The 144,179-nt window shown below is 42.1% G+C and overlaps 1 protein-coding gene and 1 long non-coding RNA gene across 8 annotated transcripts; one reads left to right on the top strand and one right to left on the bottom strand.

Moving 5' to 3' along the window:
* Window positions 1–48,217: 48,217 nt before the first annotated feature.
* Window positions 48,218–74,054, bottom strand: LOC135107269 (uncharacterized). The gene is made up of 3 exons (XR_010271673.1): window positions 73,922–74,054; window positions 50,599–50,652; window positions 48,218–49,253 (listed from the first exon to the last, which is right to left on the bottom strand). It is a non-coding gene; the product is annotated as an uncharacterized LOC135107269 (long non-coding RNA).
* On the top strand, window positions 73,953–114,354 carry LOC135107268 (leukocyte elastase inhibitor-like). 7 transcript variants are annotated; one of them, XR_010271672.1, is made up of 9 exons: window positions 73,979–74,080; window positions 76,974–77,126; window positions 77,385–77,567; window positions 78,042–78,255; window positions 80,240–80,454; window positions 81,987–82,172; window positions 82,453–82,594; window positions 106,926–110,305; window positions 111,615–114,354. XR_010271672.1 is itself a non-coding variant. In XM_064016931.1 (8 exons), exons 2-8 carry the CDS (start codon window positions 77,004–77,006, stop codon window positions 85,934–85,936), a joined length of 1,194 nt encoding a protein of 397 aa, XP_063873001.1. In that variant the 5' UTR covers window positions 73,953–74,091; window positions 76,974–77,003; the 3' UTR covers window positions 85,937–86,575. The 7 variants fall into 7 exon arrangements, 6 of the variants coding, with proteins under 6 accessions (XP_063873001.1, XP_063873003.1, XP_063873004.1 ...); XM_064016931.1 differs by lacking the exons at window positions 106,926–110,305; window positions 111,615–114,354 and adding an exon at window positions 85,806–86,575 and having other exon boundaries at window positions 73,953–74,091; XM_064016933.1 differs by lacking the exons at window positions 106,926–110,305; window positions 111,615–114,354 and adding an exon at window positions 85,806–86,575 and having other exon boundaries at window positions 73,959–74,091; window positions 77,002–77,126.
* The last annotated feature ends 29,825 nt before the right edge of the window (window positions 114,355–144,179 follow it).

Genomic DNA, 144,179 nt, shown 5'->3' with positions numbered 1-144,179 from the left:
TCTTTCTTGCGGGTTTTCTCCGCGAAGTGCTGATATTATTTCAGGAATAGGAAGTACTTTAAGTGTAGTAGATGCATGCAAGGCATGAGGAGAGCCAGTACAGGCTGAAGCAGAAGCATTAGGGTTAGACATGGTTGCTGCTGATAATGATGGGTATATATTCCCTGATCTTGTAATCAACACGTTTCCGTCCTCATGAGGCACGGTATTTACCACTGTAGTGAGTTTTAGTCCCTTTGATAATGCTTTTGATGATCTAGTATCACTATTTTCCGCTTGGGAATGACACTCCAGTTCATAAATTTCAGCTAACTTCTCAGCTTTAGCCATAAATGTGGTATTATTACTATCCTTAATTAGCTATTAATTACACACTTACATTACGTTTCCATCGTCCAAAGGCGTTTCCACCCTTAAAGGATGAATGTATTGTTAGAAGTATGAAAATTTTAACACAATTGAAGGTAAAGGGACAGAAATAGAATTAACTTAGCTATCCCTGAACTCTTAAGAGAAAACGAGAACGAGCGTTCTGTCCAGCAGAAAAAGAAAACGGTGTTTAAGAGGATAACTAAATTATTTTAATTGGAGTTGTGTTTGCGTTACCACAAGTGTTTTATTTAATATTGGTGTAGCGTACCACTAAATGTCTGTACTCACGACTGTAGCCGGAGAAATTCACACGTAAAAAAAAAAATAAAATAAAAAATAAATAAAAAATAAAAAAAAAAAAAAAAAAAAAAAAAAAAATATATATATATATATATATATATATATATATATATATATATATATATATATATATATATATATATATATATATATATATATATATATATATATATGTATGTATATATATGTGTATATATATGTATATATATATGTAATATATATGTATATATATGTCTATATATATATATATATATATATATATATATATATATATATATATATATATATATATATATATATATATATATATATATATATATATATATATATATATATATCCTCTTCTTAGAAAGACTCCTTCCGTCTTGGGAAGCTCCTCTTAGGATAGTGGTGTCCTTGTAGAATCCTACATTATTCCTGCAGGTGGGAGATGTGTTGGTTTGCGCCGGGAATGTCTACGCCGATGATGTCTTCGCCGAGAATCTACGACGAGTAATTAGACTGAGGGGATACCAAAGAATTATTAGTCTTTTAAGTGTCCTCTTTTATAACAGGGAGAAGTGAATCTTGGGAGTGGCAGGCTGGGTGAGTAAGGCGAGACCGTTAGGTGCGTCGCTCTTGGCTGTGTGCGAGTGTTTTGGTGTGTCAGCGTCAGTTCTGTAAACAACGCCGGCTCGCTCCTTTGCTCTCCTCACTACCCTGCCACTGCTTGTCATGTTATCCGTTCACTGTGTCCGTTCACCACTTCACTTTCAACCAGTGTTTATTGTTGTTGCACTTGGCACTGGAGTTAGTTATTCATATCTCATTAAGCTGCCACCAAATGATCCAGTGTGTTTTTTTAATTATCAATTACTGGTGGACACTGTTCATTACTCGTAGTTTATTACCTTTCCATAATAGGTAAAGTCACTCTTAATGAGTTTCTATGGTTTTCAGGTGAATGTCAAAGGTGAACGTATAAAAAGTATGTATATTTAGATATATGTACAGAGTTCTGGAGAAGGGTGCGGCGTGTACGGGACAACGGATGTCCTCTGCGTGGTACAGCGTTACACCCTGGAAAGAGACTGCAGGAGCCGGCACAAGGGACGCTTAGCGCCTTCAAAAAGTGCTGACAGTAGAAATAAGGGCGGGTTGACCGCACTCACATTACATAAATATATTCATAATTATAACTCTCTAATTACATAAATAAGGCAAGGGAAAAGCTACTTATAGATAAAAATAATAAATGCCAAAAAACATTAGGGAGAGATCAATTATGGAGAATACTTAGATACTATAATGTTGAATGTTGGTGCTACCGATTACTTATCAATGGCAATAAAAGGAGTATGGAAAGTTCCATGGTGTGTGTGTGTGTGTGTGTGTGACGTAGGATGGCGTGATCATATCCGCCCCACCCTTATCCGCCAACACCCACTATCTACACTTATGCATGTATGTATACATATACCTAAATTGCTAATCAGGCAAGGCATTATAAATACATTATTATTAATTATGTGACACCGTTATATGCATTTTTTGTTTTTTTGGTATCTAAGTGTAAAAAAAAAAAAAACTCAAAAGCCACGTTTTTTTGGCAATGTTCCTTTTCTTAATATTTAGTGCTATTAACGCTTTTTCCCGTTTTGATATCCAAGAAACTCAAAAACACTAATAATGGACGTTTCTTGTAATGTATTTTCGTTTCCAAATATAAGGAACTTTGTAAGTACTTTTTTTCTTTTTCTACGTAACAAGCTCCAAAACACTCAAAATGCTTGTTTTTTTATTTCTCCAAAAAGGGTGTTATGCATGTATTTTACAGTCTTATTACGTAAGAAACTCAAAAAACACTGAAAAGAGACGTTTTTTGTAATATTTTGTTTTCACATTTAAGGTATTTTCTATGTTTTTTTTTTCTCTCTCTCTTTGTGTGTTTTCGTATCTATAATATTCATACGCACTCAAAAGACACGTTTCTTGAAACCTTGTTTCCTTTCTCCATGTAGGGTTCTTTTCACGCATGTTCACGGTTTGATACTTATCAATGTGAAATACACTACAAATACACAATTTTATTAATGTTAATGTTTTCTCTATTAATGCGTATTAGTTATTTTTTTCCTTCCTAAGAAGCTCAAAAACATTCATAATACACGTGTCTCGTAAAGTCATTTAATATCCCTTCAAAGAGGTGTTTGGATGCATTTTGGCGTGTTTTTTTTTTTTTTTTTTATGTAACAATCTCAAAAAATATCAAATGACTTATTTTGCTAATGTTGTAATGTTTTTCCATATAGCTCTAAAAATATCAAATTACTTATTTTTGGTAATTTGCAGTGTTTCTCCATATAGCTTGCTAATCATGCGTTTTAGCGTTTTGGTACCTAAGAATCATAAAAACACTCATAATACACGTTTCTCTTCACGTCTTTTCGTTTCCCCATGTAGGGTGTCTTACATGCCTTTTGGCGTTACGGCACATAACAATTTGAATAACACTCAAAATACTCATTTTTGGTAATATTGTTATGTTTCTTGATATAGATTGCTATTCATACCTTTTAACGTTTTGGGACCTAAAAAGCTTAAATCTCTCATAATACACGATTCTCGTAATGTTCTTTTCTTTACCCTTATCGAGTACTTTCCTCGCATTTTAGCATTTTTCTACGTAACAAATTCAAAACTCTGAAAATTCACGTTTTTGGTATAGTTGTACTGTTTGTGTATAAAGAGTGTTTTGCCTGGACGGTTTTAGTACGGAAGTAGCTTAAAAACACTGAAAAGAGACGGTTTTAGTAATGTTGTTTTGCATTCCCTTATAGATTATTATCAATGCTTTATAGCGTTTTGGTGCCTAACACGTTCATAAACACTCAACAGACACGTTTCTTTAAATGTCCTTTCCTTTCCCCATATAGGATGCTTTGCATGCATTTTGGCTTTTTCGCACTTAACAATGTGAAATACACTCAAAATATATATTTTTGGTATTGTATTTTTCTATTTAAAGAGTCAGCTCCTAGTCAGCTCAAGAAGCTGCAAGAAGCGTTTTAGCGTTTTGTTTCTTAAGGTCAATAACACTCATGATATAGGTTTCTGGCAATTACGTTTTGTTTCACCATATTGGGTATTTTGCATGCATTTTGCTGTTTTTGTACCTAACAAGCTACAAAATAATCAGAATACACATTTTTGGTAATATTATTCTGTTTCTCTATAAAAGGTGTCTTGCATTTGTTTTATCGTTTTGATACTTTTTTTATACGTTTTTGATTCGCTCAAAAATATTTTAAATACGCGTTTTTTGGTAATACTGTCTTTTTTTTCATATAGAGTACTATTTACGCGTTTTTTTGTGTTTTGGTACCTAAGCTTATAAAAGAATCACAATATACGTTTCTAGAAGTATATTTTTATTTCACATGTTTTTTAGCGTTTTGGTACCTAACACGCTCAAAAGCCCTTAAATCAAACGTTTCTTTTAATGTTATATCGCTTCCCCATATAGAGTGCCTTTCATGTATTTTTACGTTTGGGTACCTAACAATGTGAAAAACTGAAAATACACGTTTTTTAGTAATGCTGTTCTGTTTTTCCACATAGTGTCCTATTCACGCTTTTTTGAGTGTAGGTACCTAAAGAGCTCAGAAACATTTATTATACATGTTTTTCATAATGCCCTTTCGTTTCCCTTTATAGAGTGGTTTGCATGTATTTGGGTGTTTTGGTACCTAACGAGCTCATACCCACTTATACTACACGTTTTTGGTAACCTTATTCTTTTTTTTTTCTTTTTTTACCTCACGTGCTTTCCATGCATTTAGATGTTTTTGGTAACTAACAAGGTGAAAACACTCAAAATACACGTTTTTGATAATGCTGTTCTGTGTTTACATATAGTATTTTTAAGGCGTTTTAGTGTTTTCATACCAATGAGGCTGAAACACTCTCAATATATACGTTTCTGATATTATCATTATGTTTCCCAATGTAGAGTACTTTGCATACATTTTGGCGTTTTTGTATGTAAGATGCTCAAAAAGAATCAAAACTTATGATTTGGTACTGTTATTCCGTTATTCCTAACATTGTTCTCTCTCTCTCTCTCTCTCTCTCTCTCTCTCTCTCTCTCTCTCTCTCTCTCTCTCTCTCTCTCTCTCTCTCTCTCTCTCTCTCTCTCCATATAAAGTGTTTTTGACACGTTTTAGTTTTGCTACCTAAGAAGGAAAAAAAAAAAATACTCACAAAACACTTTTCTGATAATGTCGTTTCTTTTCGCCATATAGGGTGATTTGCATACATTTGACGTTTTGATACTTGACAATGTAAAAAAAACTGAAAACAGATGTTTTGGTAATGTTCTCTGTCTCCATATAAAAAGCTTTTCACACGTTTTAGCGTTTTAGCACCTATGAGACGTTTCTTGTAATATCGTGTTCCTTTCTCATATAGGGTACTTTGCATGCATTTTGTTATTTTTCTACGTAACAAGCTCAAAAACTCTGAAAATACTTATTTCCTGTAATATTATTTTGTTTCTCCATAAAGGGTGTTTTGCATGTGTTTTAGCGCTTTATTACGTAATTAGCCCATAAACTCTCAAAAGACACGTATTTACTAATGTTGTTTTATTTTCCCGTATAGTGTGGTTTCTATGCTTTTTAGCGTTTTCATGCCTAACACGCTTAAAACTCTTAGCGTTTTAGTACATAAAAAGCTTAAATACACTAAAAGTAGAAATTTTTGGCAATGATGTTTTGTTTTTTTCCATATAGGTTACCCTCAATGCTTTCTTTTGGTGGCTAATATGTCCATAAACATTCAACATCCACGTTTCTTTAAATATCATTTCCTTTCCCCATACTAGGCACCAAAACGAAAAAAAAAAAAAAAATGGAAAGCTCTTTTTATATGAAAGCAAAACATTACAAAAAAATTATTTTCAGTGTTTTCAGGTACTTACTTAACAAAACACTGGAACTCTTGGAAAACAGAATAACAAGCAAAAACAAGTATTTTATTTTTTTTATGCTTGTTATGTAAAAGAAAAATGCATTCAAAGTGCCCTATATGAGGAAAAGAAGAGATTATGAGAAAATTGTATTATGAGTGTTTTTAATCTTCTCAGGTACCAAAAACACTAAAACGCATGAAAAAAAAAAAAACACGCCAAAGTTCATGCAACGCACCCTATATGAGGAAAGGGAACGAGATTTACAGAAACGTGTCTTTTGAGTGTTTATGAGCGTGGTAGCCACCGAAACGCTCAAGAGCGTGGAAAGCATGCTATATTTAAAAACAAAACATTACGTAAAATCTCTTGTTTCAGTGTTTTTGAGATAATTACGTACCAAAACGCAGACGCGCATGCAGGATACCCTTTACGAAAAAAAAAAAAAACAATATTACCAAAAACAAGTGTTATGAGTGTTTTAAATCCTGTTATGTAGTAAAATACTAATATGCATGGAGAGTAAGTACCGTGTATGGGGAAACGAACAGACATTACGAGAAACGCATATTATGAGTTTTGAGGTTCTTAGGTACCAAAATTATAAAAGGCATGAATAGCACTTCATATCGAGAAACATAACAACATTACTAAAAAAACGTGCATTTTTAGTGATTTTCACATTATTAGGTACCTAAACGCGAAAATGCATGCAAAGCACTTTACATAGGGATTACCTATATAAATGGGAAATGACATTACCAGAAACGTGTCCTTTGAGCGCTTTTGAGCGTGATAGGCACGAAAACGCTAAAAAGCTTGGAAATCACCCTATAAGGGAATAAAAACATTACGATGAACGTGTCTTTTGACTATTTTTTTTTTTTTTATAACCTATCAAAACGCTAAAACACAAACAAAACACCCTCTTTTGGAGAAAAGAATAACTGAAAAGTTTTTGATAATGTTGTTTTGTTTTCCCATATAGGGTGCTTTCCAAGCTTTAGGTTGTTTTGGTGCCTAATACCTAATACACTCATAAACTATCAAAAGACACATTTCTGGAGATGTCGTTTCTTTCCTCCATATAGGGGAAAATACATGTTTCTAGTAATGTTCTGTTTCTCCATGTAGAGTGCTATTCATGCGTTTTAGCGCTTTGGTACCTAATAAGCTATAAAAAAATATTCATAATACACGTGTCACGTAATGTCCTTTTTTGTTTCCATATATAATGTATTTTCCAGGCATTTTGGTGTTTTTGTACGTAACAATCTCAAAAACACTCAAAATATTTGTTTTTGGTAATTAAATTCTCTTTCTCCGGAACCGGTGTTCTACAAAAAAATAATTGTTTTGGTGCGTAAGAAGCTAAAGATAACTCAAAACACGTTTTTGGTAATGTTTTCTACTTCCATATAGGATACTTTCCATACTTTTTAACGTTTTGGTGCCTAGCACGTTCATGAACTCTAAAAAGACATGTTATCTGGATAACTCATATCGTTTCCCCATATTGGGTGCTATGCATGTTTTGTCGTTTTAAGTACCTAACAATGTGAATAATACTCAAAATAGTTGAGTGTTTTCCTGGATATCAGCACGGAAGCCCTATAAAGAATGGAAAGCACCATATATGAGAATGGAAAACAGCCTTACCAAAAAGAAGTATTTTGTGTGTTTTTGAGATTCTTACGTACAAAAACGCCAAAATACAAACGAAAGAAAATTACGAGAAATGTGTATTTTGAGTGTTGTAAGTTTCTTAGATACCAAAACGCTAAAATTCATGAATAGCACTCTATATGTAGAAACAGAACAACATTACCAAAAACGAGTATTTTGAGTTCATTTATTATTGTTAATTACGAAAACACCAAAAAATGCACGCAAAACATCCTTTATGGGAAAGGAAACGAGATAAAAAAAAAAACTTATCTTTTGAGTATTTATGAGCGTGATACGCACCATAATTCTAAAAAAAAAAGCTATGGAAAGCAACCTATATTGGAAAATAAAGAAAATTAACAGAAAAACATCTGCTTTTAGAATTTTTGAGCTACTTAAGTACCAAAAGGATAAAACGCTTCCAAAACACCCTTAAGGAAAAAGAAAACATTACCAAAAAAATCAATATTTGGAGAGTTTTTGAGTTTGTTACGCAGAAAACGCTAAAATGCGAGGAAAGTATCTTCTATTGGGAAAGGAAATGACACTAGAGAAACGTGTATTAAGATTTTTTTTTTTTGTCAACAAAATGCTAAAATGGATGAATAGCACTTTATATGTTAGGTATCAAAGCGATAAAACAGATGAATTATTGCACTCCGTATGGACAAACAGAAAAATATAAAAAAAAGTGCATTTTGAGTGTTTTTAACAGTTAGGTACCAAAATACATAAACGCATCAAAGAAAAAAAACGGGGAAAGAAAAAAAAACGACATTTCCAGAAACGTGTCTTTTGAGTGGTTATAAGCGGGCTAGGGACTAAAACGCTAAAAAAAACACTGAAAGTATCTTTATATGGCTTATGGACCTGATGGGGTCCCTCCTATTGTTCTATGAAACTCTGCCTCCGTGCTTGCACCTTGCCTAGTCAAACTCTTTCAACTCTGTCTGTCGACATCTACCTTTCTTTCTTGCTGGAAGTTTGCCTACATTCAGCCTGTTCCTAAAAAGGGTGACCGTTCTAATCCCTCAAACTACCGTCCTATTGCTTTAATTTCCTGCCTATCTAAAGTTTTCGGATCTATCCTCGACAGGAAGATTCTTAAACATCTATCACTTCACAACCTCTTATCTGATCGCCAGTATGGGTTCCGTCAAGGCCGCTCTACTGGTGATCTTCTGGCTTTCCATACTGAGTCTTGGTCATCCTCTTTTAGAGATTTTGGTGAAACTTTTGCTGTTGCCTTGTATATATCAAAAGCTTTTGATAGAGTCTGGCACAAAGCTTTGATTTCCAAACTACCCTCCTACGGCTTCTATCCTTCTCTCTGTAACTTCATCTTAAGTTTCCTTTCTGACCGTTCTATTGCTGCTGTGGTAGACGGTCACTGTTCTCCTAAATCCATTAACTGTGGTGTTCCTCGGGGTTCTGTCCTGTAGAGGGCAGGCTGTGACTACCCCTTTCTGTTGTGAGAGACAAAGGGAAACGTTCAGTGAGGTCACAGGTGGGTTTAATGATAAGTTCACAGCACCCCCTGAACAGTGCTTTAGACCTCACTGGGAGTAATTATCGTTTCGGCAGATGTCTACTGCTTCCTCCTATAAAGAAAATAGCATTACTAAAAAGATGTTTTTTGAGTATTTTCAGCTACGTACGCACCAAAAAGCTAAAGCGCCTACAAAACATCGTTTTATGGATAAAAAGAATAGCATTACCATAAAGAAGTATTTTAATTGTTTTTGAGCTTGTTACGTAAAAACAATATAGTAGTGAACATAAGAACATAAGAAATAAGGGAAGCTGCAAGAAGCGAGCAGGCTTACACGTGGCAGTCCCTGTATGAAACACACCTACCTATTTCCATCTGCTATCCCCATCCATAAACTTGTCTAATCTTCTCTTAGAGCTCTCTAGTGTCCTAGCACTAACTACATGATTACTAAGTCCGTTCCACTCATCTTCCACTCTATTTGAGAACCAATTTTTTCCTATCTCCTTCCTAAACCTAAATTTTTCAAGCTTGAACCCTTTATTTCTTGTTCTACCCTGGTTGCTGATCCTAAGAATTTTGTTTACATCTCCTTTGTTATAACCCTTATACCACTTAAAGACTTCTATCAGGTCCCCTCTTAACCTACGTCTCTCTAAAGAATGTAAATTTAACAGCTTCAACCTCGCCTCATATGGAATACTCCTCATCCCCTGTATCCTTTTAGTCATTCTCCTCTGTACTGATTCTAATAGACCTGTATCTTTCCTGTAATGTGGGGACCAGAATTGCACCGCGTAGTCTAGATGAGGTCTGACCAGCGCCAAGTATAACTTTAATATTACTCCCGGCCTTCTACTTTTAACACTCCTAAAAATGAATCCTAGTACCCTATTTGCCTTGTTTCTGGCTTCTATGCATTGTTTCCCTAGACGGAGTTCAGAGTTAACTATAACTCCTAAATCTTTCTCGTATCTGTACCTACCAGAGTTTCGTTGTCTAATGTGTACCTATTGTGTGGGTTTCCTCTACCTACGCTAAGCACTTTGCATTTATTGATATTAAATTGCATTTGCCATCTATCCGTCCATTCATTCATTCTATCTATGTCTGCCTGCAAGGCGATGGCATCCGATTCTGACCTAATTAATCTACCTATCTTTGTGTCATCCGCAAATTTACTAACATCACTACTAATTTCACTATCCAAGTCATTGATATACATTAGAAATAACAATGGCCCTAATACTGATCCCTGTAGCACCCCACTAATTACATGACCCCACTCGGATTTTGAGCCGTTTATTACCACTCTCTGTCGCCTGTCACTAAGCCATGACCCTATCCAGTCTAACACCTTCCCATCTATCCCGTGTGCCCTAACCTTTCTCAGGAGCCTTTGATGGGGTACCTTGTCAAATGCTTTACTAAAGTCCAGATATAAGATATCATAACTATCACCATTATCTACTGCCTCGTACACCTTACTGTAAAAACTTAACAAGTTTGTCAGGCAAGACTTCCCCTTCGTGAAGCCATGCTGTGACTGATTTATCAAGTTATGTTTGTCTAAATGTTCCCTAATGTTCCTCGCTATTATTGACTCTAACATTTTACCTACAACTGAAGTTAAGCTGACAGGTCTATAATTAGAAGCTAAAGTTTTATCTCCTTTCTTATAGATGGGTACTACATTAGCCTGCCTCCACATTACTGGTACCTCACCCGACTCCAGTGATTTCCTAAAGACAGAAACTAACGGCTCACTAATAATCTCTTTACATTCCTTAAGTTCTCTGGGATATATTTCATCAGGTCCTGGTGACTTGAACTTTTTTAGCCTATCTATCTCCTGTTCCACTATCTCCCTAGTTATGGAAATATCTGCCAGCTTCTCATTCTCATCTGCTCTAAACACCTGTTCACTATCTGGCATATCCTGCATGTTTTCCTGGGTGAAGACAGTTAAAAAATAATCATTCAGAAGTTTACTTATTTCCTCCCCAGAACTAACCAGCTCCCCATCTACTGCCTTTAATGGACCTACAGTATCCTTATTCTTCGTCCTGTATACCTGATAAAATCCCTTGGGAGTGGCTGCATTGAAGCAAGGATCTCGTCGTGGCTTCATCGAGACAACATTCTCGTCGTGGCTGAATCGAAGCAACAAACTTGTCATGGCTTCATCGAGACAACATTCTCGTCGTGGCTGAATCGAAGCAACAATCTCGTCGTGTTTGCATCGAGGCAATAATCCCGCAGTGGTTGCATCGAGGAAACAATCTCGTCCTGATTGCATCGATGCAATAATCTCGATGTTGGTGTATCGAGCCAACACTCTCTTGAGGATGCATGGAGGCAACAGTCTCGTCGTATCTGCTTCGAGGCAACAATCTCGTCGTGGCTGTATCAAGGGAACAATCTCGTCGAGTCTGCATCGAGACAGCAATCTAGTCGTGGCATTAATTGGTTGCATTGAGTGAAAAATATCGTTGTGGCTGCATGGAGGTACCAGACTTTTTGTGCCTTCATCGATGATACAATCTCGTTGTGGCTGCATTGAGGCAACATTCTCGTCGTGGGTGCATCGAGGCAAGAATCTCGTCATGGCTGCATCAAGGCAGCAATGTCCTCGTGGCTGCATTGAGGCAACAATCTCGTTGTGACTACATCGAGGAAACAATCTCGTTGTGGCTGCATCGAAGCAACAATCTCTTTGCAAGATCATTGTGGCAATAATCGTTGTTGCTCTATCGAGCCAACCACTTCGTTGTGGTTGCATTGATGTACCAGTCTAGTTGTGACTGCATCGAGTTAACGATCTCGTGTTGCCTGCATCGAGGAAGCAGTCTCGTTGTTCCTGGATCGTAGCAACAATCTCGTTGTGGCTGCATCGAAGCAACAATCTCGTTGTGGCTGCATCGAGGCAACAATATCGTTATGGCTGAATCGAAACAACAATCTCGTTGTGGCTGCATGGAGGCAACAATCTCTTGGTGGGAGCATTGAAGCAATAACCTCGTTGTTGCTCTATCGAGTCAACCCCTTCGTTTTTGCTGCATTGAGGTACCAGTCTCGTTGTGCCTGCATCAAGGCAACAACCTCGTCGTGGCTTCATCGAGGTAACAATCTCGTCGTAGCTGCATCGAGACAACAATCTCGTCGTGGCTGCATTGAGGAAATAATCTCGTTGTGGGAGCATTGAGGCATTAATCTCGCTGTTACTCTATCGAGCATAATCCTTTGTTGTGGCTGCATGGAGGTACCAAACTTGTTTTGCCTGCATCGATGCAAAAATTTCGTTGTGCCTACATTTTTGCCTCGATGCTGCCACAAAGAGTGCTTTTGCTTGCTGTAGTCACTAAGAGATTTTTAACTTGATGCAGCCACAACGATCTTGCTGCCCAGATGCAGCCACAACGAAGGTGTTTGTTCGATGCAGCCAAAACAAGATTGTTGCCTGAATTTAGTTACGAGTTGCCGATGCCTCTACAACGAAAGGGTTGGCGCGATGAAGCCACAACAAGATTGTTCCTTTGATACTACAGCGACGGGGTTGGATTGATGCAGACTCGACGAGATTCTTGCCTCTAAGCAGCCACAGCAAGAATGGTGCCTCGATGCAGACACAACGAGCTTGCTGCTTCGAAGCAGCCACAGATTGATGCCTCACAGAGATTTATGCCTCACTGTAGCCATAATGACGGGATTGCCTCGATGCAGCAACAAAGAAAATGTTGCCTCCTTGAAGTCACGAGATTGTTGCCTCCATCCAGCCACATGGAAATTGATGCCTTGATGCAGCCACAACTAGATTCTTGCCTCAATGCAGCCACAACAAGGTTGTTCACTGTTGTTGCATCGAAGCAGCCAGAGCTAGATTGTTGTATCAATGCAGCCACATCGAGGAGATTGGCTCGATACAGCCACAACGAGATTTTTGCAACTAATCGGTTTGCTCGATTCAACTATAATTAGATTATTGCCACGATCCAGCCACGACGAGGAGATTGTCTCAATGCAGCGACAATGAAATGTTGCTTCGATGGAGACCGAACGAGATTGTTGCTTCGATACAGCCACGACGAGGAGATTGGATCCATGCAGCCACAACGTGCTTGCTGCCTCGATGCTGTAACAACGAGCGGGTTGGTTTCATGCAGCCATAACGAGATTGTTGCCTCGATGTAGCCACTACGATGGGGTTAAGTCAATGCAGCCACAACGAGATTGTTGTCAGGATGCATTTACAACGAGCTTGCTGTTTCGATGCAGGCACAACGACATTGTTGCCTCTATGCAGCAACAACAAAGCGGTTGCTTCGATGTAGCCATAACGATATTGTTGATTCGATGCAGCCTCAACGAGATTGTTGCTACGAAACAGTAACAACGAGATTATTGTCACGATTCAAGCACAACGAAATTGTTACTTCGATGCAGCCACAACTAGGGGATTTCTTCCATGAAGCCACAACGAGAATATTGCCTCGATACAATCACAATGAGCCTGCTATCTCGATGTAGCAACACCGAGATTATTGACTCGATGCAGCCACAACTAAGGTGCTGGCTTAATGTACCTACATCGGCATTGTTGCCTCGATGCAGTCACAACGTGGGGGTTACTTTGATGCAGCCACAACGAGATTGTTGCTTCGATCCAGCCACAAGATTGTTCCCTAGATGCCCCCAGAACGTGGGGATTGACCCCATGCAGCCACAACGATATATTTGCCTCGATGCAACTACAACATGCTTGCTGCCTCAAAACAGCCACAACGAGATTGTTGCCTCGATGCACCCACAGCGACCTTGCTGCCTCGATGCAGCCACAAAGAGATTCTTACCACGATGCAGCCACAACGAAAAGGTTTGAATCAATTAAACCGGTACAAGGTTGTTGCATCAATGACGCCTAAACCAGAGGGTTGGCTCGATGCAGCCACAACGAGATTGTTGACTGGATGTACCCACAACGAGCCTGCTTTCTCGATGTAGCCTAAAAGAGAGGGTTGACTCGATGCTTGCACAATGAGATTGTTGCCTAGATTCATCCTCAACAAAGGGGTTATCTCTATGGACCCACAACGAGATTGTTGCTTCGATGCTGCCAAAACGAGATTAATGCCTCCATGCAGCCACAAAGAGCTTGCTGTCTCGATGCAGATTGTTGCCTCGATGCAACCACAACGAGATTGTTACCTCATTGAAGCCACAACGAGATTATTTTCTTGATATAGCCACATCGAGATTGTTGCCTCGATACAGCCAAAACAAGGGGGTTGGCTCGATGCAGCCACAACGAGATTGTTGCCTCCACGCTGTCACAACAAGCAGCCACAACAATTGTTGTCTCGATGCAGACACAACGATCTTGCTGCCTTGATGTACTCACAACTTGTTATCTCATTGCAGCCTCAATTAAGGGGTTTGCTCGATTTAGCCACTACGAGATTGTTACGTCGATGCAGACACAACGCGCTTGCTGCATCGATGCAGCCACAATGAAATTGTTGCCTCAATGCAGCCTCGACGAAGGGGTTAGATCGATGATGCCATGAGATTGTTGGCTATATGCAGCCACAACGAGGGGATTAGATACATGCAGCCACAACGAGATTGTTGCCTCGATGCAGCCACAACGAGCTTGCTTCCTCGGTGAAGCCACAAATAGGGGGTTGGCTAGATGTAGCCACAACGTGATTGATGCCTTAATACAGCCACAGCGAAGAGGTTGCTCGATGTAGCCACAACGAGCTTGCTGCTTTGATGCATCCACAAAGACATTGAAGACACAACGAGAGGGTTGGCACAATTCAGCCTTGACGAGATTGTTTCCTCGATGTAGCCACAACGAGATTATTGCCTCAATGCAGCCAAAACGAAGGTGTTGTCTCGACGGACCCACAAAGAGATTGTTGCCTCGATGCAGCCACAACGAGTTTGATGCCTGGATGCAGCTACAATGAGGATGTTGGCTCGATGCAGCCACAACGATACTGCTGCCTCGATGCAGCCACAACGAGCTTGCTGCCTCGATGGAGCCACAACAATGATTATTGTCTCGATTCAGCCACAACGAGACTGTTGCCTCGATGCAGCCACAACGAAGAGGTTGGCTCAATACAGCCAGAATTAGATTGTTGCCTCAATGCAGACAAAACGTGCTTGCAGCCCCGAAGCAGCCACTGCAAGATTGTTGCCTCGATGTAGCCACAACATGGGTTGACTCCAGCCCAACAACGACGAGCTTGCTCCCTCGATGCATCCACAACGAAAGGGCTGGCTCGAAAAAGCCACAACGAAAATGTTGGCTCGATGCAACCAAAACGAGATTGGTGCCTCGATACAGCATCACTGGGATTGTTGCCACGATGATGCCACAACGACATATTTGTCTCAATGCAACCACAACGAGAATGTTGCCTCGATGCAACGAGGAGATTGGCTCGATGCATCCACAACAAGGGTTGTTTCGATGCAGCCAAAACGAGATAGTTGCTTTGATGTAGCCACAACGAACTTGCTATTTCGATATACAAACGCACAAGATTGTTGCCTCCATGCAACAACAACGAAGGAGTTGGCTCGATGCAGCCACAACAAGAATGTTGCCCTGATGCAGCCACAACGAAGGGGTTGCCTAGATACAGATAAAACGGAGGGGGGTGTGGTTGGTTCTATGCAGGCACAACGAGATTGTTGGCTCTATGCAGCCACACTCTAGGGGTTGGCTCAATGCAGCCACAACGACATTGGTGCCGCGATCACGCAACAATGAGCTTCCTTCCTCGATTCAGCCACAACGAGATTCAGCCACAATGATAGTGTTGCCTCGATACAGCCACAAAGAGAATATTGCCATTATGCAGTTTCAGCGGGGTAGGATTTGTTCGATGCAGCCACAAACAGATAATTGGCCACAAATAGAGCTTGCTGTCTCCATGTAGCCACAACGATGGGTTTGGTTCGATACAACCACAACGAGATTATTAGCTAGATGCAGCCACAACGAGCTTCTTGTCTTGATGCAGCCAATCCAGATTGTTGTCTCGATGCAGCCACAACGAAGATGTTGTTGTAGCTCGATCTAGCCACAATGAGACTGTTGCGTCGATGCAGCAACAAAGAGGGGGTTTGGCTCGATGCAGCAATAACGTCATTTGTCCCTCAATGCAGTCACAAAGGTATTATCCCCTCCTTACAGACACAACAAGATTGTTGCCCCGATGGAGACAAAACGAGGTTGTTGCCTCGATTCAACCACAACAGGCTTCCCCGGTTCCCCCAGTGCAGTCACGACGACGGGGTTTTCTTGATGAGGCCACAACGAGCTTGCATTACTAACAAGCTTGATGCCTCGATGCAGCCACAAAGAAGGGGTTGGCACGATAAATCCACAACGAAAGTTGATTTGATGGAACAACAATGGGGTTGGATCGACGCAGCCACGACGAGAATGTTGCCTTGAAGCAACCACAAAGAGAATGGTGCCTCGATGCAGACACAATGGGATAGTTGACTCGATTCACCCACAATAAGATTGTTGCCTTGATGCAAGCTCATTGTAACTGCATCAAGACAACAATCTCTATGTGGCTGCATCGAAGCAACAATCTCGTTGTGGCTGCATCGAGCCTAACCCATTGGATGTGCGTCGAGGCAACAATCTTGTTGTAGCTGCATTAAAGCAACAAGCTCATTCTGGCTGCATCGAGGCAGCTATCTAGTCATAGGTGCACCGAGCCAATCTCTGTTGTGGCTACATCGAGGAAACAATCGCGTTGTGGCTGCATCGAGGCAGCATGCTCGTTGTGGCTGAATCAAGGCAAAAACCTCGTTGTGGGTGCAAAAATCGAAACCCCTCGTTTTTGCTGCATCGAGACAACAATCTCATTTTGACTACATCGAGGCAATATTCTCGTTGTGGATACATCGAGGCAACAATCTCGTTGTTGCTGCATCAATGCATCAAGCTTGTTGTGGCTGCATCGAGGCACAAATCTCGTTATGGATGCATCAAGCAAACCCCTTCGTTGTGGCCGCATCAAAACAACAATCTCATTGTGGCTCCATGGAACCAACCCCTTCGTTGTGGTTACATCGAGGAAGCAAGCTCCTTATGGCTGCATCGAGGCAACAATCTCGTTGTGGCTGCATCGAACCAACCCTCTCGTTGTGGCTTCATGAAAGCAACAATCTCGTTGTGGCTGCATGGATCCAACCCCCTCTTTGTGGCTCCATCGACGCTATTATCTCGTTGTGGCTGCAGTGATACAACCCCCTCGTTGTGGCTGCATTGAGGCAACAATATCGTTGTGGCTTCATCAAGACAGCAACCTTGTTGAGGATGCATCGAGGTAACATTCTCGTCTCCATTGAGCCAACCACCTCGCTATGGGTACTTCGAGGCAGCAAGATCGTTGTAGTTGCACCAAAGCAACAATCTCGTTGTGGCTGCATCGAAGTAAGAATCCCGTTGTGGCTACATCGAGCCAAACCCATTGGATGAGCATCGAGGCAACAATCTCGTTCTAGGTGCATCGAGACAGCAAGCTCGTTCTGGCTGCATCGAGGCAAGAATTTAATTATGGATGCATCAAGCCAACCTCTTCGTTGTGGAAACAATTGCGTTGTGGCTGCATCGAGGCATGATGCTCGTTGTGGCTGAATCAAGGCAAAAATCTTGTTGTGGGTGCAAAAAAACAAATCACGATTTTGCTGCATCTAGGCAACAATATCGTTGTTGCTGCATTGAAACAACAATCTCATTTTCACTGCATCGAAGCAACAACATCGATCCAACCCACTCTTTGTGGCACCATCGACGCTATTATCTCGTTGTGGCTGCAGCGATTCAACCCCCTCGTTGTGGCTGCATTGAGGCAACAATATCGTTGTGGCTACATCGAGGCAGCAACCTTGTGGCTGTATTGAGACAACATTCTCGTTCTGGCTATCTCAAGCCAACCCCCTCGCTGTGACTACATCGGGACAGCAGGCTCGTTGCAGCTGCCTCAAGGCAACAATCTCGTTGTGGATGCATCGAGGCAACAATCTAGTTTTGGATGCATCGAGCGAACCTCTTCCTTGTGGCGGCATCGAGGAAACAATCTCGTTGTGGCTACATCGAGGCAGCATGTTCGTTGTGGCTGCATCAAGGCAAAAATCTCGTTGTGGGTGCATAGAGCCAAACCCATAGTTTTTGCTGTATGGAGGTAACAATCTCGTTGTGGCTGAATCGAGGCAACAATCTCGTTCTCGCTACATCGAGCAAACCCCTTCGTTGTGGCTGCATCGAGGGAAAAATCTCGTTGTGCCAGGATACAATTAACCCCCTCGTTATGGCTGCATCGAGGCAACAATCTCGTCGTGGCTGCAACAAGACAACACCTTTATTATGACTATATCGAGTCAACAGTCTCGTTGGTGCAGCATCGAGGCACCAATGTTATTGTGGCTGCTTTGATGCAACAGTCTCGTTGTACCTGCAACGAGCTAACCTCTGCGCTTTGGCTACATCGAAGCAACAATCTCGTTGTGGCTACATCGAGGTAGCAAGCTCGTTGTGGCTGGATCAGGCCAACCTGATCTCGTTGTGGCTGCATGGAGGCATCAATCTCGTTGTAGCTGCATCTAGGTACCAATATCGTTGTGGCTTCATCGAGGCAACAATCTCGTTTTGGATACATCGAGGCAGCAAGTTCGTTGTGACTGCATGGAGGCAACAATCTCTTTGTGGCTTCATGGAAGCAACAATCTTGTTGTGTCTGTATCGAGGTAACAATCTCGTTGTGGCTACATCCAGCCAGCCCCTTCTTTGTGGCTGCATCGAGGTAAAAATCTCGTTCTGGCTGCATCAAGCCATCCCCTTTTTTTTTTATGAGGCTGCATCGAGGCAACAATCTCGTTGTCTGTGTATCATTGGCTCATTGTGGTTGCATCGAGGCATTGATCACCTTGTGGCTGCATTGAGGTAACAACCTCTTTGTGGCTGCATCGATACAACAATCTCGTTGTGGCTGCATTCAGGCAGCAAACTCTTTGTGGCTGCATTCTGTCACCAATCTCGTTGTGGCTCCATAGAGCCAACACCCTCGTTGTGGCTGCATCGAGGCAACAATTTCGTTGTGGCTGCATCAAGATTTTTGGTCTGATGCACTTACAACAATATTGTTGCCTATTGATGCAGCCACAACGAGATTGTTGTCTCAATGCAGCTACAAAGAGATGAATAACGCTGCATCTTCGCAAGAACATAAGAACATAAGAAATAAGGGAAGCTGCAAGAAGCGACCAGGCTTACACGTGACAGTCCCTGTATGAAACACACCTACCTATTTCCATCTGTTATCCCCATCCATAAACTTGTCTAATCTTCTCTTAAAGCTCTCTAGTGTCCTAGTACTAACTACATGATTATTGAGTCCGTTCCACCCATCTACCACTCTATTTGAGAACCAATTTTTCCCTATCTCCTTCCTAAACCTAAATTTTTTTAAGCTTGAACCCGTTATTTCTTGTTCTACTCTGGCTGATCCTAAGAATTTTGCTTACATCTCCCTTGTTATAACCCTCATACCACTTAAAGATTTCTATCAGGTCCCCTCTTAATCTACGTCTCTCTAGAGAATGTAAATTTAACAGCTTCAACCTCGCCTCGTAAGGAATACTCCTCATCTCCTGTATCCTTTTAGTCATTCTCCTCTGCACTGATTCTAATAGACCTATATCTTTCCTGTAATGTGGGGACCAGAACTGCACAGCGTAGTCTAGATGAGGTCTGACCAGCGCCAAGTATAACTTTAATATTACTTCCGGCCTTCTATTTTTAACACTCCTAAAAATGAATCCTAGTACCATATTCTGGCTTCTATGCATTGTTTCCCTAGACAGAGTTCAGAGCTAACTATAACTCCTAAATCTTTCTCGTACCCTGTACCTACCAGAGTTTGGCTGTTTAATGTGTACCTATTGTGTGGGTTTCCTCTACCTACGCTAAGCACTTTGCATTTATTGATATTAAATTGCATCTATCTGTCCATTCATTCATTCTATCTAAGTCTGCCTGCAAGGCGATGGCATCCGATTCTGACCCAATTAATCTACCTATCTTTGTGTCATCCGCAAATTTACTAACATCACTACTAATTCCACTATCCAAGTCATTGATATATATTAGAAATAACAATGGCCCTAATACTGATCCCTGTGGCACCCCACTAATTACATGACCCCACTCGTATTTCGAGCCGTTTATTACCACTCTCTGTCGCCTGTTACCAAGCCATGACCCTATCCAGCCTAAAATCTTCCCATCTATCCCGTGTGCCCCTAACCTTTCTCAGGAGCCTTTGATGGGGTACCTTGTCAAATGCTTTACTAAAGTCCAGATATAAGATATCATAACTATCACCATTATCTACTGCCTCGTACACCTTACTGTAAAAACTTAACAAGTTTGTCAGGCAAGGCTTTCCCTTCGTGAAGCCATGCTGTGACTGATTATCAAGTTATGTTAGTCTAAATGTTCCCTAATGTTCCTCGCTATTATTGATTCTAATATTTTTACCTACATTTTGACCATACATTTTACCATAACATTTTACCTACAATTGAAGTTAAGCTGACAGGTCTATAATTAGACGCATCTCATTGTGACTGCATGGAGGTGACATTCTCGTTGTCGCTGCACCGAGGAAATGGTCTTATTGTGGCTTCACCGAGGCAACAATCTCATTCTGGATGCATCGAGGCAGTAAACTAGTTCTGGCTCAATCGAGACAACAATCTCTTTGTGGCTGCATCAAGCCAACCCCCTCGTTCTGGCTGCGTCGACGCAAGAACCTCGTTGCGGCTATATCGAGGCAACAATCTCGTTGAGGATGAATCGAAGCAACAATTTTGTTGTATCTACATCGAGGCAGCGAGCTCGTTGTGGCTGCATGCAGTCATCAATTTCGTTATGGCTGTATAAAACCAATCTCCTTGTTGTCGTTGCATCGAAGCAGGACTCTCGACGTGGATGCATCAAGCCAATCACTTCGATGTGTCTGTATCGATAGAACAATCTCGTTGTGGCTGCATCAAGGCAACAATCTCTTTATGGTTACACCGAAACAACACGCTCATTGTGTCTGGATCGAAGCAGCATCCTCGATGTGGCTGCAGCGAGGCAACAAGCTCATTGTTGCTGCCACGAGGCAACAGTCTAGTTATGGGTGCATCGAGCCAACTTCTACGGTATGAGTGCATCGAGGAATCGATCATCGATCGACCACAATCTTGTGGCTGCATTAAGGCAGCATGCTCGTTGTGGTTGCATCAAGGCAAACATCTCGTTTTGGGTGCATAGAGCCCTTAGTTCTTCCTCATTGTTTTTCTCATTGTGGTTGCACCGAGGCAACAATCTGATTTTGGCTCCATCGAAGTAACAATCTCGTTGAGTCAACATCGAGGCAACAATCTCGTTGTTGCTGCATCGAGGCAACAATCTCATTTTGGCTGCATCGAGGCAACAATCTAGTTTTGGATGCATCGAGCGAACCTCTTCCTTGTGGCGGCATCGAGGAAACAATCTCGTTGTGGCTACATCGAGGCAGCATGTTCGTTGTGGCTGCATCAAGGCAAAAATCTCGTTGTGGGTGCATAGAGCCAAACCCATAGTTTTTGCTGTATGGAGGTAACAATCTCGTTGTGGCTGAATCGAGGCAACAATCTCGTTCTCGCTACATCGAGCAAACCCCTTCGTTGTGGCTGCATCGAGGGAAAAATCTCGTTGTGCCAGGATACAATTAACCCCCTCGTTATGGCTGCATCGAGGCAACAATCTCGTCGTGGCTGCAACAAGACAACACCTTTATTATGACTATATCGAGTCAACAGTCTCGTTGGTGCAGCATCGAGGCACCAATGTTATTGTGGCTGCTTTGATGCAACAGTCTCGTTGTACCTGCAACGAGCTAACCTCTGCGCTTTGGCTACATCGAAGCAACAATCTCGTTGTGGCTACATCGAGGTAGCAAGCTCGTTGTGGCTGGATCAGGCCAACCTGATCTCGTTGTGGCTGCATGGAGGCATCAATCTCGTTGTAGCTGCATCTAGGTACCAATATCGTTGTGGCTTCATCGAGGCAACAATCTCGTTTTGGATACATCGAGGCAGCAAGTTCGTTGTGACTGCATGGAGGCAACAATCTCTTTGTGGCTTCATGGAAGCAACAATCTTGTTGTGTCTGTATCGAGGTAACAATCTCGTTGTGGCTACATCCAGCCAGCCCCTTCTTTGTGGCTGCATCGAGGTAAAAATCTCGTTCTGGCTGCATCAAGCCATCCCCTTTTTTTTTTATGAGGCTGCATCGAGGCAACAATCTCGTTGTCTGTGTATCATTGGCTCATTGTGGTTGCATCGAGGCATTGATCACCTTGTGGCTGCATTGAGGTAACAACCTCTTTGTGGCTGCATCGATACAACAATCTCGTTGTGGCTGCATTCAGGCAGCAAACTCTTTGTGGCTGCATTCTGTCACCAATCTCGTTGTGGCTCCATAGAGCCAACACCCTCGTTGTGGCTGCATCGAGGCAACAATTTCGTTGTGGCTGCATCAAGATTTTTGGTCTGATGCACTTACAACAATATTGTTGCCTATTGATGCAGCCACAACGAGATTGTTGTCTCAATGCAGCTACAAAGAGATGAATAACGCTGCATCTTCGCAAGAACATAAGAACATAAGAAATAAGGGAAGCTGCAAGAAGCGACCAGGCTTACACGTGACAGTCCCTGTATGAAACACACCTACCTATTTCCATCTGTTATCCCCATCCATAAACTTGTCTAATCTTCTCTTAAAGCTCTCTAGTGTCCTAGTACTAACTACATGATTATTGAGTCCGTTCCACCCATCTACCACTCTATTTGAGAACCAATTTTTCCCTATCTCCTTCCTAAACCTAAATTTTTTTAAGCTTGAACCCGTTATTTCTTGTTCTACTCTGGCTGATCCTAAGAATTTTGCTTACATCTCCCTTGTTATAACCCTCATACCACTTAAAGATTTCTATCAGGTCCCCTCTTAATCTACGTCTCTCTAGAGAATGTAAATTTAACAGCTTCAACCTCGCCTCGTAAGGAATACTCCTCATCTCCTGTATCCTTTTAGTCATTCTCCTCTGCACTGATTCTAATAGACCTATATCTTTCCTGTAATGTGGGGACCAGAACTGCACAGCGTAGTCTAGATGAGGTCTGACCAGCGCCAAGTATAACTTTAATATTACTTCCGGCCTTCTATTTTTAACACTCCTAAAAATGAATCCTAGTACCATATTCTGGCTTCTATGCATTGTTTCCCTAGACAGAGTTCAGAGCTAACTATAACTCCTAAATCTTTCTCGTACCCTGTACCTACCAGAGTTTGGCTGTTTAATGTGTACCTATTGTGTGGGTTTCCTCTACCTACGCTAAGCACTTTGCATTTATTGATATTAAATTGCATCTATCTGTCCATTCATTCATTCTATCTAAGTCTGCCTGCAAGGCGATGGCATCCGATTCTGACCCAATTAATCTACCTATCTTTGTGTCATCCGCAAATTTACTAACATCACTACTAATTCCACTATCCAAGTCATTGATATATATTAGAAATAACAATGGCCCTAATACTGATCCCTGTGGCACCCCACTAATTACATGACCCCACTCGTATTTCGAGCCGTTTATTACCACTCTCTGTCGCCTGTTACCAAGCCATGACCCTATCCAGCCTAAAATCTTCCCATCTATCCCGTGTGCCCCTAACCTTTCTCAGGAGCCTTTGATGGGGTACCTTGTCAAATGCTTTACTAAAGTCCAGATATAAGATATCATAACTATCACCATTATCTACTGCCTCGTACACCTTACTGTAAAAACTTAACAAGTTTGTCAGGCAAGGCTTTCCCTTCGTGAAGCCATGCTGTGACTGATTATCAAGTTATGTTAGTCTAAATGTTCCCTAATGTTCCTCGCTATTATTGATTCTAATATTTTTACCTACATTTGACCATACATTTTACCATAACATTTTACCTACAATTGAAGTTAAGCTGACAGGTCTATAATTAGACGCATCTCATTGTGACTGCATGGAGGTGACATTCTCGTTGTCGCTGCACCGAGGAAATGGTCTTATTGTGGCTTCACCGAGGCAACAATCTCATTCTGGATGCATCGAGGCAGTAAACTAGTTCTGGCTCAATCGAGACAACAATCTCTTTGTGGCTGCATCAAGCCAACCCCCTCGTTCTGGCTGCGTCGACGCAAGAACCTCGTTGCGGCTATATCGAGGCAACAATCTCGTTGAGGATGAATCGAAGCAACAATTTTGTTGTATCTACATCGAGGCAGCGAGCTCGTTGTGGCTGCATGCAGTCATCAATTTCGTTATGGCTGTATAAAACCAATCTCCTTGTTGTCGTTGCATCGAAGCAGGACTCTCGACGTGGATGCATCAAGCCAATCACTTCGATGTGTCTGTATCGATAGAACAATCTCGTTGTGGCTGCATCAAGGCAACAATCTCTTTATGGTTACACCGAAACAACACGCTCATTGTGTCTGGATCGAAGCAGCATCCTCGATGTGGCTGCAGCGAGGCAACAAGCTCATTGTTGCTGCCACGAGGCAACAGTCTAGTTATGGGTGCATCGAGCCAACTTCTACGGTATGAGTGCATCGAGGAATCGATCATCGATCGACCACAATCTTGTGGCTGCATTAAGGCAGCATGCTCGTTGTGGTTGCATCAAGGCAAACATCTCGTTTTGGGTGCATAGAGCCCTTAGTTCTTCCTCATTGTTTTTCTCATTGTGGTTGCACCGAGGCAACAATCTGATTTTGGCTCCATCGAAGTAACAATCTTGTTGAGTCAACATCGAGGCAACAATCTCGTTGTTGCTGCATCGAGGCAACAATCTCATTTTGGCTGCATCGAGGCAACATTCTCGTTGTGGCTACATCGAGGCAACAATGTAGCAGTCGTTCTTGCTACATCGTTGCAGCAAGCTTGGTGTGGCTGTATCGAGGCAACTCCCTCGTTGTGGCTGCATCGAGGCAATAAACTCATTGTGGCTCCATCGATCCAAACCCCTCTTTGAGGCTCCATCGAGGCAACTATCTCGTTGTGGCTGCAGAGGGCCAACCACCTCATTGTGGCTGCATCGAGGCAACATTCTCTTTGTGGCAGCATCGAGCCAACACCCTTGTTGTGTTTACATCGAGGCAGCAATCTCGTTGTGGCTGCATCAAGGCAACAATCTTGTTGTGGATGCATCGAAGCAACAATCTCGTTGTGGCTGCATCGAACCCAACCATCTGGATGTGGTTGCATCGAGGGAATAATCTCGTTGTCGCTGTATTGAGGCAGTAAGCTCGTTCTGGCTACATCGAGGCAGCCAACCTCTTCGTTGTGGCTGCATCAAGTAAACAATCTCGTTGTAGCTGCATCGAGGCAGCATGCTCGTTGTGGCTACATCAAGGCAAAAATCTCGTTGAGCCAAAACTCTAGTTTTTGCTGCATCTAAGAAACAATCTCGTTGTGCGTGCATCTAGGCAATAGTCTCATTTTGGCTGCATCGAGGCACCTATCTCGTTGTCGCTACATCGAGCCAATCCCTTCGTTGTAGATGCATCGAAGCAAGAATCTCGCCAACAAGTTCTTTGTGGCACCATCGAGGTAAAAATGTCGTTGTGGCTGCATGGAACTAACCCCCTCGCTGTCACTGCATCGAGGCAATAATGTCGTTGTAGGTGCAATAAGTAAACCCCTTTATTGTGGCTGCATCGAGGCAACAATTTCGTTGTGGCTGCATCGAGGTAGCAAGCTCGTTGTGGCTGTATCAAGCCAACCCCCTCGTTGTGGCTGCATCGAGACAACAGTCTCGTTGTGACTGCTCCGAGGCACCTACCGCGTTGTGGTTGTTTCGAACCAACAATCTCGTTGTGGCTGTATCGAGGCAACAATCTCGTTGTGGGTGCATCGAGGCAACAATTTTTTTGTGGCTGCATCGAGGCAGCAGTCTCGTTGTGGATGCATGGAGGCAACCATGTAGTTGTGGCTGCATCGAAGCAACAGTCTTATTCTGGTTGCATCGAGGCAACAATCGTTGTGGCTACATAACGCCAAACCCTTCGATGTGGCTGCATCGAGGCAAAAATCTTGTTCTGGCTGCATCTAGCCAACCCGTTTTTTGACGCTGCATCGAGGTAACAATCTTGCTGTGGCTACATCGAGGAAGCAATCTCGTTGTGGCTGCATCGAGGCAACAATCTCGTTGTGACTTCATCGGGGCAACCCCCTTGTTGTAGCTGCATCGAGGCAATAATTTCTTTATGGTTTAATCAAGGCAAAAATCCCGTTGTGGCAGCATCGAGCAACAATCTCGTTGTGGCCGCATCGAGGTAATGATCACCTTGTGGCTCCATCGATTGTTGCATGATTGTTGGTCTGATGCAGTTACAACATCATCTTTGCCTCGATGCAGCCTGAACGAGATTGTTGCCTCGATGCAGCTACAACGAGATGAAGAACGATGCATATTCGCAAGAATCTCTTTGTGAGTGCATCGAGGTAACAATCTTGTTGTGGCTGCATCGAGGAAACGGTCTCGTTGTGGCTGCATCGTGCCAAACCCTTCAAGGCAACAATTTCTTTATGTCTGCATCCAGCCAAGCACCTTGTTGTGTTTGTGGCTGCATGGAGGCAACAATCTCTTTGTGGCTGCATCGTGCCAAACCCTTCGTTGTGGCTACATCGAGGCAATAAACTCGCTATGGCCTTATAGAGGCAGCAAGCTCGATGTGTTTTTTTTTCGAGGCAAGACTCTCGCTGTGGCTGCATCAAGGCAATAACTTCGTTGAGGCTGCATCGAGACAACAATCTCGTTGTGACTGCATCGAGGCAGCAAGCTCGTTCTCGCTTCATCGAGACATCAATCTTGTTGTGGCTGCATTTATCCAATATATTATTTGTGGCTGCATCAAGGCAACAAACTTGTTTTGTCTGCATCGAGGAAACAGTCTCGTTGTGGCTACTTTGAGGCAACATTCTCTTTGTTGCTGCATCGAGGAACCAATCTCGTTGTAACTGCTTCGAGGCAACAATCTCATTGTGACTGCATCGAGCCAACCTCTTCGCTGCAGCTGTGGTAGTTTCGAGGCAACAATCACATTGTGGCTGTATCGTTGTGGCTGCATCGAGGAAACATGCTCGTTGCGCTTGCTTTGAGGCAAATATTGCTGCATGGAGGCAACAATCTCGTTGTGGTTGCATCGAGGCAGCAAGATCGTTCTGCTTGAATCGAGGTAACAACCATCGTTGTGGTTGCATCGAGGCAGCAAGCTCGTTGTGGCTACATCAAGGCAAGAATATCACGTGGCTGCATCGAGGCCTCAATCTCGTTATGGCTTCATCGAGACAACAATCGAGGCTCTTCCATGTAGCAGTAACGGATGGGTTAACTCGGACCAGCGACAACGAGACTGTTGCCTCGATGCAGCAACAACGAGATTCTCGAATCGATGTAGCCACATTGAGATTGTTGCCTCGATGCAGCCAGAACGAGATTGTTGCCACGATGCAGCAACAATGAAATTGTTGCCTCGATGCAGGCACAATGAGCTTATTTGATATATCCATCTACAACAAGGAGTTTGGCTTGATGCAGCAAAATTGAGATTGTTGCCTCGATGCAGCAACAAGGAGAAGTTGCCTCGATGCAGTTATATCGAGAATGTTGCCTTGATGCAGCCACAACGAGACTGTTGCCTCGATACAGCCGCAACAAAATTGTTGCCACGAATGCAGATACAACGGAGAGGTTAACTCGTACCTGGGACAACGAGACTGTTGCCTCGAAAAAGGCACCATGAGGGGGTTTGACTAGATGCACCCACAACGAGCTTGCTGCCTCGATGTAGCCACAACGAGATTCTTGCCTCGATGCAGCAACAACGAGATTCTTGTCTCAATGCAGTAACAACGAGATCTTTGCCTCGATGCACCCACAACGAGATTGTTGCCTTATAGAACCACAAAGATTGTTCCCTCGATGAAGCCACAATGAGCTTCTGCCTCTATGGAGCCAAAAAAGGGGGTAGGCCACAACAAAGGAGCAGGCTCGATGCAGCGACAACGATATTGTTGCATCCATACAGCCATAACGAGGGGGTTCGTTTCGATGTACCCACAACGGGATTATTGCCTTGATGCATCAAGCCAACCCCATCGTTGTGCTTGTATCGATGGAACAGTCTCTTTGTGGCTGCATCAATGCAACAATCTCTTTTTGGCTACATCGAGACAACACGCTCGTTGTGTTTGGATCGAAGCAGCAAGCTCGATGTGGATGCAGCGAGATAACAACCTCGTTGTTGCTGCCTCGAGGCAACAGTCTCGTAGTAACTGCATCGAGGCAACAATCTAGTTATGGGTGCATAGAACCAACTTCTTCGTTATGGCTGCATCGAGGAAACAATCTCGTTGTGGCTGCATCGAAGCAGCATACTCGATGTGGCAGGATCAAGACAAAAAATCACGTTATGGGTGCCTCGAGACCAATCCCTCGTTTTTGCTGCATCGAGGCAACAATCTCGTTGTGGCTGCATCGAATCAACAATCTCAGTTTGGCTGCATCGAGGCAGCAGTCTCGTTGAGGATACATTGATTCAACAATTTTCTTGTTGCTGCATCGTGGCAACAATCTCATTTTGGCTGCATCGATGCAGCAAGCTTGTTGTGGCTGCATCGAGGCACCAATCTCGTTGTGGCTCCGTTTCGTTGTGGCTGCATGGAGCCAACCCTCTCATTGTGGTTATATCGAGGAAGCAAGCTAGTTGTGGCTCTATCGAGGCAAAAATATCGTTGTAGTTGCATCGAAGAAACCCCCTCGTTGTGGTTGCATCGAGGCAACAATCTCTTTGTGGCTGCATCGATCGAACCCGATATTTATGGCTCCATCGAGGCAACTATCTCGTTGTGGCTGTATTGAGGCAACAATATCGTTTTGGCTGCATCGAGGCAGCAACCTTGTTGTGGCTCCATCGAGTCAACCCCCTCGCTGTGTCTACATCGAGGAAGCAAGCTTGTTGTAGCTGCATCAAGGCAACAATCTCGATGTGGCTGCATCGAAGGAACAATCTCGTTGTGGGTGCATCGAACCCAACCATTTGGATTTGGCTGCGTCGAGGCAACAATCTCATTGTAGCTGTATCGAGGCAGCAAGCTCGTTGTGGCTGCATCGAGGCAAGAATCTTGTTAGGTATGAGTGTATCGAGCCAACCTCTTCGTTGTGGCTGCAGCGATTAAACAATTTCGTTGTGGCTGCATTGAAGCAGCATGCTCGTTGTGGCTGCATCAAGGCAAAAATCCCATTGTGGGTACATAGAGCCAAACCCCTAGTTTTTGCTGCAGGCAACAATCTCGTTGTGGCTGCATCTAGGCAACAATCTCATTTTGAGTACATAGAGTCGACAATCTCGTTGTTGCTGCATTGATGCAGCAAGCTTGTTTTGGCTGCATCGATGCATCAATCTCGTTGTCGCTACATCGATCTACCCCCTTCGTTGTGGCAAATATCTCGTCGTGGCTGAAACAAGCCAATATCTATATTGTGGTTGCATCAATTCAACAATCTCGTTGTGGCAGCATCGAGGCAGCAAGTTCATTGTGTTTGCTTCGAGGCAGCAGTCTCTTTGTAGCTGCATCGAGCCAATCTCTTTGTTTTGCCTACATGGAAGCAACAATCTCTTTGTGGCTTCATCGAGGCAAGAAGCTCGTTCTGGTTGCATGGAGGCAACAATCTAGTTGTGACTGCATCGAAGGAACAATTTTGTTGTGGTTGCATCGATGCAACAATCTCGTTGTGGGCGCTTCAAGCCAACCCCTGCATCGAGGTTGCATCGAGGAAGCAAGCTCGTTGTGGCTGCATAGAGGCAACAATCTAGGTATGCTTCGAAGGAACAATTTTGTTGTGGCTGCATCGAGGCAACAATCTCCTTGTGGTTCCATTCAGGCAAAAACCTCGTTGTGGCAGCATCAAGAGAACAATTTCGTTGTGGCCTCATCGAGGTAATGATCACCTTTTGGTTGCATCGAGGCAACAACCTCTTTGTGGTTGCATCGAGACAACAATCTCGTTGTGGCTGCATCAAGATTGTTGGTCTGATGCAGCAACATCGAGTTGGTAGGCTCGATGCAGACACAACGAGCTTGCTACCAAGTAGCCAAAGAGAGAAGTTTTGTTCGATGCAACCACAACGAGATTGTTCACTCGATGCATCTTCATCGAGCTTACTGTCTCGATGCAGCTAATCGATATTGCTGTTTCGATGCAGTCACAACGAAGGGGTTGGCTAGATGCACCCACAACGAGATTGTTGATTTGATACATCAAAAACGAGGGCGTTGGCTCAATGCAGTCACAACGAGCTTGCTGACTTGATGCATCCACAACGGGATTGTTCCTTTAATGCAAAAAAAACGAAGATTGTTGCCTCGATGCAGCTAATCGAGAATGTTCTCTCGATGCAGTAACAAAGAGACTGATGCCTTGATGCAGCTACAAAGGGAATTTTGCCACGATGCAGCCAGAACGAGGTTGTTACATCGATACATCCACAACAAACTTGCTACCTCGACGCAGCCTCAACGAAGGGATTGGCTCTATAAGATACAACGAGATTGTTCCCTCGATGCAGCTACAATGATCTTCCTTCCTTGATATAGCCACAACGAGATTCTTGCCTCGTTGCAGAAACAACGAAGGGGTTGGCTCGATGCAGCCATAAAGAGATTGTTGCAACGATGCAGCCACTACTAGATTGGTTGCCATGCAACGATTGTTGACACGATGCAGCCACAACGAGGTTGCTGCCTCGATTCAGCCACAAAGAGAGGGATGGCTCGATGAAGCCACAACGAGACTGTTGTCTCGATGCAGCCAAAAGTAGATTGTTGCCTCGATGCAGCCACAACAAAGCTGGCTATACAGCCAAAACGAGATTTTTTGCCTCGATACAGCCACAAAGAGCATGCTGCCTCCACAACGAGAATCTTGCTAAGAAGCAACCACAACGAAGGGGTTGGCTTGATGCAGCCACAAAGAGATTATTGCTTTGATGCAGCAACAACGAGGGGGTTGGATCGATGCAGCCACAAAGAGACTGGTGTCTTGATACAGCCACAGGGAGCTGGCATTATTTTGGTTTCGTTCTGCAGTTTATACGTTCATTATAAGAGTGAAATATACTCGCAAGTATAAAAAATTGCGATAAAACTAGCATATAACAATTTTTCTTTGCTTTCTCTTGCTTTCTGGAAACAAAGACAATTCCTGGAGTATTAGGAATCCCTATTCTCTTTCTTCGTCTCGGTGGAGGAAACACAAAGACGCTCACTCTCATTCTAGATTTACACCCTCACCACCACCACCACCACCACCACCACAACTATGGTAGATATGCAAATTCATACTTGTTTCGTTCACTTAAGTTTCAGGTACTCCTATTAAACTACTAAATGTAGCTTGGGTTCTTGCTGGTAATCGGTTAGCTGCCACATTCCTCACCCTTCACACACTTACTGTTGTTTCTTGTTAAATAGAGCCTGTGCTTATGAGATTAAGAATATTTTTTTATCTAAACTACCAACACTGATAAAGCGTCTCACTTAAAATCAATAGTGTTAGTAGTTTACATTAGAACAAGAGGGAATAACTTGAAGAAAAGGAGTGCTTTTATTTACTTATTTGTTTTTTCTCCTAAAGATAACCATAACATTTGAATTCAGAGAGGAAAACAAAGGAAGAGCATACAGCACCAAGTCTCTATTCTCGTATGCGTGTGTTTCCATGTTTCGTAAAGAAAAGTACAATGCAAGACAAACCTCCTCTCACCAGCAGAGCATCGCGACACTGAAATGGCCACAGCAGCATCTAGAGACAGAACCACAAGAGACAAGTGGCCGGGTCGGGAGGGACACTGCACTAATCTTCCATTACAACAGATCCTTTATATTCAAGCAGGCCAACTGGGGAGGGCAGGCGAGAGTACACACGCAAGGTGGAAAATTCTACGTCGAGAAGGGCAAATATGTGAAATGATAAATTTCACATATTAATAACCTCGCACGAGAATGTTATTACTATAAATGATTAGCCAATTATCAGGAATAGATAAATTTCTTGAACACGTGATGCCAGAATGATAGAGGAGGAGGAAGAGGAGGAGGAGCGAGGGTGATAATAGGGGGAGAGAGGCAATGGTGGTGCGGCAGTGAAAGGGCGGTGGTGGCGGTGAAAGAGGGCTGTTGCTGAAGGGGAACAGTAAGGATAAGTAAGTAAGGGCAGTAAGAATAAAAGGGTTAAAGGACCAACTGTGGGGAGGCGTGGTGTGCCAAGTGGTGGTGAGAGAAGGAGGGAGAAGTGGTGAGAGTGGGGCTGATGCTGTGTTTGCTTAATGGACAATACTTATTTTTATGTAATGATTTGTGGCGTTATTTATTTACTTTTGTATCATGTTACTGCTTATTATTACTTTCTTACTGATTGACTGACTAAGTGTAGGGTTCCGAGACATGTGGAATGGTAGAGTTGATATGTGCCCTTCCCCTTCACTCTGGCCCTGTGGACCTCACACACAAGGACGCTAAATGGCAGTCATATCACATTATCTTATCCTGGATTACCTTTCACACGTGCTGCCTTGCTTCGCCTTCCACATATAAATCAATTAACGTTCTATGAAGAATAATTCCTCGGGGCTTATTACACGTCGATATCAAGGCAAATATGACCGTCTGTCTATCTGTCTATCTATCTACTTATCTGTCTATCTTTTATCTATCTAACTATCTATCTATCCATCCATTCATCTGTATCTCTATTTTCTCTCCTTATCCATTTAAACTGTGCAAGGTACCACTGTTATGTAAAGCGAGAGACAGACAGACAGAGAGAGAGAGAGAGAGAGAGAGAGAGAGAGAGAGAGAGAGAGAGAGAGAGAGAGAGAGAGAGAGAGAAATTTAATGAAGTTTAAAGATTCTCCTCTCTCAACATACGAATAACGTTCCTCAGAAAAATACCACACACGTTTTCTTTCCACTGATAAAATCTGAAATAACATTTTCCCTCTTACAAAAAAAAAAAATCGTATACTCACGTGCAACACTGTATAAAAGAAAGAAACAGCATAAAACAATAAAGTCCTGTAAAATAACAAATGACTGTAAAAGTACATATATTATATATAAGTAATAAGCAAAAGAATAAATATATAAATAAAAAGACAAAAACAATGTAACATACCGAAGTACTATCTTGTCTCATAAAATATCATAAGAAATAAATATGAAAGAAAGGTGACAGGAAAGACACATTCTCTCTCTCTCTCTCTTTCTCTCTCTCTCTCTCTCTCTCTCTCTCTCTCTCTCTCTCTCTCTCTCTCTCTCTCTCTCTCTCTCTCTCTCTCATCCTTTTCGTTTCTTACTCCCTCTCTCTCGTCTTACCTCTTTTTCTTCCTTATCGTCCTCCATTCTCTCTCTCTCTCTCTCTCTCTCTCTCTCTCTCTCTCTCTCTCTCTCTCTCTCTCTCTCTCTCTCTCTCTCTCTCTCTCTCTCTCTCTCTCATCCTTTTCGTTTCCTACTCCCTCTCTCTCGTCTTACCTCTTTTTCTTCCTTATCGTCCTCCATTCTCTCTCTCTCTCTCTCTCTCTCTCTCTCTCTCTCTCTCTCTCTCTCTCTCTCTCTCTCTCTCTCTCTCTCTCTCTTCTCCTTGTTAGGGAAAAGAAAACGGATGTATTGTGTATTGTGTAATGATATTCCGAATGAACACAATGACATACCCGAATATAAAGTATACAGATGTGATAAAGGTAGGGGAGGAGGTGTATGTATTTATACCACAGATGTGCATAAAGTAGTCCCATTAGAAATTGATATTGTGAGGCCGCAGGGTGTTGAGGACGTGTGGGTGACAGTGCAGAGCAGCAAGTTTCCTAGTGTCATTATTGGCTGCCTGTACCGACACCCAAAATCTCTTAGCCAAACTTATGATTATATAACAGACATCATCAGATATGTTAATTTAAAAGGTAAGTCATTTTATATTTTAGGAGATTTTAATGATAATATTTCATCTGATAACAGTAAAATGAAACAAATAATCTCGAATGCTAAACTAACACAGGTAATCAGGAAACACACGAAAACTATCCCCACTTCTGCCACCCTCATAGACTTAATAGTCACTAATAAGACAAAGTCCATTTTACATTCTGACACAGTTCCGTATCCTGTAGCCGACCACGAGATCATTAGCGTGACCGTAAACTTAAAAAAGCCAAAGCGTCCACCTACCGTAAAAACATTTCGAAATTTAACCACTTACTCCCCTGAGACATTATGCAGTTTATTAAGACAAGAAAGTCACATTTGGAATAAATTTTTACCACAGACAACGTCAACACACAAGTTAATATATTCACAAATACTTTCAATAATTGTTTAGACTACTGTGCTCCACTAGTCACAAAAGAAATCAAGAGACCCTCCGCCCAATATCAACGAACATTTACGAGCATTAATGCATGAGAGGGACACAACACAAATAAATCTCAAAAACGAAAGGTCCAATGTATGTAGACTTACAGTCGAAATACAAGATACTTAAGCAAGAAGTTAAAAAGTCAATCTATAAAACTAGATCAGAATATTACAGCAACAAACTTGAGACAAATAAAGGGACTAGTGCAGCTACGTGGGGTATATTGAAACTAGTCATCTCCACTGACAAATGCAAAACTCCACTGGAACTTGATAACGACGAAAAAACAGTGAGAAACAAAGTTGAGGCTTTCAGTAATTTTTTTGCCAACGATGGAAAGGTTACTTTCGAGAAAAAACACAACAAATTCGCAGGGGTAATCAGAACGCGCCTATACCCAACAACAACAACACCAGCAACCAATTTTATAACATGTTTCGACCTGAACCAACAGATAGCGACACTGTTATACCTGAAAAACACTTCTTCTCGTGGTTCCGACAATATCTCACTACGATTTCTAAAAGAATCCTTGCCAGTCATAATCCCGTACCTTACGTGTATAGTTAACTCGTCAATTGTAACAGGACTGTTCCCTGAATCCTGGAAACACGCTATTGTAGTTCCTGTTTTCAAGACAAGAGATGGTATGGAACCAAAAAATTATCGTCCAATACCTCTTCTACCAATTATCTCTAAGGTTCTCGAGAAAGTTATTGCTGCTCAGCTCATCTCATACCTCGATCTCATACCTCATACCTCATACCTCGATCTCCTTAGTAAGACACAACACGGTTTCAGAACTAAGCTCTCTACAGAAAACGCTCTTCTTACTTTGTCTAACTCACTGTTTGAAACCATTGACAGGAGAAATATCTCATTAGTAACGCTGTGTGACTTATCTAAAGCATTTGACAGAGTAAATCATGAAATATTATTAAGGAAACTCAGAATGTTGCGAATCGATTCCTTTTGGTTCCATGGCTACCTTCACAATAGAACACAATCGGTCAGAATAGGCAAACATATCTTTAAGAAATTTGACGTTGCTTATGGCGTTCCGCAAGGGTCAGTCCTCGGTCCACTACTGTTTTCAATAATCGTGAATGACCTCTCGCAGCACATCCCCGACTGTCTGGTCATACAGTACGCTGATAACACGCAGCTCATTCACACAGGAGAAATAACCTGCATTTACGATCTCGTTTACAGCGAAGAGCTGGCTCTATCTCAAGCTAAGGGATATTTTCATTTAAATGGATTATTGCTAAACACTACAAAGACACAATGTATGTTTGTCACCAGCAAGGGTCTCATATCTCAGATTCCACCCAATACTTGCTTACAAGTTGATGACACTAAGATACTCCCCAGCAGCTCCCTTAAAAACTTAGGTGTTTACTTTGACTCTCATATGACTTTTGATACTCTTGTAAATAAGATAAGTAAGAAATTTTTAGCACCATATTACATATTAATAGAAATAAGGATTGTTTTAACAGGAGAGCAAGAATTACTCTCATGCAAACATTAGTAATAAGCATCAACTATGGAATAAGGATATAGGGAACAACAAATATCATTCTTACACAACAAGTTCAAAAGCTTCAAAACTTTGCTGCAAAAGTTGCATTAGGCAACGGTGCCAAAATTCACCACGCCACACCCTTTCTGAGAGAACTTGGCTGGTTGAAAGTACATCAGAAATATAAGTACGAGTTAGGCATTATTACCTACAATATTATCCATGGCAATATCCCTAACCACTTATTCTATCTGCCGAGAGTGAGTGATACTTGTACTGCCCCTACTAGACAACAGCATAATGTGTATGAGCCTAAGACCAACACCTGTACTGGGACGAGGTCTCTACTGGTTGCTGGACCAAAATTCGGGAACAGCCTTCCTTCTTCTATAAGGAATGCACCGTCCATATGAATGTACGAAAAACTGCTGTTCACTTATCTTTTCAACAAAGAATTCAGTGTATAAATCAGCAGCACGCCTTTCTTACATGTAATTCTGTATTCTATAGCGTCTCATTTATACTTTTATCTATAGTTTTACTTTTATTTTATACACTTAACTCTTAACTGTCTTACAGTTAACTTACACTTAACTGTCTCATTTATTATTTTACACTCTTTCATATATTGTTTTACTTTTATTTTACTCATTTAACTACTGTCTCATTTATAATTGTGCAATCTTTTATCTATTGTTTTACTTACAATTTTAATCACAGTAATAACATGCACCAGCAGTAGGATATGGTGTGAATCTAATGTATAACTTATATATTAAAGTGGACTTTACTCAAATAGAATGTAATAGTTGTAAACCTAAACAAGAATAACCATTGTACAATGGAATAAATATCTGATTCTGATTATGATTCTGATTCCTTCTCTCCCTCTCTTTATTATCTCATTTTGCATCCTTCTACCTCCTTCCCTCCTCCCTTTCATCTTACTTCTTGCTACTTAACTTTCCTTCCTCTACATTTACCTGCATCTCATCTCCCTCTCTTCCATTTTTATGTCCGATAATGGTCTTCCTCTTCCTCCTCCTTCTTCTCTTTCCCCTCTTCCTCTTCCTTTTCCTTCTCTTCCTATATCTAGTCCTATGCATTCTCCATATATCTGCTTATTTCCCTCCTGTTCTGATTTCTTTCTTACCATTATTCTCTCTCTCTCTCTCTCTCTCTCTCTCTCTCTCTCTCTCTCTCTCTCTCTCTCTCTCTCTCTCTCTCTCTCTCTCTCTCTCTCTCTCTCTCTCTCTCTCCATGTTCTCTCTCTCTCTCTCTCTCTCTCTCTCTCTCTCTCTCTCTCTCTCTCTCTCTCTCTCTCTCTCTCTCTCTCTCTCTCTCTCTCTCTCTCTCTCTCTCTCTCTCTCTCTCTCTCTCTCTCTCTCTCTCTCTCTCTCTCTCTCTCTCTCTCTCTCTCTCTCTCTCTCTCTCTCTCTCTCTCTCTCTCTCTCTCTCTCTCTCTCTCTCTCTCTCTCTCTCTCTCTCTCTCTCTCTCTCTCTCTCTCTCTCTCTCTCCATGTTTTTTTTTTTTTTTTTTATTTAAACAAAATTTACATCAGGCTTAAAACAACACGTTTTTTATGCTGTTATTTGAAAAGCCTATACTTAAATGTAAAGAAGAAAATACGAGTATATACAAAAAGTGAACTCATCTTACTATATATATATATATATATATATATATATATATATATATATATATATATATATATATATATATATATATATATATATATATATATATATATATATATATATATATATATATATATATATATATATATATATATATATATATATATATATATATAGACATGATTAACACAGCACTAGTGTGGGGGGTTGTGTTTTACGCCACCTGTGTGCAGCCACTTTCACTTGCTGGAGTGTCATTGTCTGTGTATCACTCGTGGCTGCCGTAAACACATTCCACAGTCTGGAGGTTCTGGCTGTGTAAGAGCGCTGGTGCTGCCTCGAGTAAGATCGAGGCACTTGCACCAGCATGTCATTGGAGGTAGTGGTCCTGGACTCCCTCTGGACAGCTCGTGGTGGGAGCCTTAGCGAGCTGAGATGAGGGACCTCCAGAACCCGGGCCTTGTGCTGGACCACCAGCGCCGACACGTCCCGCCGATGCTCCAGCGACGTGACTCCGGTCTGCTCCTCCTGCTGCTGCTGCTGCTGCTGCTGCTACTGCTGTCCGTCCATCCCCACCAAGCACAGGGCACGGCGTTGCGCAGCATCCAGTCTCTGCAAGTGGGTGGGGGCACTCGACATCCAGGACAAGGCACTGTACTCCATACAAGGCCGTATCTGAGCCTTGTACAGTGTGAGGATGCCCCGAGAGTCAAGGTTTCCTGACATCCGACGCAGTGCAGACTTGCTGGGAGACCTGGTGGGCAACAGCAGCAACATGGCGGTCAAAGCGCAGGCCACAGTCCACTGTCACTCCCAGCAACTTGACGTGTTCCTGGAGGGGATGTGTCTGGCCTCCAAAAATCAGACAGCCTGAGACGGCTGGGGAGGCAGCTGGGGACCGTGAGATGACCATGGCCTGCGTCTTTTCTGGAGCGAAGCTGACTTGCCACGCCTCTCCCCACTCCATCACCAGCCTGAGCTGCCTATTTAGCTCTCTAACGGCTCGCTGACTGTCGGAGCGGCAGTAGGAGCGGGAGAGATTGCAGTCGTCGGCGTATGCAAGCAGAGTCGGGATTTGCCGCAGGAGGTCATCGATGTATATGTTCCACAGGATCGGGCCCAACACTGAACCCTGTGGAACTGAGGCCTGTATAGGTAACGGCTGGGATGCCTGTCCATTGATGACTACCCGGAGGGTTCTCCCCTGGAGGTAGTCCTCGAGCAGTGCAAGGAGGTTGCCCTGGATACCCTTGGCGCAAAGCTTTTTTACAAGCCCCGCGTGCCAGACCCTATCAAAGGCCCCAGCAATGTCCAGGGCCACCACAAGAGTATCCAGACCTTCGTCCAGGGCATCCTGCCAGCCTTGGGAGAGGAGGGTGAGGAGGTCCGCTGTTGAGCGGCCAGGCCGGAAGCCGAACTGTCTGTCTGAGAGGAGGCGGTGCTCACTCAGGTGATGACAGATGACACCTGCCACCACCTGCTCCAGCAACTTGCCCACCACGGAGAGCAGCGAGATGGGTCTGTAGTTGCTGGGCTCAGACTTTGAGTTCTTCTTGTGGGCTGGTACCACTCGCGCCTCCTTCCATATAGAGGGCCACCTGTGCTCCATCAGGCAGGCCCTGAAGACGCTGGTGAGAGGACCTGACAGCTCACTGGCGCAGCGTTTGAGGAGCCGCGGGCTGATGTCGTCCGGGCCGGTGGCTTTGTTCTCCTCTACTTCCCTCATCAGCCGCTCCACCTGTTCACGTGTCACCTGAACATCGGCGACGGTGTGGTCTGTTTCCTGAGGGAGGTGAGGTGGACGTCTACCCGGATCAGTGACTGACATCTTCTCTGCGAAAAAATCAGCGAGTAGAGAAGCCTTGTCCTCACTGCTGGTGGCTGTTGTCCCGTCCGGCCTTGTTAGTGGAGGAACAGTGTCGCGGCGGCCTGTTCCTTGCTGCTCCTTGACAAGCCTCCACCAGGTCTTGTGGCCAACCCCTGAGCCACAGAGCTTTTGCCTCAGGTCCTCTCGCTGCTGCCGTTTCGCCCACCTGCAGGTAGCTGTCACCCGTCTACACGCCACACGGTGTTGGGCCCAGTTGTAGTGTGTTGGACGACGTTTGTACCTCACCCAGGCTTCGTGTTTAGCCTCAGCGGCCGCTCGGCATCGGTAACCAAACCAAGCAGGGTCATTAGGCCTAACGAGGTACCTTCTGCTGGGGACGTGTTGCTGCTGGAGGGCAAGGAGCTTGGTGGTGAGGGCACGGGCCTTTTCCTCCGCGTTGCCTATCAGTAGGGCGTCCCAGTCCAAGCGAACGATGTCGTGTTTCAGGGATGCCCAGTCAGCCTGCTCCCACAGCCAGATAGTGCGCGGGGCGGCGGCCTCCCTCGCTATATCCAGCTTGACTCGTGCCAGCACGGCATGGTAGTCGGAGGTGCCCACCGTCCCCAGTTGATGGCAGACGATGCTGGAGTCAGGGAGATCTGTTAGCACAGGGTCCAGCGACCCTCCCCTCTCATGTGTAGGGAAGGACACGTGGTTCGTCAGACCCTGCACCATCAGGAGGCTGTTAAAGGCATCCTGCTCCAGGTGGAAGTTTAGATCCCCCAGAATCATGACGTGGGAACACTTGTGCCGCTGTAGCATAGTGTCCAATTCCTCCGTCAGAAAATCCAGTGCTGAACGTCCTTGCCTTGGGGGACGGTACATGACACACAGGAGGAGTCCTGTGCTGTCATTTATTACCACTCTGAAGAACAGCGCCTCCATTCCTTCAGGCAGCACCACGTCAATTTTTTGAGTTTGGAGGCCGTGTTTGAAGCAGGCAGCCACTCTATGCTCACGGTCCTTCCTCACCCACTTTGTGTAGCCCGGGATGTTGCCAAACGTCGGCTCCACCTCACCACTGAGCCACGTTTCCGTGACGGCAACAATGTCCGCGTTGTGTCGGAGGACAAAGTTGTGGGTGAGGTCACCAAGGTTGGTGCGAAGACCCCTCACGTTGGCCGACACAACAGTCAGGTGTCGGCTGAGGTGGCCAGTCTTTTGTTTTTCCTTGGCGCTGGTTTGACTTAGGGCTACCTTGGCAGGGGGAGGCGTGTTACTGCCTTCCCTGCCACATGAGTGGGCTCCAGTCGTGGTGTTGCCTGGGTTGTGGTTGCCATGATGGTGGGCAGGGGTGGAGAGGGGAGTCTCGAAAGGGCAGCTGAGGTTGAGGATTTAACTCTTTTCTCCATCCTTCTGTCAGGACCCTTCTGAGAATCGTTTCCTGCCTTATATCAGCAGTGCGGCTGTAACACACCTCGGATGTGTGTCCGAGGCGGGAGCAGTAGTCGCAGCGTGGTCTGTCTCCACCTCTGACGTCCCTTTGGGATCTAAGATGATGTGGGTGGGGCTGGGGTGCGGGAGGGTTGGGTCGCGCACCTGGTGTGGCGGAGTGAGGTCCTAATCGCTGCTGACCTCGTTTCTTCCTCCTCTTGTTGCTGCTGCTCCTGTTGTTGTTGTTGTTTCTGCCATTGCTGATACTGTTCCTGTTGTTACTGTCGTTGCTGCTGCTGCTCCTCCTCCTGTTGTTGATGTTGGTGGCGGCAGCGGCGGAGTCAGTGTCGGAGTCGGCAGGTGTTGATGCTGCTGCGGCGACTGTGGTGGCGGTGGAAGTGGCAGCAGCGGTAGCTGTATTTGTGGTGTGGTCTTCTTCTACTTCCTCGTGTCTAAGAGGTCTGGGCTTCCCTGATCTCCACCACTGCCTCCAGCGGTCCGAGGAAGCACACGCGTTTTCCCAAGTTCTGGCGATTGAGAGAGGGGTGGCTGTTGTCGCCACGGAGCAGGTGGCGGTCTTTTCCTCATTCTCCCTCGCATCAGTAAGAGCGTCTATAAGCCCTAATAGGTCTATCAATTGTGCCTTTTTGTTAATTATCCAGTCTCTCTGTAGACGGAGAGACTGAATCACATTTTTATCTTTCATTACCTGTTTTTGTAGCTGGATAACAATGGTGACGAGCTCGTCTTTCTCCAGCTGCGACAGGTGTTGCCTCGCGTCATCATCCACTCCATCGTGTAGAGGTGTGGATGGAAGGTCCACTTCAGGGTTTTCACTAATGTAGACCACTTCATCCGCTAAACTGGCTTCATGACGTAGCTGCTGTGTGTCCTTACAAGTGTAGGTCTCTCTGTCACCTAGGCAAGCTGTGTGGCACACGTTAGGACATTCGTTACTGCCCTCACAACTCACGTAGGGGGCTGATTTGGTAGCCGCCCTACCACACACGGCACACCATCACTGAGGACAATATCCCGGGAGATCACGCCTCTTGATGAGCCTGTGTTCCGCCATTTCACGTAGAGATGGAGATTTGCGTTACTGAAGAACTGATCTGAATGCGCGGAGCACACTGAAAACACGTCCGGTGACCTCCACGGCGGTGACCTGACACCTCTCTCTCTCTCTCTCTCTCTCTCTCTCTCTCTCTCTCTCTCTCTCTCTCTCTCTCTCTCTCTCTCTCTCTCTCTCTCTCTCTCTCTCTCTCTCTCTCTCTCTCTCTCTCTCTCTCTCTCTCTCTCTCTCTCTCTCTCTCTCTCTCTCTCTCTCTCCATGTTCTCTCTCTCTCCATGTTCTCTCTCTCTCTCTCTCTCTCTCTCTCTCTCTCTCTCTCTCTCTCTCTCTCTCTCTCTCTCTCTCTCTCTCTCTCTCTCTCTCTCTCTCTCTCTCTCTCTCTCTCTCTCTCTCTCTCTCTCTCTCTCTCTCTCTCTCTCTCTCTCTCTCTCTCTCTCTCTCTCTCTCTCTCTCTCTCTCTCTCTCTCTCTCTCTCTCTCTCTCTCTCTCTCTCTCTCTCTCTCTCTCTCTCTCTCTCTCTCTCTCTCTCTCTCTCTCTCTCTCTCTCTCTCTCTCTCTCTCTCTCTCTCTCTCTCTCTCTCTCTCTCTCTCTCTCTCTCTCTCTCTCTCTCTCTCTCTCTCTCTCTCTCTCTCTCTCTCTCTCTCTCTCTCTCTCTCTCTCTCTCTCTCTCTCTCTCTCTCTCTCTCTCTCTCTCTCTCTCTCTCTCTCTCTCTCTCTCTCTCTCTCTCTCTCTCTCTCTCTCTCTCTCTCTCTCTCTCTCTCTCTCTCTCTCTCTCTCTCTCTCTCTCTCTCTCTCTCTCTCTCTCTCTCTCTCTCTCTCTCTCTCTCTCTCTCTCTCTCTCTCTCTCTCTCTCTCTCTCTCTCTCTCTCTCTCTCTCTCTCTCTCTCTCTCTCTCTCTCTCTCTCTCTCTCTCTCTCTCTCTCTCTCTCTCTCTCTCTCTCTCTCTCTCTCTCTCTCTCTCTCTCTCTCTCTCTCTCTCTCTCTCTCTCTCTCTCTCTCTCTCCATGGTTCTGCCGTTAAGATTTCAACACAGTTCCAGTGATCCACACAACAATACACAAAATTCATAACTTTTATGCATTTTTCATTTCTGGAAAGATAATTCATAGACTAGCAGGATAATTGTGTGTATTTTTGGCGACAGAAAAGTGAGCGTGTGTGTGTGTGTGTGTGTGTGTGTGTGTGTGTGTGGGCGCCTGTTTTCAACGTGATTCACAGATGGAAGGATTCATGTTTTTTTTATCCCTTTTTTGTTTTATAATGTTTTGCTTTCTTTTGTTTCTCTAGGTTTATATGTAAAATCTCTCCTTTTTATCCATCGCTCGTGTGTAATTTATGAAACATGAACATACAAATATCTTCGTTATGCGAAATTCAGTGTCTGCCTCAAAGTTTCTGATATTTTTCTTTTTGTAATGATTCTATATATGTATGTTTGTTTACTATTTCATTTCGCATATGCACCCATCAGTCAGTTTGTCTATGTGTCTTTGTCTGTGCTGCTTTCTGAATGTCTGATATGCTGGCTGACTCTCTAATGTAATTTCCTTCTGACATAGTACATACCTTTATTTACCTTAGTTTGTTTACCATGATTTACAGTTGCATTTCTATATGTTCTGTCCATCAATATACAGCTAATTTCTCTCTTTATTGGATTCATCGCTTACACTTACACTTTCTTCTTATTTGTTTATGTATATTGCTCTTCAACCATCCTACCTTCCTGTGTTTCTTCACTTACCTACACATTCGTCGATGTTTTATCTGTATATCTCTCCCTATCTAATACTTCTACCTTCTTATCTACAACGGGCATTTATCACCATATTTACCCACTTAAGTACTTACTATCCCTGTCTGTCTGTCTGTCTGTCCGTCTGTCTATTTATCTAATCTATTTTCTGCTTACTGAACTGTTTATCTACCCATCTATTTATATCTATAATTAAATACTTATTCATTTATTCATCTATCTATCAATCTATCTATCCATCCATCTGTCCATCTATATATCTATTTATCAGCACATCCAGCCATCTATCTATAAATCTACCTGTTCAACCAGATACCTATTCATTAATCAATTCGTCAGACCAAACACATTTCTCTATCTGCGCCTGAACATACTCACCGATCCATCTCCCCGTTCACCACCACTGAACCGAGATAATGCACCCTCAATACACTCCTGTACTCGGCGGCGGCTAGGCAACGCTATTTCGACATGTTCCACTAAGCATCCCTCCAGTTCCTCCCACAGCTCCCTGATATAAGGGGAGACAAGGCCCTGCTAATACTACGGGACTGGAGGAGGAGGGGGAGGAAGAGGAGGGGCGTCTGTTGCAAGCATTAAGTCGGCAAAAAAGGAAGGAAGGAACGTAAGGGAGAGACGATGAAGGATGGTGCAGCGAGGCAAGAGAAGAAAGGATCTCGTGAAAATGGGAGAAGTTGAGAGTGAGGTGTGATGTTGTTGTTGTTGTTGTTGTTGTTGGTGGTGGTGGTGGTGGTGGTGGTGAGGGACGTGAGATTAATTAGCAATGATTAGTGGTGGCGGGGGTGAGGTATGGGACAGAATCATGGTGGAGTGGAGTGTAAGCTGTGGTGATGGTGACGGTGATGGTGATGTTGTGGTGACGAGGATGAGCTTGTGCGTGAATGTTTACTGATTGGTGATGACAGGTTAATAGAGCGTCAGTTTATATTAACAGCCACTGGACATGATACATTACGGACAGCTGGTGTGCAGTGGAGGGAGCGTGTTATTATCATAGTCTCCAGATCACTTATTAGAGTCTAGAATAGATCATAAGGATAACAATTTGGTTACAGTTTACAATACCACTTGATTTCCGCATGGTAAAGAGTGGATGGAAAAGAGAGTTAAATCAGGTTGGTTCATTTAGTTAGGAAGGTGTCTTGATACTCGTCTCTTACAGCAACTCAAATCATACGGAGGTGAGTAAACATATATGATCAGTTCAGGTCATAACAAGTTTGGGAAGTTAGATAAAAATCAGGGAGATTTATGGAGTTTAACTGTGAAAGGGATCAAAGAGTGAAGAGGCCGGTCAACTCTCGCACTATTAAAGAGAAAACAAGGGCTGAAAGTAAGTGAAAAGCCTAGTTGTATCAGAGCGTGTGTTTCATGAGCAGGGCTGAACTGTAGCGTTTGGATTGCTTTGTATTCATGGTGAGGGGAATCACACCAGGGGCGGGATGTGATACGTTAATAGGAGTGTTTGTATGCATAATAAAGTGACACAATAATGGATATGGAACGTGCCACATTGATTGCTTTGCATTCATTTTAAAGGGAAATCATGCCACCAATGAAATGTAACACGTTATTTGGAATTTTTATCCGTGAAAAGAACCGTAGTAAGGCAGTTCAAGGAAGCATTAAGTGGTAGTCAGATGACACTTGATCATAAAAGTAAATGAATACCTAACTCAACGCACCAAAAAAAAAAAGTACTGAAATTTTAAAGAACACATGCTTCTCTCTGACGAGCATCACTCGCAAGACCTGCATTACATTCAGTCCCGAAGAGTTCTCAAGAGTCCTTTCAGAAGAGTGAAAAAATCATCAATTCACCCTAAGGAGGAGGAACAGAAAAATTACAAACTCTACCACCACCACCACCACCACCACCTCATCCTCCTCCTCTTCCTCCTCCTCCTCCTCCTCCTCCTCCTCCCTCCTCCTCCTCCTCCTCCTTTTTTTTTCTTTTTGCATAGGAATAATAATAAAATCTCACTTCATTCTTTCCAATCAAAATGCAGCCAGTTTTTCCCACACTGCACGATGGTTTTCCCACGCCAGCACAAGCACAAGGGCGTGTCAGTTTGGCAGAAGTCATACACTGCTCTAGCTTACTTTATTAAATGGTACTTAATCTAAATTAATTCCAAAGCGTTATGTAAAGACCTGTGGGAGTGTTTCTGTTTTGGTTATCCTATGTAATCACATGTAAACCTCATTTTCTTCGTCCGCATTCTCCTGTTATTGATCAACTTTGTGATTTTAAGTACTAGAGGTCAAAGTTGCAGGGAATAACCTGTGTATGCAGCCCCTAAAGGGAAGGTACACAGACCCAGTGACCGAAGCTGTGGCCTGATTGACGGCCGCCTCCCTGGAAAGCGCAACGCAAGGATGCTGCACCACCCCTCAACAACCAAACTGTGCCTTCACCTGCGCTAAGCACACACCACACAAACAAAAGTAGACAGACCACAACTCTTTCCCTCACTATTCTCTCAAATTCTATGTGGTTTTTCTATACCACGTGGTATCAATTCCTGTATCTTGTCAGCTTCTGCTGGAGGGATTGTTGGGGGGGAACCTTCTGTACTATCCTGTATCTCCCACAAATAGTTAATGTAGAATAATTATCCAAACAGCCTCGTCAGTACCTCAAGGTTTGGTCTTCCAATGCATTCCTTTGTATTCCTTTGTAGAGAGAGAGAGAGAGAGAGAGAGAGAGAGAGAGAGAGAGAGAGAGAGAGAGAGAGCGTTCTAGGCAAGAGAGCCACATCAGTCCCCTTCCCCCCCAGGCCCCCACCCCAGCAACACACTTTAAGCAACCATTCTGTAGACGCATCACGGGATCATTTTTAAGAGCAATGCTGGATGACCATTTGGGGAGCCACACTCCACGGCTACACGCGGGTCTGTCAGGGGGATGGGGGCGGGCAAGACGGGCAGACGGACCATACCAGCGTGTAGGGTCAAAACATATCACGGCAAAAAGGAGATAGAGGAAGTGAGACTATGTTTTAATCCTATACATTATTAAAGACAAAAAAAAAATGTCTATATGAATGAAAATATGGAAAAGAACTTAGATTTTTTCCTTTCTATAAACAAATTAAAATGAGATGGAGGGGGTGAGACTAAAGTTTACCCCTATTTAATGTTAAAAATTGTTCTGTGTGAGGATATGAAAAAAGAATATAATAACAGTATGATATTTTTTTTCTTTTCTTTTCTGGAAAAACTTACTTGTAGCTAGAAACATATAATGACAAAAAGAAGGCAGACAAAAAAGAAAATAGTGTTTTACAGAGTACATCGATGAAAAAAGTTTTGTATAAATCAAGATATGAAAAAAGGAGTATAAAATGGTACTTTTTTTCGCCTAGGGACACACGTGGAACACACTTGTCAAGTTAAGTGAACATAAAGTGGAAATGCTGAAGATAAACAAAATAATGAAGGAACACTGAACCTTTCACGAGAATGGAACTATTGATATTACAGGGATTTTTTTTTTTTCAAGTGTACATCATTATCCCAGACTACATCACCACAACTACATCATTCCGTTACAGCGTAAAGGGAGAGACTATAGTGGTGATGATGTCACTGTATTTATGCTCTACAACCTGCATCACTTTAACAAACTTTAGGCGCTGTATCATTACAAACACAACTCATCACCCACAGCAGAGTACCACACTAACATCCGACATTACCTCACCCTCCTGAGCCAATAACCTGCAGGGAGTGCCACAGCCCCGCCAGGCTACATAGAATACAAGCAATCACCCTGAGAGCGCACCCCGTCACGTGGCTCACTCTAATAGAAGCTTACAGTGTAGGGAAGCTGCCTCTGAGCGTCACATAATCCTGCACGCCATCCAGACTACGCTACGCTACGCCTCCTCCTCCTCCTTCTCCTCCTTGTCCCTGCCCGACCACTTGCCTTCCTCTTTTAAATACAAACTGCACACCCCACGTGGCGCATACAAACACTAGCCCGTCGTCGTACATTTGGCCGTTTGCTCTGCTCTCGACATACACACTGCTGCACGTCACTGAGAGAGAGAGAGAGAGAGAGAGAGAGAGAGAGAGAGAGAGAGAAACATTCATGGCAAAAAGTAAATTCTTTCATACAAATGCACCACATTAAGCGCCTCCAGCGTAAGACTGTGTAATTATCAGGCAGGAAGCGCGGCAGTAAACACGTGAAGTCTATAAAGAAGGCAGGGCGTGTTTCACTTGCTGGTCTTGCCTCTCACTTTTTTTTAATATACGTTTTCTTTTTTTTTTCTTTTTTTTTCCTTGCATGGATTGACAAGGTGTGGAATAATAGTAAAAAGATATAAATAATAGAAAAACTGAATTGGTGTCACTGCAGCTGATAATCCTGCTCTTTACTACTACTACTACTACTACTACTACTACTGTTATTAACATTCATCTATTACAACTTAGGAAAGCTTTTTTTTTTTTCTCCAACCCTTTATGCTTCTTAAAAACATAAAACTGCATTTTGGAAATAAAAATTCAAATAGCTGCACACAAAAATCAATTAGATGCAAAAGATATTGGACGGCTCAAATTGAAACACTGCAGTAAACAATGCAACACATGTTTAATTTAGAGTCAGTATAAAATGGTATTCTAACATTTGCATATAGCCACTACTTATACTCACACTCTCATATCTTCTTGGCGAATGGCAAACAGAGGAACAAAAAAATATCTTTTCAGTTGCCGCTTCCATACATACAGACAAAATAAGAGAAAAAAGAAAAAAAAGTCAACAATAAAAAATCTAAATATGTTTCTGGAAGTGCCTCAATGCTCTTAAAACAACTAGTCACAGGAAGGGGAAAAAACAGAAACAGGCAGAGAATTCCAGAGTTTACTAATGAAGGGGATGAAAGAATGAAGATATTGCTTAACTCCTGGACTACTGAAAGGGAACGGAATAAAGGTGAAAGTCTTGTGTAGCGTCAGCGTGGGGAAGGAGAGACGCATGCTGATGGCAAATTCAGAAGAGCAGTAACCATAGAAACAACAACACAAGACAGACTTCCCCCATTTTTTTCCATCTTCATATACTTGTGTGCATTTTTTGTAGCATATCAGTGTATTTGCTATGGTAAGCTCAGTAGGTATGAAATGTTCTCTAGGGTATGCATTAATTCATCCATTTATTTATTTATTTATTTATTCACTTATTTATTATCTATTTATTTAATATTGTACTTTTCATTACCACGTTTCGAATCCTTCTTTTCTCTATGCATACACTAAAATAAACACACAAAGACTGGAATACATGTTACAATGAATGTTATAGACTAAATTTACATTCTTCTTTCATATATATACCCTGGGAAGGCAGAAAAATGGGAGACAAAAACAACGCTCTGGAAAAAGGTTTAAACTAATCCTTCAATGGATAATACTACTGACACATCCTTTCTTTCCTTCATAGATTCGTGGGAAGCAGACAGGAGAAAGGCAGGCAACAGACAGGTTTCGGTTGACATGGAAAAAAAAAAGTTTAACATCGAGTTCCAAAACAGAGTGCACATGATGTAATGAAACAGGTACGCACTTTCCTCCTGCACGTGTTGGAAGTGTTCACCGCGGCACCACCTGCCATCCTTCCCTGAAAATATCAAAACATCCACATAAGAAAGTGATGCAGCTTGACTATTCTAAAAAGAGCTGAAAATGAAGCATCATAAACAGAACCACCACAAATCCTTTACTGCATGAGTTACAACATACACATGAACAAAAAAGGAAAGAATAAATACTAAAGAAAAACACGAAATGTCATAAATAAATCGTGTCAAATTCCTCCAAGCAAGAACACATGGATACATGAAAAACAACACTGAAAACAGAACACACTTGAAACTCTGAGAATGTTAAATATGCACAACAGCTGCAACAAAATAAAACCTAAAAAAAAGCAACAGCAAGGATATACTTAGAAAATAATAATAAGTACAACTTCAGTCTAACCATAAAAAGTATTCACGGCACAAAACATGAAAGTCCCTTTTGAGTATCTCTGCCAAGGTGGCCTGACTCATCTATTCTTCTTTCTTTATTGTTGCTCAGTAATACAACACATCCACCTTCCTCCGTTTGTGTTTCTGATAACAACAACAACAACAACAACAACAACAACAACAACAACAACTCTCTGACCACTCCTAGTTATATACCTGCCTTTTCGTGTGGTTACTGCGAGGACACAGGATGTTCCCTATAACTTCTTACACAACAAAACAACAACAACAACAAAGGCTCAAGAGACCACAAAGATATCGTAGTTGCTGTTGGCTCTGGATGTCACCGCTTCTTGGTAAGGATCTCAACAAAAGCCAACACCTGTGAGATCCACCCTCCTTTATGCTTGTGCTGTTAACTCGTCTGGATGAAGCAATATATTTAGTATGATACATTTCACTGGACCTGCCTAGTATAGTTGTGTCTACATATTTCAGCTCCCGCGGTCATCTGAATACAAAAGCCTCACTGCAAAGCCAAGGTAGTGTTTCGCTGGCAATAACATTCCTATATACGCATTACCAAACGCATCCTATTTTTTTTAGTCTTGTCGCTTACCAAACCAGTGTCAGACGCTCTTTTCATAAGGTCCCGCAGGAGGCCGTCTTTCCTGCCTCGGTAAGACTCACACGATCTATTCATATTTTCCCTGAAACATAATGTAATGAAGCTCTAGATGTTAGGGAGGAGATGAGGGCACAAAAATGGGAGACAAAAAAAAAGCTTTAGAAAAAGGTTTAAACTAATCCTTCAATGGATAATACTACTGACACGATACTATGGAAGCACATCCTTTCTTTCCTTCATAGATTCGTGGGAAGCAAAGAAGAGAGAGGCAGGCAACAGTGACAGGTTTCAGTTGACATGGAAAAAAAAAATTAACAGCGAGTTCCAGAACAGAGTGAACATGATGTGATGAAACAGGTACTCACTTTCCTCCTGCACGTGTTGGCAGTGTTCACCGCGGCACCACCTGCCATCCTTTCCTGAAAATATCCAAAACATCCATATAGAAAAGTGATGCAGCTTGACTATTCTAAAAAGAGCTAAAATTTGAGCATCATAAACAGAACCACCAGAAATCCTTTACTGCATGAGTTACAACATACACATGAACAAAAAAGTAAAGAATAAATAAAAAAATAAAAAAACACGAAGTCATAAATAAAACGTGTCAAATTCCTCCAAGCAAGAACACATGGATACATGTAAAACAACACTGAAAACAGAACACACTTGAAACGTTGAGAATGTTAAATATGCACAACAGCTGCAACAAAATAAAACGAACAAGCACAATTACATATATAACAAGATCAAATAAGAAAATAAAATAATAATAAGTAAAAAGCTTCCCAACATTCAGCGGTACAAACCTAAAAACAACAGCAAAGACATACTTAGAAAATAATAAGTACCACTTCAGTCTAGCCATAAAAAGTATTCACGGCAAAAAACATGAAAATCCCTTTTGAGTATCTCTGCCAAGGTGGCCTGACTCATCTATTCTTCTTTCTTTATTGTTGCTCAGTAATACAACACATCCACCTTCCTCCGTTTGTGGTTCTGATAATAACAACAACAACAACAACAACAACAACTCTCTGATTACTCCTAGTTAGATACCTGCCTTTTCCTGTGGTTACTGCGAGGACACAGGATGTTCCCTATAAAGTCGTCTTACAGAACAAAACAATAACAACAACAAAGGCTCCACAGACCACAAAAATATCGTAGTTGCTATTGGTTCTGGATGTCACCGCTTCTTGGTAAGGATCTCAACAAAAGCAAACACCTGTGAGATCGACCCTCCTTCATGCTTGTGCTGCTAACTCGTCTGGATGAAGCAATACATTTAGTGTGATACCTTTCACAGGACCTGCCTAGTATAGTTGTGTCTACATATTTCAGTTCCTGCGGTCATCTAAATACAAAAGCCTCACTGCAAAGCCAAGGTAGTGTTTCGCTGGCAATAATATTCCTATATACGCATTACCAAAGGCATCCTATTTTTTTTTGTCCCGCAGCTTACCAAACGAGTGCCAAACGCTCTTTTGATAAGGTCCCGCAGGAGGCCGTCTTTCCTACCACTGCAAGACTCACACGATTTACTCATATTTTCCCTGAAACACAGTGATGAAGATCCAGATGTTAGTGTTTTCTACGATGCCTTTGCTATTTCGACGCTATACATACATAGAGAAAAAAAAACTAACAGCAAAACAACAAACATGACAGCATCTGCTTAGATTCTATCATCATTGCTCTCTTCAAAGCAAAAACAATTTATATCAAAAAGTGTAACTGAAAAGAGTGCAGGTTAGTTAATGAACGCTTTGATATTTTTAAAGTTTTGCATTATAAAAGGAAAAATTTGTACGTTATTCTCCTGACCAATTACTAATATTTCTCTCTCTCTCTCTCTCTCTCTCTCTCTCTCTCTCTCTCTCTCTCTCTCTCTCTCTCTCTCTCTCTCTCTCTCTCTCTCTCTCTCTCTCTCTCTCTCTCTCTCTCTCTCTCTCTCTCTCTCTCTCTCTCTCTCTCTCTCTCTCTCTCTCTCTCTACCATCATTTATCTCAGAATAGGAATGACTATTAAATGCCTTGATTATTAAGGATTGTAATGAAACCTACTATAATAATAATAATAATAATAATAATAATAATAATAATAATAATAATAATAATAATAATAATAATAATAACAAACAGTTTTAATGAAAACTCCAGTAAAACTGGTTTCGTAGAGTTTATTGTACAAAATTTGTCCCAAGCCTGAATGAAGGTGATGGTGGTGGTGGTGCTTGTTGAGTACAGAAGAGAGGGACTTCCTACATTCTTCCTTCCCAGACTGGAGTGGATTGGAGAACATTTGCAGCAGGGTCTCGGAGGAACAACACTTGCAAATTCTTGTGTCTTTGTGTCAGCTTGAGTGAGGAGCAAACTCTTCCTGGTGAAACTGCTCACAACTCTTGTGCCTCTGCAGGTGTTGAATGAAGGTTGCCTGTCAGTCCTGCCACGACTTAAGGGAATTTCACGCGTTCTTCCTGCCGTCAACTGCTTGACAGTCTTCCTCCTGCTTAAAATTCTTGACACACTCTTCTTACTGCAACTTGACTCTTCCTTGATTGCAATGAAAACTCTTGTACCAGGCCCTCTGTTTTGTCCTGACAATACTTAACACCTCTTGTAGGGCTTGAAGGCTTGAAGGTCGTGATGCTCGGCCTCTCTTCCTGGTGAAGCTTGATTCCCCAATTGCAATGGAGTATGTCAGGCCCAGTGTGACAGCACTATTTGATAACCAGATTCCAATATTGCAGAAGCAGGTGCTGATAGAGATTCCTGCAGGCTGTTCATAGGATGGTGAGGTGGAAGCCACACACTTCACACCTGCAAGGAATACAGACCATTAGTTCCTAGACATGTGAAGCTTGTTGTATGTGCTGAGATTCCTTGTAATGTGTTTGATAACTGATTCCCTACAAAACTCAAAACAAAAATAATAGGTCTCTCTTAGGCATAGGAGATGTGCCAAGATTCCCTAAAAAAACTAAGACTACACAAGAAATTTCATAGGAAAACGGAAAAAGTTTGACAAGCACTGCACAAGCACTCTCAAACTAAATTTATCTGTGCTGTATACCTTTCACCTAACTCCTCTGACTATAAGAAATTCTTTGACTACTTAACTTCCAAAGTGGAGCACATTCTGACCCTCTTCCCTTTTGCAGAGATCTCCATTCTTGGAGACTTCAATGTTCACCACCAGCTTTGGCTTTCCTCTCCCTTCATTGACCATCCTGGTGAACTAGCCTTCAACTTTGCTGTCCTCCACGACCTAGAGCAATTGGTGCAACACCCTACTCGTATTCCTGACCATCTTGGAGATACGCCCAACATTCTTGACCTTTTCCTGACCTCTAATCTTTCTGCTTATGTCGTCACCCTTTCTTCTCCATTGGGCTCCTCCGATCACAATCTCATATCTGTATCTTGTCCTATCGCTCCAATCCCTCCTCAAGATCCCCCTAAGTGAAAGTGCCTCTGGCGTTTTGCCTCTGCTAGTTGAGAGGACCTGAGGAGGTATTTTGCTGATTTTCCTTAGAATGACTACTGCTTCCGTGTCAGAGACCCGTCTTTGTGTGCTGAGCGCATAACAGAGGTGATAGTGTCTGGCATGGAGGCGTACATTCCTCACTCTTTTTCTCAACCTAAACCTTCTAAACCTTGGTTTAACACAGCTTGTTCTCGTCCTATACATTATAGAGAGGTAGCCCACAAAAGGTACTTAAGCCTTCCATCACCAGAATCTCATGCACTTTATATTTCTGCCCGGAACCATGCCAAGTCTGATCTCCAACTAGCCAAAAACTCCTTCATTAACAGTGTCAAAACCTTTCAAGATCTAGCCTAAAATATCTCCAATAACTTTGCTTCTTCTTTCCCTCCTTTATTTCAATCAGATGGCACCACTGCTATCACATCCATTTCTAAAGCTGAACTCTTCGCTCAAACCTTTGCTAAAAACTATCTTGGATAATTCTGGGTTTGTTCCTCCCTCTCCTGCACCCTCTGACTACTTCATGCTACCTATTAAAATTTTTCGCAATGATGTTTACCATGCCCTTGCTGGCCTAAACCCTCGGAAGGCTTATGGACCTGATGGGGTCCCTCCTATTGTTCTCCGAAACTGTGCCTCCGTGCTTGCACCTTGCCTTGTCAAACTCTTTCAGCTCTGTCTGTCAACATCTACCTTTCCTTCTTGCTGGAAGTTTGCCTACATTCAGCCTGTTCCTAAAAAGGGTGACCGTTCTAATCCCTCAAACTACCGTCCTATTGCTTTAATTTCCTGCCTATCTAAAGTTTTTGAATGTATCCTCAACAGGAAGATTCTTAAACATCTATCACTTCACAACCTTCTATCTGATCGCCAGTATGGGTTCCGTCAAGCCCGCTCTACTGGTGATCTTCTGGCTTTCCTTACTGAGTCTTGGTCATCCTCTTTTAGAGATTTTGGTGAAACTTTTGCTGTTGCCTTGGACATATCAAAAGCTTTTGATAGAGTCTGGCACAAAGCTTTGATTTCCAAACTACCCTCCTATGGTTTCTATCCTTCTCTCTGTAACTTTATCTCAAGTTTCCTTTCTGACCGTTCTATTGCTGCTGTGGTAGACGGTCACTGTTCTTCTCCTAAATCTACTAACAGTGGTGTTCCTCAGGGTTCTGTCCTGTCACCCACTCTCTTCTTATTATTCATTAATGATCTTCTAAACCAAACTTCTTGTCCTATCCACTCCTACGCTGATGATACCACCCTGCACTTTCCACGTCTTTTCATAGACGTCCAACCATTCAGGAGGTAAACATATCACGCAGGGAAGCCACAGAACGCCTGACTTCTGATCTTTCTAAAATTTCTGATTGGGGCAGAGCAAACCTGGTATTGTTCAATGCTTCAAAAACTCAATTCCTCCATCTATCAACTCGACACAACCTTCCAGACAACTATCCCCTCTTCTTCAATGACACTCAACTGTCCCCCTCTTCTACACTGAACATCCTCAGTCTGTCCTTTACTTATAATCTGAACTGGAAACTTCACATCTCATCTCTAGCTAAAACAGCTTCTATGAAGTTAGGTGTTCTGAGTCGTCTCCGCCAGTTTTTCTCACCCCCCCCAGCTGCTAACTCTGTACAAGGGCCTTATCCGTCCATGTGTGGAGTATGCTTCACATGTCTGGGGGGGTTCCACTCATACTGCTCTTCTAGACAGGGTGGAATCAAAAGCTTTTCGTCTCATCAACTCCTCTCCTCTAACTGACTGTCTTCAGCCTCTCTCTCACCGCCGCAATGTTGCATATCTAGCTGTCTTCTACCGCTATTTTCATGCTAACTGCTCTTTTGATCATGCTAACTGCATGCCTCCCCTCCTTCCACGGCCTCGCTGCACAAGACTTTCTTCTTTCTCTCACCCCTATTCTGTCCACCTCTCTAACGCAAGAGTTAACCAGTATTCTCAATCATTCATCCCTTTCTCTGGTAAACTCTGGAACTCCCTGCCTGCTTCTGTATTTCCACCTTCCTATGACTTGAATTCCTTCAAGAGGGAGGTTTCAAGACACTTATCCACCAATTTTTGACCACTGCTTTGACTCTTTTACGGGACTGGCATTTCAGTAGGCATTTTTTTATTAGATTTTTGTTGCCCTTGGCCAGTGTCGTCCTTACATTAAAAAAAAAAAAAAAACACTAATGACACAACCACCTTTACATTATTAGCAACAGAAAGCATCGCTAATTGCCTTGTCACGTGATCATCAGGTCACGGAACGAGGCTAAACCAGGTCACTTCTGTTCCGAGATAGTGATTGGTGCATATTCTCGTCTAAGTAAAAGTACAGGTAGGACAGGTAAATTGTCTCGCGTATTTATTAAGGACAGGTAAATATTTTGGGGTATTTATAGTGGACAGGTGGTTAATTAAAAAGACAGGCGACTTCCCATAGTGGCCACAAAGAGTCATGAGGGGATAAAAACCTTGAGCGCTCGGGGAGGACACGTGACGCCAGGCAACCAGACGCCCAGTGATGGTGACAGGCTGATAGAATACCCTCCCAGACCTTCCATCTCTCGCTCTCACGCGGTAAAAAGAGCAAGACGACACGAGAACGAATCACACGCCTCTATTTACACCCAAAGGGCATGAGATACAAAATTAAAGACTTCCTCCTCGGTGCACTGCCCTCAGAATTACAAACACATCGTATACTGAACTGTAAAGGTAAACCTGAAACTATTTTTAAACGTGTAAAGAGGACAGTCATGAGCTGCATAAAAAAAAAGGGGTGATTAATTACAGCCACGCGGAAAAAATGTTAATGGAAATGGGATTCCAGTCGCGGAGGTTAAATGAGATCTGGAGATGCCTTCATGCTGCCATCTTCAAATCGTGCAAGACAGTAGAAAAAAGAAATGCCATCCATATAATTTATTTGTAGTTAATCATAAGAAAGAGAACTACCAATACAATAGTTTCCCACTCACGCAAAAAGAGAGCGCATTAAAACCACATAATGGTTAACAAGATTAAACGGATTAGCAGAGAAGGGAGTGAGCAAACCTTCCCCGGCCATGATCTTACCCAATACTGAAGTGAATGTACAATAAACGGACACTCACTCTCCATCACACCACCACCACCACCACCACCACCACCGCCGCCACCACTGGGCGCACTGACGCCCCGTGGTGGGCGCCACCACGGGGCGCAATATGAAGCATTGCCCTGATATTGGCAGGTCTCAAGTTTTATCATCCAGGAGGGAGGAAGCGAGCGGAGCGGGGAGAAAGCTGAGGAAGAAGTGAGGAGGAAGCAGAAAAGGCAAGGTGGGATGGAAGAGAAGGATAAGGTCAGGAGAGGAAATGAAAGGGACAAGAGGAAGGGACACAAGGAAAAGCTGGGAGGGAGGGAGGAAGGGAGGGAAGAAGACTACTCGCGTTTCATCCGGGTGAGTGAGGACAGCGCCTCAATTTGGGCGCCGTGGACCTTGCAGTGAAGAGCGCGGAATTCTGGTTTTATCCTCCGCCCTTCTCTTCTCCGCCTTGTACAGAGGAGCGCCAAAGGGAGGTCGCTGATTATTTTCGATTTTTTTAGTCTGAATGTTTTCGATTTTCTACAAAAGTAATCTAAACTGAATGTTTTCGATTCTTGCCAAGAAGTATTATTTTCGACAACCCATTTTATGTTTTTTTGGACTGTTTTCGACACAACTCTTACACATTTAGTGTCCGTTTTGGATTATTTTCGACACAACAATTACCTAGCTATTTACAGTTTGGATTATTTTCGACACATCATTGACCTAAATCAATATTTACAGTTTGGCTATTTACAGTTTGGATTATTTTCGACACATCATTGACCTAAATCAATATTTTTTGGAATATTTTCGACACTTCATTCAGCCATTTTAGACCTTCTTTGATTATTATCTTGTTAGGTTAGGTTAGGTTAGGTTAGGTTAGTTTTTATAGTCTTTTGTTTAAGTCTAAACGTGACGTGATGTGACAGTTCATTTTATCCAGTGTCGAAAACATTCAGAATTTACCATTTTTTAGTGTCGAAAACATTCAGTTCAATATTTTTTTACTGTCGGAAACATTCATAGTGAAGTTTATTTAGTTTCAAAAACATTCCAACCAATGTTTTTAATGTGTCGAAAATAATCATGATTGAAAAATATATTGCAGAACCATCGAAAATAGTCAGTCTAAGTTGCCAAATCATTGTCGAAAATATTCATTCTTAAACATGTTAGTCTGTCGAAAACGTTCAGACTAAAAAAATCGAAAACAATCAGTCCACCCGCCAAAGGTGTGCAAGATTTCCCCAGTTAATCTGCTTCCTCCACGCGAGTTATTGGCTACACGAGTACATGTTCAACACGCGTTTCCGAAGACAGGTGACAAGGATTGGGAGAATAGCAGCACGTATTTAAATACTAGGCGGTCTCTCTCTCTCTCTCTCTCTCTCTCTCTCTCTCTCTCTCTCTCTCTCTCTCTCTCTCTCTCTCTCTCTCTCCTCAGTAGGCAGGTCCTAGGCAATGAATTTCTCATACAACCTGGGGCTGTGAGACCACCGCTGCCCATACACAATTTGAATTATTTTCATCTTCAAATAAATAACATATTTCAGACTGCAACTGTTGAAGATGACACTGTAACAATAAACTTGAAAAGACCTGACAGCGGAAAGTGCAGAGGAAAGACTCCAGCAAATGTCAACACGGAAAAAAATCTTACAAGGTGACCTTTGAAGGTGTGAGAGGAACAGTGAATACACAATTAAAAAAAAAAAAAAAAAGAGATAAAAATGACAAAATAAAACTGACAAATTAATTAACAAGGAAAAGACCAAGGAAAAAAAATAAAATATGAAAGTTGAAAATATAAAAGTAAAAATCATTGAAAATGGCAAGAGGTTTCCTTTCAGTCAAACGAAGAATGATTCTGAAAGACGGAGAGGATGAAGCCATTGACCATAAGAATAAAATGGCAGAAAAAATATGCACGCATACTTTCAGTGTTTTAATATCACGGTGAGAGCAATAAACATTTCACCAGATGACAACGAACGCTGTAGCCTCTGCCCTTCAAGGAACGAAGCAAGAAAGGCCCGGGAGAGGACGGAATATTGGTGGATGTTTTGAAAGACGCGGGAATGCAAGCTCATTTACTTCCCCAGCACACACCAGGAGAAGCTTCCTGAATCTTGGTGCACTGCAATATTAATCATGATTACCGACCCGCTGGCTTAGCAATTATGTACACTCTTTTCTGCTGGGTTCCTACCAACGTATTAAAAATTAACATCATTTACATACGTTTCTGCAGACCTCTTAGTAATGCATTAACACGCAAAATTATAATAAAACAACCACTGCACCGAGGAAGACTAAGGAGGAGCGGTTCACCCAGGGATTATCTGTATGTAAGGAACAAGATGGCTGAGAAAAACCCGGACTTGTACTCTGACGCCTGGCTGCTGTGCTCGGCTCCATGATTCACTAGAACAGAAAACGATGCTAAGAACTGACTACAATTAGCGAACAAACACTAAACAAGCCCCTTACCTCTCGTCAGACGCCACCACAGCGCCACCGCCACAAAGACAACACAAAATTAACACCAAGAAATTAGTTATTGAAGGAGATAAATAGCAAATGGAGACTCACAGAATGGCAGTACGCGTGCAACACCTCGTCCCCTACAGCAGGATCAACAGAAAGGTCGCCAAGTACAGCTATATCCACAGGTCTTCTTTCCCTCCCCTCATTTCCATCTGAAGGTCTTTCCCTCGTGTCCTCTTCAGCAGTATCTTGGGACGTGGCACTTACTCTGTCCCTTCCCTTTCAAACGTTGCTTCTATCTATTTTTCCCCTTTCATTGCCTCATCTTTGTCTTTTCTTCCTAAACAGTCAAAATACCTCACAGTATTTTTCCTCCGCCACTCAAACACTCAGGGTTCCCGCGTGCAGTTTTCATTGCAACTGTTTCAACTCTCCTTTTTGAAGTGTATTATTTTGCGTCTCTCTTCGAGTCATGTTGCTTGACTGAATAATATTACATTGTTTATCAATATTATATTCACCTTAAAGCCTAAAGTTCTCCCCTTAATGACAACACAGGAAGTTTTCATGACTCGTATCTACCAAGCCAACTTTTCCTTCGAATCCCTCCCTCTCTTCAGAATTAATGTGAGATACAACATCTCGCCACTAAGTACACTAATACAGAGTCTTTTAACCCTTACAATATCTCAATTATCTCCTTTACTTTCACTAATTCACTCGCTAGCAAAAATATAATGTAAAAAGAAAAAAAAAACAGGAAGCAATAGTGTGAAACATCGCGTTTCTTGAAAGTTCCGCCGCCGCGCTGTTAGGCGCAGCAAACAGCCGGAACCAGCAGTAAGTAGCCCAGGGCTTCAGCGGCAATGAAAGCAAAATGGGTGGGAGTTAAGAGTACATTTTTCAGCAGGCAGACTTGGGCTAATGTTCGGGAAGGCGGGAACGGCCGCCGTCAGGAGAGTAACAATGCCGCTGCCTCGGGAGCCAATGACGTCATTAAATTTTATTATACATCTCTGTGAGCGGGGCAAACTCAATTCAGGAAATACACTTTATTGAGAAAGAAACTTGTGTTCTTACTGAAAACAAAACAGCTGCACCAGTTTGCCATGATCACCTGTACGAATAAACTTGTGTGCTGCTTTTGTCGTTCGCAGCAGCCCTGCAGCTGCAGGTGTGTACCAGTGCAGCCCCGCAGCTGTTGGTCAGGCCAGACTGTTCATGCCGCGCCACACATGCCAGTCACTGCTGTGGCTGACAGGTGTGACAGGACGCTGGCAATGTGGAAAAAAAATAAATAAATAAAATAATATATATATATATATATATATATATATATATATATATATATATATATATATATATATATATATATATATATATATATATATATATATATATATATATATTGGGATCAGCGATGCCCTCGTGTTTGATCGGTGTGACGGGAACACTCCAGAAAAAGGAAGGCGGTGCGGCGCGGCAAATGTTGGGGCAAGACTTATACGAGCGTCACGAGAGATTGAAGGAAAAATAGGAGGGAAAATGGAACGGCCTATGGAGTGTACAAACAAGTATGTATTAAGTTTTCATATTACCGCAGCGTTGCCACGTGGATTCGTCAGCAAGAATTCTTTAAAAAATATGAAGTTGAGTTGCTCACATTAACAGTTCTGGATCATTTTCTTCCATTACTATTAAGTAAACACCACAACACACTGCCACAGAGCCACGGACACATCACATGACCGTAACTCACTGAAACATGGCCACACAAAACACACAAGAATACATGCAAGCAATTCATGAATGCTCTGACATGCCCACACTAAGTCAAAACCATAAACTTTGTGTGGCCGCTGCAATTATAATTATAGATGAAAGACACGATGAGGGAATAGCGTGAGGCAGAGGTCGAAGTGCTAGAGAGGGACAGGGCGGGGCTGGAAGGAGCTAGGCTGGGAGTGACGAAGCGATACAGGTCAGGGCAGGAAAGGACAGGCTGGATGAAAGGAATAAAATCATGTTTCGATTACAGTTTTTTCCGTCCTTATATTGTCCGTGTGAATTCGAGTCAAGAAAAAGTAATTATTTGACTTCCATCACCTGCCATCACGAGCTGTGCGTCCTCATCACCCCAGGCTAGTCATTCACTACGCTGTACTCATAAAACATAGTACTACATTTTTTAGCACTACATTTTTTTTATGTTAAAATACACACAAAAAAAGTGTGTCAAATTTCACACACACACACACACACACACACACACACACACACACACACATACACACACACACACACACACACACACACACACACACACACACACACACACACACATACACACACACACACACACACACACACACGCGCCACAAATGCAGGCCATCATGCCGCATGCAAGGATGTGATGCGCCAGACTCATGACCAACACAGGATCACCAGCAGCGCACGTGATTCCTCGCCGCGCCCACCAGCGAGGCTCACACAAGGCTCAGGGCAGCGGCACACGCATGTCACTCCATCTGACGTTGTTGTTACCCCCGCTGCTCGGCTTGGGGGGTTCGCAGCGTGGCGTGAGCTACATTACAGTAATCAGACCTATTTAATTCCCTGCAGTTGCACCTAAACACATTACGTGGTGGCTCGTGTTCTTGTCACTGCACTGTGAATAATGGTAATTACCCAGTCTGAGGTGTCAGGTGGGAAGCCTTATGGCCCCGTGCACTGCAGGGAGTTATGATTTACCTCCGACAGGACCATCCAGGTGAGTTTCTCAAACGAAGAAGAAACATCCACCTGGGCAGGCGCTGTCGAGACGACGAGAAGCACTGCGAGGGAGAGAGGTCATGGTGTGGGCGACGAGAAGCACTGCGAGGGAGAGAGGTCATGGTGTGGGCGACGAGAAGCACTGCGAGGGAGAGGTGATGGTGTGGGCGGGTGTTGGCGGGGAAGCGGATGTTGGAGGCAGAGCGGGGGCGATAGGAGGGCGACAGAAAATGCTAGAAGTAAAGATGTGCACTTTAACTACATATTCTTTCTTTTCTCTGATTTGATACAATCTGTGTTCTAGAGGTTGCAGTTGTGCTCCTGTCGTGTTGTGAGTTGTGGGGATTCTGTTGAGCGAATGACCGGTGCTAAGCATGACAGTTCCCTTGACACAATATTATCACACTCTAGGTGGCTGGCTTTGATGCTGCAGTATTGGCTTGCTCTTCTGGCTTCCGTCCTCTTCTACCCTCTCGTATTTTTTTTCTTGAGCTCTCCAGTTACAGTATCTGATTACCTGCCATGTCCTGCTCTGGATTATGAGGGAAGTATTGAGCATACACACACACACACACACACACACAGCTAATTCACAAAGTAAGCAACAATCTCGAGGAATGTTTCAACTATGGCACGGTCGAGGAACAATAAGCAAACTGATTACTGTTTTACACGGGCGAGAAACTTTAAGATTTGCTAGTCACGCCAACTCGTGTGTGTGTGTGTGTGTGTGTGTGTGTGTGTGTGTGTGTGCCATCGCGAGTGACACGTGGTTTTCTCCGTACTCCTATCACCACCACCACAACACCCTTCCCTTGCCACCGCAGTCCACGTCTTCCTGAATCCATGACGGGGGTGGTGGTGGCAGTGCTTTCATCCAAGGCAGTCTATGGCAACACCCTGTCCTCACCAGCGTCTCGTCCAAACACCACTAGCAGTCTTCCCAACATGTGTCCGCGAGCTTAAGTTACTGAACCAATAACTACTTAAGCTATCATTGAAAGTTTCCAGGCCCTCACATGCCTCCCCTCCTCCCTCCATCCCCGGCGTGTCTCTCTGGCCGCAATACAGGAGGCGAGTGTAAAAATAGTCCAGCTGCATTCTTTAGCCACAAAGGAGAAAAGTTGTTGAGCCTTACATATTTACATTACCATTTTATTACAGAAACACCTCGGTCATAAGGATAAATTTTGCTGTCAAGTTCCACGATAAATATTGGATTTACTGCAAGAACTTTAGCAAGGAGATTAGGAAGGAGTGCGTCGGAGTGGAGGGAGTGGAGAGGTGTGGCAGGGAGAGGGGAAAGAAAACGTGGTGGTGGAGAAAAGATGAGGAAGGGAAGGAGGGAGGAATGCAGCGCCGTGAGAAGGCTGCAGATGTGAGGCGGTGAAGGGAAGGACTCCACCGGGAATGAACAAGTGGGCAGATATTATGACATGTTTCAGCGCCTCTTTTTCGACCGTGAATATATATATATACGAAAAACTGTGAATTACGTGACGCTGGTGAATCTCGAGACATTTACTAGCTTTATACACTACAGGGAGGGCGATATGTGTGTACAGGGTGTGCCTCAGTGTGGCTGCGTGAGTCTCTTCCCTCACCAATGTGTTGCCTGCGTCGTGAATGTGAAAACAAAGGGATCGATGGAGTGTGATGAGGAAAAAGAGACACAGGATGAAACAGCAGCAGCACCACACACACACACACACACACACACACACACACCCTCTCTCTCTCTCTCTCTCTCTCTCTCTCTCTCTCTCTCTCTCTCTCTCTCTCTCTCTCTCTCTCTCTCCGATATTTTGATTGTCGTCTTCTTCATAGAATGACAAGTAACAAAGGCGGTCGTCTAAATATAAGAGAAGAACTCTCCTGGATCATCCCGTGTTTCCTCGCCACCAGAATCCACTCCCTTGTCTCTCTAACACAAAGGATTGAGTCTTGCTTGGGCTGCCGTCACTTACAATACACAAGATATGATACAGTTGTTCGTTGTTCTCCTAACTTGTTATTACAGAAGTTTCCTCGATCATTGCCACGGCATTAGTGGTACTCGACACAACGACAATGGCCTGTAGTCCTACACACATTCATCTAGTTTGATTAATAGGTATAACAGTTAACTAGGCAGGCAGGGGGGAGGGGGGAGTCAGAGGAGCTAATGGTATTAATTTTATATGGTGCTCTATCTCAGTAGCTCTTGTGTGTTAATGCGACTAGACGTTAATCTATTTACTGACTTGTCTCTTCATTTAACTACATATTGATTCACTTGATTTGTCTTTATCTAGCTTTATTATTACTTTCTCTCTCTCTCTCTCTCTCTCTCTCTCTCTCTCTCTCTCTCTCTCTCTCTCTCTCTCTCTCTCTCTCTCTCTCTTACACAGCTTTACAATCTATTCTATGCGGGGGAAGCCTGCCTTGTCCTGTCCTGGTGCATTCCCTCGTGCAGCGGAGGCCGCGTCCAGCAGTGAGCCCTTGTAAAGGTGAAATCTAACTATGGCTTGAGAGAAAGGCACTAACAGGTTGAAAACAGGACTTCAAAATGGATAATGTTCGCAGGGAAGGGTTAAGACTCGTCTGTGTCTACTTCCCCTTAGCTGTAAGGACCTCAACGCAACGAGGCACAGACGCAGCATCCAGGCAAGCACCATCTGCCTTCCCTGCCTCCCTGTCTATTTCCCCTTAGCTGTGAGGCGCAACGATGCATCCAGGCACTATATAGGCAAGCACCGTCTGCCTGCCCTGATGACGGCCTTCATCCCTTCTACCAGTCAATGGCAGATTACACCGCATATACCACCTGGACGGTCATGCTTTCCGCTCGGCCAGTCTTCCTTCACCAGCATCAATAGAAATGCATTATATTTTTCTCAGTGACTTCCTTGTCATTCTTACACGAGTATATGTTGCTGCAGTTAAGGATAGTAGGAGTTAGACACATCCCGGAGGCCATGAATATGAGAGATTGATAAATTTTGCATGATAAATACGTGTGTGTCCAATACTTGCTCATGCACACACACACACACACACACACACACACACACACACACACTCACTCACTCACTCTCTCTCTCTCTCTCTCTCTCTCTCTCTCTCTCTCTCTCTCTCTCTCTCTCTCTCTGGGTAGTTTGGGAAGTGGTCGTAGGAAGGAAAAATAAAAGACAGGCGTAGTAAGAATTCATCAGTAAAAGGGATGAAAGAATATGAACTCTAATTTACTTTTGCACTGTTTAGGAGGACAAAATAAAGGAGAGGGTAAAAAAGAGCCTTATCTAGTGCGTTGCTAAGCCTTTATGCCGAAGATGAGTAACTGAGCTTGTTGGTAAGACCCGATTCGCTCTATCTTTACATCCCTGCCTTGGACCCGAGTGGTGGAGTGGAGGCTGGTGATCTTAAAAGGTGTTTCTCTCCACGGTGGATGGGCTTCGGCTACTCTGAGTGTCCTATTTTGCCTATGAAAGAATTAGGTGGTGTGTGTGTGTGTGTGTGTGTGTGTGTGTGTGTGTGTGTGTGTGTGTGTGTGTGTGTGTGTGTGTGTGTGTGTGTGTGTGTGTGTCTTTGTGTGCATGTGTGCTTGTTTGCTCTACATGTACACAGCACGAATTATTAAAAAGGGCGCAGGGAGGCTTTGTGTAAAGAGAATATAAAAAAATGTACAACAGGCCGACGAGCGTCATATATACGTGGAAAATGTTTAAATACAAAGCACAAAAGAGGCAGACCAGAAAACAATAAGGCGGAGTGCATAAAAGAGATGAGGAAAGAAGAAAAACTAGATCCGCCCAGTAGTCAAAATCAATGAACCAAAGGAAAATCTGAGCTGAGGTAAAGTCAAATATAAATCTTGCATGGACCAAAAAGTACCGTACCTCACCGGGAAGGAATCTGGGTACAAAAAGAAGTCCACATATGTGTATTAAATAGATATTCCGTGCACAAATCCAGTGGAGAAGGTGAGGGACACACGGCAGAGGGGAAGAAGCACAGAATCCATAATCCCGCGGCGGAGAGATGAAATGGACGAGAGATCTGAGAATATGTAAAGCTAAACGTATATCTGCCTGACTTGCTGCTATTGAAGTGAGTGCTGCCGGCTTGCCTCCACCCCCACGCCGCCCTCCACCACAACCCTACAGCTCTCCATCCTCCCGCCACACTCCACTTGCCCTATGTTCCACTTTTAAACTCATTTCAAATTTAACATGTCTACATCCACTTTCTCAGCCATGACTCGATCCCCACATCCACCATCCGCGTCCATCCAACAATACTTCGTCCCTTGCCAGCACGCTAAGGAAAGGATATAGCAGGAAAAGAAGTCTTGTTTGATTCTATCTGTTCGAGCTGCAGTGTTTAGCTCAGTACAAAGCCCCGTTCTAAGCCAGCAAGCCTCCATGTGTCTGTTCTTCTCGTGTAATCCACCGTAGTCCAGCTTGCCCATCCTCCTCCTCCCCACCGTGCCCTGTCTGCCAGCATTCTAAGCAGTAATCCTTCACACATTGTCCAGCCCGTTCGCTTTGTATTTCTCCCACAAGACGCACAATTTAGTATTCAAATCCACATGTTGGCCGGCAGATAGGTAGACACGTAGACAAGAAGGTTGAGAGATGGCCGGCAGATAGGTAGACACGTAGACAAGAAGGTTGAGAGATAGTGAAGTAAAATGATAAATAAGTAGTGAAAATATCAAGAGTAATAGTCGTGAATGAAATTGTGGCGATAACTTGTAAATGTACGACTCCATAAAGAAAGAAAACGACTGAACGTAAAAACCGAATCGTCACACCGAGCACGTTCACTTAAAGAAATGTTCTCATGGCCCATTGAAGTGATGAAGGAACGCTGCATTTCCTAAAAAGAATTAGAAGTCCATGATAAGTTTTTTTTTCTTTTTTTATATTTTCCCCCTCAGTGAAGAAGTATTTTTAGTCATTCTTATTGCTGGGATAGGAAAAATGTTTAATAATATTGTATCCTTTTTTGGTGACCATGAAAATGTGAACTCAAAAAAAGAAAATGACCAAGAAAAGGGACTGCACATCCCTGGACCACCTACGGACACAAACCTAACATTACTGGGTTACCTGTCAAGTGACATAGGTGACCATGAATCTCAATTTTCCTCTGTCATCTACTAGTCTGACCAGATCCACAGCTCTCCATCCTCCTTCTACTCGTTCCAGCAGTGCATCCATAAACCTAACTCCCTGTCTTCCTCATTCCCTTCACTCTTCCTAATAAGCAGTTCCTTTTGATCCTCTCTGCTCTCAGTATATAGCCACAGAAGTTCTGCTGTCTTCTTTATATCTTTTAAAAGGAATCTTTCTGTTCCTGCTCATCTTGGTACCTCTTCATTTGTAGCTCTAGCAGTCCAAGGAATTCTCATCATTCTACATAAAAACCACATCTCCACTGCTCCCAGCCTTTTTTTCTGTTCTGAAGTACCTAGTGATGCAGAACTCATCAGAATAACTTTTGACTGTGTATATCAGTGGGCCCCACCAAATGCTTTCCAGGATCACTGCTACCACCTTTTTTCTATAGTGTTGTTATGGTTGCAGTTTTCCTGTTTGTAGGCACTTATATATATATATATATATATATATATATATATATATATATATATATATATATATATATATATATATATATATATATATATATATATATATATATATATATATATATGAGGGACACTGGACAAGGGCAACAAAAATCCAATAAAAAAAAAAAAACCCACTGAGATGCCACTCCCAGAAAAGGGTCCAATGCAGTAGTCAAAAATTGAAGGATAAGTGTCTTGAAACCTCCCTCTTGAAGAAATTCAAGTCATAGGAAGCTGGAAATACAGAAGCAGGCAGGGAGTTCCAGAGTTTACCAGAGAAAGGGATGAATGATTGAGAATACTGGCTAACTCTTGCATTAGAGAGGTGCACAGAATAGGGGTGAGAGAAAGAAGAAAGTCTTGTGCAGCAAGGCCACAGGAGAAGGGGAGGCATGCAGTTAGCAAAATCAGAAGAGCAATTAGCATGAAAATAGCAGTAGAAGACAGCTTGTTCCTGAGTGTTTAAAAAAAGAAAAATTAATGGATGCACCACTTTCAGGATTGCCAGTTACTTTAAGGTGTCCCATCAAAAATGGATCATACTGTGCAATATGTTCTATGATTAAAAAGTTACCATTTTGCCAATATCTAATGATCTCTTCACTACCTCTGCATGCCAGGCCTACCCAGCTAAAAAAGACTGTTATTGCAACAGTATGGCACAGTACTTCAGGTACTTCAGTCTGGCATTTCTTGTTTTTGTACGCTTGTTTCTCCAGCTGCCTTCAACATGAGAAGAGTTCTTCATCATAGATTAAGCTTTAGCACTGAATTCTGTGACCTTGTCTCTTTTGTGAATTTTCATGTCATTTTATCAATTAATCTAGTTATTCAAAGGGAGGGTCAGAGGGAGGGAAGATAGCGATGTTTGGGAGGTACCTTTGGCAGGGGGAGGGCCTGGTAGCTGTTTCATTTTCTCCCATATAAATCTGGCCTTGATTTCAATATGTGGTAGATCCTTGGTTTCATGTAATTCTATTTTCTGGATTTTAGGAGATCTCAACAAAATTAAAGAAAAGATTAAAACTGAAGATATTGCCAAGATAACTTATTATATCACTTTGGAATTTAGTATCATCTATCAGCGTATTTGTCCTATCCTCCTTTGACGTGTTGTTTCCTGTAAGTGTACCCCAAAGAGGGATGGCCATAGTAGAAGAGTCTTCACCTCTTCCAATCCAAGCAGTTCTCCTTCAAACCCTCCTCCTACTACCATCTCTTTCATGAATGTACTTCTTTACCATATAAATGGATTCTGCATTTAATTAAGTTATGAAATTGGACCTAATTCAGCTAGATAAAAGGATTGTCATACTTGAAAATAATCAGATATGACGGTAGTCCTCCTTAATCCTATTTCCCATCTGCTCCCGTTGGCAACCCTTATCCAACAATAGAAGAATCTCTCTCTCTCTCTCTCTCTCTCTCTCTCTCTCTCTCTCTCTCTCTCTCTCTCTCTCTCTCTCTCTCTCTGTTTCATCATCTACTTGATTAGTTGAACAATTGGTGTTGTCAATAAAGTTATTTACACCAGTAATTACTCTAGAATTTAGATAATTGACATAAAGGGAACAATAGTGAGCCCATTACAAAAAATTTGGAATACACATACTGTAGAGCATGATCAAGGGATCAAGAAGCTATGCTAAAACACATACAGAATTCTGGTGTTCTCAGTGGAAGGCACAGAAAGGCATTGTGAGAGTGGCTGAAATAGACCTTACTAGCAGCTGTCGCAGGGTGGAACTAGTCAGGTCTTCCCATCCCCTTTTCCATCATTAACAGATAAAACTGGCACCCCAAGCCAAAGTCATTCATTGTTAGATTAGGTTAAACATTGCTATGTTTGAAAAACTTTGTGTGGTGATGGATGAGTCTGAAGCCCAACTAGATCAGTTCCTAAAAGATGAAATAACTGAACATTTTCCATCTCTAGAGAAGGAATTTGAGTGATTCACTGTGCTTACAGAGAAAGAGGCAGCCCTGGAAAGGAACACTTTTTTACTTCACTTGATGTATGCAGCACCTCAAATGATATCCAAGATGAATCTCTGGATCTACAGAATGACTCTTTGGCTTGTGATCTTTTCAAGGAGAAATCAGCAACTCATTTCTAGTGTGCTATGTATCAGTCTTGCTCTGAAATCACCATGGCAGTCTTGCATGCCCTTCTTTCATTGGCTTCCATATACCTGTGTAAAGCAGGATTTTCAACTCTTGTCAACGTAAAAATGAAGAATAGGAACAGCAGATGTCAGAGATAACATGAGATTGGCTCTAGCAAACATTTGGCCAAGAATTTCACAACTTGCTGCTCAGATGCAGCCCCAGGCATCTCATTAATTGGGTTGGCTAGCTGTTGCAAACTATGTATGTAGATAATATTGAAGCAATACTTGAGTTTTCATTCTTATAATTTTCGTTGTCAAATAAGTAGGTTGGAGGAATTTATTTTCATTGATTTATTAATTTCATTTTATGATGCCAAGGTTGAACCAGTGCTGTAATTTTACCTCACTGATAAATGCCTACAGAATTCATGAGTAATTTTTTTTTTTCTCCCTTTCCTTGCACAGAAAAATAAATGTAGATAGAGCTGCTGATAGCAGGGTGTTGTGTGAGTTTCAAGATTTTAGTACAAGGGTCATGAAGGAAAAAAAAAGTTGGGAACTACTGCTGTAGACAGAGGTAACTGATATTGATGATGAATGATGATAAGCTTATTATGAGACTTTGAGAGGACATGAATGATCCATTCCCAGTATGCCTTTTTGCTGTTGAATTTTAATTCTGCACTCCACAACTAAGCGTACCATAATCCATTAATTATCAAACTTTTCATTCCATTCCTTCAACTTATATTTTATTGAAAAGTATCTAGTGCTGTACCTTGTTTAGTGATTCCTAGAACTTACATAGGGCTAATATCACTTGATTTTGTCGCCAACAACTGTGTCATAAACTGCTGGTAAAACCAGAAGATTACTGAGACATGATCTTCCCTTGGTGAACCCCTGCTGAGTTGTGAATGAGTTTATCCTTCTCACCTGTAAATGGTTATATATATATATATATATATATATATATATATATATATATATATATATATATATATATATATATATATATATATATATATATATATATATATATATATATATATATATATATATATATATATATTTTTTTTTTTTTTTTTTTTTTTTTTTTTTTTTTTTTTTTTCACTATAATGGATCCCTTAGCTGATGTCATTATTGGACAGCAATTAGTCATCAATAGTATGTCCTCCTATGTGCAGCATAGCCACTGCTCCAGTATCCACTGACTTTCAAAGAAGTAGTTAATGCAGCAGGTCTGTGTATGTACCACATTTCAGTAAACCACATCACTCATACAGTTGCTGTACTATTGAGACTATGTAAGTGTTAATGTACCAGCCCTTGGCCAGGGCAAGACCTAAACCACCCTGATTTACTCCTCTGGATAACTTAGTAAAACACTGTGGATATTTTGAAGTTATCTTTGATGTTTTTGTAAGGAAATATTTATTAGTGCCATTGGCCAGTCTCCTGCACACATAAATGAAAAAATAATTATAAAAAAATATACACAACACTTGTAAACAGTAGCATATGTACAATGTGTTGTTGAGTAAGTCAAAGGCAAAGTGATGAGGGGTGAGAGAAGGATGTATTGTTGCATAGTTTCTCCTACAAAAATTCTCAAACTAAATTGAAGGAGATAGTGGAGGAAGGGGATGAGGCTACTCTGAGTGATGCTGTGTAAATTGGCAGTGCACTTAAAAAAAAAAAAAAGGGAGGGGTGTGCATTGTGGAAGTGGATTTACTTAATGTGTATAAAAACACCATACAGTGAATTGCTATAAAGGCTCAAGGTAATGGATGTTTGTAGCTGTTGACATTTAAGATATTCAGGATGAAGAAAAGACCTCTAAATTCACTGTTGGAATAAGTGCATACATGTAAATATAATTTTTCATTCAAATCTTTCAGGTAATATGTGTAGCGGTCATGAGGGGTGTGAGTATTATTTATAGACATGCATTTCCCAAGCCAGTTTGAGCATCAACATCAGATTTGTTGTGACTGGCATGCTTTTCTGTGTGAAACAATAACAGTGGGAGCTGGCTCAGTAACTCGTGTTCACCATGGAAAGCAACGTGTCATGTTTCTCTGCTGTGTACAGATTGTTAGCCATCCTCACAGGGTAAGGCATTTTAACCACACCGAAAATACCAATTTTTCATTCTTGGAAGTATGAAGTGAGGATAATTAAGTGAAAAAAATATGATGTCATGGAAATGGAAATAAGTGTGGTTTGTTGGAGTAGGCAAATATGGAGTGCTTAAGTCATTGTTCTTAGGAGAGAGAGAGAGAGAGAGAGAGAGAGAGAGAGAGAGAGAGAGAGAGAGAGAGAGAGAGAGAATGCTATGGAATGTGTGATTGGGAGGAACAAGGTACCACTCCCTAGTCCTGTATTTTGGACAGATAGGAAGGGAAGTGTAAGGGAAGGAGGTTTGAGACAAAACTGAAAGGTATGATGAGAAAAGGAACAGTGGGGGAGGGGGAAGGGAGTTCGTTGTGAGGTTAAAATACTCATGGCAAGGAAGTGAGGGAAGGGTGAGGGAGGAGGATGGGAATACAGGGAGGTAGACAGAATAAATATCAGTAGGAAGGGTAAAGAGTGAGAAGAATAGAGGGAGAGAGGAAATAATACAGAATAAGTACTCCACTTTTCAGGTCCCCCAACTCTTTTTTTTTTTCCTACATCTATCCCCTTCCTAGTTCTTCTCTGTACTTACACTATTTCCTGGTTACATATACATCCTTGAAATATACTCTCTCTCTCTCTCTCTCTCTCTCTCTCTCTCTCTCTCTCTCTCTGGTCTGTATGTGGCATATATGGCGCACTTTGTAATACTGTGATCTGTCTGAAAATTATCCGCAACCGCATCCATGGATATGGTGGCAAAAAAAAAAATATGCAACCACATTTTATGAGAAATGGATATCCGGCTCTGCCTGCAGTTGCAGGTATTTTTAATCATTTATTTTATTTATTTATTTATTTATTTATTTATTTATTATTTATTTTCATTTATTTATTTATTTATTCATTTTATTATTTTTTTGAAGTCCATCCATTAACTTCTACAGGCATGAAAGTGCACAGTTGTACGTAACTCTCTCTCTCTCTCTCTCTCTCTCTCTCTCAAGATTGTGTAAACAGGATGTTTTCGCGCATGTTGTGTGTGTATGTGTGTGTGTGTGTGTGTATATATATATATATATATATATATATATATATATATATATATATATATATATATATATATATATATATATATATATATATATATATATATATATAACATCTACGAAGTGAATTCTCCACTAGCCTGAAAATATTGTTTACATAAATTTGACAGGAGAGAGAGAGAGAGAGAGAGAGAGAGAGAGAGAGAGAGAGAGAGAGAGAGAGAGAGAGAGAGATCTAAAAGATATGAAATCACATGGGCTAGTTATGGTTACATTTATGGTCTCGACAGCAGGTGAAGGCTATTTTCTTTTGAAATTGCACACTTGTGGAACCAGAGGTTGGTGACGTACGTGGCATGAAATGACCAAGTTGTCGGAATTTGTTTTACTCCAGAAAACTTTGCATTTCTTTTAATGGTCATATCACTGACAATGACCGCAGTTTCGCTTACATGCATAATAAATTAGACATGATAAGTAACGAGATAAACTGTATCCAAATTTAAGCATGCAAAGTATAAAACCGGTATATAGTTTTATGATCAAAGCATTGGTCAAAATTTATGTATGTTATCATATCACTTATATTGTGACGATGTATTGTCAAAATCGTTTAAGTTGTGTAATAATACGGCGAAAGTAAACTTAAATAATGTCTATCCAGTCTATATTTTGAGGCTGTTTTTTTTTTTTTAATACGATAGCTAACATGTGTTTAAAGAAGACAATCGCAATATGGTTGATAAACACATGTGTCGTCGTGGCAGCAGCAGGTTCCCTTGGCAACTATTAACAATGGCCTGTAGGTGAGTTGTAGGGATTGGGAGGTATATATCATTGTAACTATTTACCCAGGAGTGTTTCTGAAGGGATCAAGTGTACCCCAATGTACAAGATCCTATAGAAACCCCAAGATAAATCAAGGTAAATATTGAACTTGGAAATAGGTGGTAAGCCTTACGGTTGTGGGAATGGTGCCAACTCGAGCGATCCGCTATCCGGGATAGGCGGTGCCGTTTATTTGTTGGTGGAAATGAGTCACTATCCTGTTGACTGCGGCGCGTGTTGGTACGGTTCTCCGGTGCTCCTCGCTTCTCGTGTTTTATCCACCGCTTTACTGGTTTGTTGCAGGTATTATTAATATATGTATACATTTTGTTGACAGGGAGTCTTATTGATGCAGTTCGATGTGATTTTAAAGCTTGCCATATATACATTCTATACATGTCAGAATTCTATTGTGCATGTACTATGTAATTGCAATACTTACGGAAAAAAAAAATCAATCATGGTTACGCTGATGTTTCGATCTCTTCGTGACAGATAAAAGTTTATTTAACAACTGAACACCGCTGATGGTTTGATACTGGCAGCAGTGTAGCGTTTGTCGGGAGGAAAAAGATAAATCAGGAAATCGCGCGTCTGCAATACCTATTTAACTTAGAAATGGAAATGCGTATTAAATTTGAGTTACGACGTAGATTAATACGCATGAAATAAGTACTTACATAAGTATCCTATCTTTTGAATTATTATTTATATATCGTAGATCAGTAGAATGCAATTTGATATTGTCAGTTTTCCCTTTATTCTCACCCTTTGAAACGAAGAATTGTTTATGCATTTATTAATTTAATTTAATTTTATTTTATTAATATATTTATTAATTTTATTTAATTTAATTTATTAATATATATATATATATATATATATATATATATATATATATATATATATATATATATATATATATATATATATATATATATATATATATATATATATATATATATATATATATATATATATATATAAGTAGTGTTAGTGCGCTTGTGAAAGTGTTATTGTTCTATTTTCTGTATCAAGTGGTGTGATATAATCATTCAAGAATTTGATTTATTGTTGTATGTAATTAACTTCTAAGGAGTACGTATACTTACCTAACATTGAGTACATTTACCTGTAATCAGACGCTAGCCTTATCTCTTATCACCTGTCACTTTTTTTTTACGCCCCTAATCTCTCTCTCTCTCTCTCTCTCTCTCTCTCTCTCTCTCTCTCTCTCTCTCTCTCTCTCTCTCTCTCATTTACTGTATACACACACACACACACACACACAGAGAGAGAGAGAGAGAGAGAGAGAGAGAGACAGAGAGAGAGAGAGAGAGAATTTCACAGTAGTGGTACTATTCTAGTCCAGTTGCAATACGAGTTATGAGGGAAGAGCTTAGAGCTGGAGAGAAAAAGTTATAATTATTTTTTCTAAATGTGCATGCGTTAGTTGAAGGTAACAGTTGTGAAGATACTTGCATTACATCACAAGTCACTCAAAAGTTCGTAGGAATCCACACACGTATGTGTGTCGAAAGGGCTCTAATCTTCATATCATTATCATATACAACGTTAAATATGTAACTCAATATGATGCAGATAACACATGATTGACGCACATATTCCTATCTTACTTATCACAAAAGTCACAGTTCTGCTAGTGTGTATGGGTTTTGTACGTCGTCACATCGTTAGCTGACTCTCCGTGTAGAAAGGGGTGGGGAATGCAGAGGCGCCAGCTCACGTACCCCCGACAAACTTTTATGAGTGACTGTACATACTTTGGTACTTGGTTAAGTCAGTAAAAGCACTCATAATGAAAATAACTCAATCGTGACTTAGTAATGTGGTATCCAAATTGTACTTCAAGATGCAATATATATATATATATATATATATATATATATATATATATATATATATATATATATATATATATATATATATATATATATATATATATATATATATATATATATATATATATATATATATATATATATATATATATATATATATATATATATATATATATATATATATATATATATATATATATATATATATTAAGACTATACAACTTTTCTTTCTGATCATGGTACTGTTCCTTAACATTGAATATAATAATTTGAAGCTAAAAACAACTAGCATTCCCATGAAGACTACACTCACGACATGTTATTGTTAAGGTATATTTAGCTACTCACCTGGTGTAATGTAAATTTAGCAGCTAAATCATTGCAAAGCCAGAGAAAACCAGCAGTTTTGTAAAAAAAAAAAAAAAATGCTCAATGTGCTACATCCCTATGAATGAAATTGCTTTACTTAATTATCTAACCTTAATTTCAGTTCAGTAGAGTAAAGAAATTATGAGCTTAGTAAAAAATTCAGTGATTTAACCATTATTCTAATTGAAATCTGTTAGAATCATTTTAGATGTTCTTACTCTATAATTGTGTAGATATATTCATTATTATTATTATTTATATTATTATTATTATTATTATTATTATTATTATTATTATTATTATTATTGTTGTTGTTGTTATCTTTTTTTTCTCCATTCATTTGTTTGTTCCTCCATGTGTCATGTCTTGGTGTCATTATATCTACACATTTTGACTAAGTCCTCTACACTTCCTCCTCCTCCTCCTCCTCTTCTACACCTTGGTATTATATGTACACATTTTGACTAAGTCCTCTACACCTCCTCCTCCTCCTCCTCCTCCTCCTCCTCCTCCTCCTCCTCCTCCTGATCATGATCATCATCATTCTACTCATTTTCTTCTTTGTCCTCCTCTTCCTCCTCCTATTAAATGTACCCATCAGATGTTGCAGTAATTAAATGATCATACCATCCACAGGTCCTGTTAGTTATCATTACTGTCCTAGGCCTAAGATTACAAACAAAATTGTTCAATTAGTATATAATATCTTTACTATTATATTTCCTTGACAATTTTCAGAAGTAGATTTGTAAATAAACATTTATTTTGTAGAAACAAAAACTTCCTATCATCACTTTGTCCCTTCTCATGAAGCTTTGGTTTATGGTGCATAGTTTTCTTCAGATCATTTTAATGACTCAGTATTTGCATAAAGATACATATATTGTAAAAAGCCATTCATATCATAATACATTCCTTATTTATCACTAACAACTTTGGATAATACATTGACAGGGTCTTACTGGCGGTACTTCTGTTGTAGTCATGATCCGTGGAGCATCAGGAAGTCATCGGTCTGGGGGACCATCATTTCCTCCTTATGCACATCATGAAGCAGTTACCTCCCTTGCTGCCAGCCAGAATAGATTTACATGTGATCTGTACACAGTGAGTATTGTCTGGCAGAATGCCAGGCATTTAGCAGAAGTATGTCCATTTTGTTAAAGTATTCACAATTTTCATGGTACATAAATGTGTCGTTTTAAATGATTCTGTGGTATTCAAACAATGTATATCACAATTTTTAAGCTACAACAAAACAAAAAAAGTTTTCTTTGTATGTAGTATTTAGCTACTAAGTTTATTTATTGCTCATAAGTTGAGTATCATAAAAGATGCTTAATGTTTCTGTTAATTTTTTGACAGAAACTGGCTGAGAAGAAGTCAGGCAACCTCTTTTACTCACCCTTCAGTATTATGACAGCTTTAGGAATGACATATGCTGGAGCAGGAGGAAATACTGAACAAGAAATGCGCTCTGTTATGCACCTGAGTGATGACAAAGAAGTTGTTCATGATGCATTTATGGATGTTGTGTCTGATATGAAGGTTTGTGATTTTGAAATAGGAATTCAACATGTAATAAAAACATTGTCATTAGTGTTATGATGATAACCTACTAAGTAATGAAAAGTAATTTTCTTTTGCAAGGAAATGCTTATGTATAGTCTGTATATAGCATTTCTTAATATAGGTAGAGAAATCCCATTAGAGAAATGTTGTGGGGCAGGACATAGTGTAATTAGTATATTGTCATGATTGTTTTGAAAGGGAGGCTCATACAATTTACATAGGTTAGATTTTTTACCTAATGATGTCTCACTGAGCTACATGATAAAGAACAATTTAATTGAATTCTGAAGAGGATTATGAATGAGAGTTAATGTAAGTATAGGATCATCAAGGATGTTCTCAAGATGTTGATCTGATTGGCCTGCATTTTTATTTGTTTACTTCATTTCACATAACATTATTTAGTATTGAAATAGGATGAAATAATTTTTGAATTTTCTCTTTGTTTAGACTGATGCTGGAGATTATGAACTTCGCACATCAAACATGGCCTATGTGTCAAACCATCTGTCATTACTGAGCCAGTATGATAAAATCCTGAAAGAAAAGTATCAAAGCACTGCTAAAACTGTCGACTTTGGTGCAAGTGAGGAAGTGAGGCAGGAGATAAATACAGCAGTTGAGAAAGAGACCAACTCCCGCATAAAGGACCTCATTCCCTCAGGTACAAAAGTTACGATATTTATTAATTGTTGATCAGAAGAGGAGTGGTACAATATATTTTCTTCTTAGTGCTATTTTTCCTTTCCTATATTTAATTTTCATGTTGCTTTCTTCCTTCTCGTTTTATTTAAAAAAGAGGTAAGAAAACATGTGCATACATCTTTGCAAAGCATTCATTAAAATGTGAGGATAGTTGAATAGTAGATCAATACAGTTTTCTACTGACAAAGTAGATGAGGAGTCACATTTATTGTGAAAACAAGAAGGATTACCATATGTACAGATATGAGGATGATTTTAACTTCTGCTAAGCATCACTGGCCAATGAATGGGTACTTGTAGATCACTTGATAACATTTACAGGCTGTGCATTCATCTCTACTTGAATTTAGAAATACTACCTTCAGAAAAAAACATTCCTGGATGTATTTGTTAAAAAAAGAAAAAGAAAGAGTGATGCTAGTGTGGGTTTTAGCAGATACAAGGAAGTGCAGTTAGAAGTGTGTTGAAACTTGAGCAACTACAAGACTAAATTAACTGGAATATGCAACCTCCCATAGGTACAAGATAATTAGGAATCCTCTGCATATGAATATGAAAATATGGGATGGAAGGCAATAGTAATAGCTATGGGAAAAAAATGTTAAGATCCCATTGAATGTATAATGAAAAAAAGGACAATAAGTTTTTCTTTTCATTTAATGCTTTTCCATTAAGCACCAGTAAGTTCTATATTAATTTATTTATCTTTTATATATATATATATATATATATATATATATATATATATATATATATATATATATATATATATATATATATATATATATATATATATATATATATATATATATATAATTCTAGGAGGCTTAGATGGTCCAACACTGCCCACTTTTTGGACAATGCTTGTACATAGAGGGTCATGCTGGAGTTTCCCACTGCTCTCATGACTGAAGATAGAATTCATAAGAACTACATTGGTTATGTCAACCACTCAGCAGTGACTTGAAAAATGCTAGATTGTGGTAGGAGACAAATGTGTATCACCAAGCTCTCTGCATGTGAGTGTGCTGACCAACCAGCCACCATCTCCGTGTATTTACGGTTAGCAGTTTACATATGGATATGCGACAGTATGTAGAAACAAGACTGGATCCAAGCAATTGAAATTAATTGCCTAAAAAACATCTGTTGTATATAGAGAATGGCTGGTGAAGCTGGTGGAAGTAGAGGTAGCAGATCTGTAATGTCGAGGAAAGCTGAAAAATCTAAATGTGGTTGAGGAGATTATACACAACATCCTTAGGTGGTCCAGTCACATAGAAAGAATGGCAGAAAGATAACAAAGAGAGTATATGTGTGTATGAGATATGGTTGGTACAAGAGGATGACTTGTGAATTGAGAGGACAATGCTTGAATACATGAGAGATAAGGATAAGAGGATATTGAGATTATATGATGTAAGGATAGGAATAAATGCTCTGGCTGTGACTCTTCCTTAGGGGTTGTTCTTAGGAATGGGTATCAGATGCAAGGAGGTGGTGGCTGAGTGACCAGCATTCAAGCGTGGTGATCTCAGTGACTGATATCTGACTCATGCTGGAAGCTAGCCATTTTCCAAGCTATTACCAGTCAGCTAAAAATAGCCATGTGCATCAGAACGACCTATCCTATCTTTAAAAAGTCCTGCCTGAACCACCGTAGGCAGGAGCTGACCATTTAAGCTTCAGAAACCAAAAGGGGATGACCATCTAAAGCCTCCAAATGCAAGAACTGTGCTAAAGTACCTTCAGTTGATGTAGACCAAGAACATAAAATGAAAATGAAAAGTTAGACAACCACTTATTGTGAAAAGTTCAATAATCAAAACATCATATTTGAGTTCAAAGACATTGTTAAGTTATGATTAATTTAATTTGATATACCACATTATTTGATATGCAGATGAATTCCTGTTTATCATAATGTTTGTTATATATTTCAGGTGTTCTAGATTCCTTGACAAGGATGGTGCTTGTGAATGCTGTTTATTTCAAGGGGTTATGGGCTAAGCAGTTTGATAAAGCAGATACTTATGACCGAGAGTTCTGGACCTCAAACACTGAGAATGTCAAGGTGCCCATGATGTACAAGAAATCTGAGTTTCGCATCTTCTTTGATAAAGATCTTGGAGCCACCGTCTTGGCAATGGACTACCAGGTTAGTATGCATATATAGCATTCTTGTGATGTAATGTCTAGGAACTATAGGATAACAAATTGTTGAAAACTTAACCTTACAGAATATGTACTTTTATTAACATAGATTAATATTTACATACCTATCTTAACACCCCATGCAGTATATATGTCTTTCCCAGCACAGCAGCTTTCCCTAACATGCAACTAATCAAAGCTTCCCTATTTATCTTTAAACAATAACAACACCTTTTTTCAAAACTATGTTCATGTTTAGTGACATCAGCAATAAATCTCACGTTGATTTAGCCAGTAAGTATATTCTCTTTTATGCAAATGAGGTTGAAAGCTACAGCAATTTCTGCATTATTTAGCTTCTGCTGAAATCTTTCCATTTGTCTAAGCAAATCTCTTTTCGAGCATAAGGGCCTTGAGGAGCTTTCCAAAATATGGCTTGTCATTTGCGACTTTTCATTCCAACCTTGGAAATATCTGGCAGAATGAGGCAGTGTGTAGTCATTTTGTTATGTGGGGTTCAAACCCACAAAGGCAGTGTGATTGGTCTCTGCATGTGATCCGCTTCCTCATTGACTGGGAGGCAGTGTGGTGTTTTCCTGCACTTTCCTTTTCATAATGGGTAACATTTACAGATCTTGTGCTTGTGTGTTTATGGATGGAGCCAATACCCATATATATTAGAAGGTAGAGACACACACTGCCTCTGTGGGTTCTAGCCCCACATAACAGGCTGATTGCAAACTGCTTCATTCTGCTTGAAGATGTTCCTTAGGTTGGAACAAAATGTCACAAATAACAAGCCACCTTTTGGAAAGCTCCTTTGTACCCTTGCCACACACACAAAAAAAAAATTTGACAAATAGGAAGACTTCAGAAGCAGCTGAATATTGCAGAAATTGTTGTTAGTCTTCAACCTTATCTGCATAAAAGTAAAGTAAATTTGTCCATGCTGCTTATTTCACCAGTGGCCAATAGTAATCAGGATGAGCAAATAGATAAATCAATAAGATTAAATCAAGTAAGTAGGCACTCACAGAAGACCTTGTCTTTTCACAGACTCTAGTATGTCTACATCCATTCTATAATAAGGAGACCTGAATTGTCCAGCATAATCTAAGTGTGCCCAGACCTAAGTATTGTTGTATACCTTTTGTTCTATTCCCATATTCTTTTTTGATAAGATGAAATGCTGTGTTAGTTCTGTTATGAGAATAATACATTACATATATAAGCTGGAGATCTTTTCTGAAACAGCTATTTATGTTCATGCCCTTTAAAGTTGGTTATTGAAAGTGTTATGTGAAAGGTGTCTCTTTTAATGATATTAAAATCCATTTGGCATTTTTTGGACCACTCACTTATCTGTAATATGTTTGTGTTTTGCTCTGACTAGATTAGTTATCTTACTTTCATTATTTCATGTTTCATACTATGTTTAGATTTTTTAAATATAAATACATTTTATATCAAACTTGTGTATATTAGAATGTATAAATTACAAACCTGCTCTTCTTTAACATTGTGACAAAATTTCAGGGTTCCAGATTGAGCATGGTGTTTGTGTTACCTGATAAACGAGATGGTTTAGCAGAAGTTGAAAGCAAATTAGCCACAACAGATCTGAGTGAACTTCACAGGAAGTTGCGTGAAGTTGAAGTTGAGGTCTCCTTTCCTAGATTCAAGTTAGAAGAAACACTTGATCTGGTTGACACTCTGAGTGAGGTAAGTCAGCAGAACTGAAGTACAATGAAACACTATAGAGCATGGAAAGATATATGGGATGTGGAAAAATGTATGAGAAATTTCAAGGAAAAGGGAACTAGAGTTTCTAAGTATTAATTACATGAATAGGAGCATATAAGAATTTTCTGCTGTGACTCATGTTCTTGAAGGAGTTCCAAGAAACTGGCTTGGAAATAAATGTTATTCTAGTTAAGTATCCATTACATCTTTATTAATGCAAAATTTTTGGACTATTGCATATATTTTCTGATTGTTATAGATGGGAATGAAGGATCTTTTTGATGAGCAGTCAGCTGACCTGTCTGGGATCTCAGGCAACAAGAACCTGTTTGTCTCCAAAGTGATTCATAAATCTTTCTTGGAAGTAAATGAAAAAGGCAGTGAAGCTGCTGCAGCAACAGGTATGTTTGTCATTTGTTGGTTATTTTATGTAATGCATTCTCTTGGGTAACTGTTGTTAAGTTTTTATATTCCTATAGTTAGACTTTACATGTGAGTATCTATTTGCTACTTATGCAGTTATCTTTTTTAGTGTAAGATCTTTTGATTTTTTTTTATTTGGAGAAATTCCCTTCCATTTGCACAGTAGAAGGGGCCTTGGGGTTGATTAGATGATGAAAGTATGTAACCAGCAATGTAAGATAAACAGCGAGTTACGAAGTGAAACTAATATGAAATTTATCTTTTGTTTATTGGGAAATGTCAGCCCAACAACAATGATTGCTTTTTCTTAAAAAAAAAAAAAAAGGAAAAAAAAATAAAAAAATCCCTAGTTTCTTATGACTACAATATCCCCCAAGTTTCACAGTATCTGAGTTTCATGATCCTCAAGTTTTGTGTTGAGTCATAAACTCTTACCATCTTGACTTTCAGGCATTATTTCCATGAGGTTCACGCTTTTGTCGTGTATGGGTCACACATTCCTACTATTGGTGTCACAGTAAAAATAAATATGTACATGATATGTATTGTGTACGTATTTCCACATACAGTTCACATACTTGAACATACAAACTCTTCATGTGATTGAACCACTTGTTAGTCACAACACTAGTCACAGCAGCTTGCATGTGAGAGAGGGGGAGAAGAAGGCCAGCAATGGCAATGGCAATTAATAAGTTACTGCCAAGAGAAAACAGACAATCTTTCTGGACAAAATAGAAAGGGAATGAAAAAACTGTGAATGTGATTGGGATATCTAAGTATACTGTAAAGTGCTGGATGAAAAATAAAAGTTCAAGAACAGTGGTGGGGCCAGTGTCCTGACTTATCCTTTCCATGGTCACCATCCCCAAAAATGTTCTTTTAGGTATTGAAAGTCACGCTGTAATTATATAATTAGTGTCATCTCAATATTTCACTACATTTAACCGCTTCCCAGCAGAGGATTTATATATAGAGATTTTGAAAATGGGGCTTCTGATATAAGCCTAATTTTTAATGATGAAGAGTCAAATAGTGTTCTCCCTTAATTTTGTGTTATCTGATATCTTGCATCACGGACTCAGTAATCATGTAGTTAGTGCTAGGACACTAGAGAGCTTTAAGAGAAGATTAGACAAGTTTATGGATGGGGATAGCAGATGGAAATAAGTAGGTGTGTTTCATACAGGGACTGCCATGTGTAAGCCTGGTCGCTTCTTGCAGCTTCCCTTATTTCTTATGTTCTTATGTTCTTATGTTCTTTTTGACCAATAGGCATTTTGTCCGACTTAATTTCATGGCTGTGACTTTAATCCCAGAGTAGTGCTGTTTTTTTTTTTTTTTTTGTGTTAGTGCATTTCTTGCATCATATCTTAATATGCTGGCAAGAAAATATATATTTTTGCAATATCATAGTTGACATGAAGCTAAAGTAGGGAGAAAATTATAGTTGGCTAAGAACTTATATGTGCAAACTCAAAACACGAGCACATGATGCCACCACACACTTCACATGCCTCTCCTCTGCTCTGCCTGCTACTGCCCTGAAAAGCTCCTCTTCCCAAGAAAATAGACTGAGAACCTTAAGTAATGGAAGAGTCTATTAATACTTCTTCCTATATCTTACGGAATTGCTACCTAAAGTCAACTGAGTGATGTACATTACAGTTTTTCCCAAGGGTGGTGGCACCTGTCATCGGGCAACGGGGATGTGAATCATTTTCAGTAGAAAATAAAAAATTGTATGCTATGCCAGACCACTACTGAAAATGGTTATGGCATTTAGATTGTACACTTTTAAGCAAAAAAATATAATGAGCATGGTCTGGGTTATTACCACAATAAAGGCAGTGTGGGAGAAGCTATCCACTGAGCCTCATCTTCCCTTTTTGTGGGACAGGTGATTTGTGTATTTATAATGAGCTTGCTGCTTCCTTAATTTCTTTTTATTTTAGATATTTTGGATCACTATATCAGTTAACCTTGCTTTAAGCTGATTTTTTAGAGTACCAGTATGAAAACAATAATGATATTAAAGTATTAACCCTTCATAAAAATTGTGGAAACAAATAAACATATAATTTACATAATTTTGTCCTTAGATTGCCAACATGCGCCATACTGGCTACAGTAATATGGAAATAATTATTACTCTGATATTATCATTGTTTTCTTATTGATATTTTTAAAAATCAGCTCAGAACAACTTATCCATAAGGTGATTGAAAATATCATAAATATGTATAAACATTTGGGTAGTTGCAGGAACATATACAGTTCTCTTCAAGTTTCCAGATCTTTGAGCTTCACACCAAGTCCTAAGTTTTTGCCATCCCAACTCTTGCACATAATTTCCTTGAGTTTTGTGCTTTCATTGCCATACTGCTACATCATGCCAGATGTGAAAGATAAAACACACAATCACACAGTTCTGGATGTGCTGTGCCACACCATGTTGCTAACACTCACACAATTCTGGATGTGGAAGTGCTGCTCCGCCTCACTAGTGTTGTACTGGATGTGACGACAAAACACACAGTTGCATAGTTCTAGATGCAGCAGCACCAAACAGCCATATCACTATGTTATATCAGATGTGAGATCAAAATGCACACACACACAGTTCTAAGCCATGCAGCTGGAATAAAAAAGCATTTTTCAGTGTTCTCAATACTCCAAGTTTTTTGGTTCTTAAGTTTAGCTCTATGCCTTTGGAAGAAAGCAAGTACAAAACTGGAGAGGGTACTGTAGTGCACTAATCACCTCCCCCAAGAGTAGGATAGGTGAAAGGCTTTAGCCTCTAGAGTAACTCAACCTATGATGACTATAAATGCCCTATTCTGCCTGACATGCTAAAATTTAAATGGTTTATTCTGCCTGGAATGCTAAAATTTAACCACACAAATGATCTGCACATGCACCTTAAAAATAAGAATTCAGAAATACATGAACAGTAAATTGTCTTGCAAGTACCAAAGTTCAGATAGTTAATGAATAATTGATGGATCACTAAATCTGTCAGTAATTTCAGTTGAAAATGGGGAAAATGCATATAATTGGTAAACAAGGGTCTTTGAATTCTAGTTAATATAGGATTGCATACTTAGCATTTTTCCATTAACATTGGCAAAAACTTCTAATACTGAAATTTGGGGCAACATTTCACTTTCTTTTATCCATTCTCTTCAGGTGTCGTGGCGCAAGTAAGAATGCTTATACGTCCCATTCCTCCTTTTATTGCTGACCATCCATTTATGTTCTTCATCTATGATCAACGTTCTGGTTTGGTGCTTTTTGTTGGTAGACTTGTTAAACTGTAATATGATTCCATCTATATACTGATGTTAGATCAGTGTAATCAAAATTTTATGAAGGCTTAATTTATTCAAATTTAGATTCCATCATTATACTGTATATAGGGATCTGGGATATATTTTACCAAGCATTATTTCTGATTTGGTATCCTGAAGGAAAACAAGATATGATTTAAGAGGCAATGAATTTTGAAAATTATAAGCTAAATTCATATGAAAAATTATTTTCAAATATAATGTAAATGATAATATTGAAAATAATAGAATAATAGGACAATATGACATTGTATAACTTCTGCCTTCCTCATGCTGATTGGATAATATCTGAGTTTTCCTCAGCTGAATGGCAATTGTAAATAATCACCAAAAAGAAATAAAAATTGCAGTAGCCTTAATGTGAACCAATATAATCATATATATTTTGGTTCTTAAAGTAGTAAAAATTTCAAATCAGCCATTTTTGACAGCATATTGTTTTGTACTGCATTCAAGAAAATTAACAGGATGAATTTTCATGTTGCTGAGACTGTCTCAGTCAATGAAATTATTAGAGTAATAGTACATTCAACATTGTTTGTACACTCAAACAGGCAGTTTAATTCTTCTTTCAGGTGAGATTCCTGATCATAAAGCTGTCAAAAGAGATAATTGTTTGGTTACCTCCGGTAGACTAGAGTAAACATAATGTGAAGTGATACGGTCATTATTAAAAAATCTTTTTTGGCAGTCGAGATATATATATATATATATATATATATATATATATATATATATATATATATATATATATATATATATATATATATATATATATATATAAAGGCATCCTCCTTGGACGCTTACCTAAATAGTCATCTTCAGTTGTTAGACCTGATATATCAAATTATGTGATTAGCAGTACCACTCTCATTAAAATCTGGTGTTTGAATTAATTGTTTAGTAATTTTTTGTTACTTTAGGTATGGCAGGTGGCATGACCACCTCATCTCAGTCAAGGTCAGTATTATTATTATTTATTTATTTATTTATTTATTTATTTTTTTTTATGAAATGTATCTTATTTAATATTAATATCTTAAGCAGCTTGAGGTGTGATGGTCTGCAGTCTGCAGTAAATGATGCCTCAATGTATCTTGTATAATGTTTGAGGCATGATGATCTGAAGCCTGCAGTACATGATGTCTCAATACTGGGCAGTACATGATGTCTCAATACTGGGCAAGAGCTGATCTAGCTCTTGTAGTAGATAATGTAACTAAGTTTTATTCAGTGAATATATAAGAACTGGTCACTTCTGAAAAAGTGAAAAATCTACAATTGCAAAATATGATTTTGTTTGTGGATCTACAATTGCAATGAATGATATGCAAATTTGTGATTGCATTTGTGGAAACTAAAAGTTGCATGCAAACTTTTATATATATTTATTTATTTATTTTATTTATATTATTCCATTTATTAGTATAAATGGTCCAGTACTGATATATAAATATATATATATATATATATATATATATATATATATATATATATATATATATATATATATATATATATATATATATATATATATATATATATATATATATATATATATATATATATATATATATATATATACTATTGACATTTTCCTTAAAATGAGTAGTCAAGGCAAGATATCTACATAATGCCTTATCTCATTTTCGGAATAAAAAGATAAAAGAGCAGGATAATTCTCAGCCCTAGCTCCATCTCATCAAGTTATCTTTAAGAAAGAAAGGCACTGGGAATATGATGGCAGTATTCTACAAAGGCCACTCTAGAGTGTGTAGCTAGGCTGTTTCCCAATAGTATATTATTATTATGATGGCATTTCATTTTGGCATAACATTTTGCTATAAATCACTAATATATCATGTACCCCACTTTCAAAACTTCACAGATTGCCTACTCTTAGTTAAAACAATGCAATTAAGATTTAACTGAAATGGATGAGTAACTAGACCATAGGTTTTCAAACATTATTGCTTAGTGGCTCATTAATGATACATCAGGGACTTTGATGGCACACCAACTCTATAGTTAGTGTAGTGTATACCTATCCATGAAAATTTTGAGGTGCACTTGGAGAATGCTCACAGCACACTTCTGTGCTGTGGTGCACAGTTTGAGAATCACTGAACTAGACCATTGATTATGAATACATCTTCCTAAACTTAACATAATGCTCAAGTGGTATTCACAACAAGATAAAATTAATGATAATGGGACTTGTATTTTCACATTTGATGAAATGAAGTTTATTTGGAGTGCCCAGCCCTGCTGTAAACACTATGTGAGTTTAATCCTTTCATACACCAAAAGTTTAACAAGTTTCTGTTTCCTCTGTGACATCCCACTGGGGCTCAATGGGGGGCCTCATAGAATTGCCTGACCATGTGACAAAACATTTTATTGTGTAATCGCTTTCACCCACAAATATTACTTTTCCTAGCAGTATTATACATGCATTGTTGGCTTTGCTGGAGATTATTTTACCTTATAAAAGAAAAACAAGAAATGCAAGTATATAGCAAACTTGACCCACTAAAAAGAAAAGATAAAGAGAAACAATAAATACTTGCATTTGCCACATCATAGGTATAACCTTTCATAGTCAATTGTTATGCTTTATATACCAGCAAAGTGAATTTTTATGCAACCATTGCATTGCAACCATAAAGATTTTCATATGACCTGTAGTTCTTGAGAGAATAGAGAACTGAAACACGTGTTGGAAGAAGGGACACCATATGGAGCTCACAAGCTGCCAGCTAAAAGGACACTTGTTCATGGGCATTGATCATTTAAAATCCAAATATATGGGAGAGTTACCAGTTAGTTCATTTGGTAATCTAACTTGGATCTTTGATGGAGCAAAGTTTGACAATTCTTATAGCAACTGTGTTTCTAGCAATTTTTATTATTATTATTATTATTATTATTATTATTATTATCATTATTATTTATTTATTTATTTGTTTATTTATTTATTTAATTATTATTTTTTTATGTAATTTGCATTAAAAAGCTCAAATTGTAGACAATTCTGTTTTGACGCAAATTGGATCAAGGTACATGAAATTGTTAATATGAAACCAACTCCAAGAGGGCCTTTTTCCTGAGGACTAACTTTGTTTGGTACATAAGGGAAACATGTCAGTAGTCAATAAAGTTATATCTGTAACCATTAAAAACTATCATTTACTCATTATATACATGTTTCTTTGTTGGGTATAAGGTTACAATCTATTCATCATCTAATTTGAAGTTGTATAGTTTTCAATACTGCACTAACTATCCTTTTGGTAACTATGTTTTTTTTTTTTTTCCAAGTTTTTTCTTATCTTCTTATCTCACAATACTCACATTATTCATCTCTATTTGTTTATGTTTAGAGTACCTTTGTTTATATTTTTGTTGATTTACATAGTGATCTTACCTTGATAGGAATCATCGTTTAGGACAGCAGTCACCAAATTCTGTTGGATCAGCTTGGCATCCTACATCTCTTAACTTCAGTATTATTTTTACAAGTGATTGTTTCATTCCTAATGGTGTCCACACTAGGCATATGTAATCCTAGGAGAGCTGGAGACATGTGTCAACAACTTTCACTTATGAGCAGATTGAATAATTACAAGTTTAAATTATAGGCAGAACTCAGTAAGTTGGGGTCTCTGATTTGGCCCAACAGTTTGTCATTTGTGATTTTCAATAATTTACGAACATGCCTATCTGTAATTCACTTTTACATGCATTATCTGTCGCCATTATAACCTTAAGGCAGCCATTGTATTTATTAAATATCTCAGAGACAAGTAAATCAACTTAAGCAATTATGTTATAGCACAGAAAAGATATCAAAAGCACTGTAATATGGAGCTTAATGCTTCAAGAATCAAATATCAGTCAGACTGGAGATGATACAGATAGCTTTGATAACAACTGGAAAAATTACGTAGAAAGTTGGAGTGTATGGTAAGTGGCAGGAATGAAGTGAAGGAAACAAGGGGCAGGTGCTGTGTTATGTTAGTATAAGGTGAACAGAGTCCTGCTTTTTGAATATCTGTCCTGCTTATAGTGAAATATTCTGCTTTTTCGATACTTGTCTTGCTTTTTCATGATCTTCCCACTTCAAATGAAAAACAGGTACCTTATTAAAGTTTATTATTTCACTAGCTGTTTATTAACTTCATGGTGCACCTTTCCCATATCCTCATGTCATTATAATACAGGTTTCATATGTGCCTCACTGAGTCATCATCTACTACTGCCAGTGTGGTATTTAACTTAGGGTATGCAGACCTATGATAACACTAAGCACCCTAAAAGTACACAGGCTTGAGACTATTTCGGATACTTAGCCAAGTTGTCTGCAGCATGGGTAGAAAGTAGGCTGAGGTGAAGTGATTAGTTGCTGTGCTGGAGATCATGCATATAATTGAAGAATCCTTGAGTGTAACTGACTGGATCTTGCATCATGGTAGCACAGGCTACTCAGGGAGAGCATTTTACTTAAAGCCTCTTAGCAGGCATGAAAAATGGGCAGGGACAAATTGACTTACTGGTATCTTAAGTGCATCTCTTCTCATGTCTCTCTCTCTCTCTCTCTCTCTCTCTCTCTCTCTCTCTCTCTCTCTCTCTCTCTCTCTCTCTCTCTCTCTCTCTCTCTCTCTCTCTCTCTCTCTCTCTCTCTCTCTCTCTCTCTCTCTCTCTCTCTCTCTCTCTCTCTCTCTCTCTCTCTCTCTCTCTCTCTCTCTCTCTCTCTGTTGAAAGTAAAAGGTCCTCGACTTTTCAATACAAATAAACTTAAGAGCCCAATTCAAAGAATGACCACGATTTGTATGGTTACAATGCTATGTAATCACTAGACTCATACATATCCTGCCACCTGAAAAGCTCAGTACAGTATCAATGACACAATTCTCAGATACATGGTGAGTTGATCACACAAAGTAAGGAGGAATTTCCAAATTTAGAAAACAGTTATCTTACCCCTTAGGATCTTTAGGAAAGCAAAAAAAAAGGACGAAGTCTTTTTCCAGTTTGAATTATTTGAACAGTACATTGCTAAGCATGATCAAATACCCATTTTGGCAATGTATATGCAAATAAAAAGCTGTGTGAGTGGATGAATCAGCTCTCTCCATGTTCAGTGCAATGGCCGAGTACTTCATCCCTCTGGCTGCTTGGTAGCACTGCCTTCACATAGCAACCAGCTCACTCATTGGAGCAGACTGACCTTGAAGATACTTATGGCAAGAAACTTCCATCAAAACCTTGCTTCTCTGAGGCTACCACCACCAGCACACCTGCCACCTCATCTACTTTATGTCCCTCTCTGTTGTCTCCATTATAATGCTGCCTTAGATCATCCCAGGACCAAGGACTTTCTGACCTGATATGTACTAGAGAAGAAGCAGATGATATGGACATGAAGGAGACTTTTTCTCACTATGAAGATGTGCCTTATGGTGATGTGTCTTGGGATGATATGCCTCATGACAATGTGCCTCAGAATAAAGATGATGTGCCTTACAATATACAACATTCCCAAGAAACACCCACATTGCCTGAAGACTTGTCAGTCAGTGAAGTAAAAAGCAAGAGATCAAGAGGTGGCCTACACCTACATGTATTTTTTTTTCTCACTCTTTCAGATCCTACAACTCTGTTTTGTTAAGGCTTAAGACTATCCTACTTTGAAACCAAGGAGTCCAATTTATCCCCTACAAGCCTCAACAGTTAAATACTAGTCTGTATGAAGCATGTGTGAATTCTACAGCACTTGGATCTTTGACAGTTTATGACATAAAGCAACAGAAAGAAAAACTGCTCAGTTTCTTTGCCAATAGTAGTAGCTGTACCAATACTATTGATTTTGACCAAAAATGAAGTATCAGTATCAGTACCATACCATACCACAGTGCCGTGTCAGGTGACATTGGCAACAATGGAGTGCCACTACTTCTTCCATATTCTCTCTTCCCACCACCTCCTTGATTCCATTCATGTACTTCATCCTCTGTCTCCCTTGTACTTTCTTCCCCTCGATCATCCCCAAGAGACAGTTTCTCTGAAGACCATCCCCCCTCAAAACATGCCCCAGATACCCAAGCTGTCTTTTCACTGTGGTCATTAGCTCTCTCGTCGTGCCGGCCATCTGCAACACTTCCTGGTTTGTTCTTCTTGCCACCCACGGGACCCTCATAATTCTTCTGATGAACCACATCTCCGCCGCCTTCAGTCTCTTCTTCATTTCCTTACTAACAGTCCAGGTTTCACAACCGTATAACATACCTGACCATATATAAGTCTTCAAAATTCTTAGCCGGATCCCAGTGTTCAAAAAGAAAATGAAGATGTATTGTATCCTTTTTTGGTGATCATGAAAATAAACAATTTCTCCTAAACTATTTCCATTTTTCCGACAGGGAACGAAGGAGAGAGAGAGAGAGAGAGAGAGAGAGAGAGAGAGAGAGAGAGAGAGAGAGAGAGAGAGAGAGAGTGTGTGTGTGTGTGTGTGTGTGTGTGTGTGTGTGTGTGCACGCAATCATTAGTAGCATTGCGCAGAAAGCAGACAATCGAGGCTTTTCTTCCCATGGAGTTATATAACATTTTCATTATCCTTTTTTTTTTTTTTTTTTTTTTTTTTTCTTTCAAATGTTACAAGTAAGCCTTCCGTTGGTGGAGAGCCGTGCACCTTACTAAGCATCTTAAGTGTTCCTTCCGCTGTGTGTTCAGTGTCTTGTGAAGCTTCCTGGACATTAAGGGAGAGTTCTGTACGTGCCCTCAGGTTGTATTACTTGCTGCTGCGAGAACAAGTATATCAGTGTCCTCGCTCACAGACTCTTTATAATCAAACGCAAATAGTTCTCTTCTATAAACCGAAGTTCTGGTGAAGTAATCAATATAATGGCATTACTATATTAATTACAAAAAGAAAATAATACGCTATGACGGAGATAGACAGCACTGGCAGACGGTGTAACGGTGTCACATAATTAATAATAATATGTATTGTATTTACAATGCCTTGCCTGATTAGCAATATAAGTGTATGTATACATATATGCATAAGTGTAGATAGTGGGTGTTGGCGCATAAGGGTGGGGCGGACATGAACACGCCACCCTACGTCACACACACACCATGGAACTTTCCATACTCCTTTTATTGCCATGGATAAGTAATCAGTAGCACCTACATTATATTATCTAAGTATTCTCCATAGTTAATCTCTCCCTAATGTATTTTGGCATATATTACTCTTAACCATAAGTAGCTTTTCCCTTGCCTTATTTATGTAATTAGAGTTATAATTATGAATAAATTCATGTACTGTGAGTGCGGTCAACCCGCCCCTATTTCTACTGTCAGCACTTTTTGAAGGCGCTAAGCGTCCCTTGTGCCGGCTCCGGCAGTCTCTTGCCAGGGTGTAACGTTGTACCACGCAGAGCACATCCGTTGTTCCGTACGCGCCACACCCTTCTCCAGAACTCTGTACATATATCTAAATATACCTATTTTTATACGTTCACCTTTGACATTCACCTGAAAACCACAGAAACTCACCAAGAGTGACTTTACCTATTATACAAAGGTAAGAAACTAATGAACAGTGTCCAGCGGTAATTGATAATTCAAAACCACTCTGGAACAACGGTTACAACACTTGCCAGACAGAAGTTCTTGCTGTTATCAGACAACAAGCCACGTGTCACTAAATGAGCCCTCTCCTCTCCTCTTCTCTCCTTACAGTCAACCCTAAAAGGAAATCTCGCAGTGATGAATGTCTCCTTACTCATGAGTCGTAGTAGCATTTACGAAGAAACATAATCGAGTTTTAACAGTTTCTCTCTCCAAATTCTTCCTTTCTAACTCTATCGCCTCGCTCTGTGCAGTGGTCAGTGGTCGCCGCACACTCCACACAACTTTTCATCCTCCTTCACCGACTGGTCGATAAATGGTTATCTGGAGAAATCTCCGGAAAATAAACTGCCGTAACCTTGATGTCACAGTTTGTCCGGCGGAGGCATTCTTTATGGTATTTTTGTCGGACACTCCCAAGATCAAACAAGACCTGAGGGGACGAGGCAACGCGCGGCTTATGAATCGACACAACCTTACCTAAACACTCGTCACCGCGAAGCTCTGCACCATTAAAATTTTACAGCGTTCGCTTCAGTTTCTGTCGATACGAGCGCATGTCATGGCGTAAAAGATTGTGGGAAGGAAGGAGGAACATATAAAAGAACTGCAACGAGAACTTGCAAATATGGTCATTCATTAAACTTCTCTCCAGTCTTCGTGAAAGTAATGAAGTGAAAAATTATTGCAAAAAAAAAAAAAAGTGAGCTTAATTCTAATATTGTTATGCATTTTTGCGTGTTCTGGTGTGGTAAGGTATTGGGCACTCAGGCATCAAGACTGTTGTAGTGATGGAGGCTAAACATTTATATCCAGTGCAACTAGAGTCATTCTGCTCACCAGGGGAAAGTCTACGAATGAAAAATACACCCCACACTGAATACACAAAGAGTGCACTCCGCCGCACGAAGGTTTGCCAAGTCACGAGTTCCACCAAACTCTCGAGGAGTTGTGTAATTTTCCGGCCACGTAATGAAGGTGTGAGGGCGCGGCCTGAACGGGACGACTCACCCTAATGAAGATTAATGTCACGACAGGAAAGTTACCTCAAGTGTGTTGGGGGAGTTCGTCAGATTAATGGACACCAGGAGGAGGAGGAGGAGGAGGAGGAGGAGGAGGAGGAGAAAGGCACTCATTTCTCAAGTTTAAGTTCCCCACTATGCAGTAATTACATTGGAAACGCAAACTTGTAAAAACTTCTCTTCAATCTCGCGCCAGCTGATTAAAAACAAGGGAATGAGAATGCTTCTAATGTACAACTAGTCACTACAACCACCAACACCACTTCCACCACCAGCCAGTCTGACATGCATGCTGGTGGTGGTGGTGGTGGTGGTGGTGACGCATGAACAACAATTATTTCATGAACCATATAATATACTGTTTCTATGTGATTTAGCCAGTTTACCACTATCTTGACTTCCTTAAAGATAAACTAAGCCACATATCACACATATCTAACTGAATCCTTCCTCAACCTTTCACAAAAATGCAGCGAAGGATTGTACACAAGCCCTCCATATCCTCACATACACGTACATCCTTTTTGTCCGTCACTCGCCCTGATGACTCACGCCTCGCAGCCAAACAAAGCTGATACACAATCCATTCACACATTTATTTTTCTGCGTGCACTGAACCTACCCTTAATCCAACTCCGGCACTCCCAAAGCCTCAACACCTTTGCTCTCTCTCTCTCTCTCTCTCTCTCTCTCTCTCTCTCTCTCTCTCTCTCTCTCTCTCTCTCTCTCTCTGATGCTGCAGCTCACACTTGCCTCTATGTACACCAATACATCAAACTATAAAAAGATAAGTGAATAAATAGAAGAATGAACTAAAAATTATATACTCCATCAACGCCATTGCCAGACGTATGAATAAGAATATAATATTAGAAACAGCAACATAAAGGGCGGTTGTAAAATCGCTAATCCCATGTTAGATTGCCTATGTTCAACTCGTATCTCCTCCCTTATTTATTGACAAATTTCTTTCATTTAAAAACATTTTAATCGGGAAGAATAGGAGAAGAATGTCTGCTTTTTTTTGTGAGATATTTTTTTTTTTTTGTTCGATGAGAAGTCTAAAAAAAAAAATTCACTTTCAAATATTTGTCAAAAACGAAAATCAACTCCAAACAAAAAATTACGATAGCAGACTTTGTTCGCCTCTCATAGTTTCCTAAGCTGCAATGGCCCATGTATGTGTAACACAAATAACAACAACAGAAAGATAATTTTTATATGCCAAAATCCGCCATTTCGAGATATCGCGTCATAAAGTTTAAGGGGTGACTACAATTCACCAATTGCAGCCAGGGACTTCAAATTCACATGACACATACATCAGAATATGTTGAAAAGACAGGCATAGTTTCATTTAGTTACTCTGATAAGTTATGTACATTGGCCGAGAGCGATTCATGATTGCATGCTTAATTACCGGGGGAGGAAAGGGGGGAAAACAATTTTTGTTATATTTTGCCATATTTCTAAGTAAAAACCAGTGTTTGACTGTTTAAAATAAGTTAAATGTTAATGCTAAATATATCCGATTATTTGATCTGATTGATTATTTGCTGGATTTACGAAAAAAAAAATAATTATATAATTTTTTTTTTTTTTTTTTTTGTATATAAATGTGAGAAAAAAAAGTTTATAACTAATATTTCGTGCTCTCTAATGATGTACGCAGTGAGAAAACCGTAGATTTTCATAGGAAACTAAAGAAAAACGGATATGTCAGAAAAATATGGGGAAAAATAGGAAAAAAAAAAAGAAAACTTATCATACATGTCTCGCGGCGGCGGGCGAAACTGGAATTTCATGACGGAAGACCTCATTTCATAAGGGGAAGAATTTCTTCTATCAAAACATTACATATGTCAAAAGAAGCGGAAAAAATGCAGAAAATAAAAAGAAAAAACATTTTTTCAGCTCCGGATCGTACAATCCCCCATTAAGGAAGGTAATTTACAGTTAAACATGTAATTAATTGGGAAAAGCAAGAGAGAGAGAGAGAGAGAGAGAGAGAGAGAGAGAGAGAACTGATGAACTCCTAGGAATGATTTACTCTCCTTCGCGACAGAGGCTCAGCTCATGGAATTTTCAGCAGCCTGAAATATTCCTAACCTAAGAAGTTAATTGACAATGTTTATCACTTGTGTTAACATGTTTATTTAATTCAAAATGTAAAGCAGAAAATAATATTCATCAATATCTACTGTACTGAAAAAAGAAAAAAAACAACTAGACAGTGCAGAGTTGAAAATAATATATTTTGCAGTAAACATGAAGCGTGTTTGTGGGTTACAAATTAGTACAAATTATTTGGCATTAACATAAAAGAAAATAATTTGATACCGAGCAACAGTAACAGTCGCAGTCCTCGTCCGCCTAAAGTGTGGCTGTAATATCACATGCTCTAATTATTGTGAGAGCCTCGGCAGCACCAACAACAGCAGGAACAGTATACGCAACAGCTGCCTCGAGGCGTCGCTCCGTATAGTGTCTTGCTTCGCAGCACTGCAGGCGATATTTCCCACTAATGTGTCCCGTGAGGCATCAATAGAATATTCCATTTGTCAGTCTATCCGCGTGTCAAGCCCTGGCCATTTGTTAGTATTTGTTAGTTAGTATTTGTTTATTCGGCAGACACCTCTTCCGGAGAGGAGCAAATGTTGTGAAAAGTGTTTGTGTGTGACAGTGTGTGTGTGTGTGTGTGTGTGTGTGTGTGTGTGTGTGTGTGCTCCTGCAGCGATGATGACGCATTTCGCTCCATTCCTCACTGATTCTGCCGCCTCGGGCATCATTCCACCAACCCACCCACCGACTCTACCACCTCAGGCACACTGCTGCCATTCAAGTCGACCACTCTACCATAGCTGCCATGCACAGCCAATTCTGCCTTCATGCTGCGACCGCTGGCGAGGAGCGGATGGCGGCGACCGGGAAGCAGCGGCGCCTTCCTTGCCGCCACGCGAGGCAACACGAAACAGAGAAATGACTCACTGACCAGACTCACGGCGAGGATGACGCTGCAACTGGTGTGATGCTAGAGCTCTCTCTCTCTCTCTCTCTCTCTCTCTCTCTCTCTCTCTCTCTCTCTCTCTCTCTCTCTCTCTCTCTCTCTCTGTGTGTGTTACACCATGTTTCTCTTTTCTCATTGAGGACTCCATTATTTAGTTTAGTCGTTTGGGCGTTAATGAAGTTTTCCTAGTTTCCGAACCTTTGTAATTTGCTTGTTTGTTTATCTGTTTGGAGTGTGTGTGTGTGTGTGTGTGTGTGTGTGTGTGTGTGTGTGTGTGTGTGTGTGTGTGTGTGTGTGAATTACAGCTTCAAAGTATTTATTGCTTGTTCATGACTGGACGTAACCTAAAGTAAAATTCTTTTGTTATTTCCATTCGGAGAGAAAATGTTCCATTTTATGTGAAGAAATTCTTTTAATCCTATTTAATTCTGCCAAGAAATAGTGTTGCAGATATTTATGTCATGCTTTTCGCTCCATGAATAATTTTGAAAACGTCCTAACTTTTAAAATTTAACGTAAACTTTACGTGCTTGACGAAAATACTTCTGAATGAAATAGTGTTTCGTTACATGTAGCGACAAAGAATAGGAGTCTGTCTGTTCCTTTGTCAATCCACCTCCCAGTCTGTCTGTCTGTCTGTCATTCTTTGTCTGCCTTCCTGTGTTATATACTGACTGCCACTCTCACCTGTCTCTCCCCATACACACACACACACACACACACACACACACACACACACACACACACACACACACACACACACACACACACACACACATACACACACACACACACGTTTACGACACAAATACCAATGCAAGTATCTGTAAAAAAAATAATAATAATAATAATAAAAAAGTTAAAAATAAGGTATAGATCAAAACAAATCACACCAGCGATAAAAATAGACATAAAAAATCTTGCAGTGAAATTAGTTCAACATAAAGGGGGCTGTTTGTTTGTGTTATATTGATATTTTGTCTGGTGGGAAAAGTTTTAATGTCACTTTGAGAATAATATTTTTGTGAATGCCTCTCACTGGATACTGCCATGTGTGTGTGTGTGTGTGTGTGTGTGTGTGTGTGTGTGTGTGTGTGTGTGTGTGTGTGTGATCTACTGATATTTTCAAAGTCACATGAAAATAATTCAAAATAAACTATGCCGCTATATTTTTTGGCCATACATAAGGTAAAAAATAAATATGTGCAAATAAACAATATAAAGCTATGCAACGAAAAAAAAGAAAACAATGTCTGAAAATTTATAAAGATAATTTAATATACAATTACTACAAAATAAAGTCCAAGGGATATATAAATCACCCATGGCCGGCAGATGGAGAGGGGGGGAGGAGGGGAAGACCGGCCAGCCTTTCACCCATTCACCCACCCAACCCCCGTCCTCACACACACACACACACACACACACACACACACACACACACACACACACACATCCCTTCTAGATTAGACTTACCTTTAGGATTAATGTTAAGTATTTCCCCACCCCCTCTGTACATTTTCAGTTTGCTAACTGCCTAAATAATAAACCGTTTATTATTATTATTATTCTTATTATTATTATTATTATTATTATTATTATTATTACACACACACACACACACACACACACACACATACAGTTTGTTGGTATTTCTTTTATTTTTTTCCCGTCTGCGTGTGTTATATATTTGTTTCTTCTTTTATGTATGTATATATGTATGTATGTACTATATATATCTACAGTATTACTTTCCTACATAATCGAGAGAGAGAGAGAGAGAGAGAGAGAGAGAGAGAGAGAGAGAGAGAGAGAGAGAGAGAGAGAGACTGATAGACAAACAAATAGATAGAGGCAGAGGGGCAGAGAGACAGACAAAATTTGAGGGTAAGAATGGAGTAAGGGGCGTGATGGAACATTAGAGGCGGCAAGACTGAGTCCAGCAACGCTCGGTGAGAGGAGAACACGGGGAGCAGGACGCGGCGGAGGAAGGGAAACACGAGGGATGGGAAGAGGGAAAGAAAGAACGAGGAAGGGGACAGCGACGGTGCATAAAGGAGAGCAGTTAAGAAACACGGACAAAAGTAAGCAGGAGGGAGGAAGATATGGAAGGTAAAATGTCGCAGGAATGGCGAAGAAGAGGGAACATGAAGAAATTAATTAAGAAGTGCAGACAAGGAAATATGAAGCAGGAGGAGGAGGAAAGGAGAAAGAAAAGAAGCACAACACATTCAGAAGAGAATTGTAAGGATACACAGAAGGAGGGAAGGGTCCGTCCTTCATGCCTCTCTCTCCTCTCTCTTTCGGTGGCATCCCCCTTCCTCCCACCCAAAACTGCCGCTGCTCCCGCACTCTTAGTCTCCACTGGTCAGTACGGGCGACCCTTGTTTGGCAAACTTTATAGATGGAAAAACAACCTTAAAGTTACCGTGTGAGGAATGTGCGAGGCGGAGCGGAACAACAAGGGGCGGCGCAGGCTGGGGACAATAAGGTGAGGAAAGGTTGGGTGCTGTGTGGTGGTGGTGGTGGTGGTGGTGGTGGAGGGTCACTGTGTGTGTGTGTGTGTGTGTGTGTGTGTGTGTGTGTGTGTGTGTGTGTGTGTGTGAGTTGCTTCCATCATTTGACGCCTTTGCTCAGCCTGCAGTATAAGCTCACTCAGTCTCAGCACAAGCGGTTTTCCTACCACGTCTTAAACATAATTTCCTGCGGCTTTCCCGTGCAGTGTTGTTTTACAGTGTTGTTAGTATCACTAACACTCACGCCGTAACATTCAATGTATTAAAACTGAACCAAAACAGCACAAGGCAGCAAGGCACACCGCATAGCAAATCATCATTTTACTTCGAGAAACCTTGTATACTAAAACAGTAATGCTAAAGCAGAGCGTAAGCACCTTCACAACCTTTCGCTGCGCCGCTCCTCCTTAACGAGGGATTTCCTTGTCTGCACTTCTTAATTAAACACACGTCGCGCCCCGAGACACAGCAAACTCAAGTCCCTCACTGCGCGCCCAGCTTCTGCTGCTCCTGCCACTAGCACTACCACCACCACCACCAGCGCTACCACTACCGCCGCCGCCGCCGCCACCTCCACTATCACCACCGCCGCCATCACCACCACCACCGCCACCATTACATCTTAAGGGGAGGGAGAGCGAGGGTGAAAGGAAGGGAGAGGGAGGGGAAATAATACGTTCTTGACGGGGAATTTATACTCGGTGCCGCGGTAACAAAGGGAAGGGTCTTTGAGTTGGTTGGGCGGAGCGTGGTATGGAAGAGGAGGAGGGAAGGAAAGGCAGCGTGTGGTGAAGCTCTGCGGGAGGTTATTGCACATTTTCCTTCCAGTACTCATGAACAGAACACCGTATACTACTTTTATCGCTCCCTATATGCTGAAAAGATATTTTTTTAATATTTAAAAAATTTTCAAGTGAGGTTTTGCATCCCAATCTGTGTGACTAAATTAGTTTGTTAGTTTTACGTCAGGTCGTCCACGGCGGTCGTCTGTTGTGATAATAAGTAGTAAAGAGAAGAGGGGAAGAGGTGATGGCTTGGCACTAAGCCCGGGTGAGCAAAAAAATGCTGGTTAAGCAGCAACACCTGGACGGCTGTGCAGGAAGCAATGTTCTTCCAAGGTGTTCGCAGCGAGGAGCAGACTGGACTCAGCAACGGTGCTTTGAGGCTTGAGTTTCAAAGACTTACGTTTTCGTAAGATGACACTGGGTGAAACTGTGGACCAAAAATCAAGTCGCTTCGTTCTAAGCGGCTGGGCGAGCTGGACGAGGCTTGTCGAGACCTTAGTGAGCGGGAACCACTCAGAGCAGCGTCTGCTGTCTGGGCTCCACCGGTATCCCGGAAATGATCTGTAATTACAAGGGAGGGCCATGCTTTTTCTTTCCTTTCTCTGTTTTAACCTGCACAGCGAGAGGAAGGGAAGGTGCTCCGCTTACGAGAAGAGAAAGCACGAGCTGCGTTGAGGCCCTGGATGTGGACGTGGACGCGGGTGTGGATGAATTGAATACTCTTGCAAATATAATGCTAACTTGCGCTAAGAATCCCATCTTTTATGTCAGGTCATTACACGGAAATAAGAGTGTTTACAACGGCGCAAAACGTTCGGTGCTCTGTATTGTCAAAATATTTGGAGAAAAATACGCAATGGCTACAAATCTTCGCCCTGGACACACACGTCGGTGCGTCAAGCTTCTCCAAACACAGTGAATCACGCGCACGGTGACACTGGGCAATTCGTGCAGTGAAACAGATCTCACTCTCAAAAGCTTAAAAGGTCAATTAATGAATTAATAGATAAGTATATATAGCAAGGAAGAAATAAAATAATAAATATCATTGTCGTGATAGTTTTTTGGAAGCGTACAGCAACAAACTACATATGATGCAAACGACAGCAAAGAGTTATACAAGATAAACAAGGGAAGGGTACAAGGTGTCGCAGGGAAAGAATCCACAGCAATCTTATCATTAAAATATCTCCTCTTTTGACCAGTTTTCATGTAGGGACGTTTGCATCGTCATGTAAGATCGCATCACATAACACGACTTTTTTTTCGAGTTTTCTAAAGTTTCATTGCCGACAGAAACAAAAGCGCTCGTTACTTCGTTAGATATTTTCCTTTATAGCTCTGTTACCCTCCAGTATGGCCTGAAAGTTTGGCAGACGCTGTTTACTTTGATTCTGTCACGTCCATTGGTGCATTGTGTTAAAGACGGGGCGGAAAGAGTGCATTGTTTAGTCTGACGCCTGCAGTGGACCATTGTACCACGGGCCATGGACCACGTGTGGAGCCTGGGTCAAGGGTTGAGGCGCCTGAACTAGTAGGCGTAACGAACGAACTGTGAACAATACAATAAATTGGTTAAAGCAACGGGCATGCAGGACGCGAGGACAGTGGATGGCGAGGACAGTGTACAGAGAGGACACTGAACGGAACCATTCAAACTACCGTGAGAAAGCCTACAAAGACTCAGCCATACCTCTAAATGTATTTGTTTTGGCATTTTTCCCCCGTTGCGAGTTTCAGTAGGCAAGACACACTACTGCACCAAGGACGAAACGCAAACAGCAGTCCTCCAGTGCGCTGTAATCCAGAGCCCTCAGAGACAACGATTCGGCGGTCTGATGTGCAGTGCGACCGTCACGAATAAGGAAGAAGGTTCCAACCAGGCCAAAAATAACCCCATATCTATGACAAGTGTGGCCGTAGGAACGAGAGAAGCACATGCTGGCTCTATCACGCACATGGATTCTCAACATCAAAAAAGGTTGAAAAAAAGCTAGTGCCTCGTGTTCTGTTCTCTAAAAACTCGTGTTTGGCTGAAAATAAGAGAAAGTGCTGGATATGTTTTTTGGGGGGACTGAAAACGCGAGAAGGTGATGCAGCCACCACCACCACCACTACCACCACCACCACCACCACCTCAGCGCTGCGTGTACCATTGCATCAAAGTACTGTCATTTTTAACTTTTTCTTTTACCTTTCCGTGAAAAGTTGAAGGGTACGTACAGATGGTACATTCTACTATATATATAGATCGTATTTTTTAAGCAGAGAAGTAATTTAGTAAGTGTTGTATATATATTGTGTTATTGTGTTGGTGGAATGGCAAATGTAAAAAGTAGAAGCTTTTGTGAATAGGTACAGAAACAACCCCGTCCTCTCTCTCTCTCTCTCTCTCTCTCTCTCTCTCTCTCTCTCTCTCTCTCTCTCTCTCTCTCTCTCTCTCTCTCTCTCTCACCGCAGCTACACCTGAATAATTACAAGTCACCTGGTCACTCCATCACAAACAAAGGCCGTGGCTTCAAAGCAGTCACGGTTCAGCTGCGACGACGGGATTATAAATTTGCTCAGGTAATTATGTAAGTGTGGTGTGAGTCTCGAATTCACTGTAGTAAAAGCCACTGGCGGGTTTCTGAAATGTTCTTGGAAACTAATGATGTTTACTACGAAAAATGGGATAATTGTGTCGTGGTTGATTCATCAGAAGGAATGAGAGAACGGAGGAGGAGGAGGAGGAGGAGAACGTGATGGTGCTTGGCTTTTGCTTAACTACTTTTGTTCTTCTCGGGATAAACTCTCTCTCTCTCTCTCTCTCTCTCTCTCTCTCTCTCTCTCTCTCTCTCTCTCTCTCTCTCTCTCTCTCTCTCTCTCTCTCTCTCTCTCTCTCTCTCTCTCTCTCACAAACACACAGTTGAACGCGGCACACACACACACACACACACACACACACACACACACACACACACACACATACACACACACACACACAAGGGACATGCTGAGGCAGTAATAATGCTTGCGCCCCGGAAAGCACTGAGCGTCTCACAGGACAAGCGTCTGCGGTGTGTTTGTTTATCCACGTCTTCCGGCTTTCAGTGAGGGCAACGAAGCGGCGCCTTTCCCTCACCGAGACTCTCCAGCCCCATAAGTGCTAGTACTGTGAATAAAATGCATGATGTGGTGTTGGTTCCTAGTGAAGGTCTTCAGCATCAATGGGCTCCTCGCCGCAGCTACACCTAGCAAACTTTTCCGCCGATGTTCTTTCATTATTGCAAACTGTTTTGTGATATTTCCTTGGAAACACTTTTCTACGTTTGCGTTTCTCGTGACATGACAAAAATTTCCTGCGGGAAACAAGTTTAGTGGTGTAGCAATACTAATGTTTTCACCGACACCATCACTCATCCAGCCAAAACTGGCACAGCAGACACTCCGTTATTTTGTAACAGACGACACCAATAACGGTGCCGATAAGGACGTGACGCTTCAAATTAATACGTTAAAGAAAACTGAAAAGAAAAAAAATTGCAGGTTACAAAGTTAGTTCATTGCAGATTGTATAAGAAGGCAGCAATGTCCCTCAATGACTGAGAACCAAGCATGACATATCGAGGGTTACAAGATGGCGGGAAGACACGAAGAAAGCTTCACAACCAGTGTGGAGGATTAAAAATAATAACTTTACCACTATGGTCATACTCAGTCCATGACAGTGCTTGTGTCGGCTGCTGTATGCCGCTGTGCCGACAGATACGTATGGTAAGAGTTGCCAAAAGCAAAATTTAAAAGAAGTGGTGGTGGTGGTGGTAGTGGTGGTGGTGGTGATGGTGGTGATTGAAACTGCAGCATTACTTCACAATAAATCATGTTGTCTGGCAAAATATAATTTTCGAGTGTTTTGTCGTTGTAAATTACGTAATTGGAAAGGGAACAAGGCTATTAATTACTGTGGCCATAACGAGCCACTACTCCTAGCTTATATCAAATAAGTAATATTTTATGAAGTGAACGCTTTGCAGTGCTGCGAGAAGGGGCGGGAGAGTGCAGCAAAAAGAATGCTGCTGGTGGTGTTTGTGATCCTGCCAGAAAAGTTCCAGCACGAGGCACCATAAGGCCCTCGCTGGCACGGGAGCAATGTACCTGAATGCTGTCAGGCTGGCAACAAGTGGCTTGGCGGTGGAAGGCATGCTGTATTCTCATAACAAATCCAGCACAAAGGAACTACAGATATGATAATGTGTTTGTTTAAATCTGTCGTCCTTTTAAAAATGAGGGAAGTAAGTTTGGCAAGTGACGGTTGCTTTTATAAACATTCTTTCGGTGCAAGCTGATATATATATATCGTCTATCGGCCGAGTATTGTTATTAATCTAAGACGAGGGTTCTTAGATAGTGTGTATATGTGTGTGTGTGTGTGTGTGTGTTGCGAATTCGTATATGTGTGTGTGTGTGTGTGTGTGTGTGTGTGTGTGTGTTGCGAATTCGTATATGAGACAAATAAAGTAATTACCTTCTCAGCATCCTTTCTCTCTCTCTCTCTCTCTCTCTCTCTCTCTCTCTCTCTCTCTCTCTCTCTCTCTCTCTCTCTCTCTCTCTCTCTCTCGCTCATTCCCAGTGATGCACAGTGATGGCGGCAAGACACACGATGTTAATCAATCATCGTTACTTGTAATTGATTGTCTCGCCTTCTACTCGCAACACAAGCAGTGGAGGTTAGGAACAAGACTCGTCCATCTTTTCCCTCGCCGTCCTTCCCTCGCGGGGCACATTCACCTTCCTCCTCCTTGCTTCATTAAAGGATCTTGTCTTGCTGCAGAAAACGTCTTCACTGCAAGATTTCATTTCAGCCCGTCACGAAATTGAATGTGTTTTTTAATCTTTTATTTTCACTCGAATATAATTACAGCTGTTCCTCCTACACAAGTCCCATAGGAGGAGAAACCGGTAAAAAATAACTCGCGAGATGGAGCAACACATGGGGGCTATCGAACAGCTCGAGTCTCTTGGTGTACTGAGTTTAATAACAGCGGTGAACCCAAACATCTGTTTCGCCTGCCGACGTGGCAAACCCGCAGGCAACAATGACGTGTCAGGCACACCTTATTTGTGCACCGACCTATGAACAAACATATCATTTATACCAAAATTAATGTAAATTCATATATAATAATAAATCAAATATCAGCACCCTTTAAAGTCTCAATACAAACAATCTTGGTAATCCCATTCTTCCTCACAAACCGAGTGAACCAAGTTCAAACCCCTGGCGTCAACATCATTCAAACCCCTGGCGCCAACAACAGGTAAGTAGAAAAGTACAAACAAGTATTAAAAAAGCTAATTTGCTGCCGCTCCTTGAGGAGTGGCGCCTCTTGGGGAGTCCGTGAGGAGCAGGACGAGAGGAGGGAAGAAGTCTTTCAGGATCAATTGTCCCATCAGGCTCGGCGGACCACGATTTTCATTTGTTACCACTCGGCAGAATCATGGTGGTGGTGGGGGTGGTGGTACTACTGCTGCTGCTGCTGCTGCTGTTGCTGAATGTAGCACAAAGATGCCTTCTTAAGGAATAAGGAGAAGTGTTTTTGTCTTATTTCATAGGCAGCATCGTGGAGAAAATAGCGGTGCAGAATGTTATTACAATGCTGTGTGTGTGTGTGTGTGTGTGTGTGTGTGTGTGTGTGTGTGTGTGTGTGTATTTCGGAAAGAGAGGCGGAAAGCAAAGCGGAAATCACGATGTCGCTGCAGATCATGGCAAAGTCTCACAAATGATGAGCATTTTCATTCCCTGCCCTGAGAATAACTAACTACCTGACTCACCTGTGACAAGAGAATCGATCATGTAACTTAGAGTGATCATATACGTGATAATTTTTTAACGAACCCTTAGTCACCAAGATTACTTACTTTCTTGATCGTAATTAGGGAACGCAAACACTAATATTTGTTATTGTCAATTATTATCTCTATAAAAAAATATTTATGCTTTCATTCCAGCTGGACAGTGTGTGTGGGAGGCCGCCGCCAGCACCGCAGTGGCAAGGGATACCTCGCCTTAATGAACATTATTGCTGCCAAATGAGACTGCACGCCACCGGGAAAACAACACAGGCCTTTCAGTTACCCTCACACGCGGTGCCGCCACGCGAGGGAAGTGTATGTGGTGTGTGTGTGTGTGTGTGTGTGTGTGTGTGTGTGTGTGTGTGTGTGTGTGTGTATATGGTGGTGAAGTGGGAAGGGAGAAAGGTACACCTGGAGTGAGTGTGGCTGGTGTGCAAAGAGACTGTTACTGCAAGCCCTGCACGTTACCTCAAACATAAATATCATGGCGCCTCTACTTAAAAATTCCTACCGTAGCTTGCTGGTGTGTTTGGGAGAGGAGGCGTTACGCGCGTCCCCACGCTCCAGATAACTCAAGGCATGTGTACATTTCTCGAGAAGCAGAAATAAAAAGGTGTGTAATGGAGTTCCTGCTGCGGCGCTGCGTCCAAAATACACACTTTACCAGCACGTGGCAGCAGGCGGGGATGTGCAGGACGCAGCCGCCGCTGTGATTGACTTGTGCTGCTTGGTGTTCATTACAGGTCATGCTTTGTGTTCAAGGAAGCGAAGGTCACTGCCGCCCCAGGAAAACGAGTGAACAAGTCAACATATTTTTCTGTCTTTTAATCAACTGAGAAAGCTTTTTTACCATGTTTAAAGCACTGTGACAGACGAAAAAGAGGCATAAAAAGACAAACAGAAACTGTGTATAAGCTTCGAGGAACATGGATTAAAAGTATTGTGATGAAATTAAGTGTAGGTGTAATCTGGCAGGTGCGTTGTCTGTTTGCCGTGTACCTGTGTGCTGGACATTACACGTCCGTCAGCCACGCCGCCAGACTCCTCAACGCACCCACCGACAATCACCATTACCCTTTTTCTTTTCGGAAAACACATACGCGTAGAGAATAACAATCCTATTTTCGAATGATTTACGAGTGACAGGCGTGTCCACATTAGCAACCTGTTTTTGTTCCTCATGATTTTAATGCATTGAATGATATGAAAGATTTACAGTGAAAACATTGCAGTAAAATAACTAGTCAGTGAGGAAATGTGGAAGCGTGAAATTCATCATTTGTCGTCTGCTGGTGAATAAAAGTCTCGCTCACATAAAACACCGGAAGACGTGATGAAGCAGAGGCTTGATGAGGAAGAAGACCCCAAGAACACATAGAAAGGACAAGGAAAACTCAAAGCTAAAACAAAGAGAAAAGACCAACGAAAAAGGATGGAGAGAGAAAAAGGGCAGATGGCAAAGAAAGACAATGAAAATTTCTGCTCTCGTCTGGATATTTTTCACAAAAAGTTCACCTTGTCTATACCTGTCCTCGGGGGCCTTCGTCAGTGTGTGTGTGTGTGTGTGTGTGTGTGTGTGTGTGTGTGTGTGTGTGTGTGTGTGTGTGTGTGTGTGTGTGTGTGTGTGTGTGTGTATGTGTGTACATGCTTTACTACAGGACACAAGAGGGGAGGAGTTTGGTGAGTGGAGGGGCGCGGCTAGATAGGATGTGGTGGGAGGGAGAGAAAAGGTGGAGTGAGACAGAGGGCTTGTTGGATGCAGAGAGAGAGAGAGAGAGAGAGAGAGAGAGAGAGAGAGAGAGTGTGTGTCTGATGGTAGCCTCGAAATGGAAGAAGAGTGGTGGGAAGGGGCCACCGGTGATATGATCAGGACGGTGGTCACGGCGGTAGCAAGAAGGAAGGAACACAGTGAAGCAACACCGCCGCGAGTTCCCTGGGAGAGTACGGGGCAACGCGAGGCGAGGCGAGGCGAGGGAGGTAATGGGAGTAAATTTCATAGTGGAAATCACCTGAGCGGCTTCCAGGAATACTGAATGTGCGGGTGTCTCCTGCCAGCCGTGAAAATATGCTGCGTGTGCATGGCTGAGAGTATTAAAATATGCTTAAGCTCGCACACACACACACACACACACACACACACACACACACACACACACACGTGAAGGATAACAGTTTGTGTACATCATTTTTATATTCTTCGTTTTATCCTCTTTATAAAAACTTTCTTATTATTCTTATTAATACTATTATCAATGTTGTTGTTATTATTATTATTATTATTATTATTATTATTATTATTATTATTATTATTGCTATTATTATTATTATTATTATTACTATTATTATTATTGGTATAGACTCCAGCAGTGTCCTCGAAAAGGAAACATGGATATGGAAAATCAACCAAAGTATAAAAATAGAATAAAATAAGGAAACACAAAGAAAATAAAGAAGACAGGTAATAAAAAGCGGATAAAATTTGCCTTAAATTTATCGATGGAAACTTCGGAAAAAAAAAAAAACTCATGAGGAAGTCCCTCGCACGCTTTACTTGCATTGGAGATAAGCACAGGAAGTAATTGTCTAACTGAAGAATAAAAGCGTCTGATTCATAAATTATAACGTGTTCGGCGAAGCAAGTCGAGGTGAACCGGTAATGCGCTGTGATGAGGGTGTTCGTTATTATTGGCAACCTTGCTAGTGTACCCACCATTAGCCGCTGATGAAGATGAAAATTAAGCTTATGCAGTAAAGCTTCAAAAGAACGATCTATGAGTTTTAGACGAGATGGAGCAGCCGCCATTCAAACAGAAGTACATTGTTCAAGAAGTGCACAATGAAAGAGAAAAAAGCAGATCTCATTTCAAGCCTTGTGAAGAATTGAAGCAGCAATTCTAATACGCGTACGATTTCCTTAAATCTACAAGGAGCTTACAGTTTCCCCAAACAAACAAATTACGAGTTAAACGTTTTTTTTTTTTTTTTACTGTTAATTATCATATCAGGATGAGAGGAGAACTGGGAGTCTGTTTGCTTATGTCAGTCACGTAGGAGTTTAATACAAAATAAAACACTACTCTTAACTTTATAGGAAAAAAAGATGTTCACGTTTTTTCTCTCCCTGTTCCTCCTCTCTCCCTTTCTCCCTCACTCACTGTCCTAACATGGGGGCTCCCGTGGCCATCCTCCCTACTACTTACTCCCTTGAGCTTCCTGGCCTATTAAGCTTGCCTTACATTACCCTCACCAGTACATTTCTCCCCCAATCCCACTGCCATCAAGAACATCCCCCTCCTTTTACCTTTAACTTTTTTTCACCCCTCTCATCTACTCGCTACCCTCCCTCCTGGGCCACCCTTTTATTCAGCTCTCATATTCACGTGGCAACCCACCACCATCAGGAGAAGCATCCACAAAACGGCCACACACCAACCCATTAACCCAGTACCGCGCCTCACCGCCGCTCCCCGCCCCATAGCAGCCCCGCAGCACGCGCCGTTAAGGGAGAGAGCACAGTGCGATGCGATGAAGCTCAGGTGCGTCACAATTAATGCCGGCGCCGTTTGTGGAGGTCTTCATCCTTACCTGTATGTAAGGATGAAGACCGGTGTAAAACGCAATGTCCTGCGGCTTTGTGCTCTGTAATTACGCCCAATCACAAAGAGCGGTTTTATATGCACTTTTTTTTTTTTTCTTCCCTCCCTTATTATCAACTCCGTCCTCCAGGTCCTTTCCATTCCAGCTCCCTTCCGGCTCCCTTCCCTTCCTCTCAGCCTCCTACGCCTCCTCTTCCAGCCCATCCTGTGCCTTGAATAATAATTTGTTCATTAATGCATCAGTTTGTATAGTTTCATATTTTTGTTTTGTTTCTATTCATAGTGATGTTCGCTTCTGGGGTTTTAAATATATTCTGGGGATTAATTGACCAGACTCGTGCTTTTCTCTTTTGCTTCTTTTTTTTCCTCTCTCTCTCTCTCTCTCTCTCTCTCTCTCTCTCTCTCTCTCTCTCTCTCTCTCTCTCTCTCTCTCTCTCTCTCTCTCTCTCTTTTTTCAGCATGAGAATTGGTGCAGGCAGCAGTAACATAAACACTGACTTGAAGTGTTTGTGTTTCTCGCTGCAAAGGAAAAGTGCGGGGAATTTTGTCGATTATATTCCTTTCTTTTCTTTCCTGGGCTCCTAAAAGTGCGAAGTTGGAGCTTGATTACTGATATTTTTTTTTTTTCCTATTCAGTACTTTCCGGGCAATAAGATGAACACACACACACACACACACACACACACACACACACACACAACGTAATATAAAAATTTAAATACACCCCAAAACTATAACCACACGGAATAAAAGGAGGAGGAGGAGGAGGAGGAGGAGGAGGAGGAGGAGGAGGAGAGAAATCCACTCCACGAGGTCCATCTGGAGTGTCTGGAGTGTGCATATCTTCCTTACACTTGGCAACGCGTAAAGGTCGTATGTGGCGCACAGTGTACTTGACACGTGAATTCCCTAGGCCGCACTCTGCTGGCCTAGGTCAGGCCAGGTCACTCCGGAGTTAAGGTGGCAACTGCGCAGACGGGTAAAGCTAACAACCCGAGTACCAAGTTTAGAGAGAGAGAGAGAGAGAGAGAGAGAGAGAGAGAGAGAGAGAGAGAGAGAGAGAGAGAGAGAGAATCTTATCTGGTGTATATTATTTTCTGAGTTGTTGGGTGAGAGGAGCCTCCCACTATGCTACCATACAGTATCTCTTTCTACATTTAGTTGTGTAATGTTATGAAACAGTCTAGGAAAGAACTAAAGGTCAGTTGATGTTTGCTATCCTCTGCAATTCTTTGTATCTTCCCAACAGAGGCTGATCGTTGCTGTGGGCCTCGGGGTAGCACTAGTGGTTCTGGCAGTGTTGTACTGCTGCTGGACGCGCTGCTACAATGAGGGAGCATCTAACCCTGGCCGCCCAGGCATCGTCACCGGCCTGCGCCGCGCCTCCCTCTACCTATCCAACACCGCCCCGCTGGACATGAGCGTGTCCGAGCTGTTCTTCAACTTGGCCAGGGGACCCACGGACCAGCCACACCACCACCCGATGACGGGCCACACCCGTGTCCAGCGCCCCCTCCTTGCACCACCCGGGTGTCATCTATGCCCCCCTTCATACCTTCCTCCTCCCCTGCCATCCTTACCTGCACAGCGCCACCAGCAAATCCGCCGCCACTTGGTCAGTTGCCAGACGACAGCCACGCTCAGGCCCAGGAGACCAGCCCACGGCACTCGCCAAGACGCAACACTGGATGAGAGACGCAAGATGGAGACCAGCTCACTGTCTGTGTCCCAGATGGGGACTGGCCGCCACAACCAAATGATATTGAGCGAGCTGGTGGAGGCTGATAACAAACACCGCAGCAGCACGTCACCAGAGGAAGGCGTCCACACGTGTGCTCTTCTGAGTCTGTCAGGAAAGTCGCGCTCACTTGTCCTTACCCATGTCTTATTCACGGTAAGGTTTTGAATCCGTCAGCAAGGAAGGAATGCGCTCTTATCGTCAAATCCAAGTCTTTATTCTTATTACAAAACAGGAGAAAGTCTATTTTATCCAGATGCCTCGCAGGACTTCAATATGTTGTGCTGCAGACGAACCTTTGCTCCAGTAATTCCTATGACTGTTAGCGCGGAGGAAATTAGTTTAAAGTTCATCCTGCGTCGAGATGAACAAATTGGCGCCACTAGGACGCGCGAGACAGCGGGAAAGAGAAGCATAGCGCATAGCAGGGAACGATGACTTAGTGAATAACAAGCAATTTCCGAACCAAACTGCTCGTCTCCCGGTAGTGAGGGGGACGCCAGCATTCTCCTTCATCAAGACTCGCCGTGTGCTGAGTCACGCAAGCTGCTGTTCATGTTCTGCTGAGGCGTGTGTTCAATGTGTTCAGTGTGCTCAGCGTGGAGTGGCTGCCTGTCCCTGTCTGCCACGTCTTGCAACACACACTCGTCCCTTCCTCCTCCAGGCTACCTCGCTCGTTCAGGATGGGCCGGGGCGCCAAGGTGACCTAACCCTCACCCGGCCCGTTACGTTTCCACGGCAGTTAAAGGCGAGTGGCTGAACGCCGAGACGAGTGTGTATGTACGGCTCCTGAACACGGGAGAAGTAACAGGACCCTCGAGAGCAATCCTGACATACTCGTGTTGCGGCTAGACATACTTGACGCCCCGATGGCAATGGTGGATACTGAACTGACTGATAAACAAAGTAACACTCAAGAATGGACACAAATAATAGGAGGTTGAGGAACTAGGCAGTATATGGTTGGGTTGTGTGACAGGAACCTAACAGACCCTCGGGAGCTCAAGTTCTTGTTCCTCGCGTTTCCCTTGGCTTATTAGAATATCAAAGTTGGTCAGTGCGATGCCTCGTTTCATTAAGCTTAATTTCGTCTTTGATCTCTTGAAATCTTCCACCTGCGCATCTTGTTAACGAAGGAAGAGCCTTCATTCAGATTTGCTCAGACTCCTCACGTGCTTTATTCATATTTTTTTTTTCTCTGCTGTTCCATGACCTTTACTATCTGTACAGGTTTGGGTCACGTCGAATTATCCCTCAAACACTCCAAAATTGACTTTCCTTCTTTACAATAACCAAACCTCAAGAAAAGAAAATCAGTGAGCCAACTTCACCGTTCCTGCCTGGCTCCTTCCCTCCCGCCCTCCCATCCTTCCTCCGTCCCTCTGTAACTTGGGACACAAATAAACTACAAAGAAGTTTAGGATTGTGAGCGAGACTTCGACAAGGAGGCAGGGAGGGAGGAAGGGAGGTAAGAGGCTCAGGGGTCCTCCTTAAGAGTGACACAATTCTAATTTCGGTGAGCTGACATGGCACGCTCCCTGTTTGACATGAAAAAAAAAGGAAGAGGAAAAGGAGGAGGGGAAGGGGGAGGGAGAGGAGGAGCAGGATGAGAGGCGAAAGAAGTCCACGATTAGCGAGAAAGTGATCGATAACGCACGCCGTAACCCTGACATCTAGTCTTGCTCACTCTGACTTCCGTATCATTACTCGGCACACGCTGTCATTATCCACTTTCTCCAATGCAGAGAGAGAGAGAGAGAGAGAGAGAGAGAGAGAAAGAGAGAGAGAGAGAGACGGCGTGTGGGCGGCGGAAGCCTCGTCGTTCATAGTTCGCTTCCAAACGATCTGTAGTGCCTTTTTCAAAACTTTACGGGGCGGCTTCGGCGTTCTAAACTCTCCCTAAGTTGTCGAAACACGCTGCTGTAAACTGTGGAGGCCTTGAAGAGTTATGCCGCCGCGGCCTCGCGTCCCAATAAAGAGACAAGAAATACTCCATGACCACTTGTCACTCTCTTGGCGGCGAGGGCGTGCGCGTGGCAGAGTGCGTCCTCGCCTCGCCTCGCCTCGCCTCGCACAGTTCACACTTGTCGCAAAACTGGACACTGATTGCAATCTTACCTTGATCCACATTTCGTTATGTTTACTGATATGTTACGCTCCTTTGGCGCGAGCAATATGACACGCCCCGACACCAGGAACATTAATTACTGAAACAGATACGTTGTTTGATACACTAAAGAGAAAATTACGAGGGTTGACTTTCCTTTTATACCACCACTTGGATAGTTTATTTGTAACACACGTTCGTGATTATTTTTTCCCTTTTTCCATATAATATTTTGTTGTCCATGACCAATCTTGCTTACGTATAAGAATAATTACGCATATACCAACATCCATTCTGTTGACATTCTCTAGCACACGTTCTCGAGTCCTATACAAACAGAACACGTTTCTTCATGACACTGGAGGTAGCAAACAATACAGCAGGTGGGTTTGTGTTGCTTACAGATGGCACCACCTGAGTGTCTTGTTCCACCTCCCTGCCGCCTTCTGTGCCATTATACACACCACAGCTCATTACTTTCTCCCCTTCCCGCCGGCATGCTTTACACTAATAATCACCACCACTGACCTCAACACGCCAGCTGCCACGAACCCTTGTTGCACTAACCACGCCACGCCACGCCTCCACGAACCTTTCAAGTCTTGAGCACATAACACGCATCATCGAACACTTCGCCGTACAAGGTTCATCAGAATTTAACTATGTCTCCCATCTTCATATTCAGGTTCTCTATTTTACAGCTCCGCGCGCATAGGAAGAAGCCTCCGCCATCCTCTCCCGCCATTCCTGCCACGCCCTGCCTTCATTATCTCTTGCAATGGAAGCTTCATGCTCTTATTTTAACTTAAGAAGAGACACTGTCATATTCGATGCAAACTCCTTCTCCTGCCTCTTACTCCTCCTAGCTCCTCCTCCTCCTCCTTCCCCTCCTCCCCCACGGGCAGCCCGGCAGGGACGTGCACGCACCCGGCCTGATATCCAGCTATGAATACCACAAGACCTGCTTTGCATATTTCCCGTGACGATGCAGGAAGGCCCACCCCACACCCACGCCCCCCGGAATGGAGAGGCCCGCCCCACGCACCCCGGGAATTGGAAGGCCCACCCCACGCCCACCCGAGGGGAGGGACACCTCATGTTTACGTTTTGTGAGTGATATGTTTGGACTGCACAAACCTTCTTTTTGTTACGCCCCGCTGCCTTAAAACGTTCACGAAGGAACATCGCACTGGCAGCATAACGTGGGACAATTGGTGACCAGGCTGCCGCACACCCCCGCCTGCTTGCTGCACACATCCGGCACTCACGGTGACTGAGGGCACGTGTGGCTGCAGCGATCCGTGGGGAAAACACCACCACAGAACACAAAGGTCAACCTGTTTTCCCTCCTTTGTGACCACCGAGCAAACATGTTCCGGATTTACATCACAGCGCGACAAAAGACATCACGAGGTTCATGAATGTGCTCACATCTGTTGCACGATAAACTCTTCTCAGCACCAGGCAGCGCCACGCGACCCTCGAGTGGTGTGCGGCGGAAAACAAGGTGACGCGTCTTCCTTCAAATGACATAACTAGCAAATCACTCGTCAGTAATTTGCTAGTTTTCATATGCTGAATGACTCTCTCTCTCTCTCTCTCTCTCTCTCTCTCTCTCTCTCTCTCTCTCTCTCTCTCTCTCTCTCTCTCTCTCTCTCTCTCCATACACTTGATCACTACCACCACCACTACTACCAATACCACTATTACTATTAGCACCACACTATCATACTCATAAGACACACACACACACACACACACACACACACACAGCCAGTCTATCTCTCTAATCCTTCCTCCAAGTCATATTCTCACTCCCTTCTACTTTTCCTCACTTTTCTCCTTATCAATGCCACCTTTCCCTCCCCCTGGCAGAGGTGAGACGGGTGGGGGATGAAGGAAGGTCTGGGGCAGATGGAGGAAAGTGAAGTGGTGGAGGAAATTGGAGGAGTTCCACCAATAGGTACGGAAAAAGCTAAGAAATTTTGTCACGGATGTGTTAGAAGAAGGACTGGAGGAGGAGGAGGTGAGAGAGAGAGAGAGAGAGAGAGAGAGAGAGAGAGAGAGAGAGAGAGAGAGAGAGAGAGAGAGAGAGAAATGTTAGTACCGTTAAGTACAATATCCCATTACACACACACAAACACACACACACACACACACACACACAGGGCAGAGGAAGGAGAGGTAAGGTGGTGGGCAGTGACACAAGCACGGGGTTGGGAGGGGGCAGGGAGGAGCAGGCTGGGGAGGGAACTGGAGGAGGAAGGAGGGTTTTCATGGTGGGGGCTTTGAACGGGCCTGCAATCCTTCAACTTATTTGAGACATTTTGGGGTTATTTATCTATTTTCATGGTTAACTCTGGCTTTCCTTCACGTCTGAATCTAAAAACACCAGAAAGTTCAGCTAAAATATTGATGTACAGACAGGGAGGGAGGCAGGGAAAAATCTGCCTCTCAGCCCTTATATTTACGTAGCGCAATACACACACACACACACACACACACAGTCCTACCCGAAGATCAGTCTGAGCTCTTTCCGTAGGGAAAAGGCTTGCTGGGTGACAAGCAGTGTATGTGATCACACACACTGTGTGTGTGAATCACACATACAGAGTGGCGGCCAAGGGGGAAGGTCTGATGACGTCGCGTTTTCGGAGTGGGCGCTCTGAACGGGGCACTACTCAATGCCTTATTTGGGGCATTTTTGGGGTTGTTTATCTATTTCCATCGTCAATTCTCTTTTTTCTTCACTTCAAGTCTGAAAACACTCGGGAGTTTAGCTGAATATTGATGTACAGACAGAGAGGGAGTCAGGAAAAATGGCCGTCTCGGCGCTTATATTTACGTAACGTAATTCATTTTGAAAATCGCGAAAAGAAAGAAGACGCCCAGACAGGAATGCACTACATTTTCTGATTTATCCTTTACTTTAACAAATACCCAGAATATAAAAACATTACCAAACTCAGTAATAATAACGAAAACTCCAAAAAACAATCTAACTTTTACGAACGGTACCACACAAACACAATAATATCGAGAAAGGAAACACAGCCAGACTAGATTATATAACAGATTCTAAATAGAAAAATAAAAATTTACTTGCCAGATAAATAAAGAAAACACTAATTCCTGATCGTATAAAGAGAATAATTTTTCATATCCCTTACCGAACTTACTCTAAATTTGAAAATTCGAACTGCTAGACTAGATTTTATTGAATATTATTACTTGGTACGTGTTTCTTATATTTTTTTTAAGTCTTAAATTAAATACCAATGCAAACCTACGCGTGCCGGTAAGAAAAAGTGAAATTAAATAAAGTGACGAAATTGTTATTTTATCGACAAACAAAAGCACAGCTAGAAAAGATCTTATTATATTTTACAATTTAGTATGTTTTTCTATTAATAAATTAAATATCAAAACAATTACAACTTCATCAATAAAAGGAAAATAATAATATGTTGCCGAAAAGTTGTTTTTTTTCTCGTCTTTTCCTTTCCGTACCTCCTCCTCCTCTTCCATACCCCTCATACTCCAAATCTCCCCTCCACAACCTCCTACTCCGCATAGGAGTCTAGGAAAACACCTGGAAACACCTGGAAAACCCTAGAAATTATGCTAAATACTGACAGGGAGAGACGGAAAATTGTTACCTTCGGCTTAACTGTGCGAGGCTCGGGAGGACTGGGCGCCAGGGATACTGTGTGTGTGTGTGTGTGTGTGTGTGTGTGAGGCAAAACGACAGAAATGCTGGTTGGATGGGTGATTGCTCTCAGGTCCTACTTAAACCTCACATCGACGCCACGAAAGGATGAGCGGGCGGGGTATCCATCATGACGACATAATAGTCTCGCTGCCAGTGCCTGTACTCGTAAATTTTAGCAAAGTTTACATTGCCTCTATTATGAAGATACGAGACCAAATCATATTTTTGCCAGTTAGCTCGGGGTATCAAACATTCAATGCCAAAACAGCTTCCTCATCCGATGCTCTGTTAAGATTTTATTTGCGAAAAAGGACAGGACACGGCACCTCAAACCTTTGGTAACATACTAAAACCAGAATTATGAGACATTTCTGCCAGAAACTCCACTACTTTCAATAGGCTTTCAATAGGCTCTACATGAAGTTAAGAGGATTTTTTATCTTTTATTTTTTTATGATTCTCGTGATAGATTAACAAGATTATCAACTGGAGAATCACTCTTCAATATTCGGCTGTGAGGGAAAAACAAGAGAAAAAAAATCTTTAAAACAAATGGAAAAGCAACAGACGGGTATGTAGTGAAGCACGTTTCCTGAGACAGTTAACTAAGTTTCCTCACACTGCCTCGAGAAATTGAGAGTGTAAAGGAACGCAGGACGGGGTGGCGGAGACCGGGCAGGGTAGCTTTGTGATGGTAAGGAGAGGGAGATGGTTTACAGGAAAACGCCGAGTCGACAGCGGCCACAAAATGATGAACGGAACAAGACGGCGGTAGCAAAGGATCGGGAGAAGGCGAATTTCGGCACGATAAACCAGACGGGTTGGCTTGGAGCGCGATGTGCTGTGAAATCCCAGGGGATGCGAGTTCAGACTCCATTACTCGCACCGCAGAGCAGCCGCTGTCTGACTATTAAGTGTGTGTGTGTGTGTGTGTGTGTGTGTGTGTGTGTGTGTGTGTGTGTGTGCTGACAGGAAAGTTTTGCAGGTGAAGTATTAGGAGAAGCGGGTCATTAGTTAACGAGGCAGGCGAGGCTGGAGACGCAAGGCATGTCTTCCCTAATCCACAGCAATGAAAAGCTGTTGTTTCTGTGTCTACCTCGCACCTGCCGCCTCCACTTTTCACTTGACTTTCAGGCGCGATACAGACCACTTGTTAAGGTGAGTCTCTCTCTCTCTCTCTCTCTCTCTCTCTCTCTCTCTCTCTCTCTCTCTCTCTCTCTCTCTCTCTCTCTCTCTCTCTCTCTCGTTATGAAATGATTGCTCCACCAAAAACTCTTAGCGCTGACAAGTGTTAATGTGGACACGCCTCTTCTCTCAGCGAAGCTCTGGGTCACTCCACGTATTTTCTGCCACCACTTACCTGACTCAGAGGGAACCCGGGAATCATTCACACGAGTAATTCAGGAGATGCTTCGCTCGCTGATGTTGGTGAAGTGCTGTCTCTGAACCAACTCAAAAAACCGTGTCTTAAGGCCCACGTGATAAAATTAATCATGGTACAGATACAGCAAGAAACATAACTATAAGCAAATACATGAGTAGATACACGACGCGACACGAATACAGAGAAGTAAAGATGGAGGAGACGATAATAAGGTTAATCAATCAAGTAAGGTACGGTAGATGATTTGTACAGGTGAGATAAGGTGTACAGGTGAGATAAATAGGGAGAGTCACAAGAAAGAAGACAAGAAAAAAATAGAAAATAAAAGTTATAAAGAATATGAACGATAGCGACGGCTGCATGTTGTAACCCATCACCCTGCACCCCATCACCTGTCTGTCTATCACCCACCACCCAACCCCCGTCCTCCCATCATCCCATCACCTCCCTACCCATCACCCCATCAGCTCGGTAAGGGCGGCGCGTCCCTCAGTGATGAAAGACGCCTCAAGATTAACTGGCAAGACAAGATGGCAGAATAATGGTGCTGATCAAGGCGCGGGTAGCAGGTGTCTGAGGCAACTGACAATAGCCCCTTTTCTGTTCCCTCCTACTTTCTCTATCCTCATTTTCGATCCAAAGCTGGATGCTGCGTTTATGTGCGCAATGACTTAACCTGCTCTCGTGCCCACGCTCTTGAATCTTCCGAGTTTTCCACCATCTGGCTTCGACTACAGAGTCATTCTCATACTAAATTTATCTGTGCTGTATACCTCTCTCCTAACTCCTCTGACTATAAGAAATTCTTTGACTACTTAACTTCCAAAGTGGAGCACATTCTGACCCTCTTCCCTTTTGCAGAGATCTCCATTCTTGGAGACTTCAATGTTCACCACCAGCTTTGGCTTTCCTCTCCCTTCACTGACCATCCTGGTGAACTAGCCTACAACTTTGCTATCCTCCATGACCTAGAGCAATTGGTGCAACACCCTACTCGTATTCCTGACCGTCTTGGAGATACGCCCAACATTCTTGACCTTTTCCTGACCTCTAATCCTTCTGCTTATGCTGTCACCCTTTCTTCTCCGTTGGGCTCCTCCGATCACAATCTCATATCTTTATCTTGTCCTATCACTCCAATCCCTCCTCAGGATCCCCCTAAGCGAAGGTGCCTCTGGCGTTTTGCCTCTGCTAGTTGGGGGGACCTGAGGCGGTATTTTGCTGATTTTCCTTGGAATGACTACTGCTTCCGTGTCAGAGACCCGTCTTTGTGTGCTGAGCGCATAACAGAGGTGATAGTGTCTGGCATGGAGGCGTACATTCCTCACTCTTTTTCTCGTCCTAAACCTTCTAAACCTTGGTTTAACACAGCTTGTTCTCGTGCTATACGAGTACATGATAGAGAGGTGGCCCACAAAAGGTACTTAAGCCTTCCTTCACCAGAATCTCATGCACTTTATATTTCTGCCCGGAACCATGCCAAGTCTGTTCTCCAACTAGCCAAAAACTCCTTCATTAACAGAAAATGTCAAAACCTTTCAAGATCTAACTCCCCTCGTGATTTCTGGCATCTAGCCAAAAATATCTCCAATAACTTTGCTTCTTCTTCTTTCCCTCCTCTACTTCAACCAGATGGCACCACTGCTATCACATCTATTTCTAAAGCTGAACTCTTTGCTCAAACCTTTGCTAAAAACTCTACCTTGGATGATTCTGGGCTTGTTCCTCCCTCTCCTCCACCCTCTGACTACTTCATGCCTCGTATTAAAATTCTTCGTAATGATGTTTTCCATGCCCTCGCTGGCCTAAACCCTCAGAAGGCTTATGGACCTGATGGGGTCCCTCCTATTGTTCTCCGAAACTGTGCCTCCGTGCTTGCACCTTGCCTAGTCAAACTCTTTCAGCTCTGTCTGTCAACATCTACCTTTCCTTCTTGCTGGAAGTTTGCCTACATTCAACCTGTTCCTAAAAAGGGTGACCGCTCTAATCCCTCAAACTACCGTCCTATTGCTTTAATTTCCTGCTTATCTAAAGTTTTTGAATCTATCCTCAACAGGAAGATTCTTAAACATCTATCACTTCACAACCTTCTATCTGATCGCCAGTATGGGTTCCGTCAAGGACGCTCTACTGGTGATCTTCTGGCTTTCCTTACTGAGTCTTGGTCATCCTCTTTTAGAGACTTTGGTGAAACTTTTGCTGTTGCCTTGGACATATCAAAAGCCTTTGATAGAGTCTGGCACAAAGCTTTGATTTCCAAACTACCCTCCTACGGTTTCTATCCTTCTCTCTGTAACTTCATCTCAAGTTTCCTTTCTGACCGTTCTATTGCTGCTGTGGTAGACGGTCATTGTTCTTCTCCTAAATCTATTAACTGTGGTGTTCCTCAGGGTTCTGTCCTGTCACCCACTCTCTTCTTATTATTCATTAATGATCTTCTAAACCAAACTTCTTGTCCTATCCACTCCTATGCTGATGATACCACCCTGCACTTTTCCACGTCTTTTCATAGACGTCCAACCCTTCAGGAGGTAAACATATCACGCAGGGAAGCCACAGAACGCCTGACTTCTGATCTTTCTAAAATTTCTGATTGGGGCAGAGCAAACTTGGTATTGTTCAATGCCTCAAAAACTCAATTCCTCCATCTATCAACTCGACACAATCTTCCAGACAACTATCCCCTCTTCTTCAATGACACTCAACTGTCCCCCTCTTCTACACTGAACATCCTCGGTCTGTCCTTTACTTATAATCTGAACTGGAAACTTCACATCTCATCTCTAGCTAAAACGGCTTCTATGAAGTTAGGTGTTCTGAGACGTCTCCGCCAGTTTTTCTCACCCCCCCAGCTGCTAACTCTGTACAAGGGCCTTATCCGTCCATGTATGGAGTATGCTTCACATGTCTGGGGGGGTTCCACTCATACTGCTGTTCTAGACAGGGTGGAATCAAAAGCTTTTCGTCTCATCAACTCCTCTCCTCTAACTGACTGTCTTCAGCCTCTCTCTCACCGCCGCAATGTTGCATCTCTTGCTGTCTTCTACCGCTATTTTCATGCTAACTGCTCTTCTGATCTTGCTAACTGCATGCCTCCACTCCTTCCGCGGCCTCGCTGCACAAGACTTTGTTCTTTCTCTCACTCCTATTCTGTCCACCTCTCTAACGCAAGAGTTAACCAGTATTCTCAATCATTCATCCCTTTCTCTGGTAAACTCTGGAACTCCTTGCCTGCTTCTGTATTTCCACCTTCCTATGACTTGAATTCCTTCAAGAGGGAGGTTTCAAGACACTTATCCACCAATTTTTGACCACTGCTTTGACCCTTTTAGGGACTGGCATTTCAGTGGGCATTTTTTTTATTAGATTTTTGTTGCCCTTGGCCAGTATCCTTCCTACATAAAAAAAAAAAAAAAAAAAAAAAAAATTTGCCTGCGATGTCTCAAGACCCTCCCCTGCCGTCCGTCCCCCCCTTCCCTCCCTGCCGCGCCCCCTTCCCTGCCGCTGTTGTCCTGTCCAGCTCCCTCATGAACTACACAACACTCAACACTCCACTGGCATGGAGGAAGGAAGGAAAGAACATTCTCTCTCTCTCTCTCTCTCTCTCTCTCTCTCTCTCTCTCTCTCTCTCTCTCTCTCTCTCTCTCTCTCTCTACTCAGACCTTAGATTAATACTCATTACAGGATAGCTCTGCCTTTTTCCCTCATCTATCTTTCCCGTCCTCTTACATTTCCACGCCTTAATTATGTATATTTTTCTTCCATCTCCACGCCTTAATTATGTATATATATATATATATATATATATATATATATATATATATATATATATATATATATATATATATATATATATATATATATATATATATATATATATATATATATATATATATATATATATATATATTTTCCAGACGTACAGTCATACAGAAAAATATTCTTACTAAAACTACCCGTGTCATTTTGACTCAACGAACGAAAAAATACTGGACATATTGTTTAAGAGAGATGCACTGGTAGCCCTGCAGGGTTTCGGTACACCTGAGCGTCTCGAAATTTCTGCATTTGAGTCCCTCAAGATGCAAAGTAACAATACCAATACGCGTGTCTTGCGAATTCTCTATGATGAATGGCTATGGAATGCCGGAGGTTGGCTGACGTCCACTTTGTATCTGATATTTGTGATCAACGACTCAAAGATTCGAGTCCCGATGTGATGCGCAACACGCCTTCGTGATGTTTCAGACAGCCAGGCTTGCCAGCTATTCCGAAACTGATAGAATCACTATATTTTTCTTGAATTAAGCGTTCATGAGAGTAAGAATAATTTTGTGTACTTGCTAAGTTTTGACACACACGCGCCGCCACGATCTGTGCTGCGATGCTCCAGAACCACAGCATTCCGCACCGAGCAGGGGTGTCGTCTTCTTTTTTCGTGTGTTTGTCTTCGTGTTGGGTTCGTGTTTATACTCACCATGACCTCGAACTTCCCAAGCCAGGCGTCACTCTCCTTTCGTTTATCCATCACTGCCTGAATTCTTTTTTCTTCTTTGTTTTCATTTCAATCTTTCCTTCCCGCACGCTCCATCAACGCTCCTTTCTCTGTGTTTATAATAGTTTTTTTTTTTTTTTTCTGAGTGAGGTTATATTTTTTTGTTTCCGTCGCTTCCCACGCTTCCCACGTGATTCACAAAACGTGACAGTCTATGTAATACCTATCCACACACAAACACACACACACACACACACACACACACACACACACACATTTGCATTCACGATTTCAAAACATAATTCAGAAGAAAGTGAAAGCAATAACCCACGTCAGGATAGAACAAGTCACTCTTCTTTCGTCTTTTATTTATTTTTTTTTTCTCACGAAACGAGCCAAATCTACTACTGTTGCTGCTGCCTCACACACACACATCACAGACACACACACGAGTTCCCTCCAGAGCGGCGCCCCAGCTCACTCATTGACTTAAAGATGACAAGACCCAGCTTTCTCTGTGCCTTAAACCTTCCACCGCCACACTTCTCTGACACGTGTAAGGAACAGTCTTCCAATCAATTCTCCACATGCTAAAAGTGTGTCAGGGAAACAGAAGATAGAGCGAACTGATGTGTAGCTTTTTTCTATTGACGTTGCAAAAGGAGGTCATTAAACTCTAAGCAGTGGCAAGGCCCTCGTGAGTTGCCGTCGATGCGCAGCACTTAGTCTGGTCACGCTGGTGTATTTATGAGGAACGCAGACAGTCACGGGAAGTGTGCGAAGCTTCGTTCATCGTGATAGTGACGAGGCAGGGAGGGTGTTACTGGCGCGGCGCACTAATGCCGCGCGGCTCTCACATAAGTGGAATCCAGCGGCGCACTTTGAGGCATTGAAGGATGGCCGCTGTGGTGCTTCGGTGGCGGCGGGTTAAAAATCACCCCCAGCATGCACACGCGGCGTGGAGGATCGATGGCGTCCTTCCCGATTCCATGAGGGGCCATTTCTCTCCCCTACGCAAAATATTCCGTTCCCATTTTTGTAATGTAGCCTATCAGACCAGACTAGGCCACAATACCACTAATCGAGCTCCCTCCAGACCAGACTAACCTATCCCACTCCACAGCAAACCAAAGTAACTTAAATCAGACACCAGGTTAGTCCCCGTAAAGACGAGACCAGTGGATGCATGTTTAGCCCAAATCACAGTACTTCAGTTCAGTCCAGACCAGCACAGTCCAGCCCAGCCAAGACTAGACGGCCCAGCACACCTCCGACCAGGCCATCCCACCAGTACTAAGCCTCACGGTCACATCAAAGAATGTTAACGTAAGCCCCTTTGCAGCTCAGCGTCTCGTCTTGTTAATAATGAAGGCAGCTTTTGTTCTCCCTAGTAAGCCTTTTAAAAGTGGCACAAAAACGTTAATAATTCAGGTAAGTAACTTCACAGGACATTTCTGGATATACTTTTCACTGGTAGTGCGATAGTAGTAGTAGTAGTAGTAGTAGTAGTAGTAGTAGTAGTAGTAGTAGTACTGAACTACTGCTACTAACAAGAACAAGAAAAACAAATAATAATAATAATAATAATAATAATAATAATAATAATAATAATAATAATAATAATAATAATAATAATAACAATGCTATCTTCATTGTTATTACTACTATTATTATTATTATTATTATTATTATTATTATTATTATTATTATTATTATTATAATTATTATTATTATTATGAGGCGTTCGTCCGCATAATTAATCAGAAAGCAGGAGCTATTTCACCATCTAATAATGAAAGCATTCTAAATACCAAACACACACAGGAGAAGCACAAATGCGCGGCAGGGCAGTGGCGAGGCTGATGCAAGGGTGCGAGGTGTGGTGATGGCGGTAGCGGGGAGGTGATACCTGCCTGAATTCACACAACATACGCTAAAGTTCCTCTCAGAACGCATATATATAACGGTCCACGCGCACCAGGGGACGCATTAGATATACTCGTGTGTTGATAATTATTATACATGGATGAGACTGAGGTGCCCTGCTGCTGTGAGAGGCTCCTTGCACGTGTCAAGAGCAAAACATCAAGGGAAATAGAGAAGGCAAGTTGTGCTGACCTATGCCTCTTTCCCACTAGGCGTTCTCTTTGAAACTATCGGATTTAACAGAGGAATTAAGAATATATAAAAAAAATTTTTTTAATATTATATATAACGAGGAAGGGATGGCGCACGAAGCAATCTGCAAGCTAATTACGCAGAGTTGATTAAACCGGATGAGGAAATTACACCGAACACGTTTATCCCTGATGAGTTTCCAAAACGACTCCACCATTTAAGTGGCAACTCACTCCTAAATGTGGACACAATTCTGCCTTGAAAGAATACCAGAGACAGTCAGAGTCCACTGATATTCCAAACACTTGGGCGTTTTCTCTCCTGGAAATTATTTCGTTCAGTGAGAAAGTGAACTAAATTCAGCGCCGCCGTCTTTTTCTTCACAAGGTAAAGAGATACACAATATGAGAAAATATCTCAATAGAAAAGATGAAGAATCACACAATAACAAAACACACCGGTAGAAATATCATTAACAAACTCGACAACAACAACAACAACACCTTTCTTTACTAAATATGTTCTTCATTCACACACAAAGCTACAAAAGTGGAAGAGAAAAACGCGTGTCCCACCACCACCACCACCATCACCACCACCACAAAAGACGTGCACTGAATCTTTGCCTGTTGGTGCCCGAGAGAGTCCTGCGCCCTCTGCCACAGCGACTCCAAGTTCGGGGAATGCAGAGGCGTGGCGAGGCAGGAGGGAGAGGCGAAATAGGGACGGACTGCGAGAGGAGATAAAAGAGGGAGGCAGAAAGGAGAGGACAGAGTGAGAGGCGAGAAAAGTGAGACTGCCACAGGGATTTGGGGAGAAGGGGAAACAAAACAACGCAGGGACTCTTAAACTCCGCGAAAATATCCTATGAAAAGAGAACTGAAATACACTGATGAGAGAGAGAGAGAGAGAGAGAGAGAGAGAGAGAGAGAGAGAGAGAGAGAGAGAGAGAGAGAGAGAGAGAGAGAGAGAGTTACACTAAGGGATTTTCGCGCCAAGGTATTTTCATCGATGAAATAGATAAGAATAAATCAATGGCACAAAAAACTCTTAAATTTTAAAAAGTAATGCAACATACATCGTGCAAAGAAAACGTGACGGCAGAGATGAAAGGTGATAAGGCGCGAGGCATCAGTGGTGGTGGTGGTGGTGGTGGTGGAGGAGAAGGAAGAGGAGGAGTAGGAGAAATGTTAAAGGAGAAAAAGAAAGGAACAAGTGGAGGTAAAGGCGGAGGAAAAAAAAATGATAAGCAACACACATACACACTGTTGACGTTGATTAAGAGGGAACATTTACCAGGTGTGTGTGTGTGTATGTGTGTGTGTGTGTGTGTGTGTGTGTGTGTGTGTTCTAAAGGCACTGGAATCTGGAAAACAGTCTCTCTCTCTCTCTCTCTCTCTCTCTCTCTCTCTCTCTCTCTCTCTCTCTCTCTCTCTCTCTCTCTCTCTCTCTCTCTACCTGCTTACCTAGCCATCAATCTTGCTCTCTTATGTTCATAAAATAAATAAATAAATAAATACACACAAAAGCAAAACTGCAAATATCTTGACACATACAAAGTACTAATTACACACACACACACACACACACACACACACACAGACACGAGAAACATTGAAGCATTGCCGGAAATATAGTAAGTCTAACGGCCACATCCACAAACCACCTTAGTGTTTAAGATAATTCCTTTTTTATTTTGGTGTTGAGCAATGACATGATGATGAGGAATACTCACTGTAGTGTATGCACGTCTGTAAAAGTTTTAGACAGCGTCCTCCTATAGATAACTCATAAATCCGCTTAAGAATTAAGAGGTGCTTCCCAGGGTCTATCTTAAGTCCACAAATTGTGTGTACAGTACGGCTTCTTTCACACATTGAGCCTCGGAACACTTCCTAAGAGCCTAAGAAGGTAGTTCCTGGATTTATGAAACATCGGAATTCCGGTGCTTCATAAATCCAGGAGAAAAGGACGCTCCGGAGTCACTTTACGCTTAGTGAAATGATGGCCAGCACGCGAGGACACTGTGAATGATAAACGCAGTGACGCCGTATGTGACATGCTGCGGACGGCTTGCCATTACTGAGAATATGTCTTATTAATGGTTATCTTAATTGTATGCCCGTGGTGATTCCTCCCTGACGTCACTTGTTATTCTCCTCACTGACCATATCGTGACGAGTATTTTACTTCACGTGGGCGACAATCAATCAGGTGTAGCACACTTACTTGTTGCGGCGCGTGGCATCGAGGAGCTGCGTGGAGGGGATCATGGCTGCCCACGTGATGGCGCGTCCTTCACAAACCTAAGCACTGCACTTGTATCATTGTAGTGCTTCATCCTGCAACACTGTACACATGATTTGCTCCGCGACACACTGAGTAAATGAGGCCTCATAGTGTTTGATCCACCAACAACGTACAAACTGCTTGCCGTGAAGCACTGAAGCTACACTCGGGCACACACTGTTCTGTGTGGAAGTCAGAGACAGTGTGCGGTGAGGACAGCTTATTCTCACTGGCTGAATAGACCTCGTGACGCAACACCGAAAGGCGATTAGTCTTATCTTGAAAGTCAGCTGGAGCGGGACATTAATTTGTTATTATTGGGAGTAAGTTTCAGGCCATTACTAATATACACTAAGAGCAATGTCTTCTCCTTCATTTCACATAAACGTGTGACGTGTAAAGTGTAGAGAAACAAACTTTCTCATCTCGCGAACACCAGCGTCAGCTTCCGTCAGCTGACGCTTCAATAAATTTGGATTGACGGTCCTTATGGCGCTAATGAAATATTTCGTCCAGCATTACGACATCGAACTTTGTATTCCCTGATGGGAAAAGTTTTCACAAGGAGAGAAAACTCTCACCACTAGCCTCGCTGCCCGAGGCTGTCACTCCTTGACTTCTTGCAGCAACACCACAACAAAGTGCCGCTTCTTTTCACTTCTGTACCATGTAACGCCGTGTACACCTCCTGTCACACCAATCAGTTTGTTCATCATCGATATTTTTTTTTCCAATTCCAGTGCCTCCTGACAATTCCTTGATGGTTGAAAAAGCAATATTCATTGAGGAGTGGGCGGAATTGTTCTCCTGCCGCAGCGGTGAAGCACTCGTTTCCTTCATGAAAAGTTATTAATGAAATCACTACATAAGCGTTCAGTATGACGAGGCCTCACCTCAGCCATCATTCACTCCTACATGAAAATGAGAAGCGCGTCAGGCATCGCCTCTCTCGATACAAGTTTGCATATTTAATCCACAAAAAATGAGTCCATGAAGAATTTCAGCCGCACATCAATCTTCCTAATCCTCCGCGCTGTGCTGGCCATTGCACCTCAGCGTATCGAATATGTTCATCAATACAGAGATGGGAATAAATTATATGAAGATTGATGACAGTAAAGAGAAAGTGAAGCAGACACAGGAGAGACAGGGCTGGTGTTACGGCGCGCGCTTCCTTCACTGAATAATGTTTACACACAGACATCGTGCCAGTGGTACAAAACAAGACGCGTAAGCTTCCTCATGGCTTACTCATGGCTTGAAATAATGCAATAATGTCTTTTGAATTGAATCTCAATTTTGACATTTCTTTGCTTTTAACTAATTATTTTATCTAGTCAGAGCACCAGCAGATAACACTGACAACACAGACAACTAATGTTATTATGATCAAAATATTCAGCTTACATCACAAAAATTCACCCAGCACGAACCGGGGCCATCGTTATTAACGACACTGAACCCTTTCTTCCCCGGAGAGAAGCGCGGGTGAGGCTCATTCCCGCTCCACCGGTAGTGAAGTCTGCGCCGGGCAAACACTGCCTCGAGATGAAAGGAGTTTCGCCTCTCTGTCCCGGGAATTAAACACGGGTCTTTTGTCTTGACCGAGCCGAGGGTGCACTGCTGTGAGACAGAGAAGCAGCGAGGCACAGCGGCACAGCGGAGCGCCTGGCGGGGCCTCGCGCCAAGACCGCTGCCATAACTCATCTTTCATAATTTCGTGTGTGACTGGGAGACGACCATTCACCGGAATTTATGACTGAGTTACTCCCGTGTTGATTGGATGCGTTGCGCCTCCAGCACGACGACTCAAGGACGCGCTGTTGGGCCCGCCTCGCTGCCGAGGAGCGCCTGGGAATTATGGTGAAAAAAAAGTTATTTCCTTTGTAACTAGTTTCATTGTAAAAGGTGACAGGCGGACATAATGGGCAGGAAAAACGGCTAAAGTTTGAGAAGTTTAAAGCTTCCTTGTAAGCTAAGGAGGCAGAGAGGTGTGAGGCTGCTAGTAAATCATGGCGCGGTGGAGGGCAGTGGTGGCGGCGGCTGGCTTACTTGCTTGTAGGCAGCGTGAGGCAGGTGGTGAGGCAGCAGGAAGCATGAGGCAGGTGGTGAGGCAGCCGGCAGCGTGAGGTAGGTGGTGAGGCAGCTAGCAGCGTGAGGCAAGTGGTGAGGCAGCCGGCAGAGTTCAGATGAGGGCAGCGTGAGGCAGGCTGGGTGTGTTTTTGTCAAACAGATACATCCTCAATCGTTGCGAGCAAGGCTAAACAGACAACCAGCACCACCACCACTACCACCACCACCACCACCAACAACAACAACAACAACAACAACGACAACAAACACCAACAACAGCAGCACTAAAACATCATTAGGTCGTTTTGGCTTCTCATTAAAAGTTACATTAATTCTGACGCCGTTTTAAAGAGGGATATAATTAGAGGGACCCTCTGAGCTGACGGGAATCAAGAAAACCTAAAAAGTGAAGCGAAAGAAAATCATTCTTTGCAGCGATAAAATTAAGTGGATTAAATCTACTCACGAAGAAAATCCCGCCGGGCACCGTAATGAAGTGAGTGGGAGCGTGGGGTGGCGGGGAGAGGGAGGGAGTGGAGCGGGGCTGAGCGGGGCAGAGCGGGGCGGGGCTGGCGGGGTTGGGTGGGATGGAGGGGGACGGGCTGCAAATGTTATCAGAATTTTTCTTGGAATAACCGTAACATGAAAAAAACGAAGGAAAGAGACAAGAAAGAGTGAGAAGTGTAGAGCAAGGACGCTTCAGGACGGGGCGGGCCACCGGGGCCAGTCCACGCCGCGCCTCACCAAGCGGAGTGGTGTTGGAGGGAATCGTGAATGCCATCAGGGGAAGGGAGAATCGGAGCGCCCCGCATCTCTACTGACGTGGCACATTCGTTGACATTCCGTTCTCTCTCTCATGTCTCCTTTCTTCTCGTCTCCCTTCTAATAGACACATTCAGGAATCTCGTGCATGCATCGTGTTCACCGTCTGGCCACAGTAGCAGTCACTTCATCGTGATGGGTGAGCACTGCGCCTCCCTCCATTCTTCTCCGGCAATCATGTTATTCACAACATAACGGATGCGTTGCTGAAATTTCGAGGCGCGGGTCCCGGCATGCAGTGCAGATCGACCAAGGCACTCCCCCGCCAGGCCGAGCTGACAGATCAGGGCCAGTGACGTTCACGTGTGGGCGCGGCGGCTGACCCTTCACCAGCAGTCCTTAACGAGTCCCCGGGAAGCAACTGATCGCTAGGATGCTTAGTCAGGTATCAATAATCATTAATTAACCATTTTCCCTTCCACTGATAACCTGCCCTTTCAAAAAATAAAAGTAAATAAATAAATAAAATAAAATAAATCACCATTACTAGTTTGCAAAAATAAATCACCATTACTAGTTTGCAAAATAAATCACCATTACTAGTTTGTAAAATAAATCACCATTACTAGTTTGCAAAATAAATCACCATTACTAGTTTGCGTCCAATTGCTTCAGTCCTCTACAGTCTACACGGCAAGGTTTATCAGGGAACGGGTCGTCAAATAAATAATACAGACCTCGAACATTCCAAAGTCAGAAGCGCTGGCCATGTTGGCGGTGCAGCAGCTGTGCGGCGAGTGAGGCGGCGAGGTGGACGCTGATAACTTGTCTCTTGACGAGTGTAGGGAAGCAAACGAGACCGTGAGCTGATAAAAAAGAAGGAGAGTATTGTGATGACGGAGTTAGAGTGGGGGTGGACAGGTGAGTGTTGGCTGGTGAAGAAAGCAGGAGAGGCGGACACCAGGTGATGGGGCTGACGTGGTGATGATGAAGTGAAAAGTGAATAATGGAGGCTTGTCCCGAGCAGAGCCTGGAGGCATTTTGTGAGGATGCGAGTTTCAAGATTCATTAAACAACATCTCGGAAAGTTAATTATTGCGGCAGAAAGGAAGAGGAGAGGAAGAAAGAGGAAGGGAGAGGAGATCAGTGAGGAGAGTGGAGAAGGGTAGTTAAGGATGGTAGTTGGGTAGGTCAGTGAGGAAAGATCATGGCGTGAGGGTGAGGGTGAGGGGGGGCAGGGAGGGTGTGTGAGGGGAGGACGCTGTGGTCGATACTCGTAGGAAAATAAAAGTTGTGGAAGGAATGGCGCTGCTTTAATGCTGTGTCTCTTGAGTGCCTGTTGGCGGTGACACTGCTTCAGGTCACGTGTAATTCTCTCTCTCTCTCTCTCTCTCTCTCGCCTCATTTCATGATTGCTTTCCATTTTCCACTCTCGTCTCTTTACATGTGTTATCCATTTCTTTATAACTACATCTTTCTTTTCGCGTCCACCATAACCCGCTGATGCATCCTTCGCTTCCTTCACACACACACACACACACACACACACACACAGTAGTAGTAGTAGTAGTAGTAGTAGTTTATTGACAAAGTACCATTACAAATTGATAAGATACATATTATTCTGATCTCTACTTCGTCCAAATTGAATTGATAAGTCACATTATGTAGAGAGCCGCTTACTAGGTATTAATATCTAAACAAATTATCTTAAGTTTAAGAACTTTCCTACTGAGTACATAGAAAATACAAAAAAGAAATTCACCGAAATAAAACATGACACGTACATTTAAATGCAAAAATTACCAGAGCTTAGAGAATATAAGTAAAATACATTAACAGTATTTACCTTAAACAGATGTCTGCCCTATCTTTTAAGAGTAATTTTTATAAAATTTCAGAACTGCATATACATAGTCACAAACTTCCTCCAGATGGGTGTTATCAGTAAACATTGCTTGTAGGGTGTCATATGTGATGTGTGAGTGGTCATTCCTGTGTTGTGCACTGAGTGGACAGTGTAACAATGCATGTTCCTCTGTTTGTATGTGTGTGCCATCACAGGGACACACACGCTGGTCACGCGGGGTTCGACTCCACCGCCCCACTTCAATTCGGAGACTGTGTGACATGAGACGTAGTCTGGTGAAGGCCTCACGTTTGTAATCTGGTACATATTGTGTGGTGCTGTAGATCGGGTGAACCGTTAATGACGGATTCATAAATGTTATATAAGTTGTTAGCTTTGTGGCGCCTGGAGCTTTTTCTCTTACAGTTTGCTTAACATGATCGAGTTCATCAGGGTTCCTGTTTCTTGATCTTACTTGTTCCAAAAACCGATAACCTGGAGTGTTTTCTTCCCTACATAAGTTGTATATGTAGTGAAAAGGAATGTCTCTGTCCATCTGATCAGCTAGTGTTATAAATTTGTATCTTCTGTCAGCCACTAGCTTATTTAACGGGTTGATTCCAGCTTCTATCATGCTGAGATTTACACTAGTATTTTTCCTCACTCCCATTAAACATTTTATCAGCTTATTATACTGTTTTTCTACACTTTTTAAATTATTACTGAACCATGACTCACAGCTATATAATAAGGCACTTGTTACTGCAGCATCAAATACTTTCTTTTTATAAACAAAAGGCATTAGAGTGTTACTGGCACAAAATATGGCAAACTTATTCACTATGGCCTCACTCGCGGTGTGGTGCAGTGCTGTAACAGTGTTCGTGTGGGCCGCGTCGGTGAACCATGCGCCCAGGTACAGGTACTGGTTACAGTATTGCAGCTGCACCCCGCCACTGTTCAAACTCTGTCTATCATTCTCATCACCGTTGATCACAAAGAACTTGGTTTTCTTCTCATTGATTAGCATTCCACTTTCTTTACAGAATTCCGAAACAGAGGCTAGTTTTTTTAAGCACATTTTTCGGGAAGTTGCAAGTACTACAGCATCATCCATTAGTAATAATACATGTAAACTACCGAGAAAGCCATCTCTTTCTACAGCTCTTTTTAGCATTTGTACCATTTTATCTATATATATTACAAATAATAAACTACTTGTTGGTGCACCTTGGCGGACACCTACAGTTGTGTCTATTATTGCAGATTTTAATATGTTCTTCGTGCAAGTGTACATTGCTTTTATGATATACAACATTACTTTACCACATCCTAATTCTTTTAATCTCTTAACCAATTTATTTCTGGGCACTCTGTCATAAGCTTTACTAAAGTCAATGAAAAGTACATACAATTTATTTTTCTTATAATTGGCATAATCACATAGTAATCTTAAGGATATCACATGTTCCAAGCACCCTCTGCCTTTTTGAGCGCCTGCCTGACATTTATCAATGTTAAACCAAAGTTTAAGTCTGTTCAATATTAATGTGTCAAAAATCTTAGCTAGTGTGTCCATGATACATATACCTCTAAAATTTCCACATAACATCTTGTTACCTGACTTAAACAGTACTGTTAGTTTGCTATAACACCATACTTGGGGGTACAACACTTTCATTAATATAGTATTAAATATTGTCAAGAAGAACATTAACCAAGATGCTGGTAACATTCTGAACACACCAGGACACATTCCACAGTAACTCTTATTCACATTTATATCACAATTTACCTGACTCAGTTCCTCATACGTGAAAGGATCATCTAATATGGGTATATAAGGTGCTGTACTAATATCACAACTGAAACTTGTTCGTGCATATCCAGTATTCAATAGTTTTTCAAAATGTTCTTTAAATTGAGCATCGTTGGGTCTGTCACCTTTATTGTGATCAACGTTTCCTTTCCAGTTGATAGATTTCCATATCATTTTTGTGTCGTTGGTCTCCAATATTCTCTTCCATCTTGGCTCCATCGAGACCTAGTTGTTGTTCGCAGCAACTTGTCGTTGTCGGCTCGTCACTCTGGTGGTGGGAACAGCAGCAGCAGCAGCAGCCGCCCTGATGATGCGGCAACCTTCGGTTACCGCTGCCTCCACCTCATGTACCTCGCTGTTTTCTGTCAGTACTGGAGTTGGGGTCACTTGTAATTCCCTTGTCAGTGCGCCTAGGTCCACATCCTTGTACTGTATGCTCTTAGGTAGTGATGGCTGTATCTTTTCTGCACACCGTGGCTTCCCCAGTACTGATGCCCTGCGCAGCAGCTCGGTAGAAGACGCAGCCTGTCTTGCAGCAATGGTCACGGTGACACAGAGAGGGGCGTGGTCAGATCTCGGTACTGTTTGATCCATGTGGAGGTTTGTGATCATATCTACACATTCATTCTTAATCACACATAAGTCAATTTCAGATAACCAACGTTCGCGTCTTCTGAATGATAAGTCGCCTCCTAATAATTTCCCGTTGCGGTGAAGGTGGTTTGCCACGGCCAGCCCGTTATTGTTACAGATATTCAACAAAGTTCTGCCGTGCTCGTTGACCACGTTATCCTGCACGCCTCTGTATTGGTAGTAGTTGCCATCTCTGTCTGAGAGTTGCGGTGTTGCCACACGTGCGTTGAAGTCACCCAGGGCGATGACTCTATCTCGATCAGTCATATGTCTGACTAGGGCCCCATATTGTGCTGGGCTGTAATAGGGTGAGTCACTCGGGGGTATATATATTCCGCCTAACTTCAACGTCGGCAAACACGATAATACCACCCAAATCTGACCTTCATCTTCTGTGTCTACTTGTATCAAACTGTCCATTATTTTGCTCTTCACAAGCATCACTACTCCGCCTCTGTGTTGGCCTTCTCTTGATGCATTCTTGTATATGCTAAACCCTGGAACGCTCAGGTTAAAGTACATCTTTGATTCTAAAATCCAGACAATATCAAACTTAAGAATAAACGTCAGTATATTCTGCTCTTGAAGTTTATCTTTGAGGCCTGAGATGTTCCACGAGCATAGTTTTAAATCACAGAGGGGATATGGTCTTAGAAAAAATGAGGCATGAACCTGTCAATCACTACTCCATTTCGCAACAGTACACGATTTTTCCAGTCATATTCTATGTTTACTCCAACATTTTCTGGTTTTTCTTTTTCCTCTCTTTCACTCTTCCTTAGACGTGCATTCTCTCTCCTGACAGCAGGATGTACGTCTTTTTTAATGTATACTCTTGACAGTGTCTGATTCGCATTCTTCAAGTTTTTCCCTGCACGTACAATACTGTCTCGCTGAGTCTGATTGTTCACGGTGATGTGGATAGGTCTCATGTTCCTTTCGTTTGGTCTTCCGAGCCGCCTTGTCACCCATCTGTCTCGATCAGCTGCCGCCTCGCACCCTGTTGCCTCCATCACCTTACCAATCTTTTCCTCATCGGTGCTGCCAAGCTCGTCAGCTGATTCGGAGACTCCAGTTAAAATAATGTTTAACTTGCGATCTTTATTATCCAAAGCCTCCAGAAACAGCTGCTGCTGATGTATGATTTCATATGCATCGTCCATTCTCTCTGATAAGTCAGCCACCTGCTGCTTGATGGCGGTCACTTCCCTCAGTGACTGCTTCATACTCTGCAACTCTGCCAGTAGTACTGCATTCGATGGCTCAGGGTTTCTTGTCTCGCTAATGAGTGTAGTCAAAGCCTGCTTCAACTGAGGATTTCTCAGTCTATCAACATCATTTGGTGTAAGTGATCGGACAGTATCGGCATCCTTTAAATCATTTAAGTCTGCCATTCTGTTGGGTTCACTGCTCAGGTGTGGTTGCTATGGACGCGTTGCTAGGGCTTACTGCGCATGCGCAGAAATGACCCACAGGGCGTGAGGGGGGGTTACCCAAGTACCTCTGATATATAGGGGTTAGTTTTGACTGATTCCAAATTGTTAGCGTCACAGGTTCTGATCTAAGTAGATTCCAGCAACTCTTACACACCTTTCAAAATCAGTAGTGTATCTATAACACTTCCCTGGAGTGTGAATTCGATGGAAATATGAGCAGCTCTTCCACCAACTGTTTACCCTCACGAACGCCCTCTACACACACACACACACACCCTACCTGACATGTCTCGCAGTTTTCCTTCCAGCCTGTGACATAATTACATAGCAGAGCAGTGGTTCCCAAACTGTCTTACATAACGTCCCTTTTTCTGATTCTAACAGACCTGCACGCTCCCCTCAACACGCTTTATTGTATTTATATAAGATTAGATACCTTTACATATTATATCTAGACACTGTTTATGGAATTAGGAAAAATATTATTTGTGTGGATTAAAATAAATTTAATAGAAAATATAGACACGAGACATTTTAATTATATTTGCTTCGAGTTATTTTATCATATACTTCAAAGCAATGAATTCTGGGCAGATAACTTCACGCTTCTCTGGATAGTGTGTGTGTGCGTGTGTGTGTGTGTGTGTGTGTGTGTGTGTGTGTGTCAAACTGTTGTCAGCATGTCACTGCAGGTCAGGCCTCAGCATCGGCAGTTGCAGCAAAGACGTGTCCAGCGAGCTTGTCCCTCTGCAACGTGTCACTTGTTCAGTCTGGCAGGAAGTTTTGCTTGTCTTGTGTTTGGCCGTAACATATCTTACGTCCTTCCTTTCTGCTTCATGATCCAGTAAAGTTATATATGATGAGACTCAACTCACGCCAGCCTGGACGGGACACGAGCAAGGTCTCGGTCTGGTGCTGTGCTCTTTGTCTTCGCCGACTTGAAATTAAATGTGCCAAATCATCGCTAATATGTCCCCGAGGCTCTAGGCCAAGCAGTCGGTAATATTTTTTAATCCAGGAGCCGCAGTGTGCCCAGCCCAGATGTGTTCATTTCTTTTATCACCTTTGCTAACCCACCACCACCACCACCACCACCACCAGACAGGTGCCAGGTTATGGTGGGCACGCAGTGCCTGGCCTCACCTCGCAGCATTACCAGAGCGCACTTCAAACCATTTGCGGCACATATTTCGTTTTATATTTCAAACTGAATCAGTTTTCCAGCTTCACAGCGAGGCATAATTTATAGAATGGCAGCCAGAGTGGCAGACATGAAAGGGATAGACTCGTGGAATTAGAGGCGGAAAGGAAAATCTTAGAGTCATGACTGTATTATGCATCCAATAAAAGCCAAAGAGAAAATGAGCAGCTTCGTATTAACTCTTCGGTGAGAAAACGAATGATGAAAATCACTTTAGCCTTTGTAGATTGTTAGAGAGAAGGCTGTGAGGGCATCAAGTAAATGAGAGCGGTGCTCGGATGATCAGGCGGCAAGGAGCAGCGACCATAGGTGTGCCGGGCGCGAGAAGGGAAACAAAGCAGCACATGGTGAGCAGGACGGAAGGCAACGGAAGCTGCCTTTAAAATGGAACACGATCATTCCCAAGCGACGACCGAGGGTCGCGAGGCCCCGAGGAGATTGATGATGACTCCCGGAAGAGTGCTCGGGACGGCGGGAGGGGCGGCAGGGCACCACCGGGAGGCTGGGGAAGGGAAGCCAGACTCCAGTAAAAGGAAAAAGTGATAAAGACAAGAGGCACGACACTCAAAAAGAAAAGTTAACCGACACAATAAAATCAAAGCACCAACAGTCTGAGCTCGGAAGAAACTGGCCAAGTATAACAATTGATGGAAACACGAAGGAAACGAAGGAAAACTTGTGTAGCAAGAAACAGTTGACGGCGAGAAAGACAGAGACGGCAGGGTCACAAACAACGCAGATGAGAGTCAGGATGAAAACGAAACTGCATTCAACTCTCGTGCATCTGTGACTGAGAAGACATTGCTTACGTCAACACTCATCCTTTGTAAGATTATTAAGCAACAACTCACGAGGCAGCGGTAAAATTTTCAGGGATAAGTTTAGATGAATCAGGAGCGTAGGCGGCCAGATTTACTGAAAGGAAAAACACACAAACCTGCTCCCTTGCAACAACATATTGAGCACAATGCCGCCGCCAACACACCTATACGTCATGAGGGAAAATATAAAAATTGGTACCGAATCGCTGTTCAATATACACTTCACTATTTTACATATTTGCACAACTTGCCTCCAAATAGCGGCAATAACCGACTAGTTTGTGCTTTGGAAAATTATAATTACATTCATGGCCTCGGTCACGCGTGCAGGTAAAATTAATATGAATTTTACCGTTTTCATTTCTTGTAAGCGGCGAGGTTATGATGACGTCAAGAACTCCAGGCATCATGGGAAATGAACGGGAGCACAGAGGAAGACACCAATCATCTCCGTGACCTCTGAAAATAACTCATGAGATTAAGGTTTGTGAATGCTGGCTTAAGAGAGGCCACAGGAGAAAAGCACTGGAGTTGTTGGTCCTGTTCAGGGTGTTTATGATAGTTACACTCACTAACGTAAAGGAAAAGAGGAAGAGTAAAGGCCAAGGCTCCTTCACGCCATCATCCAGCCATCTTAAAACAAGGTATCATTCAGGAGCGCAAGAAGCAAATATTTCAGCTATATACCTATAAGGAACAGAGATAATTATTACAAAGACTAAAACTAGACAGGAGAACAGCTTTCCTCGAGAATTCGCAAAACTGACCTGCAGGAAGTTTTGTTTTTTATCTTTTTCTTCTTTGGAAGCTGAAAATGTGTGAACTTGTCAGTGAATTTCGAATATTCCTCCACCATTAACTTGGAAAATGAATATGTAGATGACGTGCAACAAGTGAGATGTAGTTTAAACAGAGAATTTTCATGTAAAAGATAATGAGAAAATGCAGTGCAAAAATACTGTAGCGTAGCGAGCGCAATGTTACGAAAGTTAATAATGCTTCTGCTGAGGATAAACTTTTAACGTATTTAAAATAAACCGAGGAATTTTGTGACTAAAACTAAGAATACATTAACTGATTCAGCGTGGCGAAGAATACTGCAATGTACTGGCAATAGTTTGGAAGCCACCGAGCTACAACGAATAACCTTACAAACTTTTAGCACAAACACTGCACACAAACCTATTCAGCGTCATGAAGAACACTGCAATGTACCGGCAACACTTAGGCATGTATTCTGAAACACCTCACCGCTGGGCTTCATATAAGATCATTTGGGAGCCACCGACTAAAAATAAACTTACAGACTTTTATCATAAACTCAGCACACGAACCTGAGATAAACGGGCAGCGGGACACATGATTTGCTGTGCTTTATGCAAACAAATCACAAACACTACAATCAAGCGCAGAAAACATTGATCTTAAAACTTCAGATCCCAAGGTTATTACGCGAGTTACTCAATTACCTCTTGTATCTCTTCTCGTAAATCTCAATCTCACTCAATCTCATTCTTTCTGATTTCTCATTCATTCCTTTTATTCCTTCATTTACACAAGCCGGGGCAATTACGGGCGGGAGAGGGACGGGGCCGTAAAATGAATCTTGAGAGCCATCGGGGCGCCGAGACAAAGATGTATTATATGGAGGACGTGCCCCATAAAGTGAAGCACAGGGTGGGTCATGAAGTGCCACGGTGCTTGGTGCTTCTCCCTTGAAGACGTCTGGGCCAGTGGTGGTGGTGGTAGTGGTGGTGGTAATAATTGAAGATGTAGTGGCAGTAAAAATAATAGTAGTAGTAGCAGTTGTTGTATTAGTTTCAATAGGAGTAATAGTAGATTATTGATAAAAATCTTTTAAGTAAAACACCCAAAAATATAGAAAGATAAAGTGTAATTTAGTTTAGTGACAGCCGTCGCCATGCCCTCCCCCACCACCACCACCACCACCACCACCACAACTACCACCACGATTTTTATAGCACAAGGCAACCGCGTCCAGAGGTGCTTGTGTCTGCTCCTCTCTCTCTGTCCTTCCTGTCTGTGGATGTATTTCTGTCTGTGTCTTTCCTGTTGTCTGTGTTTGTGTGGACTTCCGTTTGTTACTGCATCTATACGAGTGTCTGTGTGAGTGTGTCTGTTTCTGTTTATTCTGTATTTCTTTTTCTTTCTATTGTGTGTGTGTGTGTGGTTTACTTGTATGTGTGAAGGAATGTTGGTGTCTTCTTGTCTGTGTCTGTCTGTCTGTCTGTCTGTCTGTCTGCTTATCTGCTTTTTTTTTTTGCATCATTATGTTTATTCTCTCTCTCTCTCTCTCTCTCTCTCTCTCTCTCTCTCTCTCTCTCTCTCTCTCTCTCTCAACAGTACCATATTGCAGACGTGCGCGATATATCTGCTGCTGGAGTCCCTAACATCATATTCATGTACCAGGTGTGTGTGTGTGTGTGTGTGTGTGTGTGTGTGTGTGTGTGTGTGTGTGTGTGAATGTGTGTGTCAGGGGCAGGTGAGGGGACAGTCGTCACTTGGGACATGAACCTCTAAGCGGAGGGTCTGCAAAAATTCCTCAGCTTTGAGATCGGGAGAAAAAAGGAAGGAGAAAATGGTGTTATCTCTGAAAAAAAAAAAAAAATACAGATTGAGTCGTCAGTAAAGCCCGCCGCGTGCTCAGATAAATTGGAGCAGCTGCCCTTTAACGTAAACAAAGCGGCAAAATATTTCAGCTCACACAAATAGAATGATAAAAAAAATACGTTTCATTACAAAATTGTCGGGAATAAAGGTGAAAAGTGTGTGCAATGTGCCAGAAAGATCACACCGCGTTTGACTGCGTTACGAGGACCATTCATGCTTCAGCCAAACAGCCGGACGAGGCAGGCAGTGTAAAGCTGAGTGAAGGGACATGAGTAAGACAACATAACGCAACACAACACAACGTAACTCATCACAACACAACACAACACGACACTCCCATAGTACCACACCCCCACACTCACCACCTCACCGCCAGCACCTCCAGTCGGCCCCCTACTCAAACTTTATACTTTTCTTGCCTCCTTTAACCATCCTCACTATTTTACTTGGTTTTCAACTAACTCCATTTCCTCCTCCCACGTTGTCTCTGTCTCTGTCTCTGTCTCTGTCTGCCTATATGTCTGTCTACCCTGCTTCTTGTCTGTCTGTCTGTCTGTCTGTCTGTCTGTCTTAGTGTCTTCCTGTATGCCTGCAGTGTTCATATATGTTCGTCTGTCTATATGTCTGTCTACATGTCTGCTCTCTCTTTCTCTCTCTCTCTCTCTCTCTCTCTCTCTCTCTCTCTCTCTCTCTCTCTCTCTCTCTCTCTCTCTCTCTCTCTCTCTCTCTCGCGGCGGCAGTATGGCGGGGCGGCGTCGGCACACAGGCGGGAAAGGCACGAGGGCACTCTAGCCTGACGAGAGAGATACGATCAACGATACTCGGCCATAAAAGTCTCGCTAAGGACCACGATGGCATAAGTGGCGCCTCGTCCCCGTGACTCTGCAAGCGAGAGCCTCCTTTTGCCACTTCACACGAACCACGAGAGGGATGCCGAGTAAAAATAGACGATGTAGCGACTTTTTCTCTTTTTAAATACATGAGGAATGAATGGTTTATGTCGCGTACTGAGAGTTGCGGTGTCTGCGTTTTTTTGCATGTTTTTTTTTTTCTTTTTATGTTTATTTTGCGTCCCTTGCGTCTTCAGCTGTGTTACTGACGCGGCAAGTTGTGGCCTCAGTCTGCCCCACGGTGGGTTTAGAGACGAACTCAACCATAAGCGAAGAGAAAATCTCACAACTGAGCACCGCCAACCAAAATTCTGTTCCGGAATCACAGATCTACAAATTGAAGCATTACATTCTGCAGGCGCTGATCTGCAAGCATTTCTGAACTTGTGAGTCTGCAGGAGCAAGCGCAAGCCAGCTGTCTCGGTTTCAGTAGAGGGCATGAGTTGTATTTGGTTCTGGATACCAATAAAGGTTTTTATTAGCTTTAGGAGGTGGAAGTTTTTCATAATAAGGGATTTAATAATCATCTCGAGTCTTTAATCATATTTACATTTTTTTCTGAATAACAAGAGATGATTTAATGAAGTCTAGAAATTGCCTGTATTGAATAATCTTTATATTAGCATGTTTATATTGAATACTTTAATATCATATTTTTACCACAAAAGCAAGGGTAAGTTGGCGGACAATTTCACGTTCCGCAAACGCGAAACGGCAAATCTGCGAAAAATTTACAGCAAAACTACACCACTAGCGAGATCACACTTCCGCAATTACGGAATTAGCGGTTTGCGGATGTGATTGCGGAATTGGTCAGCGCTGGAAAATATGGGAACACTTTTCCCCTCACGGTGCATCTATAATAACAGAGCGCGGCGTTCCGTTCAGTTACTGGGTGTGGGAAACTCTTCAAACAAAACAAGCACTATTTTCTAAATTTTTCTTATACTTAAGAGTAATTTTTTTTTTCGTCCGCGTCCTGCTCTCCGTCACCATTTGTTTTTTGGCGAGCGTCAGTGTTCCGGGGAATTAGGCCATGCATTAGGTGATGTGTTGCGCGCAGCCCGCTCACCAACTTAATTCCGCTCCCTAACCGGGGATAAATTGTTCACGTCTGACTTCATTTTTTCACTCTCAGAAGGGACGTGTTTCGCTGGATAAATAGCTACTCTGTTAACTTTGTGACACATGGACGACTTATGGGATAATTGTAACGCATGTTTATCCCTTTTTGCCATGATTGACTTTCAGATAGATTTTTTTCATCCTAGGAGACTTTTGAACGAGTAGTAATCGATGGAGAGTAGCTGTGTTTCCTTCATTCTGGTTCTGCGAGGCTCAACAAGCCCATGCGGCGCTATTTCCATGAAAACTATTCACTGAAGACTACTAGTTAATAGGTTTTCGCCTTAACAGTGTCATGTAGTTTCGTCTTTCCAGAACACTAAAACCTCTTTAAAGTCAAAATAACCAAGGTCCGAGGCATATCAGTCCCCGTCATTCTTACTCTCCGATCAACAAGAAACCCTTACAAGCTTCTGAGTAAGAGCTATACTAACATCGTGCCCACGCTCTTGAATCTTCCGAGCTTTCCACCATCTGGCTACGACTACAGAGTCATTCTCATACTAAATTTATCTGTGCTGTATACCTCTCACCTAACTCCTCTGACTATAAGAAATTCTTTGACTACTTAACTTCCAAAGTGGAGCACATTCTGACCCTCTTCCCTTTTGCAGAGATCTCCATTCTTGGAGACTTCAATGTTCACCACCAGCTTTGGCTTTCCTCTCCCTTCACTGACCATCCTGGTGAACTAGCCTACAACTTTGCTATCCTCCATGACCTAGAGCAAT

This window comes from Scylla paramamosain, chromosome 15 (genome assembly GCF_035594125.1).
Source record: "Scylla paramamosain isolate STU-SP2022 chromosome 15, ASM3559412v1, whole genome shotgun sequence".
Classification (NCBI taxonomy): domain Eukaryota; kingdom Metazoa; phylum Arthropoda; class Malacostraca; order Decapoda; family Portunidae; genus Scylla; species Scylla paramamosain.
The sequence above is the reverse complement of the archived record's forward strand: the minus strand, read 5'-3'. Positions and strand labels throughout refer to the sequence as shown.

Bases quoted from the DNA above. Each gene is read 5' to 3' on its own strand.
- LOC135107268 (XM_064016928.1), top strand. From the start codon at position 73,994: ATGAGTCACTATCCTGTTGACTGCGGCGCGTGTTGGTACGGTTCTCCG. The intron at 77,568-78,041 runs GTTTGTGATTTT...CTCTTTGTTTAG, and splicing joins ATGTTGTGTCTGATATGAAG to ACTGATGCTGGAGATTATGA. The intron at 78,256-80,239 runs GTACAAAAGTTA...TATATATTTCAG, and splicing joins AAAGGACCTCATTCCCTCAG to GTGTTCTAGATTCCTTGACA.